The following is a 121,896-nucleotide window of genomic DNA, read 5'->3' on the forward strand; positions in this document are numbered from 1 at the left end:
ACATCTGCCTGTAGCGGTGACAGTGGCTAGGAGGATCTTTCATCCCTACTGGAAGTCATCTGTGGGGACCTACAGCAGGTTGCAAGAAACAGTCGGCATGCAAGAAGCCAAGTTAAAACCAAACATCCACTTGCAACCAAGCTCAGCCTGCCCCTGGATGGTGGCACCTGCCCGGCTTTGGCTACTATTGCAGTTGCAGCATGGCCCCAGGATGGCCATGGCTTCTCCTGCCGGTGGCAGATGAAGACAGGGGGCCCAGTGAGACCAGATGCCACTCTCACCCCCTAACACAGTCACCCTGATGTTGGAATGAGGCGGAAATGGACAAATGGAGAAAAAACAAAAGGGCTCATAAATGTTTTTCTTGGTCAGATCCCATGAGCCCCATCAGCAGTATCCGCAATGGCTTTTACAGACCAGGCTGGGCAGCACGATTTTGTTCAAGTGTTCCCAGGGAACAAAAAAACATCACGAACATGTGTCTTGCTGAAAACACTCCCTCTGATATGAAACCATGATTGTTCACCAGCAAAGTTACTTGTGGGCTTGGGAAATAATTCACGAGCAGAGGAGATGGTGTAACAGGATGTGGGCATCTAATCTCTCCGTACCAGGAGACAGTCATAAGCACTGGCACTTACCCAGCAGTCAGCTACAATTTGTTTGCACACAGGGTTTGCTGGAAAATTGCATCCAGCCGTCCAGTTAATAAAAATCATCTTCACACAGCTCACCGGCAATGTTTGCTGAATGAGAGATGGCTGCTAAATTATTCACTCTGCACCATTGGAGTCTCAGCGGTGGAAGAGAGGGAAGGAAGATTTCGCTGCTGCTAGTCATGTTATGCTGTCGATTCATTCTCAGGGCTGGGAGTCTACCATCTGGTACTAAACTCACCAAGAAAAATGAGGGAAAAAAAAAAGGCAGCATTTTTAAGCACTGATTGCTCATCGTACAGCAGCTCTAGAGAACATTTTCTAACATTCATGAGAAGTACGGATCTAGAGGGAAGTGCAGAGCGGAAGGGATAATATGCCATTTAGAGTATTCCACCTACACAGATGTAGAGGCAATATATGAGGGCACAAAATCCCATTCTGCCTATCCAGTTTGGTACACCGAGGTCAATGGAGAGGCTAGATGTAACGTAACCTCCTAGATGTGTCCCTGGGAGACACTTTCCTGTCACTCCAAGCTCTCTTTGGCTGCTGAGCTGCCTTTCAGCCCACTTGGATTTTGATGGATTTTAACCCTGACGAGCAATTTGGAAGAAGATCAGCATGATGGGAGATCCTTGTTCCTCGCTGCATAACTGGAAATGCCCAGAGAGCAAGCGTGGAAAAATTGCTGCTGGAGATTCAAGGCCAGGTGCTTTGGTGCTCGCAGTGGAAGTGTTCTGGTGGAACTGCGTGGCTCTGGATGCATCACCTGTGTTTGGAAACACACCCGGCCCTGCTGCACAGCACGCTGAGCAATTCATTTTATCAGGAGCCAAACAGAGGAGATGCCTTAAGGAGCAGGACGGAGCGTGTCCCCGCAGGCAGAGCTGCAGAAGAAGATAGAGCACCTTGGCTAGATATGAAAGGCCCCAGAAGAACAAAAGAGGAGGAGGAAACAAAAGTCAGATGGGAAAACAAGCTCGCTAACTTGTTCAAAGAGCCACAGGCTGTCAGCACTGAGCACTAGCGATTTTGGGGGGCTTTAGTAAAGGATTGAGTGGTGGAGATAAAAGCACCACATGATTCATTAATGTCTTATGTGGCCTAGACAGGAAGGAGGACAAAGATACACAACTGCCATGGGCTTCCTATGCTGCATCGCAACACTGGGAAGAATTGAAACAACTGCAAGATGTCCTGGGTAGGTCCATTAACAGAGAGGCTTATTCCTTTCTATCCCTTTTTCTTCCAGGCCACCCATTTTTCACCTTCAGTATGGCTCTGGGGATGATAGAGGCTGGCATTACACTGGGAGATGAAGAAGGAGCTTGAATCAGGTTAAGATCTTCATTGTGCTGTAGCTTGGACTTAAAGCATCCACAAGACCCTCAGAGTGCTACCAAGGCTATAGCCTTCACTAAGATGCAATCCAGACACACATCCCATGAGCTTTATAGCTGAAGCTGTTGATTCGCTCACCACACAGGTCACTTTTTCACCAGCTTTCAGGCCGGGTGTTCCCTAATGCAAGAAGGACCCACTGATGGAAGGGGGCAAAACCTGGTTGTTTCTCCTCAGCACCTCCTTACATGTCCCTTGCCATATACTCTGCCCCTTGGCCTCTTCCTTTGGCCACAGCAGCTCATAGCAGAGGAAAAAAAGCTTTGACACAAGCTTGAATTTCCAGTCCTCCTTGGCTTCTTCCACCTCTCCCACCTCCTCCTGCTCTGGACTGGTAAAGCTGCTGCTTTCTTCTCACCCCCATCATCTTACCGGCAAAGAAGAGATGTCTCTGCACATCCACAGGTGCTGGATCCTCCGTTCATTTTCTTGCTCTCTTTCCCTTTCTTTCTCAAGTTGGTCTTCTTGTCCTTGAGGAACTGAGGCACTTTTAGCAAAATGGCATCCCCCCCCCCCCAAAATACTCATGAAGTCCCATATGCACACACCCCAGGTAAGCCATGATTGTTCTCATGCCAGGTACAAAAAAGGGCATTTTTCCCCTTATTTATTCTCAGTCTCATTCAGCCCATTTCTTTCCCTCTGAAACATGGTGGGCTTTTAGCTTGGGCACTGGGGGGTGGGGGGGTGGTGGTATTTGATTTTTAATGCTTACTTATTTATTTTTGACATTGCACAGGCCATTCCAGCACCCGCTTTATCTCCAGTGATCTTTGACCCCTGCATGTCAGGAGTTCAATCTGGTACGTTCCACTCTTTGCCCCCACTTAATTCTTTTTTAGCTGCTCGGCCTTTGAAACCTGGTGCCATATGCCAGCCCAAAAGAGCCCTGATCAATACCAGGGGACCGCGTCCCTGTGACCTTGCAACCTGCACCGTAAAGGGCAGAGGGCAGAGCAGAGCGTTGGCCATGTTTTCATTACGAGATTTCAGCTGCGGTTGTTGGAGGGGGAGGGAGAGCCTTTCTGTCTCACTTTCTTTCTTGCTTTCTTTTCATGAAATTTAGCCCAGCTGGAACACCAGTGCTCCTGGCTGCTTGTCGACTCCTCTGCTTCATTTAATGAAAGTGAGCAAGAGAACCACTGAAAATTGAGATGCCTGAGAAGTTAGAATGGAAAGACCAGCAGCACATCTTGGTGGAAGAAAGGAATTGTTTGTGTCTGTCCTTTTCAGATATCCTGGGCACTTTGGGGGTGCAAAGTCTCGATGGCCCTTGTAATGAAGGGACCCATGAAAAATTGCTTGGTCTGCACAGAAGAGCCCTGGAGACGTTGCAAAGCAGGCACCCAATTTCTCCCCCCAAAAGCTCAACTTCTCACATGGCCGAGCCCCTGCCCAAAGGATGGGCCTGTAGGAAGATGCTGGGGATGTCCAGCTGTCCCTGCACCCCACATTTCAGGTGTGGGGCAGTGTGGGGGGTTGTTTGAACCTCAACTACGCAGGGAACACAAGTCAAGGGCCACCGCATTTTAAAGCCACCCCTTTTTCAGGCACACACCTGCCTCTTAGTCATCTCTTTTGACTCTGCACAAAGAAAAAGTATATGTGCCTGCTTTCTGCCCTGCTTGCTTTCATTTTTAGAAGGAGATGAAGAGGGAAAAGTTTGCAGTGTCTCCATGGGACAGCAGAGCTGGAACAGCTTCCAAAGGGAGATTTAACCCAGCCTCACCTTGTCAGAGAGGGAAACCCAGCAGCTAAGGCTAAGAGAAAGCCACTCCCCCAGGAACAGCCAGCTACCAAGTAATACAGCGTGGAGAGACAGAAATTCTCCTTCGGCACAGCATCTTCTCTGTCTGCTGCTGTGGGTCCCATCCCCATGGTGTTCGGTGCCAGGGACCATGTGGCAGGACCAGGCTGATGGTGCTCTTGCCCCGTTTGCAACACATCAACACACTGCTTGCCTCGGGCAGAGGTCATCTGCAGTGCCATGTCCATAGGCAGGAGAAAGCTACTCCCAACACAAGGAGCAGACCTCCAAGAGGTGCAGGACAGAGCATGGCCGTGCCACCAGCCACCACCGTGCAAGCCATGAAGTGCCTGGGCCACTGGTTCAGCACTCACGTCCTGCTAAACCTCCTGGTTCCACAAGGCACTCAGCATCTGTTTTCCCAGGTGTCCAGAGGAGCAGGATGGGACCAAGCCAAAACCTTGAGCAGCAACACCTGGAGAGGGCCAGTGGGGTGATTTGTGTGGCATGGTTCTGGCTGCTGGCTGACGAGTTTAATTCCTGGTGTTATCATGACTGCCCAACCCAGCCACATGCAGACCTTCCCTTCTCACCTTTGTTTCCACCTCTCCACAGAGGGAGGAACATGCCAAGCTCTGCAGGACACTGACTCCCGTCATGACAGCGCTTCTGCCCGACCCTCTCAGTTTGGGGCCAGTGGTTTCTCTAAGCCTGTTAGGGGGCATTTTTGGGCTGAGCTGAGTTGCAAACTTCCCCCTTACCCTAAACACCCGAAGACCCATGGGGTGAAAACGTCCTGGCTCTCCCCAAGGTGTCTGGGATATTCCCTGAGGCTGGAGAGCAAGGAGTTCCCCATTTTGCATTGCACTGTGACCCAAGAGTTTGTCCAAGGACAGGGACGATGGGACATTTTACACTTTTGATTGAGTGCACAGTACCCGTGGGTGGCAAGGGGAGCTGATACCCCAGACAGAGGGCACTGCTGCGCACCATCTAATTAACCCTTCTGACTGCTTCGATTAAAAATAAAGGGGCCTTCAGGTCCCTGCTGGAGTGGCCTATTTTACGTGTGCATCTCCTTGGTTTTGCCTCAGCATATGATGTTCAGGAGGCGGTTATTTCAGGAAAGGTACGCTATAGATAACTGATCCGCCAGCCAGGTGTCATGTTCCTTCATTTATTTTCAATTACTTTGTCTCATTAGCTCCGGTGAGAATTGCCTGGTGTCAATTCATTTGGTCACCTCCGTGCCTGCCGCACCTCTCCGGAGGCACTTCTCCAGTGTGGTGTGATCTCTCCCTGGGGGACACTGTTACAAAACAGCTCTGCTTCTCTTTCAGCTTCATCTTGTTCTCATCCTCCAGGCCACCCCCAGCTTCCTGCCCCTTCTCAGGGACACACAGAGTTTCTGGAGAAAAGCTGTGACCAGGTGAGAAACCAAGTCCTTGGGGTGCGAGCCACCCCTCTGCTCCTCAGGGCGCTCATCACAGCGATAAGCAAGGGAAGCACCAGTGCCAGCATGCTCAAGCTGCAAAGGTTTCCTGCAAACCTCCTCCCCAAGCACATCTGGCTGTCATTACTGACCAGGAGGCCAGCGCAAGGCCCCTGGACCTGCTCTGTCCCTTGCCTCATTGCTCTGAAACTCATTTGCCTCCTCAGCTGCTGAACACTAGGCCAGCTCAGGAGTTTGTGTGCAAGCAGTGAAGTTTGTGTGAAAGCAACAAGGGGGCTTGTGCTGTCAGGGGGAGTCTTCGTCTCCATTTCATGGGGAACACTCTCAGGCAGAGCTGTCAGGATGAAGGTGGGAACCCAGGACCTCCTGGACCCTCATTTCAGTTTCCACGCATTGTGTGCACACACATACATACAGAGCTGCCTCCATGCCCTCAGTGCAGAGCCCACTTCTCCTGGCCAACAACCATGGCCACCCTTTTATCTGGGGCAGTACTGCGTGCCTGCAGATCTAACTCAACAATGCCCCAAATCCATCAGAGCTTCAGGGTAAGGTAGGTTCAGGTAGGCTCAGGGCTCATCCTGCTGCTTGCATGGACTCTCTTTTTAGCCCTTTTCTCCTTCCCACTGACACCAACACCATGCTGTGCCCCTCCAGCTTCTCGTCCCTCTACAGCCCAACACAGATGTCCATCCATCTGTGCCCTAGCTCCATGAAACAGGGTGGGGACAACTGCTGGGACAGACGGCGCCATGCAGAGAAATGGGGACACTCCTGGCAGGAGGAGATGCCAATGCCATTCCAGATGTGTCTGGAAGAGCCAAGCCAGCCTCCCTCTAGCCACAGATTCTTCCTGCTTTCTGACACAGAGCTTTGTAATTAAAGCCCTCCAAATCCAAATTCCCAGATGACAGGAGAAGTCCAGACCTGGAGTTTAGGTCTAGTTGCTCCTCTAGCTGAACCCATGGCGGGTTCTCACGGTGGACCACCACGAAATATCCTTGTGCTTGCTTACGGCACTGGGCACCTTTTTACCTGCCAGAGCTGCTCTCCAAGTGCGGTCTGAGCCATCCCTGGCATGTCCCCACTCCCTCTGGCACTGCTGAGCTGGCAGGGCTGGTGGCATGGGCTGCTCGTCTGCCTGCTCACTGTCAGCAGCATGGCCAGCTCAGCGCTGATGGTGACAGCAGCAGGGACCAAGAAGGGCATGATGTAATTTTCAGATCCGTCGGGGAGTTTTCAGCAGCGATGGCTGGAAAAAAACAGCATTTTCCTTGTGAAAAAGGACACATTCACTCTGGTTTCAATGAGAAAGAAATAAATAGAAAGCCTGGTAGTGACTGTCCTTAATTGATTAGTCATTTCTGCAGATGATAATTGCACATCAAAAGACAGAGATCCTACTGTTTCATGCAAATGTCCTTACGAATAACAGCAAGACACAGGGGAAGTGGGTACAGGAAATAAATCCTTTAAGAATCTGCCCAGGAGAATTTACAGTTTGAGGTTCATTTCGGGAAGAGAGTTTTGCTCTGAACATGCCTGGAAGAAATATCCTCAATCTCCCAAGCATCAGAAACACGGAGAGAGAGGAGGCCACGGGAGTGTCCACCAGCCAGGAGAAAGCATTGCTTCTTCAGACCCCAGTGGGGAACTTCACAGTAGCGTTGGCTGATGAGACAGGGTTTGAGACCTTCACTGCTACTCATGCAGCAACCCCCAATTCGGGGTCCTTCCCACACACTGCAGTTTCCTGAGCTCTTTGACCTGTGTCTGGGGTGTCCAGTCCCACTTCTTTTCCCCAGGCTGTCACATCTGGGACACCAGCTGAACCGCCATCTCCGCGGCTCCTATGAGAACCTCCGTGCTCATTTAATTATTTCAGTGAAGCTGCTAGCCCTGGTGTCTGGCAAAAGAGGCTTGTGAGCATGACTCAGTCAGCCTCCAAAAGCAGCAGCGAAAAACAAGAATCTGCTGTGAGCTGCATCTTGATTTTTTTAAGCCAACCTCGTGATGTTTTGCAGGGCCAAACTATGGGTCTGTAATATTAGGACAGTGCCATAAACTGCAGGCATTTTGGGGTGCTCATAAGCAAACTGGCCATTTTGCAAAAGGACGGTGGCACATTGCCATCTCTGGGGACATGGAGACCCTCTTGCTTATAGGGAGCAAGACCCTCTGCATCTTCAGGGCTGCAGTCTCAGCATGGGAGAGTATTTTGCAGGTGTTATCTCTTGTTTGGGCTATTTCAGATGTTCCCAGCTGCCCCCTCACTGCTTCAGGTGAATCCCAACCCCATGATCTCTCCAGGACCCCATATCCCAGAGTTTGCTGAGCAGTTGTAGGCAAAGCAGACCTGGGGGCATTGTTAGATTGTGCTCTCATATCTGCTCGGACCCAAGCAGCGTTTACTTCTTCAGGCCAGAGCAGGGGCCAGAGGTCTACAGAGCAATAAGCTGCTCTCAGCCCTACGTGGAGGATGACTATGGAAGACCTAGGAGATGTTTGTGGCTGTGGAGAAGCCGTTCTGCAAATTCCTCCAGCCTGAGCTTCTGCTGTGTGGTCCCTACAGCCCATGGTGACAGCCAGGAACTAGATTTGACCTTCTACCTCACCTTATCCAGCTCTGTATGCCCAGGTTCCTACCATATCACCTTCAGCATGAGGGTTAAAAAGAGCTGGCATTTAAGTATCCCTCCATCTCCTCCTCACTCTGACTGATGAAGTCACCGGCAGCGTTTAGGATCCGCAGGTGCAGCCGAATTCCCCTGCCGACCCGCGGGAGCAGCAGCCAGGTTCAGATCCACTACCTCCAGACGTCCCTCACGGAGGGCTGTTGAGAGCTCCTTCCCCTTTTGTAGTCAGTGAAGAGAAATAGGCACTTTCAGGGCATGAGTCATCTGACCTATTTAGCCATCTTAGGAAGAGATGAATGAGTCCTTAAGAGGGCTTGTTTCTTTCCGCTGTCTAGACAGCCAACCTCTCGCCTGCAGACACCTACCCTTGCTCTCCAGGCTGGGGAGGGCTGCTGGCTTCTGGTGGGTTTCCAGTTCAAGCAGAGTGTTGGGTCACGCCTGGATATCCAGGAGAGATTTGAGATTGGGCCAGTTTTGCTCCCTCAGAAAACGAGGGAAGATTTCAACGCCAAAAGGGTGGAAACCCACTCCTGCTTCTGCCTCCAGGGGAGGGCTTCATGGGCCTAGGACCGCATGGCACGGGCCGCTCAGGTCTGGACACCATCTGGCCATGTTAGCCAAGAGAAGGTGGTTTATTATTCTCAGCTAAGCCGACAAGAGTGAGTCACTCCCCCGGTGGCACAGCTACGTGTCCATGACCCACACAGCCCCACCAGCCAGCCCGTGGCGCTGGGCCCAGCAGCGTGCGCCATGGTGTGCTTGGGCCTGCGGGGCCTTGGTCTGCACAGGGGCGCGAAGCACCAAGGACTGCAGTTCAAAAGATTGCCCTGCTTTCCAGTTACCATGACTCTGAGATTCCTGGGACTATCATGAATTTCTCTGTGCAAGAGAAGGGAAGCGTCTAAGTAAGCGATTACCAGCTTTTTCATGTAGTCTGTGGACCCGTGCTTCTCTGTTAATCTGGCATTAGGGCTCAGGTCCTGAGCTTTCCTTCAACTTTCCTCTATGATTTACAGATCATAAAGATATGTAGATGCCAGTAAAATTGGTGGCGTGAACTGATAGGGACAGATTAGGCTTGGGAAGGTGGAACTACACAAACCAAAAAGGCTCCAGCATATTTAAAAAAAGCTATGCATCTAGGAACAAAACTGGTTGGCTGTGTCTAAGAATGAGGGACTCTGTCAATGAAATGAGGCAATGGGTGACAAATGGCCCAAAGTCATCTTTTGTTTTAGAAGCAGGGGAAGAGTGAGTCACAGCAGGGATTGGACTCAGATCTGTCCTCCAAAGCCCTGAAGCAAATCCCAAATGCTGTGGCTGAGGCCTTGGCACACGTTTTGGAAAGCACACTCTGGCACCAGAGATGGTACAAAGAGGACTCCAAAACCAATGAAACAGACTGAGAAAAGCCTTTATGGTGTGAGGCTTGGAGAATGCAAGCTTTTAGTGAAGCACAAATGTTGAGAGGGGTCTTGAGCACAGGTCTACCTCAGCAAAACCATCCTGTGAAAGGAGACAGGGTCAAGGGCTGGGCACTGAAGCCAGGGAGTTCAGACAGGGCTACGGGAAGTGCCACTACCCATGGGCTTCATTGGCCACTGAATCTATAGGAAGGGACTTTATGTCCTGGAAGTGCCTGAATAAAGATCCAGCATCTGTGTGGCAGGGGAGCTCCACGCGAACAGAAGATACTCGTGAGCCAAGAATTTGTTACTGGGCTCTGCACATGCAGATGCATTTAACACTGGCCTGTAATGTGCAGGCAGATCCGGGCATATGTCTGCTCCAGCAGCTGCTGGTGCTACGGCATAGATTTGTCCCTCAGAGGCCAAACACATCATTGAGGTGCCTCCTGCAGCCGGTGGGGAGAGACAGTTATGGACAAGCCACAGTTCCTCCTGCTGATGTCCACTACCGCACCACCCCAACTCTCCACGCAGCAGAAGGGCTTCAGAGATGTGTCATGGTGACCAAAATCCCCCAGATCTCAGCGATTTCTTACCTCACTCCCTCCTTTTGCTGCCCAGGAACCCACCCTGTCTCAAGGATCTGGGCCATTCACAGCAAGGAAGCACTCACTGAGATTCGTGAGGTTTTTTTAAGCATCAGAAGGGTTCCCAGGGGAGATGTTGGAGAGCCCAGACTGATCCCCACCACCACCCATCCCATGCCAGCAGTGCCCATGCAGAGCCAGCACCTGTTAAGAGCCCTTCCAAAGCCTGAGTCATGCCCTGGCCGCCATGAAGACAAGAAGACACGTTCAAAATTAATATATATTTTTATTGAATATTTGCTCTAAGTGGGCTTGTGAAGCCACCCATAGAATTACTTCTTTCATCTCAGCAGTGGTTCAGTAACAGTTATTAGCTTTGCAAGAGAAGAAAACCAAACAGAAGGGGGTGCATTAAAATAAATAGGTTATTTTTTCTTATCTTTAAAATAAACTTTTGAAATAAATACTTTGTGTTTTTTTTTTTTTAATTTTATTTTTTCCCCTTAAAAGGTACAAGAGTATTGTCAAAAACCAGCCATCAGGTTATAAACATGTATTATACCTTATAGAAAGGAACCCAAATAAAGGCAGCCAGGGAGGGACCTCTTTATACACTGTACAGAATGCCTTTGTACCAATTAAACAGAGAAGGAGAGGCTTCGGTTCTTGCTACGAGACCCTCCTTTGAAGCCAAGGGGACCCGTCTTCTCAGGAGAACTTTGTGCTGAGGACCCCTGGGGAGGCAGGGGGCTGCCTGTCCGCCAAGCATCATGAAGGCCTGGGGGAGCCCTTGGGAGAAGATGGGCAGAGAAGAAGGGGAGGAGAAGGGGGAAAGGGGCTCCAGGCAGGGAAGGAGGGGACCAGCCCTGCCAGCTCCAGGGGGGCCACAACACCAGGGAGGGTTTGGTCCTGCTGAGGCCCTTTGGGTGCTGCAGGAAGGAGCAGCAGGACGGAGACCCAGTGTGAGCCCTCTGCCCCCGCAGCCCAGTGCTTCCCCTGGCTCAGCACTGGGACATTCACCATGCCCCTAAGGGGCATTTGTTCTCTCCCCATCCATCCAACACCCCTCCTGCCTGCGGGCCCTTGCGGGGCACCTTTCAGCCCCCTGGATTATGCCCTCAGGGGATTCTTCTGTGACAAGCGCCCCAGGCAGACCAAGCCTCGCCTGGGCAGGTTCCTGCTCTGGGGGCACAGAGTGGTTACTAGAAGGAGACGGAGCTTGCAAGAGATCCCAATGCTCACTGAAAAGTACCCCAAACCATGCCGAGCCCAAAGGAGAGCACAGCTCTGGTTCAGATCCCAACCAGCAACGTGCAGCTGCTGCGAGCATCCTGCAGGAGTGGGCTCTGTGGGCTCCCAGAAGGAGGCGAGCCTCACCCGGAGCCTACTAAAGACCACCAATGGGCTTTGGGGTGGGGAGCAGGGGGTACATCCTTCTCTACTTTCCTCACTTGCCGATCACAAAAAGATAGACCTTCCAATATCCAATGCAGCCTCAAAACACCCACGGACCAGAGAGAGCGAGCAACCTAACAGAGCAGATGCTGAAAACAAGGCTGGGGCATGGCGCACTCCCCCCCCCGGGCCAGCCCACTCGCACAAACCCTACAGCAGCTTCTCTCGCCCTGCCGCTCATCCCTCTTTATTGCACTAAAGCAGCTGTCCGCAAACTGTAATTTCGTGCTTTGGCATCTTTTGGTCGATGACACTTCCCCACCGGTCTTTGGGATCATACTTGAGGATGGGGAAGAGCCAACTCAACAGGATTTTATGGGGATATGAGAATACAATCCCAAAGAGCTTCTCCCCCCCAAACCCAACTCTACAAATCAATTTATTTTTTTGGGGGGTGATCCTTAGCTGCCAGCTTCTGCTTTGATGCGAGGCACCGAGGTTTCTCAGGGGTAGGTGGCAACCTGAGCAGCAGCCCAAGGAGCACCTCTGCCCTTCCACCAGGAGGGCTGGAGGAGCTGGCATGGGATGGAGTCTTCACCCCAGTCCCCAGTGACCTCTCCTCAACAGTGTCCATACATTTACCAGTATTGAAGGAGGGGAGCGGGGCTGGGGGAATGGCACAGAGCAAGCACCATCAGGAGTCTTTGGAGATCCGGATGGGAAGAGCAGAGCAGGGGGAGCTCAGGTCCTGCTCAGCAGCTCCTGCCCTGCCTCCTGCTCCTTTGGCACCTGAGTCTCTCTTTCCTTAAATTTGCCCTAACATGTTTCTTGGAAAAGGAGCCCACGACCAGCACAGACACACAACGTGGAGAAATGCTCTCTTGCGAAGCAGATCCATCCTTGTCGGGTCACAGGGGTGCAGGGAAAACAGAGGACTTGACATGTGACTCTCCAAAAAGAAAACCAGAAAAGACACGTCGGGACAGAGAGAAACCCAAACTGTCAGGACAAGCAGCTGCAAACAAACATCTGGAGCAGATGTTATCTGACTCATTACAGGGTGGGGCAGGAAAGGGGCTCACAATTCCAACCAAAATTGGAGTCCTCTCGAAAGGGAAACCAAACTATCTGGCAGCCAGAGATGGGGAAGGAGCAGGATGGATCTGGTCTGAAGACATTAGGAAAAGCTCGGGAGAAAAAAAAAAAAAAAAGAAAAAAAATGATCAGAGACTGCCCACAGTCTTCCCGACACCAGAAGAGCTCAAAGAACCAGAGCTGGCCTCCTCTGAGAGCTTTTGGCAAATCCCAACCTGTCTTTTCTGCCGAGAGCAAGTAATGGGAGCTCTTCGAGGCCCCTCCAGATGAGCAGGAAGCAGTAACCCCGCATGAAGCCTCCATGAACAGGGTAGGGCCAGACAGTCCTGAACATCTCCAGCCCATGCAACTATAAGACCTGGACGTGGCTCTGCATTTTACCCTCAACACAGCCAAACCGAGCCCTGCATGGCCTGACAGCCCTCCGTGCCCACCCGGGCCTCCCTTCCTGTCAATGCCCGTCTGCGTGCCCCATACTCCGTACGATATATCTCACAGACTTGGCATTTCTTGCAGATCAGGCATCCAAGAGACCTGGCCGGACTCCTCAGCCCTGCGCCCAGGCTGTGGCATGGTTCCCTATGGGAAATGGGACTTCCGCACTGACCCAGAAAAAGCCCATTAAGCAGAAGGCATCCTGGCCTCTTATCAATCACAGAAGGCAAATTTGCTGCAGTTGTAGTGCAGGGCTCCACCTCGCCATGCTGGTGCCAAGCCAAACTGGCGCTGAGGAGCTGGTATCTGGACAGCCATCTCCTCATCCGGCAGCTCCAGCACCTGGGGGAGGTCACCCCATGCTTGCATGACTTGGGAGGCCGTGAAAATGATGAAGCTTCACATGTTGAGTCATTCCACCATCAGGAGAGGAAGCAATGAATTGCAAAGATACAGAGGTGGTAACTAAATTTACAAGACGGCTCCATTTAAAAAGGAGGAGGAAAAAAAAATCAAAGTAGAGCAAGTTGGAAAATTCTGTTCATTAGTTTTCTTCTAAAAGTTTCAATGAACTATTTCACATTCTCATTGAAGTGAGACAGTTCATATCCTCAATGGAAAAAAAGAAAGGGGGGGGGTTGGATTTTTACCCTAAAAAGATTTACACTTTCTAGGAGGAATAAGTTTAATCAGCACCAATCGAGAAGTGAACAGAGTGTTGAAAAGGAAGGGTGCCTCTTGGTGGAAGTCTCTCCCCAAAACACTGCTTGGAAATAGGGAGCCAAGCAACTGTTGGCATATGGAAAAATACATTTGCAAAATATTTTACAACCAATGCCACAGAGATGGACTTGTCTTGTGGTGGTACAGACACCTACAGGCTATTCTCTGAGAAGGTTATTGCCTTAAAACCCAAATGGCTGGTCATGGAGGACCTGCAAACTGCACGGGCATCGTCTTCTCCCTTCTGAACACCAGGAGATCCTTGCTGCAAGCCCCAGCACCACCCTGAATTCCCTACCACTCACGGAGGTGGGCTCTCTGTCTCTGGCCAGAGGAAACATCTTCCATCAGCACCCCTCAGGCTCCAGGTGAGACCAGGGTCAGGATCTCAGTCGTGCCCGTGACACGCCCCAGGCACAAACTTCACGCCACGGATGGGATCCACCTCCCCTGCCACAAGTTCAACATCTGGGTCCCTTAGAGCCAAGGGAGTCGGGCACCGCCAGAGCACGATTTAATTAATGTTTTCAAGGGGGATGAATCACTCCCTGGAGCTGCTTTTCTCTGCAGCAGAGGGAGCTTGGATCAGACGCAGATTTTAGATAGCAAATGTATGGGAAGATGAATCCCATCGTGAAAGCCTACCTCCTGGCTCACTGCAAGCCAGCACTAAATCCTACCCCCTCTCTGCAGCCTGCAAACCTCCCTGTCCCCTTCTCCCGACTACCCAGGAACTAAAGGTCTAGGATTAGCAATAAACAGACTTGGAAATCATCTTCCAGCATGTGCAAGTGTACCAGGAAGCCAAACCTTGCATCTGGCACCATTCACAGCAGTATCATGGATATTATTAGTAATAGTCCTAGCCATCCTAACGTTATATTTATATATACAAAAATAGATCCACAGAACTCTACGGAAAGAGGTGGCTGAGTGAATGCAATGGGCAAGCCCTGGACGGCAGGGTCTTGGAGGAAGCCAAGGGAGACATTGCATATATTTCTCCAGGGGAACCATTCACTTCCCTCCGCACACACGCGTCTTGAGGGAGGGACGGGTGGGCAGAGCCGAGCGCTGGGACAGCATCCCAGCTCCAAACTCCCCCGACCCATGGCCGATGCAAGCGGAGATGGGGGTCCAGGTCCAGGAGGATCTCCCCCCAGCTGCAGCAATGGGATTGACTTTTTATCATAGCACATAAATCATGGAGCACTGACCCTGTCTCAGGTTTCCTTCTGGTCTGCAGATGGCCCAGCCCAAGGGCTCGGTTCAGCCCCATTTCCAGTTTGCCAGCGCTGTCACAGAATGCCCTCAGCAGTGACACTGGTGGTGGTGTGGCACGCTGATGGCAAAGGAAAGCAAGGCGAGGACTCAAAGGCAACCTCTGCAGGGAGAGAAGGTCAGGGTCCCGTCTTTGGACATCCCCTTCTGCTCTCCATTTTCCCCAACCCAAAGCAGGGCCCCCCAATGGGGAGTCCCCCCACATCAGTGCTAAGTGGCAGGGAGAGCAGCGCTGGCTGTTGATAGTTGGGTTTAGGGACTCTTTTAAAGTGAATTCAGTGCTGGTGGAAGGTACCAGACAGGCAGAAGGCAGATCTAGGGAACAGGATGGTGGGACAAAGCTCCTATCCCCATGGCTACTTCACCCTACCCCCAAGGACAAGCCTGTGAAGGTAGAAGGGGAGGTGCAGCATCTGCTCAGTGATGGGACAGAGCTTGGGGGGAGCACCAACCCGCTCCCATCCCACCAGGTTTGCACTTTGGAGGCAGCCCCTCCAGCACTGCACCTCCAGGCGTGGAGGAATGAATGGCTATTTCAAACCAGCGTCTCGCTCTCCATCAAATCCCATGGGGACCTTCCCCTCGCTGCAGCTGGGCGGGAGCCAAAAGGTTTCGAAAGCTTCCCACACCTTCCCTTCCTCTTGGAGGCAGCACAAAATGAGATGCCATCTCATTTCAGAGCTAGCTGGCATCTCCCAGTGGCTTCCAAGCAGGCGGGGAAGCTGCTGCTGCCTGGGGGAGTCCTGCAGCACCTGGGGAAGTGGGCTGTGGGCAGTGGGAGAAAGTGGAGACCACCCATGAAAAGTGCTGGAAGGAGAGGAGGAGAAAACGAGTCCAGGCTCCTGGAGGACTCCGGCTTGGGATGCGTGGAACCACCTCTTCCTCCCGTGGGAAGAGCCACAGCCTGCGTGCTCCTGGTGGCCGGGGGACCCTGAGTCTCGTTCCCAAGAGGAGGCGGTGGGCAGGGGGAGTGCAGCAGAGCGGAGGGAGACAAAGGAGGACAGGGATGAAGGGGAGAGGAGGAGGAAGAGGAATCAAGCCTGCTTCTCCTCCCCGGGAGGGTCATACCGGCTTATCCAGCGTCTTGGGGAAAGGCGTGCCGCTGGAGGAGGAGATCTTTCTGCACACCGTGTTGGTGTGGGTCTGGCAGCGGCAGCCGGGGCGTTTCAGGCCGTCGTAACCCCGCTGGCAAAGTTTGAGGCACCCCAAGGTGGGAAAGTAGCAGCAGAGGCAGGGCATGAGGAGGGAGAGGAAGCTCATGGCAGCCCAGCGGGCGCAGCAGGACCCCGGCCCGCAGGAGCAGGGGTCGTCGGCGCAGGTGTCCTCGTCGTCGGTGGAGCAGTGGTAGAAGAGACCCTTGACGCAGCAGAGGCAAGTCCCGTAGTCGAGGAGGCTCTCGGGGGAGCAGAGGCAGCGCTGGTTGCAGAGCCAGCAGGAGGGCAGGCTGCGGGCGGCCGTGCAGCGGGCGCACTTGCACCGCCCGCACTCCTCGCAGATGAAGAGGTGCCCGGCGTGCAGGCTGGGCTTCTCCACCGCCCCCTTCAGCGGAGACTCCTCCGGCTTCAGCTCGCCGGCCCGGGGCTGCGTCCGGATGAGCGAGTGGCCCGAGTGGGACGGCGTCAGGCTGCTCAGGAGGCGCTGGTCGGAGGCGGTGGTGCTTTGGGACACGGAGCTGGCCGTGCTGGAATGGCTCATGGGTTGCTGCAGGGGTGGCATCTGGTGCTGCTGGCTGTGGCTGCGGTGCAGGTCCGGGAAGGTGGAAGACACCAGGCGGTCCTGAGGCCACTCCTGCTTGTGCGGTGGCTGCGACAGGGACGGGTTGGAGCGGGCTTGCTGGAAGCAGGCAGCCGGCCTCTCCACGTAGTTGTTGCTGGCACGGATGGAGCGGATTTGGTCAATGGACAGGACCTGCTGGAAGTCCTCGGCGGGTGGGTCCATCGTCTCGTCGCAGCTGAGCTCAGCCACACTGGAAGAGAGCTGCATTTCCAGGAGCAAAGAGACCCTGCGGCATCAGGGCACATCTAAAAATCCTAAAACGGAGCAGGAAGACAGAGAAAACGTTCATGTTACATTTCATAACGAGACCGTCCCTACAGCCCTGGGAGCAAAGACTGACTGCAGAGCTCCTAACGAAGTTATTCCCACAGCAAGCCTCAAAGTACTCCTGAGCCTGGGGAGACTTTGGCCCGGACATTTCCAAAAAGTGGGACTGTGAGAGCTGTCCCTTGACAAAGGAGGGTGCAGCATCTCCCCATGCTTTCCATGTCCTTCCCGAGGAGGTTCCCCATCCTCCTGCCAGCACTGATGGGCGCTGTCCTTCCTCCCTAGAGGAGGGGAAATGCGAAACTGAGGCTTGTCCAGTGCCGGAGCTGGGAACAGCATCTCCTCCAGATCAGGAGACTGTCATGAGCCAGAGGCACAGAGAAGGAGGGGAACCAAACACATTTAATTTCAAGCAGCAATAGCAACAAATCACCACTAATACGACATGTGCTTGGCCAGGGACTGGGACTCCCCAAGTCCTGGCATCTCCCACTGCAGTGTCCAGGTTTCCCACTTGCATCTCCATCCTGAACACCGAGGAAGGGCAAGTGTCTCCTTAGCCCCACCACAAACACAGTGTGAAGCTGGCAAAGCTGATTTAGCAGCTTGTCTTGCTCCTGCACCGAAGCTGCCATGCAAAAATGGAGCAGCAGCAGGGATGCCCTTCATTGCATGCCAGTACCCATCCAGAAGCTTTTCCCCCAACAAAATCAAGTCCAGACTTCAACGTCGGATACGTGCTTTTCGTGTGCGGCCAGCTTCCCCGGGACAAAGCCATTTTCTGGCAGATCAAACGTGTGATCCGCGGGTGACACCGATATTGTCACGGTGCCCACAGGAAGGCTGCGTTTCGATAGGAAGCTCCCCGTGGCCAGCAGGCCAGGCGGTGGCTTTCAAGTAGGTGAGGGGCCACAGGTAGAATCTGCTCATGCAGCAGAGAGAGGCAGAGGGAAGATTGATTTTCATTAGCTAGGCTGACCTTGAAGAGCAGGGAAAAGCAAAGGCAACTTACTTCGACTGTTAAAGCAAGATCTGCCCTCTCCCATCCCCCTTCCCGGAAAGAAAAGGCAACCAATCTGCTTAGATTTGTTGTTTTTTCCTTTGCAAGGAGCCCATCTCCAAGCTGTCTCGAGCGAGACGCTCGCCCCATCCAGGGCAACGCGGGCAGCGAGGGGGTCACTCTCCCTGGCTGCCCACAGCTGGTTTGGTACTGATTTCTTTAGCGGCAGTAGCAAGGTGAGCTGAGAGGGCACGGCTGGCCCAGACAATTTTTGTGAACACGTTTCCAGGATGGGAAACAGCCTCCTGTCTTCTGTTACCTGCTGCCGCTGAGCACATCGCCCAGAGGCTCTTGCTGAGGCAAGGGCTGGAGAGCTGGAGCCCTCCGGACCCCTGCGGAGATGTGGCACGTCTGTGGATGGGACCGTGCAGGAGGGAGCAGAGCAACCTCGGTGGGGTCCTGTGTCCCTCAGGACCCAGATCCCATCTCAGGGGGGGAATCGCAATGATTTACACCCAGTGCAGGAGGGGCTCCTCGCATCTGGGTGTCCGTCCCCTCCATCCTGGGTGCTGGGATTTGACGGGATTTGGGCTTTAGGACTCCAGCCAGGCAGATGGGGGACTCTGGGCAGGTTCCCATGGGGGGCTTCAAGCAAGGTGTGAGCCAAAGGGAGAGACCAGGGACAGTGGAGGGTCCCACAGGGATGGAAAGAGTGGAACTGAGAGACTGAGAGCAGGCAAAGAGCAGACCCAGCACAGCTACGCCCAATCCTCCAGGCAAGAAGCAGAGCCCAGGAGACACGAGAGCCACGCTTAGGCAGGAGGAGCAGTGCGGGGGACGCTGCAAGGTGGGGGGGACAGCGGGCAGAGAGGAGCTGGCAGTAGGAACACACCGCGCATTGCAGCCGGGACACTTGGGGTCTGGGTCCCGGCCTTGGATGCAGCGCCCAGGGCGTGACAAGTCCTAGGAGGACCCACAGCAGGGTCCGGATGCTCCTGGACCTACCATCCCCAGGCGCAGGGGTTAGACAGAGGTGTCCCCTTCTGGGACCTGAGCGGACATGAAATGGGGGTGGAGGACCTGTGGGTCCCCTGCTACGGCGGGACGGGGGAAGAGGGGCTGGATGAGCGGGGTGGGGACCCCACTCGCTCCCATCCCTCCCTGCTCCAGACAGAAACCAGCCGGGCTGGGGGGGCTGCAGCAGGTCCCTGCCCTGTCCCCAAAGCACTGTCCCCCCTCCCTGCCTACCTGCCCGGCCGGGGGGGGACCGGGGCAGCGTGTCCCCAGCCTCCTCCTCACACCCTGCCTGCCAAGCGGGCATGCCAGCCCCGGAAACCGGGCGAGCTTTATGGCCGCCAGCAGCCCCAAACATATAAAGTTCGTGTGATAATGGGCCAGAGGAGGGGATCGTAAAAGCAAATGATTTACAGGCGCTGGAGGCGGCTGCGAGCCGGGGCCGAGCCTCGCAGAGCTCCCAGGTGGGAGAGGAGGGGGGCTTCACCCACGCTCTCCCCTCCGCCGCCCCCCGGTGCCCACGCGTGGCCGGGCTCCCACCCGCACCCCCGTGCCCATCCCCGCCGCCTCCGGGCGCCCGCAGCCCTCCCCGCACGGCCCCCACGCGGGACACCCCGAACCCACGCACCCCGCGCTGGCGGCCGACACCCCCCTTTCCTACCTTTTTCCCTGTTTCTTCCTGCTCCCCGTTCCTCCCCCGCGGCCGCCCCGGCGCCCACGCGTGCCCCCCGCCCCGTCCCCACTCACCCCGCCGCCGCTCCATCCGCCGTGCCCGGCCGCCGCCAGCCCCCGCCGCGGGGCTGCCTAGGGGCGGGCGGCGGGCATGGGCGGGGGGCACCGCCCGCCCCCCCGGCCCCGCAGCCGGGGGCAGCGAGGGAGAGCCCGGGAGGGCTGCCCGGGCCGGGTTTGTGAATGCAGGCAGCTCCCCGGAGCTCCTTGTGAATGGGGGCAGCGTGGAGGATGGGAGGGAGGGAGGGATTTATTGCTGCCCGTTAGCATCTCTCGCTCTCCCTCTCTCTCTCTGCCGCTCGCCTTCCCGGAGCTGGAGCTCTTAATGCTTACCTAAGTGGCGTCATCCAGCTGAAATTGAATCGGCCCATTAGCGGTCCCCACAGAGCCCTGTGCATCCGCTCCCCAGATAATGACTGCAACAGAGCCGAGAGCTGCGGGATGCAGCAGGCGCTATTTAAACATTTCCGTCTCCTCTCGGGCTCCGCTTCCCCCCTCCGCGCCCACCGGCACGGCCCCGCTCTCCCCGGCCCTGGTCCCCGGGGGCCGCGGGTGGCAGCCCGGCGTAAGCCCTCAGATCAGTCGCCGTGGCCGAGCTGTGTCGGGTTTGGCCACGGGAGCAAGGGCTGGGATCGACCCGCGCTGTCACCTCGACACGGAACTGGCCGGGCGATGGGCACCGTCACCTTCTGCCCTCTCATCCCCGTCCCAGTCACCTCTGCCTGGGCATCTCAGGAGCACCAGTGGAGCCTGGATGCTGTCCACACCTTACTCTACTGAAAAGTCCACGCTGATGCCCAAATTAGCTCCTGTGATAGAAGCTCAGAGGCTGGGAAGGGGCTTCAGCGTGCCAGGCTCCTCCGCACCAGCCCCCGGCTCTCTGTTCTCCCAGAAACAAAACTCAGCCTCAAGGTCCTTACGGGATGGAGACCTTCTGTCCCAAACACTGCGCCCTCCCTCCTCGTGCTGCCTGCTGTGAGGCTTGGGTGCACTGAGGACCCTTGTGACACCCCTCGGCCCCATCCAGAGGTAACTGGGTGGGGATTAGCAGCTCTGAAGACACAAGACCTCTGCATGTTGGACGGGGCTACGGACCCTGCTGGAGCTCCCAGCCTCACTTTGTTCCCCTCGAGCCCTCCTGCTTCCTTTTCTAGTGGTGTTTGTTGGCCTGGCAAACAACATCAGCAGCTCGGGGGATGCTGAGGACCCATTTCTGAGGAGCTGGGCTGAAGCCAGCACAGAACCCGCTCCCCAGGGCAGGGCAGGTCTGGGTGCGTGGCAGCGGGATGGGCTGGGGGGGGGCAGAAGAGGGCACAGCACATGGGCACTAACCAGGAGGATCCCACTGACCTCAGTGGCTCCCTCCCAGTTCACGCCAGCAGAAGGCCAGCAGCGACCAGAGCCTCTGCCCTCCAGTGGCACCCAGCTGAGCCCTTCCAGGCTCATTTTTTTGCTGAGCATTTCTCCGTCTACACGGGATGCCTCCAGAGATGCTCCTCCAGGAGGGGTGAAGGCAGCCCTGAGAGCATCCCTCAGCCTGGGCTCCGGGCAGAGCCTTAACGCCGCGTCTCCACGCTCCGACCAGCCCCTCCTCTTCTCCACATCGCCCTCAGCTCAGGCTTTAAAGGCGCAGAAAGGAACGAGGTGCCCAAATCCCAGCGACCGCCGGCTGGCTGCCAGCGCCTGCCTCCGAACAGCACGTGTGCGTCCTGTCCTCCCTTTCTCCCAGCCCCAATCTCTCACTCCCACCTCGAGGCGCGCGGTGATTCAGGCTTTCCCTCCGCCGGCTCACAGCATCCCTGGCGCAGCCCGCGTCGTGCTCAGCCCGCGCCGCTTTATTCCTCACCGGCTGCCGAGGGAGGGCCGAGAGGCATGAATGCGGAGATGCCGAGACAAGTGGGAGGGTGGGAAGCAGAGGGAGAATAGCAGCCTCCTGGGGAGTTATTGACCGCAGCATCTCCGAAGAGGAGGGCTGGGAACCGGAATGAATGTGCAGAGGAGAAAAGTTTAGGGATGCTCCCAAAGGAAGGGTCTGGGACCGAGCCTCCAGCAGGTTTTAGGAGGGATTTTCGCCATAGGGATGGGGATGCAGACCCCTGGCCATGCACTGCCACAATATAAGCTGTATCAGAGGATGATGCGAGACCCCCTTGGCTCTAGGATAATCTCTCCCCATGAGTGGAGGCGAGCGGAGGATTTAGCATCCCTCCCGCAGCGCTGTGCCCCGTGTCCCCAAGCTACCTGCGACAGCCAGCCAAGCCCGATCCCGGCTCCCCCGCTGGGTTGGCGTCACTCCTCCCAGCTTGAATCCGCCGCCTTTTAACCCCTCAAATGCCCTTGGGGTCCTGTCCTAAGGGGTGGGGAGAGAAGCAGCTCCCCTGAGTCCTGTTCTCTGCTCTTATTTTGGAGCATCTCCTCCTGGGACAGCTGACAGTAAAAGAAGTGAGGAGTTACCCATTTTCCTTTCCTCAACAGGAGAAAAAAAAAAAAAAAGTTTTTTTTTTGGAGATGTGCAGAAACACGCGCGCATTTTAACGAAGGCAAAAGGGCTAAATCTGGAGCCTGAAGTACTCAGCTGGGATTTTATTGCAACCAGGAGAGCCTGGTGCCTCCAAGCTTCAGCACCCCTGGTCACCCTGTGCAGGCGGTGGGACAATTCACTGCCGCGAACCAGTCGGGAGAGGGGAATGTCCCAGGGCAAGGCTGAAGGTGTCTGATCTCTTCTGATGCTGGTAGCCAAGCTTGGGCACCGGGGGAGGGAAAATTCATCTCCAGCTAAAGATGATGCGGGGGGGAGGAAAACAAGGTGGGGGGAAAAAGAGAACATGCGATTCTCCTGATTAAATCAGCCAGAAACAAAGAAGTGCTGGTGCCCTCTAATTTTTAGATTCACAGATTTTAGGGCCAGAAGGGACGGTGATGTTCATCTAGCCTGACAGTCTGTATTATGTGAAAGCCACTTGAAGCCAGACAGTGCCACCCGCTCTTCAGAAGCAACAGCCAGTGCAGGGAAAGGTATCGAAAGGCTGCAGCTCTCCCAGGGTGCAGGGGCATGTGGCTCCAAAAACGTGCCTCGGTGAGGAGGAACCAGGTACAGCCACCCCACCGGGCTTGAAACAAACAGATGGCAGCACAGGGAGGGGGAAAACATAATTTCCCTTCCGTATCACACAGTTCCTCTGCTCAGCAAGCAGTGGGAAGGAAAGCAAGCCCTTCCTTGCGCTTTCCTTCCGAACCTTTCCTAATCCCTGGAAAGAAACTGCCGCGCAAGACTTCTGGCCCGGAGACGTCTCTCGGTTGCTTTGGAGTCAAACCTCGCTCTGCTGACCCTGCTTGCGCTGGCGCGGCTCGGCAGCAGGCAGGGCTGAGCCCCGCGGGCCGGATCCTGCGCCCCTGGCTCAGCCTGCGGCACCGCGGAGGCGCAGCCATTGAGTGCAGTGAGAGCTTTTTCTCTGAAGATGGAGCCAGGCAGCACCGAACACCAACGAAGAGCTCAGGATGCGTCCCTTTAATGAGCTGAGACTGGAACACGCGGAGGGAGCAGAAGCTGCCCGGATCCTGCGGGAGACGTGCTGAGTGGGTCCTGCTGACTCACGGGTGCAGATGGCGCGGTCCCCACGCGGCGGCGGCGAGGCAGGAGGTGGCATCTCGGGGGGAGCATCCAGCACCTGATCCCCACCAAATGGTGGGCACAGAAGCCTCTCCCCACGTCCCGTTGCAGCTAGCGAGCAGCAGGTGTTGGCCAAAGCTGGTGCTGGTGCTGAGTATCAGCATCGACAAGCTCCACGTGCTCTTCTTCTGCAAAAAAAACGTGTTTGGGACCATGAGGTTCCCCCACCAAAATCCACGTTGCCCTCCCAGCTGAGAAACCACGGTGCAGAGCAAAGAGCACTGGAGAAGCAAGTGGATGTGCAACACGGAGACCTGGGCACACACACTGCTCCACGGGGCTCATGGGCACGTGTCCCCTAGCCCTCAGGGCCACCTCTCTCCCTGCATCCTACACCTTGTGCTCCCTCCGTGGCTTCTCCACCACCCTGATCTTCTCCAGCAGCCATCGCCAGCCATCGCTTTGGGCCTCCTGGCTTTCCAGAGGTGCCAGATGAAGTTCCACCACAGCTTTCAGGAAGTCCTCCTGCAGGTGCCCGGCTGTCCCCAGCTCTCTGCAGACCCATGCACCCAAGACATCTTCCACCTCTCGTTCCCCTCCCAGCCCAGGTACCTGACCCGAGCACCCTCCCACACCCGGGTACCACCTTCCCACTCCAAACCCAACCCAACGAGCAAAGCTCATCCCCCGGGGATGGGGCAGGGGGCGGCTCCCCCCGGTTTCTTTTCCTTCAGCTCTTTGAGCTCCGATTTCAATGTCACTTTAACTTGAGCGCGTGTGTACAGGGGAGAAAGGCTCGGTATTAAATTGCCAATCTGGTCACATGTTGCCTGGGATTTGGCCGTAGCTAAGCAGCACCACCCCCGCATTCACTTTTTTGGCTGGTGACTCCTCTGCTCGGCGTAAGGCAGAGTCGGTGAAGAATAGGGGGGAAAAAAAGAAAAAGAAAAAAAAAAAAAGCAAAAAGGCGAGTCATTGTGAATGTCAGGAGCTCCTCAGCTGCGGGTGTGACAGCGATCCTCCCCCTCCAAACTCGCTCCGGGTGAGAGCCAAAGGGAGAGGGATTTCATTAGGATCTGGTAGCGGGCTATTTTCAGAGCTGACATCCTACCCACGGCTAAAAATAGCTGGTCCCCTCCACGCAAACCAGGGTTTCTGTTCTGTTAAACTTTAATAAACCTCAGCAAGGCTCAGACCTTGCTTTCTCCCCACACTTTGCTCCCTTGCTTGCTCTGCTCCCTTCCAGCATCCATCCCTTTGCCCCATCCCTCAGTTCCCACCACCCAGGTGCCCTCTCCCATCTCCCACCCATGGGGAGCCCATCCCAGATGCTTGCTGGAGCATCCCCAAGCAGGGACCACCCCAGAAGGGTGCAGGAGCACCAGAGCCACCAAGGGAAGAGCAGAGCTGCAGCATGACCTCGCTTTGCTCATGGTCGGGGAGCCCAGGACACCTCTAAGAGGTGCATCAACCAAAAATCGTGTCTGTCCCCCCCGTCCCACTGCTGCTGGCCCTTGTCTCTCTGGGGGCTGCTGGCAATTCCCTCCCTTCATTAGCGCCGCCACCTCGCAGGTAGTTGGAGCCATTTATAGCCCACGCTGACCCTGCTTTTCCAAAGAAAACATGAATTTAACTCCTTCTGATGCTCCTCTTGACTCAGCCCATCCTGGTGGTCCAAAACACCTCAATTTGGAATAACCAAGCTCTTCCCTGCTCCATGCACATCCCAGCCCCAAATATTCCTCCTTTCTCTGTCCGTAGCATGGCCAGCCACGCTGGGTTCTGCTGCTCCTAGGATGGAGGAAAGGTTTGTTAAAGGATGCTCAAAGCCTTCTCAGCTCTCCCAAATCGGGGAACAGCTCCATCCCTGCCCGCTCCGAGCATCCTTTGCACCACATCCCCGTGCAGGCTGGCACAGGGGCAGAGCTGGCTGGGGGGGGACAAGCTGGCGTGCCACGGGGACAGCGGGGACGGTGTCATCGGGACGGGGACGATGCGCTCGCCTGCTGCCTCGCGCTGGGTGCACGCCGGCCCTTCGGAGCCCCTGGCCGCCGGCCAGCCAGCCATTTCCTGGTAATCTAATAGCCGCAGCAGATGAACCGAAAATGCATTTCCTGCCACCGTGCTGTAAAATTTTTTTATTAATGTAAGGAGAGAAATGCAGTGCTGGTCCGGGGCTGCCAGGGCGGGGGGCAGCGAGGACCTCGGTGGAGAAGCTGGGGCTGGGGGACGTGGGGACGGTGCCCTGAGGATGGTCGGGATGGTGCCAGACATCCCCTGGGGACACACACGGAGGTCAACAGAGACCAGGCTGGGGTCACATTAAAATTCATCCTTTGGTCCAGCTTCAGGTTCCCAGCCCTGCAGGAGAATCTCGGCCCCGCCCTGCCACCTCCGGCATCGCTGCCTGGGGAAGGATGGGGTCTGGGGACAGGGGTGGCCCTGGGCTGCCTCCTGCCTCCCTGGGCAGCACGTCCCGCTCGTGCCATGCACGTGTCCTGGTGCCGTGCACCCTCGGGGACGGGGGACACTCCCCTGGAGCTTTGCAGCTCCAGGATGTGCCGAGCCAGGCGCCGCTCGCAGGGAAACTGAGGCACAGGTGGGGAAGTGCCTGTCATCCGCTGGAGAGCCGTGTCCTTGAAAGCCACCTGAGACAGGAACACCGATGCTGCGGGTCCCTCCCCGTTGTGTCGCTCCCCGGGGACATGGTGTGACGCTCTGCATGGTGCAGACACCACCTCCACGAGGATCCCGGCCAGGGAAGGGACACCCCAGGGAAAGTCCCACAGTAAGGGACAGGCACGGCGCTGCCGGGCAAGTTGGGCTGCATGGATGCTTGTAGGAGGAGCTGGGGCACCAGGAGGTGGGCGCAAGAGCCCACAGCCCTCGTGGGCTTTGCTCTGCACCATCAACGGGCTCAGCACCCCCTTCAGCATCCCCCTCACCCCAACCCAAACACCACGCCCAATCCCACGCCACCACCCCAGGACGTCGGTGACACCCCAGGGGCTTTGCTGCCACCTCGGCGGGCACAGCCCTGGGGCTGCGGGGCCGGAGACGTCGGCGCAGCCCTTTTCCCACCCGGAGCCTGCTCCCTGCGCCAAGGCAGAGCTAAATTGGAAAAACACACACAATGACCTCTTGTGGAATGTAGTATGAATATTTGATAGGTCTAATGTAATCATATCCAATCGATACAGGCAGGAATATCTCTCCCTCCTCCCGCGCTCTCACTCTGCCCTGTCCCTTCCTCTCTTTTCCTCTCTCTCCCTCGCTCTCTCTTTCATTAATGCATTCTCCACTTTACATTATTTATTAACTTCCTTCCCTTTTTCTTTTTTTTTTTTAATTTAGAAAAAATAAATTAAATAACAGTGGTTATCTGGAGGCTCGAACCCTCCTGCCTAAGCGCTTTTGGGCCAGGCAAAAACTTTGCTGACCTTCTCTCACCTCCCTGCCTTCCTCCACCGAAGCAGAGAGGCACCTAAATGCTGCCCCATGTCTTAAAAACATTTTGCCAGAGGCTGCAAAGGATTTGGGCTCGTGGATGCTTAAAGCCCCAAAATGGGCTGGGGAAGGCAAGCAGGAGGTTGAAGCTCCTGGTGTAGGGCTGGGCTCTCCTCAGGTTCTTGCAGGGCTTCCCAGAGGTGCCAAGCACATTGTGGCAGCTCCCCAGGGATGCTGCTGCTCCAAGCTGCCCTACCAGAGTGGACTGAGCACTGGAGCCCCCCTGGAAATCAGGAAATTAAGTTGGTTTGTGGCTCCTGACTCGATTTACCCCTTCTGGTGGGTGTGATCACTTATTTTTGGTCTGCAGCCATCTGGGAAGGATCCATCCTGCTCCCCTGCTACGGGAGGTATAGAAGACCCCCAGGGCATGGCCAGAGGAGGAGGTTGGCTGACAAGGAGGAACTGTAGGGAAAGAGCTCCAGTTAGCAGCATCCAAGCTGCGTGCTGTCCTCGGGGGCAGTGGGCACTGAGCCAGCGAGGTGGCCGAGTGGTGCTGGGGGTGACCCAGGACCCGCCGAGCACCCCCAGAAAGACCCCGGTGCCCAGCACTGCAGGAGGCCGTGGGGCTTGGGGTGGCTGCTGGGGACCGTGGGGAGGTTTGGGAGGTTGGCTTTGCTGGGGGGGAGTTTGAGACCCTCCTTCCTCCTGTACAAGGACGGCAGCAGGGGATAGCGGGTGGCAGCACCCACACTTCCCTAAGGGGGAGGCATCCCAAGCACCCGGTTGTCTGCAGGGCTCCCAACTGCTGCAGAGCAAAGGGCATCGGGAGCAATTTCTGCGTCTCTAACACAGAGAGACCCCTGGCTGCCTCCTTGCCCCACCATTTCCCACCTCGCCTCTCCCTGCAGCACCTCCAGCACCTTCGTTCAGCCCACAAGAGCCCCTCCTCCTGCTCCCTGTGGGGTCTGCAGCGGCACTGGGCATCGCTGGATGCCCGCGGTTGAGCAGGACCCACCCCGAGCAGACGAGGATGAAGGTCTGTTAGGAGGGCACACCCCCGCCACCTCGTGTTAACTGCAAGGGAGATTTGCCCCAGAGGGAAATTTCGGTGGGAGAGGGAGCAGGAAGGGGTCTCTCGCCCCTGCCCTGCCCACACGTAGGGCTCTGGGTACCCCAGTGCTCGGTCCCTTGGGGGCTCTCCCCGCTGCGGTCCCAAATCAGGATGAAGCACGGTCCCAGCCGCACCACGGGGCTCAGAGGCAAGGCTGGGACAGCAGGGAGACGCTCTCCTCGCAGACATCGCCCTGCTGCCCTGAGAAAGGTCCCGTGAGCACTTGTGGGGTCCCAGCACTTCCCGCTCCATCCCTGCCAGCTCCGGGCACCCCAGCAGCGTCCTCCCGGTCCGGGTCCCCGCCACGGGGCCGTGGTGACAAGCCGCACAGAGGAGCCGAGGGAGCGAAGGCAGCTGGCAGCCCCAGGCCAAGCTAATCGGAGAGCAACCGTGACGTCAGGGCAGGGGAAGCGGGGTCCCGGCCTTTCCCAGGCTCCGCCGTGCTCCGCGCTCCGCTTCCCTGCCAGTTTATCGGCCGCTGGAGCGCGACCAAGGGAACATCGGCCAGGGGAGAACAAACAAACATCCGAGCCTGGGCTTCCTTCCTTCCTTCGAATAACCAAAAAATAAAAATAAAAAAAAAAAAGGGGGGGGGGGAGGGGAATTAAATTGACTTTAAATAAATAGAATAAAAAATTGAATAAGTCAAGTAACTAAGCGTTTGGGTTTCCATCGGTACGCGGCGCGTTCCTGGGGAGCGGGAGCTTGGCCTGGGGGAGAAGCCGCGATGGAGCGGCGGGAACATCGCCCCCGCAGGTGCCACAAAAGCCACCTGGGCTCCTGCATCCCGAACGCAGCCCGCTGTCCCCCGTGCCCAGACAGTTCAGAAGGGAAGTCCTGGGGGGTAGAGGCTGGTCTGGTCTCACTGCGGCTTTGTGGCAACAGCCCACGGGCCCTGCTCTCCTCGACCTTTCTAGACGGTCCTCTGGACTTCCCTGGACCTTGCTGTGCTGTGGTGCTTTTGGTTGGGCTGGGTTGGGTTGTGTCGGGTCATTCATCGTGGGTTGGGCTGCGCTGGGTCACTCATTTGGGGTTGGGTTGAAGTGGGCTGGGCTGCACCCCTTCGGCTGAGCTGTGCGCTTTTAGTGGTACTGGGTTGACCTGGGCTGGACGGTGACGTTCAGGTTGGGCGGCTGTGCATTCGAATTAACCAGCTCCTACACCCACACTGGCATTTTTCAGTATTTTTGTCCTAAAAGCCACTTCCAGGAATATCCCCTATCTGCTCAGCCATCCTTTGTTCCTGCAGCTCACGTGGAAACTGCCACGTTTCCTGTAAAACCGCGAATTCCCTGTCCTGACCTGCGGAAATATCCCCCAGATTTCGCCGGTGCGAGGCCGCGTGCAGCGATAAACCCGCCTGCGCCCTGCACGCCGAGGAAAACACCGCTCGGCATCAGCACCAGCGGCCTGACCTCCGAGAAATCCCGCGAGCACGAGCCACCAGAGGGGAGCGAGCCCAGCGGAGGATACATCTGTAGGATGCGGAGCAGCGACGCGCTGCTGACCCCGGAGCCCCACGGCGCTGGAGCTGGCGGCCAGGACTGGCAGGGCCTTTCCCATGCAGAGGGCTAATTCTGTCCCCTCGGGGCCGGATGCGCTATCTCGTCACCAGCACCCGGCCGGGGAAGGGAAGAGCATTGTGTGGGCCGCTGCTTTTTTTAAAACCCGCTCGTGACCCCACGAGGAGCATGCGAGCGAGCGAGAGGCATTGCTGGAGGAAAACGGATGGGGGGGGGGGGGGAAGAGAAAATTCCCAGCTCCCGACTCTCGCTGGGAAATCCCCAGAAAGCTCCCAGGCACTTTCTTTCCCAGCACTCGAGACCCTCCGCGCCCAGGCCACGTGGCTTGGGCACGTCCTCAGGTGGGACCACGAAGCCTGGTGAGCTCCAGACCGTGCTCACTCCTTGAGAGAAACTCCCCCAGGATGTCCTGATCCTGAGCGCAGCCAGCAGACACCGCGGGGATCTGCCACCACCCAAATCCCCAACCTCTCCCCCTCCTCTGGGCACACAGCAGCCCAGGAAGGGCCGGCGACAAATTCTCATGGAGGCCGAGATGCCTCTGCCGTGAGCTCACCGAGTGACTAACTTGTTTATCTCCTCTGGGAGCTGCACCAAGCTTTTGGGAAGCAGCAGATCCCCGCCAGCTCCTCTGCCTGTTCCAGGCGCCTCCCCCACCCCTTTCCTGAATAAACACACTCGGAAAACAGAGCTGTGGCGACATGCGACCGCTCAGCGGCAGCACGGGAACATCGAGGACTCGGGAGGCGTGAATTTTGGAAAACCACATGGGGAAATCATGGCAGAGCACGGCGGCGATGCCTGGGATCAGCACTCTCAGGGCGCGATCCATTACAGCAGGGTTTCTCGGCGTTGGGGAGGTTCTGCCATCAGCACCACTGCCACTGCAGGTTGTCCCCAGCTGAGAGATGTCCTGGACACTCCGGCCAAGGCCCCCAGAGCACCTGCAGGAAGAGGATCAGGGGGATAATTGCTGATGGGATGAGCAGAGGGAGGACCACCTCCTGCCTACAGCACCACCACGTCTGTAATATCTGTATGCCTACGATGGGTTACAGCACCACCATACCCGTGGTGCTTAGGGACATGGTTTAGTGGGTGACATTGGTAGTAGGGGGATGGCTGGACCAGATGGTCTTGAAGGTCTTTTCCAACCTTGATGATTCTACGATTCTGTAATACCTCTGTCTATGATGGGTTACAGAACCACCATATCTGTATTTGTGTGTCTGTGACGGGTTACAGCACCACCACGTCTGTAATACCTGTATGTCTATGTCTATAATGCCTATATGTCTACGACAGGTTACAGCACCACCATACCTATACCTGCATGTCTATGACAGGTTACGACACCACTGTGTCTATAATATCTCTATGTCCATGACAGGTCACAGCACCACCACGTCTGTAATACCGCTCTGTCTATGACGGGTTACGGCACCACCACGTCTATAACACCTGTATGGCCCTGAGGGGTCCCAGCACCACACCTACAATACCCCTACGTCTATGATGGCTCCCCCATGCCCCCAGCGCCACCCCCGAGCCCCCCCTCCAGATACAGCTCCCGAGGCCCGCACCCCGCGACCCGCGGCGGCCACACACGCGGCCCCGGGCTCCTGTGCGCCAAAACCTCGGGGTTTCTCCCCAAAACACCAGGCCCAGGACCAACCCCACTGCCCCCGTCCCACCACAAGATGGCGGCCGTGAGCAGCCGCTGTGCGCATGCGCCATTCGCCTCCCCGCGACTTTCTATGCGGCGGCGCGCCTCTCTATGGTCTCTGTGGGCGCTCTAGGCTGAGCCAAGGGAAGCTCCTCCCCCCTCCCCGGCTGGCGGCGCTCTGCCCTTCTTCCGCCAGCTCTATGGCCTCTCTATGGCCGCCCGCCCGTCTCTATGGCGGCGCTCTCAGACCTCCCGCGTCTCGATGGCGGGCGGCGCTCTAGCCGCGGCCTCCCCCCTCTCGGTGGCCTGGCCCCGCCTCGGGAGCGGGGGGCGGGGCCGGGGCTGCGGCGGCGCCTGGCGGCGGGTGCGGGCCGGGGGGGGCCGGGGGCATTTTGGGGGAATTTCTGCGGGGTTTGGGGGTCGGTCCGGGAGGGTGCTTCGGTGGGATCCCGGCAGGGCTGGGGGTTGATTCCCGCGGGGTGTCTTGGTGTGATTTCGGCAAGTTTGGGTTTGGTTTCGGCAGGGTGTTTTTGGTTTAATTTCGGCAGGTTTTGGGTTTAATTTCGGAAGGGTTGGGGTTTGGTTTCAGCGGGGTATCGTGATTTAATTTCGGCAAGTTGCTTTGGTTCAATTTCAGGAGGGTTTAGGTTTGATTTCAGCAGGGTTTTTGGTTTAATTTCAGCAAGTTTTAGGTTTGATCTCAGTAGGGTGTTTTGGTTTAGTTTCAGCAGGGTTTAGGTTTAATTTCAGTAGTGATTTTTTTTGGTATAATTTCAGTAGTTTTTTTTTCTGGTTTAATTTCAGAAGGGTTTTGGGTTTAATTTCGGCAGTTTTTTTGACTTAATGTCTGCAGGGTGTTTTGGCTTAATTTCAGTAGTGTTTTTTTGTGTAACTTTAGCAGGTTTAAGGTTTAATTTCAGTAGGGTGGTTTGGTTTAATTTTAGCTGGGTTCAGGTTTGATTTCAGTAGGGTTTTTTTTGGGGGGGAGTTTAATTTCTGTAGGGCTTTGGGGTTTAATTTCAGCAGGGTTTCGGTGTAATTTCGGCGGGGCGCTTTGGTTTAATTTCATCCTTTTCTCTGTCCCCCCCCCCAGCAAGGCAGCAGGCCCAGCCCCAGCGGCCGCCCAGCCCCGCAGCGGAGGAGCGATGCCCACCGGGGGCGGCCCGGGCAGGAGCGGGGGCACCCCCCGGCACGGCCCCTCGGACGCCGGGCCCCGGCTCTGCGCCCTCCTGTAGCTCGCCCAGGCCCAGGTAACGAAGGCTGGCAGCCGGCCGTGCCTCACAGCAGAGCTGCTTTCTCCCCTTCCCTTCCCAATGGCATCCCCTCCCTGCCTGGGAGCGCTGCCTGGCCCCGCTCAGGGCCCAGAGAGGTCAAAGGGAATGATTTGATAGCAGTTCACCCCGGTAAGCGTGCGTCCCTACTGGGGTCACGCCGCGGGGGCTGGCTCCCGTGCTGCAGAAAAGCTTTTGAGCCCTGCGGGAGGCTTTGCCTTCGAGGCAGGTGAAGAAGGTGCAGTAAGGAAGGGGTCTGGAGTCCGGCGGTTGGTGCTGAACCTGGGGGGAGCAGGTAATTGATTTTTACTTCTAGGAAAATGAAGTAGCTGCGAAGCTGGCAGTGTCTGTGATGTCTTCATTAGGCTGCTTAATTTAATTGAAAATTTTCTGTTGCTGGGAAGGGCTGGAAGGGGAATCTGATACCTGACAGCTGAGATCTAATATAGCTGTCTGCCACAGCAGTGCAGGCCTGCCGGGGGAGGCAGGAGCCTTTCTCAGCAGGGGACAGCCAATCTGCCTTTTGTTTCTTTTGTAATTAATAGGTAAGCTATGCCAGTTTGGGCTGTTAAACCTTAAGCTCTGCTGACAAAGAAGCGTCTGTGTGTGTGAGACTCCTGTTCCAGGGGACTTGACCCGCCGCAGGGGTTCATCGCTTGGGTTAGTTCATGTCCCTCAGCTGGTTCTGGGGCAGCAGCCCCCCTTTTTGTCGGTGACCCCTTTTCGAAGGCTGCTGTTGCTCATGCACTGGCACTGCGTGGTGTTTGGGTGCCTCCTCCAAAGCTACTAGAAATGAAAGACTAAAAAATGAGCCAAGTGTGTAAGGGTTTTTGTGCTGTTGAAATCTGTGCATTTCTTACAGATCAGAAAACTTTGCTTTAGACTGAGAGACTGGACGTTCTGAAATGCTTAATGGAAAATAGATAACTTTTTCGGATGCCAAATAAGCTTGAAAAACAGGCTGGGCATGCTGTCACAGAGTGATGAAACAGGTCTGTTCACAGCTCCAGCAGTTACAGCAGCAGAGCGGCTTGCTGAACACCAGCAGGCCGCTCTCACGATGCTCTGGGAAGGTTTTTGCTAAAGGCTGGATGAAGTCCACAGATTAGAGTTCTTCGTCCTTCCATATATATATAGATAGATGGAAAATACTTGGTTACTAATTTTGTTCAACTCGGTATGTTTTTATTTCTCAAAATGGGAATTGTGGCTTTTTTTCCAAGAGCTTTAAACAGCACAATTGGTTACTCCAAATGCTTCTTGCGTTGGCAGTGAGCAGACTACTGAGGGACTGGGAGGAAAGTCTCCTGGACTAACGAGCCCCTCGTGAGGCTCTTCCTTCCTCCTCCTCTCACAGCATGTTTCTCATCTTTATGCTCTCAGGCGCCTTACAGTGTTCTTCAAATCACAATATATTCAAGTCTTCTGTCTTTCCTGCAGCTCTGTGCTACCTGCTCAGCCTGTCACCTCTACTCATTCACCAGGTGATGGAGTCTCGGATAAGATGAGGCAAGCACGATGCTCCGTACAGTGTCTGCACAGGAACTTGTCTTGCTTTGACAGAGGGGCAGAGTTGGAAATTGAAGATCTCACCCTTGTGAAAGTCAGTTTGCCTTTACATGAAGGGTAGTTTACTGTCTTCTTCCTCCTGACGATTATTCTTTATGGATTTAAAGGGAAATTTGGTCTTGAAACCTTGCAGCTGGTGCATTTCACTGGTGTCTAGGTGAGGTGTGTGTGATGTGGACAACATAAAGATCAGAAGTGGAGACATGAGGTGAACAGGAGGAGTGGGAGAAAGAGTGAACTGTTCACATAACTGATTTCAGTCAGGAGAGAGCTGTTAGCTTTGGTTAAACAAGCTCAAAGACAAAATGTAAATTCTCTCTAATTATGTAGATTTGTGTGTGTGTGTGTTCAGCTCCTCTTAGTTTTAGTGTCTTTTGGAAAGATTTAATTTATGGCTTCTCTGAGCTGTTTGTGGTGTCTGCTTCCAGCAAGAACAGCAGAGAAGCAAGAGGTCTCATTGATTAGATTAAATATCTGGGTCACTTACCATTTTACCTGTGTTTATCCTCTGGTAAGTTTTGATACTGGAAGAAGACAGAGATAAAAAGAACATGTGCAGAAAGATAACTATGGCTGGAGCTGCCCCAGGCAGAGGCCACTTTCTAAATGGATTTATAGATGAGCTTTTCCTATCAGCTTTGTGTCCTGCACGGTCCTGCGTGAGGAGATAGGAAGCTTATTTGCACACGCCTGCTTCTTTTTATCTCCTCTGAGTTAGTGGATATTCTTGAGATCCAAAAGCCAAAAAGGAGTGAGTCTTCCCTTGTTTTTTTTCTTTCACAAAGCGTGGTCTTGAGTTTTGTGAGTGGTAGCTCGTGGCTTGGTGAGTTAAATCATTTCTTTGAACTTTGTAAACCCAATAACCATCAGATAACTCCTGCTTCTCTAGCTCCTCTTGCAAATTTCCTTCACTTAGTTATTAAGTTTGTGTATCAAATCCAGCTGATTTGCAGCACGGCCAGGTTCCCAGCAGTCCGCTTAGGTGGGAATATTGCACTTCAGCAGCCACAGAAATCAGAGCCTTCTTTCTGCAGCTCTAAAGCTGTTAGTGACTTGTGCAGACTGCGGCCAAGCACCTTGCAGAACTCAGTGGTTTGCATATTGCTCTCAAACTGCATTATCTTGATAAAAACATTTTCACTTTCTTTTTTTTTTTCCTAGAGTTCTCAGTCTATTTATTTCCTACTCAGCAAATTGTTTTCTGTGAATATGCCACTTCTGTGCCGATTTTACTGTTCTTATTAACTTTTGATATCTCTGCAGTAAGTCAGCTATGAAGGGGAGAAGCAGGTCGGACAGCTGAGGCACCAGTCTGTGCTCTCCAGATAGAAAGTGAAGGGCAGTCAGAAAACTGGGATAAGAAATTTTTCCTGTGCCTGTGTCTTGTCCAGCAATACTGCATTTGTACGTGCTTCAGATCAAAGCGTTGTTGAAATCCTGCTGGGTTTAGACCTGTCCTCTGGAACTTAATGAACACGTGACAGAGCTTTTAGCGTGGTTTCACATCTTAAAACTTGCAGGGTTTTTGCCTTTGATTGCACTGAAGTGTTACAAACCAGCCTGCGGGAAGTCACCTTCTCATCTCTGGTCAAAAGTTAACTGTGGCTGGTTACTGTTCCGTGCTGGCTGTGCCCTTTGGCAGAAAGAGATCTTTCTCCTCCTCCTCCTCGTTGTTTTGCATACTTTTTCTAGAACTGACCTAATTACTGGATTCCTCTAGTTCTTGCTTCTGTAACCAAGGTCGATTTTCTCTGCTTCCCTGGTCAGCTCTGCCCAGGAAGGGGAAATTCGTATTGGGAAGGCCAACGAGGGGACAAGACCTGCAGCAGATGAGGTTTTGCCAGTGTTTTGTAAAGAGCATTGAACACGCAGCTGTCCCTTCTGGAAGTGATAAATCCTGAGATCTCATTTACTTCTTCTCAGGCCTATTTTTCTGCTGGAGATTAGGGTGGTCACAAAATAAGTCAGATGCCCTTCTCTATTCTCCTTCTGTTTCCAACTGGCGTGCTTGGATTGGATTAGCTTATTTGTTTTAAAAAAGTCATCACTCCCCTAATGGTTAATTCCTTGCTGCTTCCATTACACCCAGTTTTTAAGGGCAGCCAGTTTTCACCTGCCAGCTTCACGGCCCTCCTGGGTGTTGGTGATGTCTACAGAAGTATCCGCTGCAGCTGACCGAAATTTTGCAGCGATCACCACGTGGTCTGCGTGATGCCACCAGCAACAGCAGCGCAGCTGTCTCACCTTGTTCTCCTTCTTCTCATCCTCAGGATGTGGTGCCGGAGGCTGGCGTGCCTGCTGGGCCTGCCCTGCTGGCGGAGCGGACGCGCCGGGCATGGCTCGCTGGGGCTGCCCCGCGGCACAAGGACCGTCCCCGCTGCTGCGGCTCGCTGCCATCACACGGCCCCGGAGTCCCTGAGCTGTGCCTGGCAGCTGCACGGCGATCACCTGGGTAGGTGTGTGGTTTTGAGCCTGCTTCTGAGCTTCCTGGGGAGGGGAGCGAGGTCTTCCTGACCTTGTTTCCCAGTAGTGATTCTCTTCTGAAACAGGTCATAGTTTTTTAGAGGGGTGCATGCTGGAGTCTGCGTTTTACGTTCCCTTTAGGAATTCCCAAAGGCAGGATGGAGCAGGTTTGTCTGCTGGCATTAAGCCTTCTATGAGAAATGAAGCAATGATAACTGAGAAATCAAGCGATTCCTGAACTTTGACTGCATCTGAATCTTGCCCTGTCCATCAGTTGTTCGCTGTGTAATGCTCGGGGCTGTGACTTGCAAGTGGGGTGGCTTGTTCAGTGTGTCCCCAGCTCTCTGCCTTGCCCCTGCTTGCAGGTTTTCCTTAAAACAAGTGTCTGAAACACAGTAGTTCAGAGCAGTTTTGTAAGTAGCCTGTTTGTGTGGCTGGATGACACAAGCACGAAAGGCTTTTTGATGCCAGTCATCCCTCGCTGTGAAACAGCTTAAGGAAAAGGCAAGGAATGTATGCCTTAATGTAAGCAAGCCAGTTATAAATTCAGTCTAATGCTGCTTCGTCCTCTGGTTTTTCGAGACAACTTAGCAACCGAAGAACGTTTCTCCATGGTCTGCTTCGTTTGGTACCTGCAGATACCCAGCATCAGCCTGGTGATGTCTGCTGAGGCTGGTCAGAAGGCATTGGTACTGTGGAATCCCTTGTAAGCATATCTCTAAAGGGAATTGCTGAGTGTTTTATCCAATGTAGTCACCCCCTGAAAAAGGATGTTGTTGTTTCATCCCTCGGATACTTGGATCTCAAAGCTGAGCAGCAGTAGAGCAGCAAGGGCTCTTCTGTTGTCCATGCTGGCTCTGACCCCCCCCTCTGAAGGCCTTTGGGCTGTCCCAGGAGGGAACAAGGAGGTGAGGCTTTGTAGCAATGATAAACGGGTATCAAAGCTCTGTGCTGAAGTCATGGTGTTGTCTAATGTGTGTTTTAGTTTGCATGTCGATGTGATTAGTTGGTTGATTCTTATCTGTATTGGTGTGATGGGGTCTGCACCTACATGGGAGGGAGAGAGGGAACCTTGCTGTGTGCAGCAGCTGCTGGGCAGCTCCGAATTTACTTGTTGAAGAGAGAAGATAGACATAAATATATGACCAGTGTGTTTGTTAGCCACGCTTCTTCTCCCTGTTGCAGGATGAGGTTGTCTGTGGACTTGGTAAGAGGGGAGACCATGGCAAGATCACTGACAGTGTTATTCTTCATTTCTTCAGTAGTTTGCATGGTCTTCAAGTGAAAAGCTAGCTTCGCTTGCACAAAGAGGTGCTAAGTCTAACAGCCTCTGCGTCCCCTAAAAGTGGGATCGTAACTTGTGGGTTCTCCTGTTTTCTTTCTCATTGTTCGCACAAGAGTGTCTTCTGTGCCCATCTCTCTTTGCAGAGCTCAGGTATGCAAACACGCTGATGCGCTTCGATTTCGTCTGGCTGCGGGACCACTGCCGCTCAGCTTCCTGCTACAACGCCAAGACAAACCAGCGCAGCTTGGACACAGCTAGCGTGGACCTGGGAATCAAACCCAAGGCTGTCCGAGTGGATGAGACCACACTCTTCCTCACGTGTGAGTATCAAAATGCCCATCTTTCATGGACCACCAGCCCTGTTTGGAAGGAGGCTGGTTGATAGATCCTGCTCTTAAGGCTGCCCTCTCCTAGTAAACCTTATCTCTTAAATCAGGAGCTGTTTTGGGAGTAGATGTAGCTCTAAGCAGATCTTAAACACTGCTCTTCTGAGCAGGGCTGTTGCTGTAAACACAACTCAGCCTTATTTATGTCTGGTTTTCTTCTCCCCCTTACCTCCTCCCTCCCCTCTTGAGTGCATCTCCAGTGTCTGGGTAGTTTATTGGTTTGTTTGAACGTGGGAGCCGTGCAGATACTGAAGAGATCAGTCAAGAAATGGTTGACTTTCTTCTCCTTACCCTGTCCTACTTGAACTGGTGTCTCTGATTAGAATTCACATCTTGTGTCCTTTCTCCTCTGCTTCCCGGCTGCTTTCTTTGTTCTGCTGCAATTTACTTTGATTTATGGTACTCTCGTTTGTGGGATTGTCATCAGTGCTTCTTCTTCAGTGTCCTGTCACTAGAAAACAAAACCACTGAAGTAGAAATGCTTAGGCCTGGATTTGGAGTTGTTGACAATACGTGTAGGACTTGTGGCCTAAACCAGGTAATACTTAAGCTTTCATCAGGGTTCAAAAGAGTCTGTCATTAGGCAAAATTAGAAGGGGATTGTCCTAGATTGATGGTTGCAGTGGCTGTGATCTCTCTGTCTGTTCGGTGCGATTGCAGCGACTGTGACCCCGCTCATTTGCCACAGGGCCGGATGGGCACGTTACGCGGTACGGGCTGGAGTGGCTGGTGAAGAACAGCTACGAGGGGCAGAAGCAGCGGGTCATGCACCCGCGGATCCTCTGGAACGCAGAAATCTACCGCCAAGCCCAGGTCCCATCCGTCGACTGCCGGAGCTTCCTGGAGACAGACGAGGGGCTGAAGGAGTTCCTGCAAAACTTCCTGTTGTATGGGATCGCTTTTGTTGAGAATGTCACTCCCACCAAAGAGGACACGCAAATCTTAGCAGAAAGGATCAGCTTAATCAGGTAACTGGGGCTGCCCCAGGAAGGCCACAGACAGCTTTGTAGATGAGCCATGAATGGGAGGCTGTTGCTTCCTTTTTCTTTGGAAAGGTGCTGCCCTCATATCCTGTGAATTGTGCGGTATGGCCTGGTTTGCAGATGAAGGGTCTGGGTCATGTACAGTCCCTGGCCAGTCCACATGAACTGAGACGCGGTCCTGCACTGTGGGATCTGGCCTCTTTTTGTGGGGAGGCCTGGAGTCACGAGGTTACAGAGCTGCCTCAGGAGCATACGATGACTTTTGTGATAGTGGGACTGTGCACAGAGAGGAGTGACTGAGGGAAGTAGCCTGTCTGGGAAGACTTGAGCTTTGCAAGGAGAGACATTTCCTGTTATGACTTGAAAGGTTAGGAGGTCAGCCCTGGCCCTGGGAGCCAGGGAGATCAAAAACAATTTGTAGCTCTCACTAAAGAAAAATACTGGGAAACATTTTCTTCTGTGTTTAAAACACACCAACAGCATGGCAAGCCTGGGTTTGAGTTTTGAGTTTTATCCAAGCTGCACAAACAGCTAAACTTGCCATGGTCCATTAGAAGAGGATGGATTTCTATTGATGAATAGCCACTCCAAATAGAAATAAAGGTCTCGAGGAACATCCAGCCAACATTTTTCTCCAGTTTCTTAACCTCCTCCTGTAGCCCCCGAGTACTGTTTGTTGCTACCAGGTCTTTGCCTTCTCCCTATTTCCTGCCATGCATATTGTAGGGGGAGGTGGGTGAAAGCGGAATATCTTACGAACAGAGATGGGGATAGTACTCCAGGTGGGTACAAGCAAAGGTACAGACCTGTACAACAAAGTACAAACCTGGGCTCTGGTAACTCCTAATGTTGCTCAGTGTTTCCTTGATTTGATGGGCTGATCTTCAGAGTGAAGTTGTGTATTTGTGGAGGAGACTTATTGCCATCAGTCTTCTGAAGAAGGAAAGAAATTGAATAGTAGGAGGAGGCATTAGAAGCACCATCTCTTTGACAGTGTGAATCCTGTTAACTTGGCATGCTTTGCTGTTTGAATTCACTCTGTACGTGCTGTGTGTAAGATAAAGGGGAGTAACCTCAAGTGGAAGAGAGAGGATCTGTTTTACCTCGACGCTGATCCCTGCAGCACTCTGATAACTGCCCACCTCTCTTGCAGGGAGACCATTTATGGCAGAATGTGGTACTTCACCTCCGACTTCTCCCGGGGAGATACTGCCTACACCAAGCTGGCTCTGGATCGGCACACCGACACAACCTATTTCCAGGAGCCCTGCGGGTACGTGCTGCTGCTGCTGCTCCACACACACAGCGCAGAAGGCAGGCGTGATTCACGGTGATGCAGTTTAGACTTCAGCGTTTCCAGCTCTGCTGATGGGATTTAGTGGTACTAGTTGCACAGTAATTCTGGATCCTGCATGATTCCTCTGGAGTGGGGTAGTCTGTAGTCTTTCCTGTGCTTGGAACTCCAAGGTCTTCCAGAATATAGGCAATGAAGGAGTTGGCTGTTCCCTGGCTGGCTGCTCCTTGGCGCTTGCTGTGGTTTAAGTAGCCCTCCTCACCCACATCAGCACTGTCTGTTTTACTGGCAGAGCTTTAGTGGTAGCCTCTGGGGAAGGAGGGAGCAGCTCGCCTCTGCACAGCCTGCAGCAACTGTCTCTGCCCTCCCAAGCTGCATGAGTGGTACCAGGTGTACGTGCTGTCCTCACGTATGCCCTGTGTGGTTGCTCTGCTTCAAACTGGTTGGGATTTGCATCTTGGCAATAGTGCAGCCCTGTAGGTAGTCAGAAACCAGGCTTCTCCAGCCCTTCAAAGTTCACACCTGTCTGTGCTTTAAAAAAAAAAAAAAGTTTGTAGCTACAGTTGTTTCCCAAATGCTAGTTTGCAAACTGCTTTTCCAATATAGCCTCCGGGCTGCAAGTTTTGTACCTGGTTGGAGAAAGAAAGGCAGCAGCCCTGATCATGATTCCCACTAAAGTGCAAGAGGCTTAATTTCTACCTTCATTCTTTTTCTGTGTGTCTGCTTTCATCTCAATGAAGAAAAGAATCAATGAAATGGCCCTGGGGGAGAACTGATGGAAGTACTGTGACTTCATATGGAAGTAGCAATACAAAGGCTAGGAGAAGCCATCTAGTCTACACCTCCTGCCCTAGGGCAGGATTAGTTCTTCCCAAGTGAGGCCGTTAAGTTGCTAAGCATCTTAATGGGAAGGGTCTGTGAGGCAGAGCTGGAAAAGTAGAGGAGGGCCAAGGGGTGGGATCTACTGCCTGCATATGGATTTCGGAGCAGCCCTTCAGACCAGGAAGGGTCATGCTACCCAAGGAGGCACCCTGGTTGCCCATGCCCAACCTAGCACAAAGCTTTTGGGGGTGGTAGCTTTTGTTCTGAAGCAGCTAGGTGCCAGAAGCAAGGTAAGCAGTTTTTAGTGTGCTAGAAGTGGATACATAAAACTTAAATCCTGCCACGTCTTTCAAGACTGATCTAGTTGGCTCCTGTGTTTTCAGTGAACAGCTGACTGTAGAGGCCATGTGCTCTCATGGCCTGTGCAGTTACCTGCTTGCCTGACTTGTTTTAGGAGCTCACAAAATCTCCCCCAAAGTCAAATGCTGAAGTAACTAGTAATCAGAGCTTCAGCCTACAGATACTTTGATTAAGCTGCTCAGTGTGAGATCTATAGAGCTCATTAGCTATTTTCTACTTGGAAAGGTTCCCTTTCTTTCAGGTAGGTGTATTCTCATCTGCAGTAAACAATGACAGTGTGGACCAGGCTAGTAGGGCTAACCGTTAATGCTTGCAATCCTGCAAAACCTTAGTTGTGCAGGAAGAACATGAATTTCTTGCTTTCCTGAGCCCCCATCTCTACCAGAAATCCTTTCTGCTCAAACTGCTTCAGACTTATTCTGAAACTCTTTAAACTGTCTTTGACCTGCTTCTAGAAGAAAGGAGGTGTTTTTTTTTTCAAGAAAGATTTGTTAATTTGAATGTCTGCTTTCTCTGCCACTCTGGGTGAAATCAGCTAAATCTGACGGGTCTCGAGTTACCTTTTTGTAAAGGGTAGAGGAGAGGAACTCCTCAAGACATGGGAAAGACTTATCTCACTCAATGGGCAGCAAAGAGCCTGCCTTCAAAAGAGACTTTCTCAGTGCTCCAGGCTGCACGAGAAGGTGGTTGCCTTCAAGGAGCAGAGCCACGAGGGCTTGGGCATCCTCAGCTCCCGTCCTTGTGGACTGACTGACTGAAATTATTCTGAATCTTCTGTGGTTTTAAGGGTTCGTTGAGCTGAGGTGAAAAGGTGCCGGTGAGGCTGGAACTGGGAGCTTGTGCCACATCACTTGCTGTGGGACTGGGTTAAGAGGCCTCAAAGGAGATCAGGAGATGAAGGCTGCCCAAAAAGGTTGCATTTGTCTTTCTGACAGGTGAACTTGGTACACCATGAAAACTGGCAGTACACGGCTCAAGGCAGCTCCTGGGTGTTTGTTCCTGAGAATGCAAGGTCTAATAGGCTTGGATGAAGGGAAAGAAAGAAAGAATCTTCAGAAAAGTAAAAGAGCAAAAGCTGTTTAGCTGAATTGGACAGCTTCCTGCTAGGGAGGCAGTGCCCCTGTAGGTAGGCTTCTTGTTCAGGACTCCCCTGCTCCAGGCTTCCCAAGGGGTCTTTAACAAGTCGGCTCAGGGGGCTTATCCTGATCACCTGTGAGAGACCCTGATTTATGTGCCTTTGTGTGAGAGCCACCCTGAGCTCCCCTTGTAGTTGCTGGAGACCTCAGTAGTACCACCAGCATGTCTTCAGCTGCCCTCTTGTTCGGAGATGTTCTCGGGAAGTTAGTTTTATGCTTTTGAACCTCTCCATCCTGCTGCCCAGATGGACCTTGGCAGACACGTGCCTGCACCACTTGAAGTCTCCCAGCTCGCATAGTTTGATCTCGGAGATGGTGTAGGCAGTAGCCCTCTTCTCAGAAGTCAAAATGTATGAGAGCTGAAGAAACATCAGGCAGAGCTGCTGCTTGCTGGGCAGTTTGCATTCCTTAGCAGGTCTTAGTGAAATGCAGGAGACTACAGATAAGCCTGTCGTAACCGGCAGATGCATCAGTCTACATTAGTCTGGGTCTGGGGAAGCACATTCTCTCCACAGGACAGACACCTGAGGTCTTTTCTTTTGTGCTCTGGATTCTCTCTCCCCTGCAGCATCCAAGTATTTCACTGCCTCAAGCACGAGGGGACGGGCGGGCGGACGCTGCTGGTGGATGGCTTCTACGCGGCGGAGCAGGTTCTCCGGCAAGCCCCCGATCAATTCGAGCTGCTAAGCAAGGTGCCACTGAAGCACGAGTACGTCGAGAACGTGGGAGATTGTCACAACCACATGATCGGAGTTGGGCCAGTCCTCAACGTCTATCCCTGGAACAACGAACTTTATCTGATCAGGTAACATCAGTGTGAGGGAGGCCTTGTGCATACAGGGGTAGGGTTCTGTCAAAATGTAGTGGTTTTCAGAAGAGAATTTAGGCAGAAAGCCAACATATGTTTGATGGAGGGGGTGAAACCACAAAAACACCATGTGTTTCCTCCTGGGTTTTGTAATGTTGCCTTTGAGGAAATGTCGGAACCACTGATACAAAGATGAGCATCACTGCTGAGCTTTGTTTTTAGCTCCTATTACCTTTAGCTCCATGCCCTCTGCCCCACTCAGGGCTAGTTCAAGGGCTTGGTTTCAGACATTCTTGCCACTGTGTGTGTTTTGTAGGAGCAGCACTGTTAGGTCTGGGTATGAGCAAATGCCCATCCTACTGCCAGTCATTAGAGCCTCCCTGGAGTGACCCTGATCCTGCCCCATGTGAAGTGTCCAAGCTCATGTTACTTCATTTGAGAGGCAGTGGGATTCAGCTCTCCTCAAAAAGTCTCTAAAAGCTAGCTTGGCATGCGAGGGACGAGGAGAACACAGGGTGGTCCCCTTCTAAAAGGTAGCTTGGGCTGCTTTTTGAAATTCCATCTTGGCTTAGCACAGGAGGTCACCCAGCACTATTTTGCACTTTTATGCTAAAAAAAACACTTAATCTCATCCTTTGCTGTGTCTGTAGCGCCAGCTAGTGCGAGTTGCTGGCACTAGTGTCCCCTTATCCCAGTGAGCAGCTTGCCTCTGTTTAGAGCCTGGCCTTTCCTTAATAGCATGGAGCTTCTGGCTGACCAGACAGCAAGCTGCTAGATTGCGTGGGCTTCGTGAGGAAAGAAGTTTTCAATGTACCTCGCTGCTGATGGGCTTCTCTTTAATTCCCACTTTTCCTTCCCCAACACTGAGATAGCATGTGGCAGCTTTCCATGAAAAACAGCAAAAACTGGTGGCAGCAAACTCTCCCTTGATCCACATGTTGTGTAGTGTCCCAGAAGTCCTGCACTTGCAGCATAACCTGCCTACTCATCTCGTAGCCTCCCTTAGATGCTGGCTAATCTGCCTCTTTGGAGGTTCCCTCTGGGAACACCTTGCTGCACTTTACTCTTGGGGCCACATAAGCAGTCTTTTTTCTGTCTTCTTTACCTCCAGATACAATAACTACGATCGTGCAGTCATCAACACTGTGCCTTACGATGTTGTACATCGCTGGTACACTGCTCACCGCACACTCACCGCCGAGCTCAGGAGACCAGAAAATGAGCTGTGGGTCAAACTGAAGCCAGGCAAGGTAGGACTCAGAGGCTCACATGTGTTTGGTACGGGCAGGGAGGCTGGGTGCTCTTCTGGATGTTGCCGCATAGGTTAATGCTTCAGGCAAACCCTGTGCTGAAATTTCCCTCTTTACAGCTGTTTTAAGGCACACTGGTGCCTTGTATTCCAGTAATGGCATCTGATGCATGTGTGTTCTTACTTTTGTGAAAGAATGCTAGTTTCCAGGCAAGGTAGAAGTAATTGATTCAAATTCAGCCTCAGAGGACAGTTAGCCCAGACTGGGGGAGAGGAGGAAGATATTTTCAGTCACTGAACGAGGACCCTTGGAAGCAGAGGGGCTGGGAGCACTTACTCTTTGGCCTCTGACTTGTTCCAGAAGCAGAAAATCTACTTTTAATGGAAGAGTAAAGGGCACGTGGAAAGCTGAATTTACTTCTGTTCTGAGGTTATATCTGAATCCTTACAATGCCAGTAGATCACAGGAGACCTGAGCTCTCCTTGCTGTCCTGGAAACGCCTTAGCACGTCTTGGGACTAAAAGGGAAAAGCTCTGCCCTGAGTATGAAAGGCCGATGCTGGGTGCAGTTTTGGAAGAGCTTGAAGAGCTAGAGCTTCATTCACAGACTTAGAGGCTTCTTCCACCAGCTGTGCCTGCTTGAAAGGGTTTTTATTCCTACAGGGTCTAGGTGGGTCTAGATTCAGTCTGAACTTAGGGCCCCAGGCATGAAAGAGTGATGTTCACATCAAAGAGCCCCTACAGCTCTCTGTTCTCAAGGATGCCTGGGGAAAAGTGACACGTTGGAGGCTGAAGATGGCCAGTTCCTGTTGCTGGTGCACTATTGCCCAACCTCTGCAGCACTAAAGCAAAGAAATGACCCAGAAATACTTTGCTAGCTGACCTGTTTTAACCTGTGGTTAGCAGCAGAGCCGAGCTGCTAGCTTCAGGTACTACAGCTGTGCTAGATCATATCAGACATCTGCGTACAGTTTCATGCTGAATGGGGAGGTTACAGCGCTGAATGGGGAGGCTGTGCAGTTGGTGGTGTGTCCCTGCCTGCTCTTCCAGGCTCTGGGGACCTCCAGCTCCAGGACCTGTCGTGTCAGCGGGTCCTGGCTCAGCTGCGGTGGTCACCCTCGTCCTGACAACCTCTCCTCTTCCCTTGCAGGCACTCTTCATAGACAACTGGCGCGTCCTGCACGGGCGGGAAGCGTTCACAGGGTACCGCCAGCTCTGTGGCTGCTACCTGACGAGAGACGATGTGCTGAACACCGCACGCTTACTGGGACTGCAAGCCTAGCGCTGGCCACCCGCCGTGGGGAGGCAGAGCTCCGTGCTGCTGTGTCACCACGATGAAGACGTTGCACGTACCTCAGACACCTCCACCCTCTCAGAGCAGTTCTCTCTGCCTGCCTGGGAGAGGGAGCAGGTGGAAGCCAAAGGTCATGGGAGCTTTATGGGACTGCATTCTGCCTTTGTCCGAGCAGGTTCAGCTCTTGCTGTCTGGGCACCCAGCCTGGTCTTTCCAGCCAGCCGGTTTGTCTCAGCTTCAGTGAATCGGGGTTAATCATGCTGTGAGAAGTGCTCCCAGCACCTATTGATGTGAAGTGCTCCTCTAATCAAGTGCCTTCAGGATCTGAAATCTGTTTCTCTCTATTGTTCAGCCTTTTCTGTCAGCTGCCATTTCTGTTTTTTTTGGCATAGCAGAGCAGAATGGATATACCTGGGGTCTCGTCTCACCCGAGGCCGGACTTCACAACTTCTAGAGAAATTTTTTTGTCTCTAGGGAAAAAGAAAATCCTTATTTTGATGGAAGTGCCACTACTCAAACTGAGGGCTGTTGGCATGTATCAGTGAACTCTTTCCTCTTAAACATACTACATACCCTTATAACAGGCACTGATACAGTCCGTGCTGCTTGACGGGTGGCCTGGATGGCCTGGAAAGAGAAGCTCTTGTAGTTAGGGTATTTCTGAAAAGGCTTAGGATAGAAGGAAAGGGGGAAGTAGTGACATCTGCATGTTGCGAAGGAGAGATGGCTGTGTTGGATGAGGGGCGTATTTCCCATGTTTTCTTGATCTCAGTAATGTAATGCTGTCTGGTGTTCTTTCTGCCTGTTGCACCATGCTTATATTGAGAGTCAAGGCTCAACAGCTGCAGTGTTTACTGACAGATTTCCCACTGTGCTTATTCCTTCATCTTTTCTGAAGAAGGAATTTGTCTTAGGGCATCTTTACGCTGGCTGCTGGACGGGGCTGACTCTTTTTCACCAGATTTTTCTATATATGAAGGTAATAAACACAGAGGTGCCTTTCAACTCATGGTGGTAGGGAGGTTAAATTGGAGAGTTTGGCACACTGAACAACCATAGCGTAAGGAACAAAAATAAATCCCATATCACTAGAAAAGTTGAAGTTGTAAAACCAAGAGGGGATTTTAGGTTTTATTTTTCTGTTCTTCCTTATCTTGGGGGATATCCACTCTGCTCTGACTGGACCTTAAAACAGGGCTGGTCCTGTTCACTCCTGGCTTTCCTGTGCAAGCAAAATGCTGTTATGCCTAAGGTACAAGTGCAGTGCAGATGCACATGTGCTAAACCTGCTGCCCTCATTTAATCTAAATACTGCATGTATAGATCCAAGTGCTAGGAGGCACTCTGAAAAGGCACTCTTAAAAGCTTCTGTTCCTAGGGACTGAGCTACCTAATGCTGTCTTCTGCAGCATGCCCTGTCTGCAGTGAGCCATTGCTGTAGTCAGCCATCAGGAGTTGAAAGGGGTTTCAGAGCCAAGGCTCAGGAAGCTGTTGATCAGAGGATACATAAGGAAGTGAAACCTGAGCCATGTGGCAGCAGGCTTGGAGCGAGCTGGCTTCTGTCAGGTCCTGTTCTCACAAGGCTTGTGGATGGCAGTCTCAGGCATGGGCAGGAGCTTGAGTTTTCCTCTAGGCTGAGCCAGTGGGTTCCTCAAGCAGCCTTCAGTATACATTACTTCTGTTACTTTCTTTACCAAACACTTAGTTTATAGCTTCTCCTTAGATGCCAATTATGCCAGCGTAACTCGAGTATGAAGTTTTGAAAGTCTTCATTAGTCTTGTTGAAGTAGCAGCCCCCTGCGGTTATGTACACATCTCGCACAACCCATCTCAGATGCTCCAGGGTTATTCCACCTTGTACTTCTGGGTGAAGACATGGCCTGGAGCATGGGGGGAGAGGTTGTGACAAAATCAGCCTCTGTTAATTGACACAGGAGGGGACAAAAGAGCCTGGTGAGTATTTCAAAACCTGTTGAGGGTTCCTGAGCTGCTCTTGTCTCCCTGTGCTCCCTGAGAATAAAAGGGAAAAATATTTGGGTTCATGCGGAACCCATCCCTTAGTCACTGAGATCAGCTTTACCTTCCTCTGTGCAGGGGATCTCCATTTTTATCAGCTGCAAGCCAAAAATCCACTGCTGCCCTAAGGTGGAGCATGCAGGACTATGGCTAGCACAAGGGAGAACTGACCAAACTGTATTGACAATTGTAGTGATACCTGTGCCTTTCTGGTGAGGAACGTGGTTATGGTATCTTTGCCTCCCGCTGAGCGGTGTGGGGCTGCCAAGAGCTGTGGTCTTCAGCAACCAAACTCCTCCTCTGAGCCACCTCCAAGCCAGCACAGTCCTCAAGGTGATTGTGTCGTGTTTTGGGGAAAATTATCCACCGTGAATGTAGCAGACACACTTTCTCATAGGTGTTCAACTTAATTTAGCCACTTCAATAATAAAATGGGGAGGGGAGAGAGCTTTCTTTAGTGTTACGTTCCCCCTCTTCCCCACTTCCCAAGTGGACTAAGTTCTTCCTAAGCATCTTGTGAGCAGCAAAGCTTTATTTGTGGAAACAGGACTTCTTGGCAATTGCAGTCTGATGTGGATATTTGTTGCGGAACAGGTTGTTTGCTGTAATGATATCGGGTCAGTTTTTATAATCCAGCTCTTTCAATCCTTTCAGCCAATAAATGATGAACTGCTTCCTTCTCCCTCTCCATGCACTAGGGTACCACTGTATGTGTTTTTAAGACATTTTTCAAAGGTAAGAAATGGAGTAAGTGGTGATTTATTTTACTAAATGAGTTATAAAGTGGTCAGGTTAACAAGACCTATATTTCAAGCAATCTTGATAAGTCTGTATTACCCATCAAAGGTGGAATAAATCTGAGAGGGGTAAATCAATGCGTCTCCAATGGCTTCTTTGTGTTCATTCTATCCGCTGGCCACATGATGGCAGAAGAGGCAAGGAACAGTGTAAAAATGAGCATTAAAAACTCAGTGACAAGTCACATCCACCTGTGACTCTAGGCCTGAAGCGGGTTCTGTTTCTTGCAAAAGAGATAAAGGATAATAAGAAGGGTTTTTTTAAGTATGTAAACAGTAAAAGGAAGACTAGGGATAATGTGGGTCCCTTGCTGAATGAAGGGGGTGTCCTGGTAATGGGAGATGCTGGGAAGGCGGAGATACTGAATGCTTTCTTTGCTTCAGTCTTTGCTTCAAGGACTCTTCCCCCCCCCCCCGGACTCCTGGACCCTGGAGGGAGGAGAAAGGGTCTGGGAAATAGAGAGCTCCCCCCTGGTTGATGAGGGAGTGGTTCGGGAGCGTCTGAGTGGGCTCAACGCACACAAATCCATGGGCCCTGACGGGATGCATCCACGTGTGCTAAGGGAGTTGGCAGAGGTGATCGCTGAACCGCTCTCTATCATCTTTGAAAGGTCCTGGAGAATAGGAGAGGTGCCTGAAGACTGGAAGATAGCCAATGTCACTCCGGTCTTCAAGAAGGACAAGAAAGAGGATCTGGGAAACTGCAGGCCAGTCAGCCTCACCTCTGTCCCTGGAAAGGTGATGGAACAGCTTGTTCTGGAGGCCATCTCCAAGCAATTGGAAGAGAAGAAGGTTATGAGGAGTAGTCAGCATGGATTCACCAAGGGGAAATTGTGCTCAACCAACCTCGCTGCCTTCTATGATGGCATCACCAGCTGGGTAGAGGGGGGGAGAGCAGAGGATGTCATCTACCTTGACTTTAGCAAGGCTTTCGATACTGTCTCCAATGACATCCTGATAGCAAAACTGATGAAGTGTGGGACAGAGAAGTGGACAGTAAGTTGGGTTGAGAACTGGCTGACTGGCCAAGCTCAGAGGGTGGTGATCGGTGGCACAGAGTCTGGCCGGAGACCTGCGACTAGTGGTGTTCCCCAGGGGTCGGTGCTGGGTCCGGTCTTGCTCAACATCTTCCATCGACGACCTTGAGGGAATAGTGTCTGCCCTCAGCAAGTATGCCGATGAGACAAAGCTGGGAGGAGTGGCTGACACGCCAGAAGGCTGTGCTGCCGTTCAGCGAGACCTGGACCAGCTGGAGAGATGGGCAGGAAGAAACCAAATGAGGTTTAATAAGAGCAAGTGTAGAGTCCTGCACCTGGGAAGGAACAACTGCAACTGCACGTATCAGTACAGGCTGGGGGACGACCTGCTGGAGAGGAGCTCTGAGGAGAAAGACCTGGGGGTCCTGGTGGACGACAGGTTGGCCATGAGCCAGCAGTGTGCCCTGGTGGCCAAGAGGGCCAATGGGATCCTGGCGTGCATTAAAAGGAGCGTGGCCAGCAGGTCAAAGGAGGTGATCCTCCCCCTCTACTCAGCCCTGGTCAGGCCTCACCTGGAGTACTGTGTGCAGTTCTGGGCTCCCCGGTACAAAAAAGACAGGGATCTCCTGGAAGGAGTCCAGCGGAGGGCCACAAAGATGATACGGGGCCTGGAACATCTTCCCTATGAAGAAAGGCTGAGAGACCTGGGTCTGTTCAGCCTGGAGAAAAGAGGACTGAGAGGGGAATCTCATCAATGTGTATGAATACCTGAGGTGTGGGAGGCAGAGGGATTTGGCCAACCTCTTTTCAGAGGTTTGTGGGGACAGGACAAGGGGCAATGGCCACAAAATGGAGCACAGGAAGTTCTGCACCAACATGAGAAAGAACTTCTTCACGGTGAGGGTGAGGGAGCACTGGGACAGGCTGCCCAGGGAGGTTGTGGGGTCTCCTTCTCTGGAGATACTCAAGGCCTGTCTGGACGCCTACCTGGGCAGCCTGCTCTAAGGAACCTGCTTTGGCAGGGGGGTTGGACCCGGTGATCTCTCGAGGTCCCTTCCAACCCCTACAGTTCTGTGATTCTTCTGCTGTGCTATATTCATTTCTCTTGAAAAGCTCAGGGATTGCTGCTTAAATGCCTGCAGGACAATGAACATTTTTAGGGAGCTGCAAGACATGATGTGCATCATGGCAAGGACGGGGTGGAGAGTAGAACAGAGGGTGTGTGGAGAAAAACTGAGCTGATTTGAAGGCAGCGGGGGGAGGGAGGAAGCTGACCTACTCACCATGTGGGGGGAAATAGAGTTAATCTGATGGCACACAGGAAGGAAAGGAGTTACCTGAGGGTTTGGGGAGGTAAATTTCCCACCCATGCATTTCCGACCACCTACAGTTTGCTACAGGGTCCATCTCTGCCTAAATTTGTGCACCCGAATTCATTCCCTCACTGCATACACACCTTCAGTTGCCTCTGCTTGCCCTCTGGTCCCTTCTGGACATCTCCTTTTGCCCTGCAGTGACGCCCACATCTTTCTTTGGTGTCCTGTCCCCTCGGAATCGTTCAGCTTTTCGTGCTCCCTAGAGCAATCTTTCAGTGAAAGCAAAGCCTCCCCCTGACAAACATCTCTCAGTTTTGTGCTTGCCATCCTGAAATTCTTCTTCGCTAAGCTGAAAGCCATTTACCGTTTTAGCTCCTCATTTCTTTCCATTTTAGCTACATGAAAACATAGAAGCTATTTTAACAGGCTCCTTTAGCTAAGTAAACTGGAAAAAAAATCTTACCCGGAGTTAATGATTAACATAATTAAACACTTTAGTTCAAACCACAACTGTCAGGATCATGCAGACATAGAGGGATTTCATGGGGCTTTCGTTTTGCTTCGTGGGGCAACACAAAGTCACAGAAGGAATGAGGTGGAAACAAGTCTGGAATATTTGGAAAGTATCACAATTTTAAGAGAAGACGGATGGGTCAGGAGGAATTCCTTGTGATGAAACTCAGATGCTCAGGAAGGGTGAACTGCTGCTTATAGTATGGGAAATGCTACAAGTGATGTGCAGACTATGCAGTAACCGTGGCAGAAACCAGCTGGCCTTGAAACTCTTCCTTTCACCTCACGTTTTACAGATGCTCTGCTGACTCTTAAATGATCCACGGTAATGCAGATGTCTGAGTTGGTACTTGACAGCAGCAGCATGTGAGCAGTCTCTCTCCAATGGGCCCTTTGAATCTGTTAATTTTGCCCGCTGTCTCTTTTCACCTTTTTCTGTCAGAACTTTGAAGACCTCAGCAGTCAGGAGCCAGAGAAATTGCTTATCATTTCTGGATGCACTGCTAATGGGAAACACCTGTTTCCAGTTCATTATTGAAAGCCTAGATCTAACCCTGTGTCTGTTAACCAAAAGAAGCTCATTTTGACCTGAAGAGCACAGCGGCACTCCTTTAGCAGCACAGGTTTATTATACAGCACGGAGTGGTGTAATTGCTTACTACGAAAGCTCAGTGGAGTGATTTGGGAAAGCAGGGATAATTCTGCACAAAGAATGATGCCAAGCCTCTCATCATCAAACTTAACAGGTCTTATAGCAAGGGTTCATGCTGCAGCCCGGACTTACGATGTGATTTTAGTCGTGCAAAAGCTGTGGTTGGAAACGCCCAACCCAAGCACTGTGAGGGTGGTGATGGAGCTGGGCGAAGGTGGCACGGCTGGACCCATCACTCCGGGCCTACAACCCAAAGCCATGGAGATCACACATCACACCTGCAGGCTGAACTGCAGGAGGAAGGTCTGAAAACCACCTCGAACATCTGTGAGCAAAGGGCTAAGTTACAGCCAAGTATGGAAGGGTGTGAATTTTCTGGTTGTTGCTGAAACTTTGTTGTTTGAGCTGTGGGTGCTGCGGCTTTGAAGTCCCCCACAGCAGTCAGCCACTCTTCCTTCCCAAGTAAGCTGTCTGACCAAGTGAAAACCAGAGCCCAGCGCTGAGCACTGGGAATGGGAGAAGAGATGTGCAATGGGTACCGTGCGCTGGAGGTGGGATCACCATGGGGGTTTGGCCAGGTCTCCCAGCCAGGAGGTCAAGGAGCTCTTGAACCACGTGGAGACATGTGCATCTCTCCAGCTTCCCCCAGGACATGTCACCTGTCCTCAGGGCTCTCCCTGGGACAAGCCCTTCCCACCGTGCTGGTTTCCCATGGAGAAAGAAGGCCAAGCTCTGGGAAGCCACAATGAGACCCCTCTGATTTCTCCTAGCTGGGAGACGGCAGCCAAGGCAATCCCATTACATTATGTGGATATTCCCATCTGCAGGGATAGCCATGCATCTCTCTCGTCTGTTGTGCAGGCTGAATTGTGGAAGAAATCCATGGGGCACAATAAATGGAGAAGGATGGTGGCCCAAATCCTGTGGTCCTGACCAAGGAAGCCAGGACTCCAAGCCAAGCTCTCTTTTTCACATACGTACAGAAACAGAGCTGGTACTTCAGGACTTGCTTCTCAGACCGACCCTCCTGGAGAGGACTCGTTGGTGTTTTCCTTGTAGTTATTGACAGCCTGACTTCTGAGGTTTCTGGCGTGGAAAACACCTTGGGGGAGATGTTCCTACCAGGCTTGGGGTGATGCTGGGTCCGGGTGGCTCGGGATGCTGTTACGAGTGGACGATGCAGCTGCAGGCTAATGCTGCCCATGCTGTGCTGGTCGGGTTTCCTGCAGAAGCATGAGGGGCCCGTCCTAAGAGAAGTTTCTTAGAGGTGAGGATGCAAAACCTACCACATAGATGTGAGAAAAGACTAATTAATAGCTTCCTCTTACCTGTGTATCTATTTCAGCCAAAAAGCAGTGGTTCATCCTAAGACTCAGGACTGAATCAGATGCCGCTTCCTGGGATATTTTGCCTGATATTTTGGGCTATCAAGGTCCAAGCACCAGGACTGAACATAGTTTATGAGGACCCGCAGAAACAAGGGGTCTCCAAGTCCTGAGCAAATGATTTCTTCCAGTATGCTTCAAGATGAAATGGCCCAACTGGGGAGAAATGACAGAAAACGTCAGCATAACTCTCTGGTCCAGGTTTCTTCTCCGTGAGAGGTACTTCAGGAGCTCAGGTGCTCTCTCAGGATTAGATCAATGGCCCCATGGACGTGCTCCTGCACATCTACTGTGAAATCGGTGGCTTGTCTTTCTTCCTGTTGCTGTCTCACTGGATGGCAAAGCCATCATAATATAAATGTGTTACTGCAAATGGCTCTATTACCTGCTGTGACATTAAGGCATGGCTGCAAGAGCTTCCTGTCCGTGGGGTGGAAGCTTTTCTCTCGCTGCTGAGAGCTGCTTTCATCTGCCCCAAAGGCCTTGTGTTATTTGCTGTTCCTAAACGTCAAAATCCCCTTTAATTCCCATTTTCTATTTATTGGTGCTTCATGTTCTCTTGAACTCCTTTGTAGCATGGTGCCTTGTTCTTGGTGATGAACGTGTAAAGGAAGTGTGGTTTTGATGCTATGACATGATGCAAGCTTTGGACTGTGGAGTGTCAGCAATGATCTGTTTGCAAATGAATTAATATTAATAATAATTGTTCTAATGTTTACAGCTCCTTGTTCTTTGTCCAGTTCAGAGCTTCCTAAAATCCTCCTAAACTTCTCGGCACACTTCTGCTCCCCCAGCCTGCAAGATGCCACCAGCACGCTTCGCTTGCAGCTCCCTGCTGAGCTCCCAGCCCTTTGACCATCAACCATATCCTATCCTACCCACTGCGAGCGTGCTCAGTGCAACAGGAAGGAAGAGGAAGAGGGAGGACAATGTGAAATCTCTCACCATCAGCAGAGCACTGCTCTTGAAGATGCAAGTTTGGGGAGCTTTGAAGCTCTTGGTGTTTTGCAGAGCTCCCTGCTACCCCGAAGGTGGTCAGTGCACGCCAGAATCCTTGAGGTCTGCGGCATCTGAGGGTGAACTGCAGCAGGAGGTAGAAAAGCAAAGAGGGACACGGCAAAGGTGAGGGAGAGCTCGTCCAATGTGGTCCATGCTCACAAACCAGCAGGTCCATGCCCTCTGCCATGCTTATGGAGAGATGGTTCCCTGGCATCCTCAGTGCTCTGCCCCTGTGATATCTGGGCTGCTTTCAGGTCCTTTGCTGCCACCAGTGCTTCCCATCCAGCTGCTCTTCTTCTAGAAGAAGTTGTGGGGACCATTGCACATCTCTGCCTGTCAGTTGACAAGGAAAGAAGATCCACGGGAAGCATCTGCCTCTCTGCCTGTGCACAGGTTGCCCGTGCATCCCCGTCAGGAACCCTTCCTTTCTACATTTAAATACCCATTATATTTATATTCCAATAAATATCCTTTATATTTATATTCCAATATCTGGAAATAAACATTTCCAGGAGGGAGGTACAGCTCCTCACCGTGGGAGGAAGCTGCTCTGTTGGGAAACCCATGGACTGGGATAGGCACCGAATGTTTTTACACCAACAAACAGAGCTGGACTCCCGTGCAAGAGGCTTGTTTCAGTGCACCACCGTTGTTGACCTGTTGGCAGACTGACCTCCTCCCTGAGACGTGTCTGCATGCAAATTCTGAGGTCAGCACAGATGCCCAGCTTGTCACGGAGACACCCTGCATGCAGCCAAGGGCCGAAGGCAAGAGGACGGGATGTCTCCGCAGAGCTGCGCCGTTGTCTGCCTCACCCTGATGCTGGCGGGTAAGTTGGGATGGGGCAAGCAGAAAGCACCTTGGGTGATGTGAGAGCTGCAAGTGGGGTAAGCTTGAGTTGATGGAAAGGAAAGGAAGAAGCCGGTGGTGACCATGGAGTGCTCTCCTCAAGCACAGGTGGCTAGGGACGTTGGGGGAAGGATCACGAGGTTGATGTGCTCATTGCGAAACATCAGCCAAGGGCTAGAGCCAGGACAGATGTTCATGGAGCTCCTGGTCACTGCTTGTGCTGCTCTGTGAGTGCTGCTGGTCCATCCCTGGCAATGACGGGCAGCCCGTGAGGGGTGATACCTGCAGGATGCCCCCGCCAGCTAGAGAGCTGCATGCCATGGGGATCCCACCAACGGGGATGCATTTTGCTGAGAGCCAGCAGAGGTGTGTGAGGAAGTGGTGGTGGGGCAGGGTGGGCCGCAAGCGCTGTGCTGCAAGGGGGGAGGAGAATCTGTCACTGATCTGCTGATCTGCCTCTTCCCCTCTGCAGGGAGAAACCTGGGCTTCCTCGTGGAAATCCCGCAGGATGCAGTCAGTGGCACCGTGGGGCAGTCCGTGCTCCTGCCCATCTCCTACACATTCAACAGCTCCCCTCGCTTCCCAATGTCAATTAAGTGGACGTTTGGTCACCCCTTACAAAGAATCATCTCCTGCGTAGTGCTGAACTGCTCCCTGAGTGCTGGGGGGGCTCCCAAGAACTGCTCCACAAAATGTTACCCCTATGCTTCACATGCGGGCCGTGTTGAGCTCTTCCCCGAGAACGCATCCCTGCTGCTGCGGGACCTGAGGCTCAGTGACAGCGGGGTGTACAACGTCAGCTTTGCACAGCAACAGCAAAGCAGGCACATCACCCTGACGGTGCTTCAGCAGCCTGTCCCCACAGGCCCTTCCAGTGAAGGTAAGTGTCCCTTGTGCTGCCCTGGCAGAATCCCTGCCCCTCCTGATGGAGACAGCACAGGACCCCTGCGGAGGTGTCCCAGAGGAGGTGGCAGCCTCCCGCAGCCGCATCTCCGCTCTCCTACCACAGGAACTTGTCAAGGAGCAGGAGGGATGGCCGCACGCATCCCTTGCTACATCCTGGGAGGCTGCTACTGCTTCATCCTGCTGCTCCTGCAGCTGCTCTTCCACCTGTGCTGGCTGCGGGGCAGCCGTCAGCAGCAGGGCAGACGTGGGGAAGCCTGCGGCTGCTGCTGGGGAGAGGGGAGCCAGCGTGCGGGAGCAGCCAGGGCCGGCACCCCAGGCTGGCAGCAGCAGCCGCCCCGCAGTGCCCGGGCAGAATGAAGGCGCTCAGCTGGTGGCTCAGGGCTGCTTTTCCTCCTGGCACCTGCCCCTCTGCGGGACAAACCGGGGTCCTGGCCGCTGCCTGTCCCCAGGCACCGTCCTGCCTCCAGCGCACAACCACTCCCCACACTCACATACCCCTGCTGTTAAATTCCCACTCCCATGGGCAAATAAAAACCTTTCCTCTGGCATCTCTGTCTCCAAAGTGCCTGGCATGCGGCTGCAGAACCACCTGAAGCAGTTCCAGCAGCAAAGCGAGGGCCGGAAGAGATTCCCAAAGCTTCTGGCCTGCCCCAGGAGGACCCAGGGGCTGCTTTGGTGGGGCAGGGGCTGCTCGGCTGCTGAGGCTGAAGGGTGACAGCTGAAGGAAGGCCCGGTGAGCTGCATCCCCTGGAAAATCCCCCCAAAAACGGGGATGCGATGGACGCGTTTTGCTGGCAGCTCCCTGCTGCGTGCGTGGAAGGGGTGCTGGGGCAGAAGCAGTGCCCACAGTGGGGGCACAGGGGACACCCCGCAGCCCCCCTCTCTCCCCACAGTGTGCAGGTGGCACAGGAAGGAGCCGGGGCTCGCCCGCCCGCAGCGAACCCCACGGCGCCGAGGGGCTGAGCGAGAGCCTCCGACTTCCTCCCGGCCCAGGCGAGCGCAGCAGCCACAGGCGATGTGTCCCGGCCGGCGCTGCTGGGGCCTCGGCTCCCTCCTGCTGCTGCTGCTGCTCGGTGAGTTGGGGCCAGGGCAGCTGCCTTCACCCTGGGGGCAGCCTGGGGGCTGCAGGTGGAAAAGCCAGCGGGGAGGTGGCTGGGGCTAAGGGGCTGGGGGTGCAGGTGGTGCGGAGCCCACCCTGGGGTGGCTGCATCCGATGGGGTCCCCAAAAACAAGGGCACTGTGCTGAGGTCTGGTGTCTGGGCATGAGGGGCAGTGGGGCAGGGTGGGCTGCGAGCGCTGTGCTCCAAGGGGGGAGAATCTGCCGCTGATCTGCTGATCTGCCTCTTCCCCTCTGCAGGGAGAAACCTGGGCTTCCTCGTGGAAATCCCGCAGGATGCAGTCAGTGGCACCGTGGGGCAGTCCGTGCTCCTGCCCGTCTCCTACACATTCAACAGCTCTCCTCATTTCCCAGCGTCGATTAAGTGGACGTTTGATCACCCCTCACAAGTAATCCTCACCGGCACATTGCTGGACTGCTCCCTGGGTGCTGGGGGGGCTCCCAAGAACTGTACCGCAAAATGTTTCCCCAATGCTTCACATGCGGGCCGTGTTGAGCTCTTCCCCGAGAACGCATCCCTGCTGCTGCGGGACCTGAAGCTCAGTGACAGCGGGGTGTACAACGTCAGCTTTGCACAGCAACAACAAAGCAGGCACATCACCCTGACCGTGCTCAAGCAGCCTGTCCCCACAGGCCCTTCCAGCGAAGGTAAGTGTCCCTGTGCCGGGCACAGGCACCTCCTGCGCTGCCCCGGCTGTGGGAAACATTGAGCACACGCAGAATTTCGGTCCCTCCTTCCACGGGGACAAGACACTGCAGTGAAAAGAGGATTCCCAGAGGTTTATTATGTGGTGCTGGTTGTGCTCCGCCAGTTGTAGCTGGAAGCCCAGCATTCCTCCCTCCGCCACCTTAATTGAAGTACGAGTGCTTCTTGCACAGCTGCTTGTCTCTGCAGGAGAAAGGCTCCCCTAGCAGCATTGCCTTTAGCTAAAATGAATGGCTGCAGAGAATGAATGGGAGAGGCGGGCTCAGGAACCCAAGCACCAGGTCTGAGTCCTGTACTAGAGCAATTGTAATATTTGCTGGGGAGAATCGGGCACTTGGGGGTAAATCAGCGGCCACAGAGACTGAGAAGAAAATGCACCAAATGCTCTCCTACCACTCACATACAACATACATGAAATAATCACCACGGCAGTATCTGCTGCTACTGTATTCCTTTAGGAAGCACTTACAGCACCTGTTGTCTTCCAAATGCCAGGCACCAGCAATCAAGACCACACCCATAACTACATAATTGGAGCTTGCTCATTAATCTTCCTCCTTCTGCTGTTCCTGGTCTTCTGCGTTTGGCGCTGGGGTAGGTGGTTCAAACTTGGAGGTTGCACCTCTGGTTCCTTCGGGCATATTCCCTGGGGATAAAGGTAGTGGGGAGGCTCTGGAGAGGTTTTGTTCTTCACACCAGAATTATTCCTTTCCTGTGAGCTCTCCTTCAGCATACCACCTCCTTTCATTTGTAAAGAGTCATAGTTTCTAGTTTGTGATGCAGCTTAACAAAGTGGAAGCACAGCATGGGGCTGTTGCAATGGTTTTCCGGAGAACCCATACCTTCTGGTGCTGAGACCAGCATCAAGTTGCTGCATCGCTTCTAGCCTGTAAAAGTACAACGCCATGGACTCAGAAACGCATCCTCTAAGTGTGGCCAGACTGTTCTGTTGGGGACACTTTAAAACTCCAGCTGGGGAGAATACCTTGGGATATATGCACTGGACGATCAGCCAGCAAGGTGCTTATCTCCACAGCTCCCATCAAAACCTTCACCCCTGAGGATGCTTTTGTCAGGAGACAAGTTCATTTGTTTCCAAGTGGGAGATTTCACCCGTGCTTGGCTGGAGCAGCCACAGAAATCTCCGTCTTGATGGCAAAATCCACATCAACCCCCCTGGTGAAAGTGCCAGTATAGTACCTCTGGTTCCCCAGGGCTAGGAGAGGGGAGGGTGCAACCTGTCGGTAATAAAACCCTCTTTTTCCGAGGTGCAGTGCAGCAGAAGAAGAGGAGAATCGTTAAACAACAGCAGGTACAGAAAAAACAATTTGAAAGCTCTTTGGGTAAATGCTAACTGCTGGCTTAAATAAGATGCACTGATCTACAAGAATTGATTCTGAATTTAAAAAATAGGAAGTTAATTCCGTGTTGTAAGGGCAAGTTGCAAAGTTGTAAGTGACCCTGGGGTACTCCCTTCCCCCAGCTACACGTTTCCCCTTTGCCTCCCTCCCCGACCCCAAAAGGACCTGATTTTACCTTCATGGCTGAGAAGCCTAGGGACAGCTTTGGCTGACAGCAGCAAGGAGGGTGCAGAATGGTTAAATGCAAAGCAATGTGCAGATAGTCACCCTTCCCTGCTTGGCAGCCTCACAGGTTTATGTTGGGGCACTACTTCAGGGATCGCTGTGGGCTGTGCAGACAGCCAGGATCAACCCCGACCCTCCCATGGGCAAAGCCACCTGGCCTTTACATAGCTCCTGCTTCTGCTGACTCCTCCTGGCTTGTTGTTAGCAGCTCCAGGACCCCTCCTGATCCCAACGTCCCCTGGAGAAGGCTGTCACCTTGTGTGTTTTCTCTGTGCTTCTCTAGGCCCTGAACACACAGGAGCCCCACGTGGACAACACTGCGGCGAGGGAAGTAATGACCATTTATTCCAGAGTCGGAGACAGCTTTGAACATCCAGAGCTGAGAGCATCACCACAGGTCATCTACTCATCCATAACCTCCCTCGATTCCTGAGGACAGGACTGGGCACCCCCAGCTCCTGCTTTGGCTGCAGGAGCTGCCCAGAGCAGAGCTCTGAACTTTGCAGGAGATAGCCCTGCCACAAAGGTGGCTGGTGATTTTGTCACTGACCAGAGAAATGTGCCCAAGGTAAAGGCAAATCAGCAGTGCATCCATGGGAAGCCTTATTCCACTGACTCACCTTAATCTGAGGGCTAACAGAGAGCACTGAATGTATTTCAGTCCTGTGCTCCAGGGTCACTTACCAATTGTCTTGTCATATTAAAAGAACGCATGAAGAAGATCTTTTGACCTGGAAAGCTGTCCATATTTTTATGAGTATGCCAAGTCACTGTAGAGCAGACTCTTCCTGCCATGAAATCTGCTTGGCCTTGGGATCCCAGGGCAATAGGTTCCTCTGCTGATCTTTTGAAGAGTCCCCTTAAAGGGCAAGGGGATGGGACTTACTGTACAATGGAGTTCCTGGCACGTGGTGGCATTCCTTTAAAGCTGTTTGTACAGGTGGAAGAAAGCTGAGATGCCTAACTCTGTTTTAAAATTAAAAGCCACATCTCCCCTAGCAGCACCAGCTTTTTTAAAATGCAGTAAGGGCATAAATTGATTTTGTTTTGCTCTGGGCTTCATGGAAAACAAGACAGTACATACCGAAACATGGAGCCCCATCAGTAATAAATGGATGCTAGGACAGGACAAGAGTGCTAGACATCTCCCGACCACAGCCAGGCCCAGAGAGAGCATGGAAACTGCTGCTGCTGCCTCCCTCTTTGCATGCTCCTGTGTCGGCTGGGATGATATTCAAGAGGGACAATGATGATGATGGTGGTGGTTCAAGCCCCCAGCACCAGCAGCCCGTCTCCTGGCTCCGGGTGAAGGACCCGGCTGCTCTGCTCTTGGAAAGTCCTGCTAACCTTCACGACAGCAGAGGTTTTTTTTTCCAGAAAACAGAAGCTCTTTGTGACTTAATAAAACCGCAAAAGCTGAAAAGTTGCCTTAGGTATGCATGAAGCTTTTGCAGTGGTTAGCGTGAGGTCTTAAGTAGCAGGAGAGAAGAAAGTACTAAAAAAGTGAAGCAGTAGCAAATAATTGCACAGGAAATGTGGCTGTCAGCCCTCAGGCTAAAGCACACGTGGTCACTGCCTTACTGGTTGTCCCCTCAGCAGACCTAATTTTGTTCCTGACCCCTGCTGAAGGATTTGGAAACACCATCCCCGCAGAGCATGGCAGGACAAGGGAGGACTGCTGAGACCTGCTCCTCCACAGCTGTGAGTGGAGCCCACCCCCAGCAGAAAAACCTCTTGATCTCCCTGGTGCCTGCTAGAGCACAAAATAACCTGCAGCAAAATGAAGACCTAGGTCTGAATTTGGACATCCAGTGTTCACCCAGAAACACAACCGCCCCTTTATGAGCCTTTTGTCTCCCAGAACAGCTTCTTCTCGGAGAAGACATCTTTGGAGAGCCCGGTCCCTGAAATGTCATCTGCAAAGAAGACCTGCAAGGCAGGGGGGATTAAATCCTCCCTGTGGGACCGGGGTCTCAGGGGGGCACGAGGGAGCCCTTGCAGGAGGTGAAGTCCTGCTGCACCCATGCTCAGCTAAGGCCCAGGAAGCAAAGTGCCCCTTCTGTTTCCATGGGTTTTCTCAGCTAAAATAAAGTTTTGCAAGAGTTCCCAGAGTTTTGCCTTATTCTCCTGCTCTTTGGTAGCATTGAGGCACGTTGTGGGTCTTGTGGTTTACTGTGAGCTTGGAGGAGCGGCTGGTGGTGGGGACAGGAAGGGAGCAGACAGCTCATCCAGAGCCAAAGGGCAATTACATTTCCTGGACATTTCATACAAGTGCAGCAATTTTCGCTTTTGCTCTAACATGCCCATATGCTTTCTTTTCAGCAACTCACTTGCTTTTGAGCTAAAATTCACTTTCTGCCGTCCTTGGTCTCAGGCAGGTGAGTTTGTCCTGCTGGACCGGTGCCACACAGAAGGGGCTGCAGGACATGGGGTGACAGAGGAACTGCAGTGCCCAGTTCTGGAGCTTTTGGGAAGCATTTGGTCCATGCATCTCTAGAGGAAGGCCAGTGTCTGCTGGTGCTGCATAGGCACTGATTTGGCACAGTTTTGTGCTAGTGAGGCCTGCTGAGTCTTGCCATCCGCAGTGGGCCGCACAGAAAGGGGATCCCTGCATTTGTGGCGTGGCGTGGGTGAAACTCCACACTTTTTGGGGGGACTGCAAGTGTAGGCCAGGGGAGGGGAAAGCAGGCCCTACGCTTGCCTCACGCAGCAGCACAGTGCAGGCAGACCCCACAGCGAGCCCACGGCTCCTCTCGTGGCCCACGCTGCGTGCAGAGCGCAGAGGGAACTGCAGCAACCCATGGGAAAAAGAGAAACCGAAAGAGAAGAGGGGGGCTGGACGGCCACACACGCTACGTGGTGCTTTGCGTGCTTCCCTATCCCTGCCTTCCTCTCCCCCCTGCTCGCCCTGAGCTCCCACCACCACAGGCCTTTTGTTCTCGCCCACACTGCACCGCCTGTCTCGGCCTCTAGCCCCCACACTGCAGCGTCACCAACTGCCTCTGCCTTTTCATTTCCTTCTCTGAGCTGCTTCCCCGCAGGGCCCTGCCTCGCAGGCCCCTTCTTTGCTTGCTCTTTGAAGTTCTTAAAGGTCAGTGTGGCTTTCTTTGTGGCTGCAGGCGGCTCGGTGCTTGCAGGTCTTGCAGGTGCTTCTCAGACACCCGCTAGCTACACCTCAGAGCAACTTCCTCTGCTGGATACACGCGGCCTTTGAATTAACAACTTCAGGTAGTGCACTGGTCCTCTCAGTGGCCTTGCTGCTCATCCTAGTTTATTCTTCCATGTTTTAGTCACGGAATCACAGAATCACAATATTAGGGATTGGAAGTCCATCCCATGTGTCTGAAAGCCATTTTCTGGGCCTTACAATGAGTGGGGCAGGGGGTCTGGTGACAAGAGGGGTGGAAAATGCCAAGGTACCCAGTGCCTTCTTCACTTCAGTCTTCACCAGTACTTTTGTTCAGCAATCCAAGGGCCTGTAGAAGGTCTGGAGCAAGGAAGGTGTGCTCTTGGTGGGAGGGGACCAGATCAGGGAGCGTTCAAGCCAACTGGGCATATATAAGCCCGTGGGGCCTGAAGGGATGCACCCACAAGCTCTGAGGGAGCTGGCTGATGGCAGTGACAGGTCACTCCTGATCATCTCTGAAAGGCTGTGGGGGCTGGGAGAGGTTTCTGAAGGCTGGTGGAAAGTAAATGTCGCCTTCAGAAAGGGGCAAACAGAACGTGGGGGAAATAGAGGACGGACAGATTCACCTCAATTCCTGGGCAGCATTTCCCAGCACATGATGGGCAAGTAGGTGATTGGAAGGAGGTAGCGTGGATTTATGAATGAGAAATCCTGCTTAACCAACCCAACAGCCTTCTGCAATGAAGTGGCTGATTGACGGACGAAGTGAGAGCAGGGGATGTTGCATACCTCGGTGTCAGTAAGGCTTTTGTCACGATCTCCCACAGAGACGGCACCACAGCATCCTCACAGAGAAGCTGACAAAGTATGGGTTTGATAAGTGAATTTCTCAGTCTGGTGGGGTTGGAAACTGGCTGAACAGCCAGGCCCAGACATTCAAAACCCAGCAGGACATGGTGGTGGGCAACCACCTCTAGGAGACCCTGCGTGAGCAAAGGGGTGGACTAGATGACCTCCAGAGGTGCCTGCAGACCCCCACTATTCTGCCTTTCTTGGACTCTGGTGCTGTTTGCACAGAGGGAGAAGGTATCCCAGGGCTTTGCCAGGACTGATCAGGTGGAGGAGTCTCTTTACTGATTTTTTTCCCCCTCTCATTTAATCCTAGATGGAGAATTTAGAAATGCTCTGTGTGAACACTCAGCCGAGCACCTCCTTGGCAAAGGCTGGGGTCCTCTAAACACTGACAGAGCGATGCTGAGATCGACCAACAAATGTAATTATCTTTTTCAGTCAGACATTTCTGTTTCCTAGCAGAGACCGATGACCATCCCTTCACAACTATTTGGGTTACAGCAGCGTGTGAGTGGGAGAGAGAGGCCTGGTGCTGTGCTTTTTGATAGGCTGTGGCATGAGATTCGCATCTGCTGGTGGTCAGACGCTCTGCTCATCTTTCTCCAACCGCAATAAGCTGCACTGGCCCGAATCAGCGTGTGTGGAAAATCTTCCTCACAGCCAATATTTATAGGTTTGTGCTGCTGTATTTGCTGTTTAATCTCTCCAGGGTCCTTGAAAGGTGCAGGGTGCAACATGTGCCAGAAAGTGCCCGAAAAGCTTTTAAAAGTAAACGTGAAAGGAGTTAACTTGCCTCATTTTTTCATGCAGTTCATCCAAGATTAATTGGAAAACATGATTTTAAAGTTTCCTTCCAAAAAGTTGTGGAAGGAATGATGTTAGAGTAGCCTAATATAGAAAATTGTCTCTTTGGAGAGGTGGGTCTGGATGATGGGGGCATGGTGGGACAAGTGGGTGGACTACCTTCATCTACGGCAGTTCATCCTTACTGCAAACAAATAACACACCTGCCCAGAGAAAGAAAGCTTCATCCTGTCACGTATTCTTGAAGGCAACTTCAACTGAATTGTCACCCTGATGGCTGTTGTTGCACGTTGATGCATCCGTTGCAGCTGCGAGGGGCTACCCAAGCAATGTGCTGCTCTAGGGAGGGGACAGAGCTGCTGCTCCCTGTGACAAATCACATTTTTCTGCTGCTGTTTTGCACCAGCACCCTTACACTTCTTTCAGTTGCTTTTAGTTTTGCAGCTCTCCAAGCTCACAGGATGCGGCAGTGCTTCACTATGACAGAATGCACATGGCCTGGGGTGTGACCGTACATGGAGGAACCAAGGAGATGGGAACAGTGAACCTGCACTTTGCTAGGCACAGGGAGAAAGAGAAGTTCATTTAAAAATGAAAACACAAAATTGTGAAATGACTGGCTGCACAGACAGCTGTCTGGCTCAGCATCCATCTCACTCCAGTTTTGGTGGTCACACTGAGCCACACTCGGCAGGGCAGGAAAGCTTTCCCTGTTGCTCTGGGGCACAGCTCTAACCTTCCTGAGCCTCTCGTCTCTCTGCTCCTCAGCCTAGAGCATGAAACTTGGTCCTCAGGTGCTCCTCCAGTGCAAACCCCCTTAAAATGAAATTCCCTTTGTGGAAAGCTTGTGGCACATGGGTGATCCCGTTCTGCATCTGTCTTGGTGGAGAATGCCCCTGCCAGTGGAACAAGTGTCCCAGAGCCCCTGCCAACGCTAGAAGCAGGTTAGAGGACAAGAAACAGGCTTAGGGAGCTGAGGCCCTCTCCCAGGGGCAGGATGGAAGATGCTTGAGCTGCAAGAAAGGGATGGGGTTGGATCTTTGGCCTCAGGGCATGGAAACAAAATGGGACATCACCTGGAATTTATATTGCTTCCGGCATGGACATAGGAAACTCCTCCTAGGAGAGAAGTCAGATGGGTTCTTCTCCCTGGGTTGTTCTGGCCATCAGGCACTGCATTTCTTGTGGTGGGGCCACTTCTGGGGTGCGGCGCTGCTCTGCCCAGCTGCAGCCTGGCTCCTCGGAACGCAGTGCCACTCCTCCCCGCAGGAACAGCAGCAGCTTCGTGGCACGCTGGGGCGGGAGCGGCTGCTGCCAGCAGAAAACCTCCCAGGAAAGAGGAGAAGAGGCAGCAGGAACAGAGAGGAGCGATCAGCAGGGAAACGGTGAGCCTGGAGCCAACCCACCCTCGGCACTACCCTCCTGAGCATCAGGAATCCAGCCCCCTGCAAGCAACAACCTGACTTGCAATCATCATTACCTTTAAAATACAGAATTTTTTGAGCCTTTTCTCCTTGGCAGATGCAGCTGCACCATCCCATAGAGCTGCTGGGGACCAGCTGGATGTTCCTGGCAGGTAAATTAGGAGATTATGCCATCCAGCAGGCTTGGGGCTGGATTCTCACCTGGTGCAAACCAGCAGAGGTCTCAGCAGAGATTGGCAATTGGGCGTGGGGATTGCTGTTCCACGTGGATTAGGCTTTTTAAATGGGACAAATCGTTTGTCCTGTGGGGAAGGGCATCTCTGATCCACTGTCTAAAGGCAGAGGAGGTAAAAGCAACTCAGAAGCATGGTACTGAGAATAAACATCCTCTGCAGGTAGGTTCATCTGAGACCAGTATATGTAATAACACAGGATTTATTGCAGTTATGGAAATAGTCTCACTGTGGTCTTTATAAAAGCACTGGCTGGCTTGAAGCACAAATGTACAAAGATTTTCAGGGTGAACATCTGAAATGGAAAATAAACCTGCTAAGGTATATACACTGTTTTCCAGATGCCACGGTGTCAGGGAGTGCTGAGCATCTACAGGAGGAGCTTTGGGTATTGCAGGTGTACAAAGATGCTTATAATGAAATGTTTTCTCTTATTTTGTACTGACGGTACCATGGAAAGTGTATTCTTCTAGAGCAAGTGGATTTTCAGTTATAAGCTTGTTTCTTCTCCTTGCAGACCTCTTTCACAGTTTGGGGGGGGCACAAAAAAAGAACCGGTGGCTGTTTCTAAACGTTGCTAGCCCGAGATGTGAAGAGCCGTCAGGAGGGCTTGGTTTGTTTGCATTCTTACGCCTAACGCCTATCCTTGCGCTGCCAAATCACTGCGAGAGATTACCGGCCGGTTTTGCAGAGGTTTGCAGACAGCAGGCGGCAGCGTGGTGCACGCCGGCAGCTGCCCGTGGGGCAGGAGCGGTGGCGAGAAGGGAGGGCGCTGAGCCTGCGCTGCCGGCTGGGGCTCCTGCTGCTGGCCCCGGCCCCGAGCATCTCCCACGGACGCTCAGGGTCAGCCTGGCAGCCCCGGCGGGGAGAGGACCTCGGGCAGAAATCCCGGCTTCTCCATCAGGAGAGGCACAGGGACTCCTGTCGTGCTGGGACTGCCACCGGCGATTCATTGGCTCTGCGCCTGGGTAGATAAATACCCTGTATTTCATGGCTACCTTTCTTTCTAAGTAAACAATTACCCCTCCTTTCATTTCCTCTGCCTAAGCTGGCTCCTTCCTCTAAACTCTTTGCCCTCACCTTTTTGCTTGTTTGTTTTTAAAGAATCCGCTTTACAGGCTGGGATTTTAGCAGTGATTTCTGCCTGACTTTCCCTGAAAACTCTTTTTTTCCACTCGGGGCCGGGCGCTGTGACCACTCGCAGTCCTTGGAGTGTCGCTTAGAGCCCAAGCCATGACAAAGCCATAAACTGCCACGCATTTGGGGGAAGCAGCTCCATCCTGCGCAGATGTTCACAGGTAGATGTTCTCAGCTCCAAACAAGACCAGGAGCTGGGCTGAGGTGCTTGGGAAGCCCTTTCTAGGCACAGACTGGGAGGGAAGGCCACCCCCCCCCCCCCCCCAAAACTCGAGCAGAAGTGCTCTCAGCCCTGCAGCCAGACTTCTCGAATCACACCTACCAGCTCGGGATGGGATGTCTCACTGCCTGGTGACGTGATGGTTGATGGCAGTGCTTTGTGAGACGTGATGACCAAGCTGTCCAGGTGCCTCCTGCGTGCCCTTGGCACAGCTTCTCCCAAGACTTGCTCCATCTCCCTGCCTTGTCTTCTCTCTGTCTTCTTCTGCCGTCCAGGGCTGCTGGTGCCTTTGCAACAGGCTGTGGAAGCAGAGGGAGCCCTGCAGAGAAGAGTGGTGGTGGTGGGATCCTCGGTGCTGCTTGCTGGGCCAGCTGATGCTGTGCACATCCACTCCGCGCAGTGGGAGTACCTCAATGGCACCGTCTCCCGCGCCATCGTGCAGTACAATGAGGGGCCGCACAATGTGGCCATCCACCCACCCTACGTGGGACGAGCCCTTTTCCATCCATCCAATGGATCTCTCCTCCTGGAGGACCTACAGGAAAGCGACAGTGGCATCTACAAAGCGACCTTCAACCTGGCAGAAAGGGAGAGCCTGAAGATCTTGCTGGATGTCCTCAGTAAGTGGTGGGCACGGGAGGGAGGCGTGGGGTGATGGATACAAGCAGAGTAATGTTTCTTGACTGTATATGGACAGACCGTCAGCCAAGCCAAAGGGTTTAGAGAAGGGATTTGGGCTAAGTCTCATGGGCTGATCATGAGGATCTTGGACCAGCCATGGATGGAGACATCGCAAGGGGGACTTGGGGAAGAGCCTCCTGGAGACCTCTGGGTGACCACCGGGTCTGGTGGTGCTGCCCAGAGAGACCTCCTAGAGCATCTGGCTGTGACAAAGGGCCGGACTCCATCCTAGAAGGTCCCTTCCATCCCTTGTTTTCTGCTTCCAGTGGAAGGACGGAGGGACCGGTGGGATTGTGTCCATTGCTAACTCCGCAGCATCTTTAGCAAGGGGTTCTGGCAGGACTAATGGAGCGAAGCCCAGCAGGGTGCTCTTTATGGAGAAGTCACCAAAAACCTCCCCCTCAGACCATACTGGCTGAGCAGCCGTTTGCCATTTGCAGGCGCCAGCCGCTGTTGCAGAGATAAGAGCACATTTTAAACAACACACAAGCTCCTCCTGCTGCTCTTGCCAATTCCCTTAATTTGCTCTTGGGATTTCCTTCCTAATAAGGCTGTGATCATGATGCTACCGCAGCTCCTCACCATTCATTTTTCCTTTCTGCTACACAGAAATCTGCCTGGGGACTGCCTCTCTTTCCTCTTCTTCTTTATTTTTTTTCATATATTAAATGCTCTGTAATAACTCAAATGCAATAAAAACAATGACTCAGCTAGGAAAAATAAATAAATACCAGAAAGCACAGCAGCTCCCAGCAGCGCAGGACCTTCCGGAGAAGGGCACCTGTGATTGCATCCTTGCAGACTCAAGGATGCTGTGGTGAAAACTGCTCCAGCTCATATCTGAGAGAAGTGCTGGTGTTTCTGTCCTCTTTCCAGAGCCCGTGTCTCGCCCTCAGCTCTGGAGCAGTGGCCTGGTGGCCAAGGCCACCGGTGAGGTGCTCTGTGAGGTGGTGGAGGGCAGGGTGGACACCATCACCTGGAAGAAGGACGGGCAGGCGCTTCCCCAGGGCAGAGGTTTCTACGTCTCCGGCAACCTCAGCATTCTGCACCTGAGGGCGGTGAAGAAGTCGGACTGCGGCTCCTACTCCTGCAATGCCAGCAACGGGATAAGCTGGCAGGAGACCTCCCTGAACGTCACTGTTGCAGGTGGTCACAAAAACGGCAGCTCAAGTGGTGCTTCCCCTGGGCCCAGAGAGAGATGGGGAGATGCTGCTCCCCAGCTCCCAGCACTCGTCCTGCTCTCCACCCTTCCCCAGCATCCCTGAGTGGTTTCAACCCCTTCTTCTTCCTCCATGCCCAAAGGCCTGGCCGCCCTCCCGTGAGGCAGTGGCCAACACGTGCCATTGAGTGGAGCTCCCCATCGTAGGATGATCAGCAGCACCTCCCAGTGTCCCATCGCACCTCTGCCTGCCCCCAAGTCATGGTTCTTGGCGGGATGGGCAGAAGGAGGTTGGCCATTCCCTCTTGGAGGAGGTCCCAAGGCCTGGCTGGCCATCCCAGCCCTTGGCAAGGCGATGGTGGGCAGGATGTGGGCAGAGGGTGGTGGGCAGGGTGCCTGTGGGCAGCACACATCCCGGCGCGGATGTTTCATGGACCAGAGCCTCTAGCAGAGGCACTGATCCACCAGCTGGCAAGCAAAGCAAACCCATCGCAGCGATGGGGGAGCTCCGTGGCTCAGCAGAGCCATCCATGCTGGTCCTGTCGGTGGCCTCATTCCCAGAGCCATGAGTTGTTTTTTTCCAGGTCTCTCTCCTCCCCTGAAGGATGTGCTGAGGATTGCAGTGGTCGCCGTGGTCTTTGCTGCTGTCTCAGGATGGGGATTAATTTTTCCTGTCTGCCAGTCCGAAAAGCTACGAATAAGTGAGTCCACAGTGAGGGGCAGCTGAACCCCCAATTCCCGTACCCAGTGGGGCAGAGCGAGGAGCGATGCTGCCAGAAGAGCCGGTAACTGGCTCGTTCCCCTTCCAGCTGCCTGAACATCTCACCTTCTCCTCGTCTGGCAGGTCTTTTAAGAGTAACGAGAGAAACCTTCCTTGGTGGATTTTCTTTTTAAGGGAGAAAACTGTTTTTGCTCTGTTTTCTGGCTAGGTTAAAGCCTGGCATTTCCTACACATTTTTGCTCAGAGGATTGAAATGACTGAGTGACACTCGTAAAAATGAAGCATCTCAAAGCATTATTTTTATGAGAAGGCTCCATTTTAATGAAGTCTTTAGCACATGCTGTGCCGTGGGCACAGAGCCCCTCCCAGCTCCCCTCCCTCCGGAGCAGGCCAACCCCTCCATGCCCCAGACAGGGACCCCCCAATGCTGTGTCCCACCCAGGGGAGGGCTGGGGGCTGGCACGGGATACCCCGGGGGGACACGGATGTCACCTCGCACTGCTCTGGGTGTCTAGGGGGGGAGCTGTGGCGGTGGCTCAGCGCCTACACCTGCGGGCTGGTGTGCGTCTCCTCCATCCTGGCTGGCACTGCCGGGCTCCTCTGGATGCGAGAAGAAGGTACGGGGCGTTTTGGGGGCGGTGCGGTGCGGGCCCCTCTCCTTTCCCCCATGCAGGGTGCAGCATGCAAGAGCAATCCTTGCTGTGCAAGACACATGGGGTGGAGACCTTACGGGGGACGAACATCCCTGTGTGGGTTGGAGAGGACGGCAGTGCTCCATAGAAGGAACGGACCCATCTGGGGCGATAGGTGGTTTCCCCGTTGTGATCTCAGCTTGTCATGGGCAACCCAATGGGTTAGGCACCCATCCGCACCATTGATGTAGTTACTCCCCTTTACAGAAAGCCCTTTCCCAGGAGTAATTGCAGAAGGGCACTTAAAATGATTAAGGGATGGAGCAGCTGCTTGCAGGGAGAGACTGAAAAGGCTGGAGGGGTGGGAAAGGGAAACGATGGAGCTTTACAAAATCCTGAAGGTGGTAGGCAAGTGGAAGAAGTGATGCTCAGCCCTGATCTGTTTTCTTTCAGGCCCATCCATTGCCATCATATTGCCAGAGATTGTCCTTCTGTACGTGATTGTGGTCACCTTCCTGGTGGCCGCCAACGTGACCTTCCAGCCTACAAAGCTCATCCAGCTCAAAAGCACAACAGGTGAGCTGTTCAAGGATGGCAGGGATGGAGATAAATAAAAAACAGGTGTGGGGGGGTGTTCTTTTGTACAAAATCTCATCCTTCGTGCACACGCTGACGTCTCTGTGTCCTCTTTCCCATGGCCAGCACAGCGCACGATGGGCTATGCGGCTCCCGGCGGGGTGCTCTTGGTGGTGCTGACGAGCAGCTTCCACATAAAGAACATCCACCATCGGCACGGTGAGAAGTTTCTCTGCAATAGCCCTTCCACTTGGCCATCCGGAGCTGGAGCCACTCAAAGAAAATGCAACCGATTGCTTTTTTTCAGGAAAATTTTACTTTTTTTTTTTTTTAATAAGTTTGCACATGTTCACAGTGGCAACCTGTCTTTCTCTTTTCTTTTCCTTCTGACTGAGTTTTCTTCTGCTTTTTCGCCTGTCTGACCGCAGAGGACGGCTGCACGGCGTTTGTGGACGTGACTGCCCTTGCGGTGAGCACGGCAGCAGTATCAGCCCTCCCCCTCCTCGCCATCTTCCTCTGCTGTAAGTGTCCCCTCCTCCGCTTCCCTTGCCACGTATGCGATCTAGCACCAATGTGAACTACACACAACTTGGCTTTCTCTGCTTTAGAGAAGAGCTCACAGCCCCTCTGGTGACCGTTTCCCTTCCCCATTTGAGCCCCGGATGCCATCCCCCAAAATGCTGTGCCTCGCAGGCGCTTTGCCCAGAGCCCGCGAGCAGACTTGTCTTTTCGCAGATCACACCACACAGGGGTGGCAGAATGAACGTGACTCTGGCTGTGCCGACAAGGAAAGGTAGAGCCTTCTTTCGCCTTTTTCCGTATAAATTCACACCATCTTGGTGTGAAAAGCGTGAGATATGAAAATTATCCTATGTCTTAAGTCATAGACCCCAAGAAAGGTGCAGCCCAGCTCTGCCCTCACAGCCCCTGATTTTACGCAGGATTTGGAGTAGGATGCTCCAATGGGGTCCATGCTTAAGCACCTGCTCAAATCTCTCCACAAATGTGTCACTCGTGGCCTCAACTTGAAGATTAAACCTTAATTCCTGCTGGTTTCCTCCACGCCCTTTGTATTTTGCTGGTGCTGTGGATGCACTGGGATAAAGCCCCCAGTGCCCGTCCTGCTCATCACAGCCTCAGTCAGCATCTCTGTGCCCCAGCCAAAACCATCCCGGGCTGGTGGAACAAGTGTTAGACCTATCTGTAGGGGTCTTGTTGGGTTTTGGGGCCATGCAGGGATGGGTGAGAAGAGAGGCCACCACAGCTCATGCCTCTGCCTGGTATGGGGCAGGTCGGGACTGGTGGACCAGACCTTTGGCTCCACTGATGTTCAGCACATGGGATTACAGCATGGTTTGGGTTGGAAGGGACACTTAGGGACCATCCAGTCCATCCCCCTGCCATGGGTACGGACATCTCTCACTAGATCAGGTTGCTCAAAGCCCCGTCCAATCCAACTTTGAACACCTCCAGTGATGGGGCACCCACAGCTTCTCTGGGCAGCCTGTTCCAGTGCCTCACCACCCTGACTGTGAAAAATTTCTTCCCTGCAGGTCCTTCAGGTCCTTTGAAATGTCCCTGCCCATCAGCAAGGATCCTGTTCCAACCTGCTAGACATTGGGGGTGTTCCACACTTGGCTGACTCAACCCAATTTCTCCCCAACGCTGAGTTTCAGTAGGTCTGAGCCTTCAATGTACTGATGATAAACAGCAAATAAATTAATCATTTCTGCCTTTTTTTTTAATTCAGTGCAGCACTGGAGGGTCCAAATGCACATTTTCTCTTTTATTTTCCTCTTTAAAACCAGGACACGGGGTAGAGAAGTGCCTTTAAGAACAGTGTCTCTCTCACTAGTTCATTGTGTCAATGAGGATGCGGCTGTGTGTGCAGTTAACCAAATGTACCCACCCCACCCCTTCCTTCCGCTGTGTGAGGCCACACTCAACTGCTCGCTCCCCATGTGCAGGTGATTTCAATGTGCTTTGGAAGGGGAGGTCAGGCTGCTTTTCCCCACATCCACAGCTCTGTGCCCTCCCTGCCCACCCCCGATGCTCTTTGCAGATGGGACAGCATCTCCAAGGACCACTGTCCCCACCAGCAGCAGCACCCACGCCTGCAGAGACCTTGGCGTGCTTCTGAAGCTATTTGCTTAAATGCAAATCCCTCTGCAGAATTCCCCCTGTCACTGGGTGTTGACAGTAGCTACTCTGTTCTCTGATGGGTTTTTCTGCCCAGGATGAAAAATGTGAGGTGTTTTTTGGGGGGGCATCATGGAGGCCAGGGTTTGGGTGTTGCCTATGGTCCTGCCTGTGATGCAGGGCTGGGGAAGGGGAGGGCTTACTCCAGACAGTGAACAGGAATCTGGATCCTCGCCAATGCCTTGTTGTTTTCCTGCTTTTCCCCTCTGATTATTGCATCAGCTTCAGCAGGAACCATATTTCCTTCCTCCAAACACAACCTGGGACGAGCATGCAACTGAACATAAGCAATTAAATAAGATGGAGACACGAGAAAAATACACACTAAATACACGCTAAAATACACACTAAAATACACACTAAAATCAAAAGTGGAGGTTAGATGCTGAGCATTGTAGGGTTCCCCCCTACAGCTAAGCAGTGATGCTGGGCTGGTTTTAGATACTAGGACACAGAAACTGCAATGTGAGATCTCTCAGACTGAGTCTTCAGATCTCAGAATGTTTAAGGAGCGTTAAACTGAGAGGCCACAGAGGTCATTATGGCCTCAGCTAATTGCACAAAGCAAGGTAACTCATGAACTTAGCAAATGTTGAAAGGGCTTTTAGGCAAGATGCCCCTATCCCACCAGGATGCCAATGTGATATTCAGCTTTTTGCTGGTACTTGAGAGCGGCCTCTGCTTTATCAGATTGCAGCTGTTTCAGGGTTAATAATTCCGCCGTTTCTACGGCTTTTTAAAGTTTGGCTTTCAGTGCCCCCCTCCTCCAAGTATTCTTGCAAAGGTAGCTGGGCCCTTGCAGTTATGCACGTGGGAAACCTCAGGGCTGGCCAAGGGGAGGCAAACACAAATCAGACTGGTGATGAGGCCTCACTGCCCTTTATGAGGATGATTTTCTCCACGTGAAAACCAAGGTAACAAGATCTGGTTGTTCATGGATGGTAGTACCTTCTCCAGAGGGCATGGGCCATGTTTGCTTATCTCCCAGCCTTCTGTCACACTTTCTGGTTACCCTGGTGCCAGTGGGTTCCTGAATTATTTATTCACTTTGTGTTTGCTTAGCTTTTGTTAGCAGTCTTTTGTTTCTCTGCAATACCATTTAGATAATTGTTGGACAACACTGGCCCCAGAATTGACCCCTGGGATGCACCGGTAGTGACCGGCCTCCAGCTGGACATTGTGCTGCTGCTCCTAACCCAGCTGCTCAGCCGGTTTTCAGCCCACCCCACTGCCCACTTACCAGCCCCTGCTTGGTCAGCTTGTCTGTGAGGATGCTAGGAGAGATGGTGTCGTAAGTGCAGCTTGCCCAGCGCCATGAGGACAGGCAGAGTGTACTGAGTGAGGTCCCTTGGAACGGGTTGGGCTGGAGATATTTCCCAGAGCCAGAACTTCTCTCGTGGGGCAGGAAGCCAAAGGTCCAGGTCCCCACGGGGGTGGGCACATCGGTCAGAGCGAGCATCTCGGTGCGTGGCAGAGAAGCTGCTGCTTCCCAGTGCTTAGCAAGAGGGGGAGCGTGGGGAGAGCCGGGGCTGAGCCGAAACCTGTACACGGCAGCTCTCAGGACCTCCTGCCACCATGGAGCTGGCTTTGGACAACACTGGTGTATTGGCTTTATGTGGCAAGGTTTTGGTAGCAGGGGGGCTGCCAACCAAGTGATGCTGATTGTGCCTCGGAGAGAGCAGACTTCAGAAAAGAAAAAAAAAAAAAGTGTGAAGTTGCTGTGAAGAAGCAACTGCTGTGAACAACTGCTGAAAACAGCAGCTGGGGAGAGGAAGGAGGAACATAGAAACAGCCCTGCAGCCCCCAAGGTGAGTGCAGCAGGAGGGCAGGAGGTGCCCCAGGCACGCAGCTGCAGTTCCCCTGTGGCCTGTGGAGAGGCCCCTGGGGGAGCAGGCTGTCCCCCTGCACCCATGGGTCCCACATGGAGCAGATCTCCACGCTGCAGCCCGTGGAGAGGAGCCCACGCAGGTGCAGGGGATCTGGGGGAGCTGCTGCCCATGGGGTACCCATGTTGGAGCAGTTTGCTCCTGACGGGTGGACCCTGTGCTACAGACCCGTGTTTGGAGCAGCTCCTGGGGAGCTGCATCCCATGGGAAGCCCACGTAGGGTCAGTTCCAGCAGGACGCATTGTGTTGGAGGAACTCCATGCTGGAGCAGGAGGAAAAAGTGACTTGGTCAGCAGAGAAATCGTTATTTCTCTATTTTTTTTCTCCCTGCACTTCCGAGGACGGGGAGGAAGAGAGCAGCGTGCTGAATCAGAGCTGGTGCTAGGACAGCTGTGCTGGGGCTCCACAGAACGGGTTAATTTTTTTTTTGCTGGGAGGCTGGAGCAAGGCTGCAGGGAAGGCACAGTCCTCCAGGAGTGCACTGCTGCTGCTTTAGGAGAAGAACAACAGGGCGAGGTGAGTACAGGGCCAGGAATGCGAAAAGGGGTCGGGCTGGTGGGGTTGGGGGCAGGAAGATGGGGACAGAGCGATGGGGACAGAGGAACAGTTACGGGGATGGGGACAGGGACAGAGCGATGGGGACTGGGATAAAGCCAGGGGGATGGAGCCATGGGGACAGAGGGGCCCCCCTGCTTTCCCCTAGGGCTGCAGCTGCTCTCCCCCACAGGGTACTGGGATCTGCTCCCCCAGCTCAGCTTCCCCTCCTATCCAGCCCCATAAATATCAAATAAACACTCATAGGCAGTAAGCACTGTGTGGAGTTCAGAGCTCATAAACATCCCGTCTGTCCCCACTCAGCCCATTCCTGTGTTTTTCCATGGCTCCAGCATCTTGCAAGGCTTTACACTTAACTCGGAGGTTAATGTAAAAGTTAATCCTCCAGACCACCATTGCTGGGTTCCCCCTTGCCTCCACCACCATGGGTGGGGATGTGAGAAGCCTCCTCACCCCAGATATGTTCATCATTGGGCTTAGGGCTGAAATTTTGCCTTAAACTTTCCTGAAATATTTTTTCCTTTTTGCTCACTCTCGCTTTTGTTTTGAGCACAAACTGTAGGACTAAAAATAATTTGCTTGCCAGTTTGCGTTAGCTGCGAAGAGCCATGCTCCTCTACAGCTGTCCTGCTATTTTTAGAAGACAAAGCAAGATTTTTCCTTCTGCTTAATTACCGGTGAGTAGCATTTTTTCTGCTTTTCACCAGTTTTGGTAGTCCTTTTTGCTCTGTGAGACAGGGAGAGCTGAGCTACACCTCTCTCACAACAGGGATTCGTATTTGCTAACCGGATGTTTAATCTGAAGCTGTGGGATGATTTGCATCTTTTTTGATGTCAGGAGAGTCCAATAGATCATTCCAGATAATTCATTTTGCAGTGAGGTCTTTATATATGAGCTGTCAACAAGAAGAAATATTTGCCTGCTGTGTATCTGCCCCATCCTGATAAGCACACCTGAAAGCACCAGCTTGTACCATGTGCTGTGGGAAAATACCTGTGGTCCTGAGTGTGGGAGCTGAATTTGCACATTCCTGCTATTTCTTCCCATTATGAGGCCTTTTTCTTCCCTGTTTGAGGCCCTTGGCGAGGGCTGATAATGACCAACCCCCTCTGCTCCCTGCCCATCCCCTGTGCTTGCCCTGCACAGCTGCTACAAAGCAATAACACAAGGGCTCACAGCAGTGAGGGGCCCACGAGCAATGCTGGGCGAAGCTGGCTGCAGACAATCCTGCTTTTGTCAGTCCACACAGGAATTTTTTTGTTTTTGAGGTCTGAAGCTGCGTGCGAGCCGCCTAAGCTGGGGGAAAGCGTTTCCTTTTCCTAAGGGCTCTGCTGGCTCCCCAACCAGCATAGAAAGAGCCTGGGCTGGTGTGGCTCCTCTGGCACAAATAGCATTGCTATTTGTGGGGGTGGCTGCTGGTAGTGTAGCCCTGACCCCCGTAAGGGGCTCTTTTCAACAGCTGACATGCAGCTCATCCCTGCAAAAGGCTGGATAAGCGCTGCTGATGCATCTCCCGGGGCTGATGAGCTGGAAGCAGATGGCTTACAAAGAACTCTGTGAAACACCAGCAGGCTAGTGTGCTTCTGCTTCATTTTTTCCCCATGAGTGTTTTGTAGAAATGAAAGACAAGACACAGAAGAGATGCTAGTTATAGTCCTAAGTCTATCTATCTTCATGAGCCTGGCCCCCCTTTTCTGTGTTCTAGCTAAACTTCTTGAAATATCTGCCCTCATCGAAAGTCTCTGTGTTTGCAATTGCCTCTCATGCCACAAATATGTGTGGGAGGTGAGTTCATGTGTCTCACTGAGATACAACGGCCTATGTGATTGCCGTTACGCTTGACCAAGTGCCTGACTTATGTAGGCATTTCCTTCCAAGGGCTCTTCCCCATTTCCCCAGGTTTCTGAGGAAGGAGATTTTATCTGCTGGAGGAGGGATTCATCTTTCAGAAGAACAGCAGCAAAGTGCACAAGAGCTGCATTGCACGCCCTTCTTCCAAATTTTCCTTACTCTCCATCACCTGGGGATCCTCAGTGCGTCTCCATGGGCACAGGGAGAGCTGGGAGGGACTCCAGCCCCCAGCAGGAAAATCGGGCATTTCCATGCTGGTTGGGATGTGCCTGGAAAAAGGAAATTCTCCATCTATGAATGGTGCCAGCTTCCTACACAGCCATTGTTCTTACATCCTTAAAATAGTTGCATACGCCATAAAACAAAATATCTTTCCCATTTTCCTGTCAAAACCCACAACTGTTTCTTGCCCAAACTTTGGAGGATACCAGAGAAAAACAGCCAAAAAGTGGCTGATCATGGCACCAGCATGAGGAATAAGCAGGAGGAGTTAGAAATCCGTGTTCGGTCGGGAGATTATGACCTGGTGGCAATTACAGAGACATGGTGGGACAGCTCACAAGGCTGGGCTGCGGCCATGGACGGGTATGTCCTGCTCAGGAAAGGCAGGCCAGCACGGCGAGGTGGCGGAGTTGCTCTTCACGTGAGAGAGCAACTACATTGTGTTGAGTTCTGCCCAGGGGCGGATGAGGAGAGAGTTGAGAGCCTGTGGGTGAGAATTAAGGGGCAGGCTGGCGTGGGGGATGGTGTTGTGGGTGTCTGTTACAGGCCACCAGATCAGGATTGGGAAGGTGACGAGGCCTCCATTTCCTAACGGCTGTGCTGGCTCCCCAGCCAGCATAGGAAGACCCCGGGCTGGTGTTGCTCCTCTGGCACAAATAGTGTTCCTGTTTCTGGGGTGGCTGCTGGTAGTGTAGCCCTGGCCCCCATAAGGAATCTCTGTGTTTGCAACTGCCTCTCATGGTAGAGTTCAGGATCTCATGTGGCAGGAACAGAGTTAGTGTTCAAGGACTGCTTCTTCTGAGCTCAGGATCAGAGTATCCCAACAGGTAGGAAGCCAGGAAAGAGAGCCAGGAGACCTGCATGGTTAAACGGGGAACTGCTGGGCAAACTGAAGTGGAAGAGGAGAGTCTACAGATCATGGAAGGAGGGGCTGGCCACTTGGGAGGAATATAAGGCTGTTGTCAGAGGATGTAGGGAGGCAACTAGGAAAGCTCAGGCCTCCCTAGAATTAAACATTGCGAGAGGGGTCAAGGACAACAGAAAGGGCTTCTGCAAGTACGTTGTGGATAAAACTAACACTAGAGGCAATGTAGGCCCACTGATGAATGAGGTGGATGCCCTGGTGACAGAAGATGAAGAGGAGAAAGAGACACAAAACTGGGAGGAGTGGCTGACATGCCGAAAGGCTGTGCTGCCATCCAGTGAGACCTGGCAGGGAGAAATTTAATGAAATATAATGAGGGGAAGTCCTGCATCTCTGAAACCGCATTTCTCAAAATCCTTTTAGGAGGGCAGAAGCCAGGCCATCAGCTCCATCACAGGGGTGAACACAATATGGCTGGCCTGTTTCCTCTTCCCTTGGGTTTTGGCTGCTCTTGGGGTGAGGATGCTGGGTTGGGCATCTGCTTGGAGTGATCCAGAAGCAGCTCCATGGTTGAAATGGCTTTTGCCTTCTTTTCCTTCAGATGCTGCTCTGATGTTTGCAGGGGTCCATGGAAGCCAGCTGGATGCTGCCAGGAGGTAATGTCTCTCTGGAGTGGGCCCATCCTCCAGCACAGGTTCTCGTCTCTGCATGAGAAGCTCCTTTCCGACCAGCCTCAGGCTGTCTCTAAAACAGACCATGTCTCTAAAACAGACCTTGTCACTAAAACAGACCATCTTGACCTCTTCTGGTCCCAGCTGAGACTCTAATTACAGGACGGTGAAATACCTTTGCCAAAAATATCAGCTCCTCCCCCGTCATCTTTGCTCCAGGCCTTTGCAAAACCCAGCAGTAAATTCGGTCCCTGTCATCCAGCCAATGATTGCATCTGAGCTCTGCAAGCCAGCTTCGAGCAGTGTTCCACCCCATTGAAAAATGTGCTAGGCGCAGACAGTTTGTTCTTGTGATCGGTTGCACAAAGGGGAGGGAAAGGGCATGTGATTGGGGTTTTCCAAGTCACCACGATGACGGATATGGCAGATGCAGAGCCTGCAGCCACACAAGTGCTGAAGAGCTAAATCTTCTCTTGTGGGGAGTGAGGGAGTGAGCTCAACCAGAGGAGACGAAGTGTTTCTGTACAGGCAGGGGCATGGCCGTCATGGGCAGCGGCTCTATAAATGGGTGTTGAAGGGACGAGGCAGAGCTGTAGCACTGCAAAGCTGCGGTGCAGGAAGGGCTGCAGAAAGCACCAGCACTGCTGCCTCTGCTGCCTTCGGCTGGCAGTGCGTGGGAAGTGCTGATGGTGCTTTTCACGGTGTCGTTCACAGGCTGGTCCATCACTGCTAGAGCGACCCTCCTGAGAGCGCGTTGCTGCAGAAGGAGCTCAACCCTCGTGCCGGTTTGAAAGCACCTGCGGGTCTTTGCCATGTCCTTCGCAGGCTGTGAGTGTGAGAGGGGACCTGTCCTTGGGCTGGGTACCACCGCGCAGCCCTGCTGCTCCAGCAGACCTGGGAGAGGTGGAGAGCGGGCACCTGCAGCATTCCACGCTCTCTTGCACCTCTGTGCTGCAGAAGGGCTGGTCGAGGCGTGAGCATCCTGGCAGGTGCCTCCCAGTGCTGCAGCATCACCGTGCCTGGGTACCACCAGGTTCAGGTGCTGAGGGAACTGGGTGAGGTCCAGGGGTGAACGCTGAACATGGTCCCACTGAGCAGCTCCTGACATGCAGAAGCCCCCAAGGAGCCCTGATTCCTGTTGTTTTCATTCCAAAAAGCAAGGAAATATTTGAACCAGCTAAGAAGCATTTTTATAACATGCCCATGATGTTATGATATCAGACATGTGCACAGTGGGTTTCAAGAAGTCAGTTGGGGCCTTTCCAAGAAGAGCATAAGAGGAGATTAATTTGTCCTTTGGCTTTTGCTTTGAACTAACCCACCCTGCTCTGGCTTCTCTCCTGTTTCCAGACCTGCTGCTGCTTTTGAAGGGGTCCTGTCTTGCAGCAGAAATGACACTAATACTGGCAGAGGAAGGATCCTCTGTCATGATGCATGCACCGGCTATCAAGAATGTGAACTTCACCGAGTGGGAATACATAAGAGACAGCACCCCCCAATTCATCCTGCAGTACTATGCGGACTCACAGTTAATAACCATTTACCCAGCTTACAAAGACAGAGTGGTTTTCTACCAAAACAATGGCTCCTTTGTCCTGCAGAAGCTGCGAGAGATGGACAGTGGCATCTATAAAGCAACAGTTGACTTGATGCAGGACAAAGCAAGAAAGACCTCTCTTAGAGTGATCAGTAAGTCAAAATAGGTTGAAAGGATGTTTTTCTCTGACCATCAGTAGGATTTGCCATCAGTAGGACAGACGGGTCCACAGGTATGCCTCCCCCTAAGTGGACTAGAGGAAAACTTTCTGGTTTCATTACTGCCTTGAACGACATGGACTGGAGACCCCAGAATAATTGCTGGGAAATGTTATAGTGTATTCTGAGAATTAATGTGGCTGTGGGTTGAGCTCTGGGTCGGGAATCCAGGCTGCTCAGTGCCTCCATCCTGGAGCGATGGAGATGGGGGGCACCTTCTGCCCTAACATGTATCTGCTTGCTTCACCACGAGCAGCTGCTCACAGGAGGCGAATGTCAGAAAATGCCCTCCAGAGACAGGATTTCTCACTCAGGCTTTGCAGTCTCTCCCTTCACACCGGCATTGCCTTCCCCTGCCTCTGCACTTCCCTGAAGGACAAACAGAAACGAGAGCTCGCCCTGGTTTGCAGTGCCCTTTCCTGGAGCTCAGCAGCACTGCGGGCCCTCTCCTCTGTGCTCTGGTCCATCTGGGGTTTGAGCAGTTTAAATGCAGGCAACAGTGGAGTCCTACTTTAGATCCGATGAACCACAGAATCACAGAATGGTTTGGGTTGGAAGGGACCTTACAGCCCACCTGGTTCCAACCCCCTGCCATGGGCAGGGACCCCTCCCACCAGCCCAGGATGCCCAAAGTGCCATCCAACCTGGCCTTGGGCACCTCCAGGGATGGGGCACCCACAGCTTGTCTTGGCCGCCTGTGTCAGTGCCTCACCACCCTCATAGTAAAGATTTTTTTCCTTATATCTAATCTAAACCTACTCTTTTTAGTTTAAAGCCCTCACCCCTTGTCCTGTCACTCCACTCCCTGACAAAGAGTCCCTCCCCAGCTGTCCTGTAGCCCGCTTTAGGTACTGGAAGGCTGTTAAAAGGTCCCCCCAGAGCCTTCTCTTCTCCAGGCTGAACACCCCCAACTCCCTCAGCCTGTCTCCATAGCAGAGGTGCTCCAGCCCCTTGATTGTCTCTATTGTGGCCCTCCTCTGGACTCTTCTAATACGTCCACGTCCTTGTGCTGGGGCCCCAGAGCTGAGCGCAGGGCTCCAGGTGGGGTCTGACGAGAGCAGAGCAGAGGGGGACAATCCCCTCCCTCACCCTGCTGGCAACGCTGCAGTCGGTGCAGCCCAGCACACGGTTGGCTTTCTAGGCTGCAAGCGCACGTTGTTGGCTCATGTCGAGCTTCTCATCCACCAACACCCCCAGGTCCTTCTCCTCAGGGCTGCTCTCCATCCATTCCCCACCCAGCCTGTGTTTGTGCTTGGGATTGCTCCGGCCCAGATGCTGGACCTTGCACTTGGCCTTGTTGAACCTGATGAGGTTGCACAGGCCCAGCTCTCAGCCCTGCCCAGTTCCTTCTGGATGGCCATGACCCCCTTCCCTCCAGCGTGTTGACTGCACCTTGCTGCTCTTTGGCTGAACATCAGGACTCCTTTGACCTCCCCCCACCCCACTGCTTGTGGGAGAACCTTTCTCCTCTTGGAAGTGTCCATAAAGTCCCCATCATCACTTCCCAGCATAATCCCAACGTGCAGCTCTTTCTGGTCGGTGTCCATGGCCCCAGGGTGCCATGCCTGAGCTCCAGGGGCTGGCGCTGCCCACCCCTGGGGAGGTACCGTGGCTTAACGGCAGCGGCTGGGACATCGGCTTTGAGCTTGGTGGATGTTGCCTTGCTCCTGCACTTTCTCCCCTTCCAGACTCAACCGAGGCATTGAGCTGAGGTGCGAATGAGAAGGGGAGGTGCTGCTCACCCCTCATGGGGCTTGCCGTTCTTGCATCTCATCCGGGGCAGGCTCTAAGGTGGGAGGAGAGGCAATCCCAGGCAGTGCTGCCATGTCGCTCTCTGCTTTCCAGAGCCCTTGCCCCAGCCCAAGCTCCTGAGCAGCTCAAACCTGGCCGGTTCACTCATCAACCTGACCTGCATGCTGCCACAAGGAACGGTGGCTGATGTCTCCTGGAAGAAGGACGGACATCCCCTTCCTCCCGAAAAGTGCTGTCGGCTCACTTGGAAGACCACCATGCTGCAGATAAGGAAGGCAGAGAAGTCGGATTGCGGCTCCTACTCCTGCATAATCAACAACTCCGTAAGCTGGAAGGAGGCAGCCCTCAACCTGACCGTGACAGGTTAGCATTGCCCTGCCGGGGTGGGTCCGGTGCTTTGCCACCTTGTCACACCAGCCCTGAGCCCACAGGTACCTGGATGAGACCCCCAGCAGCTCTGCTGTGGTCCTGTAGCTGGCAGATGTATTGTTCGTTGGCTGTCACCTCACTTGGACCTGCAGCCTTTGTGCATTTAGGTGCCAGCTCAAGCCCGCTCTGTCTTCTCCATCTCTAGCAGGTCTGGGCACCAGCACTTTGTCTCTGAGACCCTCACAGGTTTCAGCTGCCTCTCGTGGGATCTGCCATGCAAGGAAAACCAGTAATCCTTTAGGGTTTTGAGCTTGTTGCAGTCTCCTGGGATAGCCGCTCCATGTTGTGGGGTTGTCCTCCATGCAGGTCTTACACCTCCTGCCCGTGCTGCACAGATGATGACCGCTGCTGCGCTGGTGCTCGCTGCCATCTCTGTCGTCCTCTTCGTTATCCGGCTCTGTCAGCTGGGGAAGCACAAACTCGGTGAGTGCCCACGCCTGAGCTCCTCTCTCCATGCCGTGGGGAGGGCAGAGAGCGAGGCAAGCCCCTTCCTTCCTAACTCACCACGGTAGTTGGAGGAACCTTGCTCGGTGTTCATGGAGTTCATGCATTTCTTCTTACACTTCTGTGGCTTGAACAGAAGATAAAATTTCCTAGCAGCACTAATCCCAAATGGCCTTGTGAGAAATTGGGCCACCCAAAGGTATCATGGTATGAGGCATAGGAGATGTTTCCTGGGGAGAAATAAAAAGGGCAGGACACAAAGAGCTTCCTGCGTGGAGGTGCTGAGCGCTGACCAAGGGCCACGTGGCGTTGGGTTTGGCAACCAAGCACACTGGTGTTTGGGTCAGGATGGTGCAAACTGCTGTGCACCCACACCCAGGCTTACGGGTTAATGTGGGTGCTTCTGTAGCAAGATGATGGTTAGCAGAAAGGAGACCATAAGACCTAGCCAACAGCAAGTCCTCCCACACGGCCTTGGTAGCCTTCTAATGTGCTCTTCTACCCACCAAGAACAATCCCCAGAGCAACAGAAGCCATCTGGAGAACAGAGGTAAAACCCGACAGCAGGTAGGAAGGTTCTCCCACATGGATTCGTCTCCCACTGCTAGCACTGGAGACATGCATTGGGTCTTGCCTTTGGGGTAATCTCTGCTGAGGAGCTCTACAAGCCTGATGCTTGTGGCAAGAGCTTGTGCCATCTGGGCTCTTCCCCTCAAAATGCAGTTTCCAGAAGAAATCCAGTGTGTGTTGGGTGGGCAGAATTGTATTAACGTGTCAAACTAGATGAAACTGGTGTCTTGGCCAGCTCAGAGCAAGTCCAAAACTGGCTGGCATCTCATGGTTCCTCTTCAAGTCTTTAAGCCCTTTGGAAGCCCACCAAAAGCCTTTGAAGTCCACCAGGTTTTGTCTTTGAGGTTTCTACATCTCAGGAATTTGATTCTTTACAAGGGAAACCTGTGCTTGGTGTTCACCATCCTTTCGCACGTTGCACCCTGGATCCCTTGGTCAGGTACCGAGCCCTAACTCAAATGTATTTGCCTTTTGCCCAGGAAAGGAAGCATGGGAATGGTTAATGATGACCATCCTAGGGCTGCTGTGCACCTCTTCTCTCCTCCTGTTTGCTGCCTCTGTCATCTGGATGCAGGAAGACGGTAGGATTCATTTAAACTGAGTTGCTCTTCATTTCTCTGGTGTCTTATCTTTGACGACACCAAAGACCTCCAGGTCTCTCCAGCAGCATCGTTGTCTGATGTAGTGCTGTTTGGTTTGGAGAAATCAATGTCAGGGTTCGCTGCTCTGTAGTGTCTGCCTCGGCCAGGAGAAGCTTTTCCATCTCACCTCCTTGTTTAATTCTGCTCCCCACAGGTCATTCCGCTGCCTTCATCCTGCTCGGGCTTTTCCTCGTGGCTGTGATCGTGGCCACGGCACTGACAGCGGTGGCGATGGCGCCGTGCAGACCAGCAGTGCTCACACACTTCAGGTCCAAAGGCTGTGAGTTGCTGTCGGTGGCCTAAACCTCTGGCGCAAAAGGCCTGATGAGAGCCTGGGAGCAAACTCCGCAGGTTGTCACTCCAGGAGGGACCAGGCCCTGCCGTGGTGCGAGTCCGTGCGCATGGCCCGAGCCTTGCTCACCACTGAGGCCCCCCTCCTCCACGTGCCAGCCTGCCCTCCTCTCCCATTTCTCTCCCATCCACCAGAACTTCTCCCCTCTCCCAGGGCACCGTGTCATCCCGTGCATTACAGCCACGACGCTGGTAGTCAACCTGCTGTTCACCAGCCTCCTGCTCCGCAGCTTCCATCAGCTCCACGGTAATGGGTGGCCGGGTCGGCACCGCGTGTGCCCTTGCTCGCCTTCCTTCTGGGGAGGGGTGGGGTGTTCAGGGCGGGACTGGCCTCACGCAGGGCAGAGAAAGTCCTTAGGTGGCTTTGCAGGCTGGTCCTGCAGGAAGGGTGGCTCTAGTTGATGCAGTCGTGGCAAGCCTCGTGCTTAGCCAGGAGGTCACAGCAGAGCAAGGTTTGCCCCTGGAGCTCCACAGCGTGAAACACCAGGATGCTCCTCCCCGCCCCAGGGGAAGCCTCTGAATGACCTTCATGTTCTGTAGATGTTCAAGGGGGGCAGGAGAGCAACCACTGACAAGTTCTCACTGTCTCCTTGGCAGAGCGGGGCTGCTCAGAGGCTGTCGATCTGACCATCGGCTTCATCATTCCTGCTGTGGCAGTCCTCCCCATACTGCTGCTCCTCTTCCCGTGTTGTAAGTAGCCCACTGGTTTCCTTCCAGCCACACCAAGTAGCTGCTCCGTCACTGAGACCCCGCTCTCAGCTCCCACCCCCGGCATCAGGTCTTGAGAGAAGAGGCAAAGTGCCTCTGCTTCACCCAGGGATGCTCAAGGAGGTGTTTGTGGAAAACGAGTTTCTCCTCCCGAATGTGGAGGATGCTCTTTTGCTCTCCTCCTCACTCAGGAGACGTGGGCTGGTGCCCAGCTGGCCACTAACCTGAGCAGTAGTGAACCCACGGTGTGGCTCGCCGGCTCCCCAGAAACGCGTGCACAGCCTTCAGCATCACCTCCAGGAACGGGTGCGGAGAAGGCTCCATGAGGTGTTGAGGAGGAGGCTGGAAGGGGACCCCCTGCTTTCCCAGGGTGTGCAGAACATTTGGGAATCTGAAATACAAGAAATATTGCACTAACCTACCAATGGCTGGTACATTAGAGATGCAGGGGCTTGCAGGCAAGGTGGGTGTCCATCTCTGTGCTGCCCTCTGGCTCTCCATCCAGAACAGAGATCTGGTTTTGGAAAGAGAGGGGTTTGGCCACGGGAAAGCCTCCAAAACCCATTCTTCCCTGCAGTCGCATTTTCACATGTCCCGGTGAAGCTCAGGGCGGCCTTGGAAACGCAGGAGCCGATGCCCTCTCCTTCATTTTCAGTTTACAGGAATAAGCGGGAGAAGCAGCAGCAGCCGGACACCCAGGAGGCCACCCACAGCTTAGAGGCCACGTCCACCTCGGTGACTCACTGCCCACTTCAGGTGTCTCCTTCTCCGGTTGCTGCAGATCCTCATAATGTAACAATGAATATTTAATACTCACCGGGAAGCATCCATCTGCCTTCCTGCAGAACGGCACGGGCAGCTTTGTCACCACGCAGGGGGGTGCCATCAAAAGAACCAGTCACTGGAAAATCTGGTACATTCCTCCTAGGCCAGTCCAGAAACGTAACGAATGCCAAAGTGGATACTGGACAATTTTGAGTCTTAAGGATCCTTTGTAATGCATCTAGGTTAGATTGCTGCTCTTTTGTAAGTGAGCTTCCCGTGGTTCCCGACCGCTCACCTCCTGTCCTGCAGATCGGTGATGGGTGCTCGAGATCCTTTCCTTTTCCTCCAACTATGGTTGGGTTGGGCATTGCCACCAGAATGGACTGCTACAGCCTCACTTGTTGTGCCCCGCGTTGGGCACCATGTGTGGTGACCGAGTGCACGGACGCTTACTGTGGTCAAGTAAGAGTCTCTATTGCAACCCGGCTAGGCTCCTTTTACACACTTTCCTTCCAGAGGTTTTTCTTCCACAAAACCCTCCAGCCCCCCTTTACAGTCCTTTGATCCTTGTATTTCTCAGGCTCTTACCTTACCGCAGCCTCCTGTTCCCGTGCCGGGTTTTGGTCACACTTCGTTACTTTCCTGTTTCCTGGGCCTCGTGGCAGTCCTTGCTCTTATCTCCTCTTGTTATTTATGTATCCCCCACATGTCTCTTGTCTTCAGAACTCCCTTCCTGGATTTTCATGAGCCTTACCCACATTTCTAATTAAACCTACTTTTTCTACGTTTCCCACAATTTATCCATATACGTTGCTAATTAAACCTACATTTTCTGTATGATTACATATCCCCCACTGGTCTACCTTTTTGCAGTTGCCCTTTCCTGGGCCTTGACCATTATTGCTGTTGGCACCCTCTCCTCTTCTGATTTTTTATTTATAAATATATATGTTTTGTTTTTCTATATATATATTCTGATTTTTTATATATATTTAAAAGGACCTGTGACCTAGTCTGAGCTGATTTCCCTTGCACAGGCTCTTAACTGACCTTGTGGTCACACCACAGCTGTCATTGGTTTCCATCCTTTGTGGACTATAGTGTTTTAGGTTGAGCTGAAGGTCCTTTTTGGTCCCCCTGGTATCAGCTGAGAAACATGTTCATACATGAAAAATAAATAAATAAATAAATAAACAAAAGAAATCCTACCTTAGGTCACCTTTTTCCTCGCTTTGCTAGAGCCGCTCCAAGAAAAGGATTTCATTTGGATCCTCTGTTTGTGTCCCCACTGTGTCTCCTCAAGCAGAGGATGGCTCAGTGCTATTTGGGCCCCAGCTCTGGGGCCAGATCCTGCCTTGGCCAGCTCTGGACCAGGTTTCTCGAGGGGGTGGGGGGCCAGGGCAGACTGCATTAAAGACCAAACTAAAGCCAAGCAGTGCCCTGGATTGCAACAGATCCCGTCCCAAGGGAAAGCGCATCCCCAGGGCAAGGAAAGCCCCTGTCCCAGCCAGGCCAGAGCACAGCTTGCCAAGATGCCTCCTCCAGGCCAGGGCAGGAGCTGGTGGGGCCAGGACCCAGGCGCTGACAACGGCACAGCCTCGTGGCACTTGAGAGAAGAGCAGAAAAGCTTTTCTGCTTGCAGAGATCGGTTAGCCCCCGCCTGGGATGCACCAAGCCGTGGTGCTCAGAGGTGCCTGCAGCACCCTCCCGGTGAGGTTACGTGGTCCGAGAGAGGACAGGGGCAGCACGCGTCCCCTTACAGGGGTGCCGGGGGGGCTCTGCAGGCCAACAAGGGCAGCCAGCGGTGGGAAAAGCACCGTCAGAGGCAGCAGAACTAAACCAGGTAAGGAACCAAGATCTTTCTGGCTTTCTGGATACCTGGCAGTGGGTGACCAGGTGACAGAGTCCCACAGGGTGGCTCAGATTCCTCCTTCTCATCTTTCTTTCTCCATGCAAGAAGATGCCCGCTGGCAATGACAAGCGGGGGAGAGCCCCAAGGACACATCGCCCATCTCCGCATCCCTCCGCCTTCTCCCTTGGCCAGCCCCTTCTCAGGCTACCGAAGTCTCCGGTCACTGATTGTGGACCACTGAGAAATGGTGAGCACAGCTTCGCAGAGGGCTTTAACCTGGAGTAGCCAGGGGAGGGGAACCTCAACTCATCCCGCTCCTCCCGGCTGGATGCCAGTGTCAGTGACAGACGCCCAGAGCCTGGAGAAGGGCCTGGAGTGCACTGATGACAAATTCCTTCTCCAAGTGACAGAGGAGCCAACGAGGAGACGTGCTATGCTGGATCTCATTCTCACCACCCAGGAGGGGCGGGTGGGGAATGTGAAGCTCAAGGGCAGCCTTGGCTGCGCTGATCATGAAACGGTGGAGTTTTGGACTCAGAGGGCAGCGAGGTGGGAGCACAGCAAGCTCACACACCTTGGCTTCAGGAGAGCGGAATCTGGGCTCTTCGAGGATCTGTTTGGTAGAGTCCCATGGGATAAGGCCCTGAACGAAAGAGGGACCCAAGCTGGTTACTGTTCAATGATCACCTCCTTCAAACTCAAGGAGCAATGCAACCCAACAAAAAGGAAGTTAGGTAAAAATGCCAGGAGACCACTGTGGATGAGCTAGGAGCTCTTGAACAAGCTTAAACAGTAAAAGAAGGCAAGCACACCCTGGGCTGCACCAAAAGCATCGTTGCCAGCAGGGCATGGGAGGGGATTGTCCCCCTCTGCTCTGCTCCCGTGAGACCCCATCTGGATCCCAGGCCCAAGGCCAGGCTGGATGGTGCTGGGGGCAGCCTGGGCTGCTGGGAGGGGTCCCTGCCCATGGCAGGGGGCTGGAATTAGATGATCATAGAAACACAAGACTGGAAAGGACCTACAGAATCATCTAGCCCAAACGTCCTCCTATCATCAATACTACCCCATAAACTACTACGCAGAGCTCCTGGGCGCCCCGAGGCTGCCGCACCCCACAACCCCCGGCCTCGCGGTGCGTGCCATGCCCGGTGTCCTGGTGCCCCGTGCCGAGCCCAGCCGCGTGTCGGGGCCTGAGTGACGGCGACAGGAGGCGGTGGCACCCGGTGCTGGTCCCGGTGCCAGCCCCAGCCCTGCCGCAGGCCGCGCTGCGCCCCAGGTCTGCCATGCTCGCCCTTCCCCTCCTCGTCCTCCTGGCCTCCGCCAGGGGAGGCCCAGCGGCCGGCCTGGCCCTCACAGGCAAGTCCCGGGGCTGGGGGTAGTGGTGGTCGTGGTGGTGCTGTTGGTGGTGGTTGTGGTGGTGGTGGTGGTGGTGGTGGTGCTGGTGGTGGTGGTGGTGAGTGTGGTGGTGTTGGTGCTGGTGGTGCTGTTGTGGCGGTGAGCGTGGTGGTGCTGGTTGTGGTGCTGGTGGTGGCTGTGGTAGGCCAGGCAGTGCAGGCTCCCCAGCCACCAGGGCGCTCCTCCCGGCTGCTTTCCCACCCCAAAGCCCCTGCTGCGTGCTCACAGCCTCGATAACAACTTTCAAAATGTTTTGGGGAGCAAATGGGCGGTTGGGAGGGGGCTGCCCTGGCTCCAACCACAGCTCCCTGGGGGCTCCTTTGCTTCCAAGCCCCCCCCCCGGTAGAGCAGGGCCGGCAGCAGGCAGCTCTCGCAGCCGTACCCACGCGTGGAAACTCGTCAGGCAGAAACCGGCTGCAAAGCGAAGCAGCTCAGGTTTTCAGGGAGATGAAGGCAGCTCCTCCGCAGCCTCCTGCTTCTCCGTGGCACTGCTTAAAGCCCCGCCGCAAGCCCCCCAGAAATAATCGCGTCCCCCCCCCTCCTCTTGTGCGGGAGCTGAGCCAGGGCGGCTCTCCCTGCCCAGCTGCCTGCTGGATGCCGGTGCGTCCCGCCAGCCCCGCGCTGCGTTTCTCCCTTCCAGCCCGCACGCTCTTCCCGTGCTACTCCGCTGACCTCAAGCCGGCGTCCGAGGTCCTCGTCTCAGCCAGCGGCTGCACCGTGCTCTTCAGCGTCGAGCCGCCGGCAGCCGGCACAACGGCGTCCTGGGAGTACGAATCCGGCCCGCGCAAGGCGGTCATCGCCACGTACGTTCCCAACAAGTCGGCCGAGATCTCCCGCATCTACGAGGGCCGCGTGAGCTTCAACGAGATGGACTTCTCGCTGCAGATGGTGCTGCGGTGGTGGGACGGGGGGCTCTACCGCTTCCGCTCCGAGTCGGAGGCCACGGGCTGGTTCGAGCTGCGCGTGGTCGGTGAGTGCCAAAACCCTGCGCCGCAGCCGGAGAGCTTGAGCTGCTGCCCAGGTGGCGCCCGGGTCCTGGCACCCTCGACGCGGGGGTGTCAGTGCTGACGGGTGCTCCGTCTCTGTGCAGAGCCGCTCTCCGAGCCAGAAATCCTGGGCAACTCATCGGTGGAGGTGGGAGGTGACACCAAGCTTTTCTGCAACGTGCTGGAGGGGCAGGTGGACTTGTACTGGTGGAAGAGGAACGGGGAGCTGCTGATGGAGAGCAACGGCCTCCACTTCGTCCACAACAACACGCTGGAGATCCACCGAGCCTTGATGAACGACACCGGCTACTACACGTGCATAGTCAGCAACGCGGTCAGCCAGAACGAAACCTCCTTCCTGCTGCGCGTCCACAGTAAGCGGGGCTTCCTTCCCCGTGCACGGGAATGGAAAGCTGGGAAATGGCCCCAAAACATTCAATCTGGCCCCATTCCCTGGGGTCTCGTGGTTTCCCAGCACCACCTCAGATGAGGAGTGGGAACAGCAGAGCTTCATGGAGGACTTGTGTCCTCATGTCCTTGCAACAGACTGCCTGGTGGCAGGAGTTTTTTCTTGCCAGGGTGCAAAATTCTGGGAATTTTGGGTTTTGTTTATTTTTTTCAGACAATGACAAGGCGTTTTTCATCATCATCCTGGTGTTCGTTTGCATCGGCTTGCTAGCAGGTGAGTGCTGGGACCAGCTTCGCTGTAGTGAAGCACCCAAACTGGGGCCCAAGGAGTGAATATGGTGGCTAAAAATAGGAAGCTCCTTGTGGGTGGTGAAAAAAGCCTCCGGGCTTGAGGATCCTTGCCTGAGTGTTGCCACTCATTGAGCATCTTCATCCTTGGGGTGTTTAACAGAGGTCATATTTGTCCACAGGGATCTTCAACTGGTGCAGGTTGAGGAACATCCCTGAGGATGACTATGAGTAAGGTGCCTTCATTTCTGAAAATTTAGCACTGGAAAGCCAGAGGTTTCATTGTCCTCAGCATTAACCTTATGGAGATACCTCTTTGGAGTGGAAGTGCATCCAGGAGAGGGTCGAATCACGTCCTATGGTGGGAGTGATTGCTACGCCATCCTACACCATTTTCACGGTGAAAATCCTAGCAGAATTCTCTGAAGGGGGAGTTAAAGCTGACGTGCAGAAGAACAAAATTTCAGTGAAGCTGTTTTCTTAAAAAAAAAAAAAAAAGTTGGACATTGTTTGGTGCTTGTTTGCATTGCTAAATGGTTCTGGCTGTGTTTGTGCTTGTTGCATTGTGGCAGGATGAGCTGGAAAGTGCAGCTGGGCTCTGCACGGCACAAGTCCTGGAAATATCCAGTGTAAAACAGATTGGCAGCAAAATGTCATCTCTAAACTGGGGGTTTTAAAGCACAATTGAAATATTAATGGAAGGGAAGCAAATTGGATGTATTAGACTAGTTTTTTGACTCATTTTTAAGCTGTATTACAAGTTGTTCAGTTTCCTGCAGTGCTTGCAGGTATTCAGGACAGCCAAATGTTACAGGAAAAAATATATTTTCAAATTGTTTTGAGTGTTGTCTATAAATCATTTGGGGAAAGTGTATTTTTTCATGTCTCTTGCTACAAATAAAAGCGCACACGTTATCCCTGTTATATTGCTGTGGTCTGTGGCTATGGGACATAAGCCCCGTGCGGTAACCAAAACCTACAGCAGGGCAGGGATGTGAGGGCAGGAGGGGCAGCTGGAGCATCAGGTGGGGAATGGGGGATGATAATGACAAAAATGTCGTGTCTGTCTGGCTTTAACAGCAGCTGAGCTGGCCAGGGCCTCACGGCACTCAGAGTAAAGAATTTCTTCCTTGTACCTCATCTAACCCTAACCTCATTTAGTTTAAGGCCATTCCCCCGTGTTCTGCAACCCCTGACAAAGTGCCTGTCCCCAGCTGTCCTGCAGCCCCCTTTAGGCACTGGCAGGCCTCTGTAAGGTGCCCCCAGAGCCTTCTCTTCTCCAGGCTGAACACCCCCAACTCCCTCAGCCTGTCTCCATAGCAGAGGTACTCCAGTCCCTTGATCATCTCCATTATGTTCCCCTCTGGACTCATTCTAATACTTCCATGTCCAATTTGTGCTAGGAGCCCAGAGCCTGGATTCCACTCTCCTGAAGCCCAGGTGTGCGAGCTTGCTGTGCTCCCGCCTCGCTGCCCTCTGAGTCCAAAACTCCACCGTTTCATGATCAGCGCAGCCAAGGCTGCCCTTGAGCTTCACATTCCCCACCCGCCCCTCCTGGGTGGTGAGAATGAGATCCAGCATAGCACGTCTCCTCGTTGGCTCCTCTGTCACTTGGAGAAGGAATTTGTCATCAGTGCACTCCAGGCCCTTCTCCAGGCTCTGGGCGTCTGTCACTGACACTGGCATCCAGCCGGGAGGAGCGGGATGAGTTGAGGTTCCCCTCCCCTGGCTACTCCAGGTTAAAGCCCTCTGCGAAGCTGTGCTCACCATTTCTCAGTGGTCCACAATCAGTGACCGGAGACTTCGGTAGCCTGAGAAGGGGCTGGCCAAGGGAGAAGGCGGAGGGATGCGGAGATGGGCGATGTGTCCTTGGGGCTCTCCCCCGCTTGTCATTGCCAGCGGGCATCTTCTTGCATGGAGAAAGAAAGATGAGAAGGAGGAATCTGAGCCACCCTGTGGGACTCTGTCACCTGGTCACCCACTGCCAGGTATCCAGAAAGCCAGAAAGATCTTGGTTCCTTACCTGGTTTAGTTCTGCTGCCTCTGACGGTGCTTTTCCCACCGCTGGCTGCCCTTGTTGGCCTGCAGAGCCCCCCCGGCACCCCTGTAAGGGGACGCGTGCTGCCCCTGTCCTCTCTCGGACCACGTAACCTCACCGGGAGGGTGCTGCGGGCACCTCTGAGCACCACGGCTTGGTGCGTCCCAGGCAGGGGCTAACCGAGCTCTGCAAGCAGAAAAGCTTTTCTGCTCTTCTCTCAAGTGCCACGAGGCTGTGCCGTTGTCAGCGCCTGGGTCCTGGCCCCACCAGCTCCTGCCCTGGCCTGGAGGAGGCATCTTGGCAAGCTGTGCTCTGGCCTGGCTGGGACAGGGGCTTTCCTTGCCCTGGGGATGCGCTTTCCCTTGGGACGGGATCTGTTGCAATCCAGGGCACTGCTTGGCTTTAGTTTGGTCTTTAATGCAGTCTGCCCTGGCCCCCCACCCCCTCGAGAAACCTGGTCCAGAGCTGGCCAAGGCAGGATCTGGCCCCAGAGCTGGGGCCCAAATAGCACTGAGCCATCCTCTGCTTGAGGAGACACAGTGGGGACACAAACAGAGGATCCAAATGAAATCCTTTTCTTGGAGCGCCTCTAGCAAAGCGAGGAAAAAGGTGACCTAAGGTAGGATTTCTTTTGTTTATTTATTTATTTATTTATTTTTCATGTATGAACATGTTTCTCAGCTGATACCAGGGGGACCAAAAAGGACCTTCAGCTCAACCTAAAACACTACAGTCCACAAAGGATGGAAACCAATGACAGCTGTGGCGTGACTACAAGGTCAGTTAAGAGCCTGTGCAAGGGAAATCAGCTCAGACTAGGTCACAGGTCCTTTTAAATATATATAAAAAATCAGAATATATATATAGAAAAACAGAACATATATATTTATAAATAAAAAATCAGAAGAGGAGAGGGTGCCAACAGCAATAATGGTCAAGGCCCAGGAAAGGGCAACTGCAAAAAGGTAGACCAGTGGGGGATATGTAATCATACAGAAAATGTAGGTTTAATTAGCAACGTATATGGATAAATTGTGGGAAACGTAGAAAAAGTAGGTTTAATTAGAAATGTGGGTAAGGCTCATGAAAATCCAGGAAGGGAGTTCTGAAGACAAGAGACATGTGGGGGATACATAAATAACAAGAGGAGATAAGAGCAAGGACTGCCACGAGGCCCAGGAAACAGGAAAGTAACGAAGTGTGACCAAAACCCGGCACGGGAACAGGAGGCTGCGGTAAGGTAAGAGCCTGAGAAATACAAGGATCAAAGGACTGTAAAGGGGGGCTGGAGGGTTTTGTGGAAGGAAAACCTCTGGAAGGAAAGTGTGTAAAAGGAGCCTAGCCGGGTTGCAATAGAGACTCTTACTTGACCACAGTAAGCGTCCGTGCACTCGGTCACCACACGTGGTGCCCAACGCGGGGCACAACAAGTGAGGCTGTAGCAGTCCATTCTGGTGGCAATGCCCAACCCAACCATAGTTGGAGGAAAAGGAAAGGATCTCGAGCACCCATCACCGATCTGCAGGACAGGAGGTGAGCGGTCGGGAACCACGGGAAGCTCACTTACAAAAGAGCAGCAATCTAACCTAGATGCATTACAAAGGATCCTTAAGATTCAAAATTGTCCAGTATCCACTTTGGCATTCGTTACGTTTCTGGACTGGCCTAAGAGGAATGTACCAGATTTTCCAGTGACTGGTTCTTTTGATGGCACCCCCCCGGGTGGTGACAAAGCTGCCCGTGCCGTTCTGCAGGAAGGCAGATGGATGCTTCCCGGTGAGTATTAAATATTCATTGTTACATTATGAGGATCTGCAGCAACCGGAGAAGGAGACACCTGAAGTGGGCAGCGAGTCACCGAGGTGGACGTGGCCTCTAAGCTGTGGGTGGCCTCCTGGGTGTCCGGCTGCTGCTGCTTCTCCCGCTTATTCCTGTAAACTGAAAATGAAGGAGAGGGCATCAGCTCCTGCGTCTCCAAGGCCGCCCTGAGCTTCACCGGGACATGTGAAAATGCGACTGCAGGGAAGAATGGGTGTTGGAGGCTTTCCCGTGGCCAAACCCCTCTCTTTCCAAAACCAGATCTCTGTTCTGGATGGAGAGCCAGAGGGCAGCACAGAGATGGACACCCACCTTGCCTGCAAGCCCCTGCATCTCTAATGTACCAGCCATTGGTAGGTTAGTGCAATATTTCTTGTATTTCAGATTCCCAAATGTTCTGCACACCCTGGGAAAGCAGGGGGTCCCCTTCCAGCCTCCTCCTCAACACCTCATGGAGCCTTCTCCGCACCCGTTCCTGCAGGTGATGCTGAAGGCTGCGCACACGTTTCTGGGGAGCCGGCGAGCCACACCGTGGGTTCACTACTGCTCAGGTTAGTGGCCAGCTGGGCACCAGCCCACGTCTCCTGAGTGAGGAGGAGAGCAAAAGAGCATCCTCCACATTCGGGAGGAGAAACTCGCTTTCCACAAACACCTCCTTGAGCATCCCTGGGTGAAGCAGAGGCACTTTGCCTCTTCTCTCAAGACCTGATGCCGGGGGTGGGAGCTGAGAGCGGGGTCTCAGTGACGGAGCAGCTACTTGGTGTGGCTGGAAGGAAACCACTGGGCTACTTACAACACGGGAAGAGGAGCAGCAGTATGGGGAGGACTGCCACAGCAGGAATGATGAAGCCGATGGTCAGATCGACAGCCTCTGAGCAGCCCCGCTCTGCCAAGGAGACAGTGAGAACTTGTCAGTGGTTGCTCTCCTGCCCCCCTTGAACATCTACAGAACATGAAGGTCATTCAGAGGCTTCCCCTGGGGCGGGGAGGAGCATCCTGGTGTTTCACGCTGTGGAGCTCCAGGGGCAAACCTTGCTCTGCTGTGACCTCCTGGCTAAGCACGAGGCTTGCCACGACTGCATCAACTAGAGCCACCCTTCCTGCAGGACCAGCCTGCAAAGCCACCTAAGGACTTTCTCTGCCCTGCGTGAGGCCAGTCCCGCCCTGAACACCCCACCCCTCCCCAGAAGGAAGGCGAGCAAGGGCACACGCGGTGCCGACCCGGCCACCCATTACCGTGGAGCTGATGGAAGCTGCGGAGCAGGAGGCTGGTGAACAGCAGGTTGACTACCAGCGTCGTGGCTGTAATGCACGGGATGACACGGTGCCCTGGGAGAGGGGAGAAGTTCTGGTGGATGGGAGAGAAATGGGAGAGGAGGGCAGGCTGGCACGTGGAGGAGGGGGGCCTCAGTGGTGAGCAAGGCTCGGGCCATGCGCACGGACTCGCACCACGGCAGGGCCTGGTCCCTCCTGGAGTGACAACCTGCGGAGTTTGCTCCCAGGCTCTCATCAGGCCTTTTGTGCCAGAGGTTTAGGCCACCGACAGCAACTCACAGCCTTTGGACCTGAAGTGTGTGAGCACTGCTGGTCTGCACGGCGCCATCGCCACCGCTGTCAGTGCCGTGGCCACGATCACAGCCACGAGGAAAAGCCCGAGCAGGATGAAGGCAGCGGAATGACCTGTGGGGAGCAGAATTAAACAAGGAGGTGAGATGGAAAAGCTTCTCCTGGCCGAGGCAGACGCTACAGAGCAGCGAACCCTGACATTGATTTCTCCAAACCAAACAGCACTACATCAGACAAGGATGCTGCTGGAGAGACCTGGAGGTCTTTGGTGTCGTCAAAGATAAGACACCAGAGAAATGAAGAGCAACTCAGTTTAAATGAATCCTACCGTCTTCCTGCATCCAGATGACAGAGGCAGCAAACAGGAGGAGAGAAGAGGTGCACAGCAGCCCTAGGATGGTCATTATTAACCATTCCCATGCTTCCTTTCCTGGGCAAAAGGCAAATACATTTGAGTTAGGGCTCGGTACCTGACCAAGGGATCCAGGGTGCAACGTGCGAAAGGATGGTGAACACCAAGCACAGGTTTCCCTTGTAAAGAATCAAATTCCCGAGATGTAGAAACCTCAAAGACAAAACCTGGTGGACTTCAAAGGCTTTTGGTGGGCTTCCAAAGGGCTTAAACAAAGACCTGAGGAGGAACCATGAGATGCCAGCCAGATTTGGACTTGCTCTGAGCTGGCCAAGACACCAGTTTCATCTAGTTTGACACGTTAATACAATTCTGCCCACCCAACACACACTGGATTTCTTCTGGAGACTGCATTTTGAGGGGAAGAGCCCAGATGGCACAAGCTCTTGCCACAAGCATCAGGCTTGTAGAGCTCCTCAGCAGAGATTACCCCAAAGGCAAGACCCAATGCATGTCTCCAGTGCTAGCAGTGGGAGACGAATCCATGTGGGAGAACCTTCCTACCTGCTGTCGGGTTTTACCTCTGTTCTCCAGATGGTTTCTGTTGCTCTGGGGATTGTTCTTGGTGGATAGAAGAGCACCTTAGAAGGCTACCAAGACTGTGTGGGAGGACTTGCTGTTGGCTAGGTCTTATGGTCTCCTTTCCGCTAACCATCATGTTGCTACAGAAGCACCCACATTAACCCGTAAGCCTGGGTGTGGGTGCACAGCAGTTTGCACCATCCTGACCCAAACACCAGTGTGCTTGGTTGCCAAACCCAATGCCACGTGGCCCTTGGTCAGCGCTCAGCACCTCCATGCAGGAAGCTCTTTGTGTCCTGCCCTTTTTATTTCTCCCCAGGAAACATCTCCTATGCCTCATACCATGATACCTTTGGGTGGCCCAATTTCTCACAAGGCCATTTGGGATTAGTGCTGCTAGGAAATTTTATCTTCTGTTCAAGCCACAGAAGTGTAAGAAGAAATGCATGAACTCCATGAACACCGAGGAAGGTTCCTCCAACTACCGTGGTGAGTTAGGAAGGAAGGGGCTTGCCTCGCTCTCTGCCCTCCCCACGGCATGGAGAGAGGAGCTCAGGCGTGGGCACTCACCGAGTTTGTGCTTCCCCAGCTGACAGAGCCGGATAATGAAAAGGACGGCAGAGATGGCAGCGAGCACCAGCGCCGCAGCGGTCATCATCTGTGCAGCACGGGCAGGAGGTGTAAGACCTGCATGGAGGACAACCCCACAACATGGAGCGGCTATCCCAGGAGACTGCAACAAGCTCAAAACCCTAAAGGATTACTGGTTTTCCTTGCATGGCAGATCCCACGAGAGGCAGCTGAAACCTGTGAGGGTCTCAGAGACAAAGTGCTGGTGCCCAGACCTGCTAGAGATGGAGAAGACAGAGCGGGCTTGAGCTGGCACCTAAATGCACAAAGGCTGCAGGTCCAAGTGAGGTGACAGCCAACGAACAATACATCTGCCAGCTACAGGACCACAGCAGAGCTGCTGGGGGTCTCATCCAGGTACCTGTGGGCTCAGGGCTGGTGTGACAAGGTGGCAAAGCACCAGACCCACCCCGGCAGGGCAATGCTAACCTGTCACGGTCAGGTTGAGGGCTGCCTCCTTCCAGCTTACGGAGTTGTTGATTATGCAGGAGTAGGAGCCGCAATCCGACTTCTCTGCCTTCCTTATCTGCAGCATGGTGGTCTTCCAAGTGAGCCGACAGCACTTTTCGGGAGGAAGGGGATGTCCGTCCTTCTTCCAGGAGACATCAGCCACCGTTCCTTGTGGCAGCATGCAGGTCAGGTTGATGAGTGAACCGGCCAGGTTTGAGCTGCTCAGGAGCTTGGGCTGGGGCAAGGGCTCTGGAAAGCAGAGAGCGACATGGCAGCACTGCCTGGGATTGCCTCTCCTCCCACCTTAGAGCCTGCCCCGGATGAGATGCAAGAACGGCAAGCCCCATGAGGGGTGAGCAGCACCTCCCCGTCTCATTCGCACCTCAGCTCAATGCCTCGGTTGAGTCTGGAAGGGGAGAAAGTGCAGGAGCAAGGCAACATCCACCAAGCTCAAAGCCGATGTCCCAGCCGCTGCCGTTAAGCCACGGTACCTCCCCAGGGGTGGGCAGCGCCAGCCCCTGGAGCTCAGGCATGGCACCCTGGGGCCATGGACACTGACCAGAAAGAGCTGTACGTTGGGATTATGCTGGGAAGTGATGACGGGGAATTTATGGACACTTCCAAGAGGAGAAAGCTGCTCCCACAAGCAGTGGGGTGGGGGGAGGTCAAAGGAGTCCTGATGTTCAGCCAAAGAGCAGCAAGGTGCAGTCAACACGCTGGAGGGAAGGGGGTCATGGCCATCCAGAAGGAACTGGGCAGGGCTGAGAGCTGGGCCTGTGCAACCTCATCAGGTTCAGCAAGGCCAAGCGCAAGGTCCCGCAGCTGGGCCGGGGCAATCCCAAGCACAAACACAGGCTGGGTGGGGAATGGATGGAGAGCAGCCCTGAGGAGAAGGACCTGGGGGTGTTGGTGGATGAGAAGCTCGACATGAGCCAACAACGTGCGCTTGCAGCCCAGAAAGCCAACCGTGTGCTGGGCTGCCCCGACTGCAGCGTTGCCAGCAGGCTGAGGGAGGGGATTGTCTCCCTCTGCTCTGCTCTCGTCAGACCCCACCTGGAGCCCTGCGCTCAGCTCTGGGGCCCCAGCACAAGGACGTGGACGTATTAGAAGAGTCCAGAGGAGGGCCACAATAGAGACAATCAAGGGGCTGGAGCACCTCTGCTATGGAGACAGGCTGAGGGAGTTGGGGGTGTTCAGCCTGGAGAAGAGAAGGCTCTGGGGGGACCTTTTAACAGCCTTCCAGTACCTAAAGCGGGCTACAGGACAGCTGGGGAGGGACTCTTTGTCAGGGAGTGGAGTGACAGGACAAGGGGTGAGGGCTTTAAACTAAAAAGGGTAGGTTTAGATTAGATATAAGGAAAAAAATCTTTACTATGAGGGTGGTGAGGCACTGACACAGGCGGCCAAGACAAGCTGTGGGTGCCCCACCCCTGGAGGTGCCCAAGGCCAGGTTGGATGGCACTTTGGGCATCCTGGGCTGGTGGGAGGGGTCCCTGCCCATGGCAGGGGGTTGGAACCAGGTGGGCTGTAAGGTCCCTTCCAACCCAAACCATTCTGTGATTCTGTGGTTCATCGGATCTAAAGTAGGACTCCACTGTTGCCTGCATTTAAACTGGTCAAACCCCAGATGGACCAAAGCACAGAGGAGAGGGCCCGCAGTGCTGCTGAGCTCCAGGAAAGGGCACTGCAAACCAGGGCGAGCTCTCGTTTCTGTTTGTCCTTCAGGGAAGTGCAGAGGCAGGGGAAGGCAATGCCGGTGTGAAGGGAGAGACTGCAAAGCCTGGGTGAGAAATCCTGTCTCTGGAGGGGACTCTGGAGTGTATTCTGTCTCAGAATACACTATAACATTTCCCAGCAATTCTTCTGGGGTCTCCAGTCCATGTCATTCAAGGCAGTAATGAAACCAGAAAGTTTTCCTCTAGTCCACTTAGGGGGAGGCATACCTGTGGACCCGTCTGTCCTACTGATGGCAAATCCTACTGATGGTCAGAGAAAAACATCCTTTCAACATGTTTTGACTTACTGATCACTCTAAGAGAGGTCTTTCTTGCTTTGTCCTGCATCAAGTCAACTGTTGCTTTATAGATGCCACTGTCTGTCTCTCGCAGCTTCTGCAGGACAAGGAAGCCGTTGTTTGGATAGAAAACCACTCTGTCTTTGTAAGCTGGGTAAATGGTTATTAACAGTGAGTCCGCATAGTACTGCAGGATGAATTGGGGGGTGCTGTCTCTTATGTATTCCCACTCGGTGAAGTTCACATTCTTGATAGCCGGTGCATGCATCATGACAGAGGATCCTTCCTCTGCCAGTATTAGTGTCATTTCTGCTGCAAGACAGGACCCCTTCAAAAGCAGCAGCAGGTCTGGAAACAGGAGAGAAGCCAGAGCAGGGCGGGTTAGTTCAAAGCAAAAGCCAAAGGACAAATTAATCTCCTCTTATGCTCTTCTTGGAAAGGCCCCAGCTGACTTCTTGAAACCCATTGCACACGTCTGATTTCCATCCTGCCTTTTTTCTTTTTAAGATAAAAATCATAACGCTTTTTATGGGCACTTTATAAAAATGCTTCACCCCTGGACCTCACCCAGTTCCCTCAGCACCTGAACCTGGTGGTACCCAGGCACGGTGATGCTGCAGCACTGGGAGGCACCTGCCAGGATGCTCACGCCTCGACCAGCCCTTCTGCAGCACAGAGGTGCAAGAGAGCGTGGAAATGCTGCAGGTGCCCGCTCTCCACCTCTCCCAGGTCTGCTGGAGCAGCAGGGCTGCGCGGTGGTACCCAGCCCAAGGACAGGTCCCCTCTCACACTCACAGCCTGCGAAGGACATGGCAAAGACCCGCAGGTGCTTTCAAACGGGCACGAGGGTTGAGCTCCTTCTGCAGCAACGCGCTCTCAGGAGGGTCGCTCTAGCAGTGATGGACCAGCCTGTGAACGACACCGTGAAAAGCACCATCAGCACTTCCCACGCACTGCCAGCCGAAGGCAGCAGAGGCAGCAGTGCTGGTGCTTTCTGCAGCCCTTCCTGCACCGCAGCTTTGCAGTGCTACAGCTCTGCCTCGTCCCTTCAACACCCATTTGTAGAGCCGCTGCCCATGACGGCCATGCCCCTGCCTGTACAGAAACACTTCGTCTCCTCTGGTTGAGCTCACTCCCTCACTCCCCACAAGAGAAGATTTAGCTCTTGAGCACTTGTGTGGCTGCAGGCTCTGCATCTGCCATATCCGTCATCGTGGTGACTTGGAAAACCCCAATCACATGCCCTTTCCCTCCCCTTTGTGCAACCGATCACAAGAACAAACTGTCTGCGCCTAGCACATTTTTCAATGGGGTGGAACACTGCTCGAAGCTGGCTTGCAGAGCTCAGATGCAATCATTGACTGGATGACAGGGACCGAATTTACTGCTGGGTTTTGCAAAGGCCTGGAGCAAAGATGACGGGGGAGGAGCTGATATTTTTGGCAAAGGGATTTCACCGTCCTGTAATTAGAGTCTCAGCTGGGACCAGAAGAGGTCAAGATGGTCTGTTTTAGTGACAAGGTCTGTTTTAGAGACAGCCTGAGGCTGGTCGGAAAGGAGCTTCTCATGCAGAGACGAGAACCTGTGCTGGAGGATGGGCCCACTCCAGAGAGACATTACCTCCTGGCAGCATCCAGCTGGCTTCCATGGACCCCTGCAAACATCAGAGCAGCATCTGAAGGAAAAGAAGGCAAAAGCCATTTCAACCATGGAGCTGCTTCTGGATCACTCCAAGCAGATGCCCAACCCAGCATCCTCACCCCAAGAGCAGCCAAAACCCAAGGGAAGAGGAAACAGGCCAGCCATATTGTGTTCACCCCTGTGATGGAGCTGATGGCCTGGCTTCTGCCCTCCTAAAAGGATTTTGAGAAATGAGGTTTCAGAGATGCAGGACTTCCCCTCATTATATTTCATTAAATTTCTCCCTGCCAGGTCTCACTGGATGGCAGCACAGCCTTTCGGCATGTCAGCCACTCCTCCCAGTTTTGTGTCTCTTTCTCCTCTTCATCTTCTGTCACCAGGGCATCCACCTCATTCATCAGTGGGCCTACATTGCCTCTAGTGTTAGTTTTATCCACAACGTACTTGCAGAAGCCCTTTCTGTTGTCCTTGACCCCTCTCGCAATGTTTAATTCTAGGGAGGCCTGAGCTTTCCTAGTTGCCTCCCTACATCCTCTGACAACAGCCTTATATTCCTCCCAAGTGGCCAGCCCCTCCTTCCATGATCTGTAGACTCTCCTCTTCCACTTCAGTTTGCCCAGCAGTTCCCCGTTTAACCATGCAGGTCTCCTGGCTCTCTTTCCTGGCTTCCTACCTGTTGGGATACTCTGATCCTGAGCTCAGAAGAAGCAGTCCTTGAACACTAACTCTGTTCCTGCCACATGAGATCCTGAACTCTACCATGAGAGGCAGTTGCAAACACAGAGATTCCTTATGGGGGCCAGGGCTACACTACCAGCAGCCACCCCAGAAACAGGAACACTATTTGTGCCAGAGGAGCAACACCAGCCCGGGGTCTTCCTATGCTGGCTGGGGAGCCAGCACAGCCGTTAGGAAATGGAGGCCTCGTCACCTTCCCAATCCTGATCTGGTGGTCTGTAACAGACACCCACAACACCATCCCCCACGCCAGCCTGCCCCTAAAATCTCCTTCCTCAGAAACCTGGGGAAATGGGGAAGAGCCCTTGGAAGGAAATGCCTACATAAGTCAGGCACTTGGTCAAGTGTAACGGCAATCACATAGGCCGTTGTATCTCAGTGAGACACATGAACTCACCTCCCACACATATTTGTGGCATGAGAGGCAATTGCAAACACAGAGACTTTCGATGAGGGCAGATATTTCAAGAAGTTTAGCTAGAACACAGAAAAGGGGGGCCAGGCTCATGAAGATAGATAGACTTAGGACTATAACTAGCATCTCTTCTGTGTCTTGTCTTTCATTTCTACAAAACACTCATGGGGAAAAAATGAAGCAGAAGCACACTAGCCTGCTGGTGTTTCACAGAGTTCTTTGTAAGCCATCTGCTTCCAGCTCATCAGCCCCGGGAGATGCATCAGCAGCGCTTATCCAGCCTTTTGCAGGGATGAGCTGCATGTCAGCTGTTGAAAAGAGCTCCTTACGGGGGTCAGGGCTACACTACCAGCAGCCACCCCCACAAATAGCAATGCTATTTGTGCCAGAGGAGCCACACCAGCCCGGGCTCTTTCTATGCCGGCTGGGGAGCCAGCACAGCCCTTAGGAAAAGGAAACGCTTTCCCCCAGCTTAGGCGGCTCACACGCAGCTTCAGACCTCAAAAACCAAAAAAAAAATTCCTGTGTGGACTGACAAAAGCAGGATTGTCTGCAGTCAGCTTTGCCCAGCATTGCTCGTGGGCCCCTCACTGCTGTGAGCCCTTGTGTTATTGCTTTGTAGCAGCTGTGCAGGGCAAGCACAGGGGATGGGCATGGAGCAGAGGGGGTTGGTCATTATCAGCCCTCGCCAAGGGCCTCAAACAGGGAAGAAAAAGGCCTCATAATGGGAAGAAATAGCAGGAATGTGCAAATTCAGCTCCCACACTCAGGACCACAGGTATTTTCCCACAGCACATGGTACAAGCTGGGGCTTTCAGGTGTGCTTATCAGGATGGGGCAGATACACAGCAGGCAAATATTTCTTCTTGTTGACAGCTCATATATAAAGACCTCACTGCAAAATGAATTATCTGGAATGATCTATTGGACTCTCCTGACATCAAAAAAGATGCAAATCATCCCACAGCTTCAAATTAAATATCCAGTTAGCAAATACGAATCCCTGTTTTGAGAGAGGTGTAGCTCAGCTCTCCCTGTCTCACAGAGCAAAAAGGACTACCAAAACTGGTGAAAAGCAGAAAAAATGCTACTCACCGGTAATTAAGCAGAAGGAAAAATCTTGCTTTGTCTTCTAAAAATGGCAGGACAGCTGTAGAGGAGCATGGCTCTTCGCAGCTAACGCAAACTGGCAAGCAAATTCTTTTTAGTCCTACAGTTTGTGCTCAAAACAAAAGCGAGAGTGGGCAAAAAGGAAAAAAATGCATCGGGAAAGTTTAAGGCAAAATTTCAGCCCTAAGCCGAATGATGAACATATCTGGGGTGAGGAGGCTTCTCACATCCCCACCCATGGGGGTGGAGGCAAGGGGGAACCCAACAATGGTGGTCAGGAGGATTAACTTTTACATTAACCTCCGAGTTAAGTGTAAAGCCTTGCAAGATGCTGGAGCCATGGAAAAACACAGGAATGGGCTGAGTGGGGACAGACGGGATGCTTATGAGCTCTGAACTCCATACAGTGCTTACTGCCTATGAGTGTTTATTTGATATTTATGGGGCTGGATAGGAGGGGAAGCTGAGCTGGGGGAGCAGATCCCAGTACCCTGTGGGGGAGAGCAGCTGCAGCCCTAGGGGAAAGCAGGGGGGCCCCTCTGTCCCCATGGCTCCATCCCCCTGGCTTTATCCCAGTCCCCATCGCTCTGTCCCTGTCCCCATCCCCGTAACTGTTCCTCTGTCCCCATCGCTCTGTCCCCATCTTCCTGCCCCCAACCCCACCAGCCCGACCCCTTTTCGCATTCCTGACCCTGTACTCACCTCGCCCTGTTGTTCTTCTCCTAAAGCAGCAGAGCTGGAAGGCTGTGCCTTCCCTGCAGCCTTGCTCCAGCCTCCCAGCAAAAAAAAAAATTAACCCGTTCTGTGGAGCCCCAGCACAGCTGTCCTAGCACCAGCTCTGACTCAGCACGCTGCTCTCTTCCTCCCCGTCCTCGGAAGTGCAGGGAGAAAAAAATAGCGAAAAAACGATTTCTCTGCTGACCAAGTCACTTTTTCCTCCTGCTCCAGCATGGAGTTCCTCCAACAAGATGCGTTCTGCTGGAACTGACCCTGCGTGGGCTTCCCATGGGATGCAGCTCCCCAGGAGCTGCTCCAAACATGGGTCTGTAGCACAGGGTCCACCCGTCAGGAGCAAACTGCTCCAACATGGGTACCCCATGGGCAGCAGCTCCCCCAGATCCCCTGCTCCTGCGTGGGCTCCTCTCCACGGGCTGCAGCGTGGAGATCTGCTCCATGTGGGACCCATGGGTGCAGGGGGACAGCCTGCTCCCCCAGGGGCCTCTCCACAGGCCACAGGGGAACTGCTGCTGCGTGCCTGGGGCACCTCCTGCCCTCCTGCTGCACTCACCTTGGGGGCTGCAGGGCTGTTTCTATGTTCCTCCTTCCTCTCCCCAGCTGCTGTTTTTTTTTTTGTTCACACTTTTTTTTTTTTTTCTTTTCTGAAGTCTGCTCTCTCCGAGGCACAATCAGCATCACTCGGTTGGCAGCCCCCCTGCTACCAAAACCTTGCCACATAAAGCCAATACACCAGTGTTGTCCAAAGCCAGCTCCATGGTGGCAGGAGGTCCTGAGAGCTGCCGTGTACAGGTTTCGGCTCAGCCCCGGCTCCCCCCACGCTCCCCCTCTTGCTAAGCACTGGGAAGCAGCAGCTTCTCTGCCACGCACCGAGATGCTCGCTCTGACCGATGTGCCCACCCCCGTGGGGACCTGGACCTTTGGCTTCCTGCCCCACGAGAGAAGTTCTGGCTCTGGGAAATATCTCCAGCCCAACCCGTTCCAAGGGACCTCACTCAGTACACTCTGCCTGTCCTCATGGCGCTGGGCAAGCTGCACTTACGACACCATCTCTCCTAGCATCCTCACAGACAAGCTGACCAAGCAGGGGCTGGTAAGTGGGCAGAGGGGTGGGCTGAAAACCGGCTGAGCAGCTGGGTTAGGAGCAGCAGCACAATGTCCAGCTGGAGGCCGGTCACTACCGGTGCATCCCAGGGGTCAATTCTGGGGCCAGTGTTGTCCAACAATTATCTAGATGGTATTGCAGAGAAACAAAAGACTGCTAACAAAAGCTAAGCAAACACAAAGTGAATAAATAATTCAGGAACCCACTGGCACCAGGGCCACTCAACACAGGAGAGAAATTGGGTTGAGTCAGCCAAGTGTGAAACACCCCCAATGTCTAGCAGGTTGGAACAGGATCCTTGCTGATGGGCAGGGACATTTCAAAGGACCTGAAGGACCTGCAGGGAAGAAATTTTTCACAGTCAGGGTGGTGAGGCACTGGAACAGGCTGCCCAGAGAAGCTGTGGGTGCCCCATCACTGGAGGTGTTCAAAGTTGGATTGGACGGGGCTTTGAGCAACCTGATCTAGTGAGAGATGTCCGTGCCCATGGCAGGGGGATGGACTGGATGGTCCCTAAGTGTCCCTTCCAACCCAAACCATGCTGTAATCCCATGTGCTGAACATCAGTGGAGCCAAAGGTCTGGTCCACCAGTCCCGACCTGCCCCACACCAGGCAGAGGCGTGAGCTGTGGTGGCCTCTCTTCTCACCCACTCCTGCATGGCCCCAAAACCCAACAAGACCCCTACAGATAGGTCTAAGACTTGTTCTGCCAGCCCAGGATGGTTTTGGCTGGGGCACAGAGATGCTGACTGAGGCTGTGATGAGCAGGACGGGCACTTGGGGCTTTACCCCAGGGCTAAGCCCCCATGCACCCACAGCACCAGCAAAATACAAAGGGCGTGGAGAAAACCAGCAGGAATTAAGGCTTAAATCTTCAAGTTGAGGCCACGAGTGACACATTTGTGGAGAGATTTGAGCAGGTGCTCAAGCACTTTGCTGGACATGGACCCCATTGGAGCATCCCACTCCAAATCCTGCGTAAAATCAGGGGCTGTGAGGGCAGAGCTGGGCTGCACCTTTCATGGGCTGCACCTTTCACTCCGTCCCTGCCATCCTTGAACAGCTCACCTGTTGTGCTTTTGAGCTGGATGAGCTTTGTAGGCTGGAAGGTCACGTTGGCGGCCACCAGGAAGGTGACCACAATCACGTACAGAAGGACAATCTCTGGCAATATGATGGCAATGGATGGGCCTGAAAGAAAACAGATCAGGGCTGAGCATCACTTCTTCCACTTGCCTACCACCTTCAGGATTCTGTAAAGCTCCATCGTTTCCCTTTCCCACCCCTCCAGCCTTTTCAGTCTCTCCCTGCAAGCAGCTGCTCCATCCCTTAATCATTTTAAGTGCCCTTCTGCAATTACTCCTGGGAAAGGGCTTTCTGTAAAGGGGAGTAACTACATCAATGGTGCGGATGGGTGCCTAACCCATTGGGTTGTCCATGACAAGCTGAGATCACAACGGGGAAACCACCTATCGCCCCAGATGGGTCCGTTCCTTCTATGGAGCACTGCCGTCCTCTCCAACCCACACAGGGATGTTCGTCCCCCGTAAGGTCTCCACCCCATGTGTCTTGCACAGCAAGGATTGCTCTTGCATGCTGCACCCTGCATGGGGGAAAGGAGAGGGGCCCGCACCGCACCGCCCCCAAAACGCCCCGTACCTTCTTCTCGCATCCAGAGGAGCCCGGCAGTGCCAGCCAGGATGGAGGAGACGCACACCAGCCCGCAGGTGTAGGCGCTGAGCCACCGCCACAGCTCCCCCCCTAGACACCCAGAGCAGTGCGAGGTGACATCCGTGTCCCCCCGGGGTATCCCGTGCCAGCCCCCAGCCCTCCCCTGGGTGGGACACAGCATTGGGGGTCCCTGTCTGGGGCATGGAGGGGTTGGCCTGCTCCGGAGGGAGGGGAGCTGGGAGGGGCTCTGTGCCCACGGCACAGCATGTGCTAAAGACTTCATTAAAATGGAGCCTTCTCATAAAAATAATGCTTTGAGATGCTTCATTTTTATAAGAGTGTCACTCAGTCATTTCAATCCTCTGAGCAAAAATGTGTAGGAAATGCCAGGCTTTAACCTAGCCAGAAAACAGAGCAAAAACAGTTTTCTCCCTTAAAAAGAAAATCCACCAAGGAAGGTTTCTCTCGTTACTCTTAAAAGACCTGCCAGACGAGGAGAAGGTGAGATGTTCAGGCAGCTGGAAGGGGAACGAGCCAGTTACCGGCTCTTCTGGCAGCATCGCTCCTCGCTCTGCCCCACTGGGTACGGGAATTGGGGGTTCGGCTGCCCCTCGCTGTGGACTCACTTATTCGTAGCTTTTCGGACTGGCAGACAGGAAAAATTAATCCCCATCCTGAGACAGCAGCAAAGACCACGGCGACCACTGCAATCCTCAGCACATCCTTCAGGGGAGGAGAGAGACCTGGAAAAAAACAACTCATGGCTCTGGGAATGAGGCCACCGACAGGACCAGCGTGGATGGCTCTGCTGAGCCACGGAGCTCCCCCATCGCTGCGATGGGTTTGCTTTGCTTGCCAGCTGGTGGATCAGTGCCTCTGCTAGAGGCTCTGGTCCATGAAACATCCGCGCCGGGATGTGTGCTGCCCACAGGCACCCCGCCCACCACCCTCTGCCCACATCCTGCCCACCATCGCCTTGCCAAGGGCTGGGATGGCCAGCCAGGCCTTGGGACCTCCTCCAAGAGGGAATGACCAACCTCCTTCTGCCCATCCCGCCAAGAACCATGACTTGGGGGCAGGCAGAGGTGCGATGGGACACTGGGAGGTGCTGCTGATCATCCTACGATGGGGAGCTCCACTCAATGGCACGTGTTGGCCACCGCCTCACGGGAGGGCGGCCAGGCCTTGGGGCACGGAGGAAGAAGGGGCTGAAACCACTCAGGGATGCTGGGGAAGGGTGGAGAGCAGGAAGAGTGCTGGGAGCTGGGGAGCAGCATCTCCCCATCTCTCTCTGGGCCCAGGGGAAGCACCACTTGAGCTGCCGTTTTTGTGACCACCTGCAACAGTGACAACGACAGGTTGACCATGAGCCAGCAGTGTGCCTTGGTGGCCAAAAGGCCCAATGGGATCCTGGCGTGCATTAAAAGGAGCGTGGCCAGCAGGTCAAAGGAGGTGATCCTCCCCCTCTACTCTGCCCTGGTCAGGCCTCACCTGGAGTACTGTGTGCAGTTCTGGGCTCCCCGGTACAAAAAAGACAGGGATCTCCTGGAAAGAGTCCAGCGGAGGGCCACAAAGATGATACGGGGCCTGGAGCATCTTCCCTATGAAGAAAGGCTGAGAGACCTGGGTCTGTTCAGCCTGGAGAAAAGAGGACTGAGAGGGGATCTCATCAATGTGTATAAATACCTGAGGTGTGGGAGACAGAGGGATTTGACCAACCTCTTTTCAGAGGTTTGTGGGGACAGGACAAGGGGCAATGGCCACAAAATGGAGCACAGGAAGTTCTGCCCCAACATGCGAAAGAACTTCTTCACGGTGAGGGTGAGGGAGCACTGGGACAGGCTGCCCAGGGAGGTTGTGGCGTCTCCTTCTCTGGAGATATTCAAGGCCCGTCTGGACGCCTACTTGGGCAGCCTGCTCTAGGGAACCTGCTTTGGCAGGGGGGTTGGACCCGATGATCTTTCAAGGTCCCTTCCAACCCCTACAATTCTGTGATTCTGTGATTTAATATAGGAAAAAAAGAAAAAAAAAAAAAAAGAGGAAAGAGAGGCGGTCCCCAGGCAGATTTCTGTGTAGCAGAAAGGAAAAATGAATGGTGAGGAGCTGCGGTAGCATCATGACCATAGCCTTATTAGGAAGGAAATCCCAAGAGCAAATTAAGGGAATTGGCAAGAGCAGCAGGAGGAGCTTGTGTGTTGTTTAAAATGTGCTCTTATCTCTGCAACAGTGGCTGGCGCCTGTAAATGGCAAACAGCTGCTCAGCCAGTATGGTCTGAGGGGGAGGTTTTTGGTGACTTCTCCATAAAGAGCACCCTGCTGGGCTTCGCTCCATTAGTCCTGCCAGAACCCCTTGCTAAAGATGCTGCAGAGTTAGCAATGGACACAATCCCACCGGTCCCTCCGTCCTTCCACTGGAAGCAGAAAACAAGGGATGGAAGGGACCTTCTAGGATGGAGTCCGGCCCTTTGTCACAGCCAGATGCTCTAGGAGGTCTCTCTGGGCAGCACCACCAGACCCGGTGGTCACGCAGAGGTCTCCAGGAGGCTCTTCCCCAAGTCCCCCTTGCGATGTCTCCATCCATGGCTGGTCCAAGATCCTCATGATCAGCCCATGAGACTTAGCCCAAATCCCTTCTCTAAACCCTTTGGCTTGGCTGACGGTCTGTCCATATACAGTCAAGAAACATTACTCTGCTTGTATCCATCACCCCATGCCTCCCTCCCGTGCCCACCACTTACTGAGGACATCCAGCAAGATCTTCAGGCTCTCCCTTTCTGCCAGGTTGAAGGTCACTTTGTAGATGCCACTGTCGCTTTCCTGTAGGTCCTCCAGGAGGAGAGATCCATTGGATGGATGGAAAAGGGCTCGTCCCACGTAGGGTGGGTGGATGGCCACATTGTGCGACCCCTCATTGTACTGCACGATGGCGCGGGAGACGGTGCCATTGAGGTACTCCCACTGCGCGGAGTGGATGTGCACAGCATCAGCTGGCCCAGCAAGCAGCACCGAGGATCCCACCACCACCACTCTTCTCTGCAGGGCTCCCTCTGCTTCCACAGCCTGTTGCAAAGGCACCAGCAGCCCTGGACGGCAGAAGAAGACAGAGAGAAGACAAGGCAGGGAGATGGAGCAAGTCTTGGGAGAAGCTGTGCCAAGGGCACGCAGGAGGCACCTGGACAGCTTGGTCATCACGTCTCACAAAGCACTGCCATCAACCATCACGTCACCAGGCAGTGAGACATCCCATCCCGAGCTGGTAGGTGTGATTCAAGAAGTCTGGCTGCAGGGCTGAGAGCACTTCTGCTCGAGTTTTGTGTGTGGGGGGGGGGTGGCCTTCCCTCCCAGTCTGTGCCTAGAAAGGGCTTCCCAAGCACCTCAGCCCAGCTCCTGGTCTTGTTTGGAGCTGAGAACATCTACCTGTGAACATCTGCGCAGGATGGAGCTGCTTCCCCCAAATGCGTGGCAGTTTATGGCTTTGTCATGGCTTGGGCTCTAAGCGACACTCCAAGGACTGCGAGTGGTCACAGCGCCCGGCCCCGAGTGGAAAAAAAGAGTTTTCAGGGAAAGTCAGGCAGAAATCACTGCTAAAATCCCAGCCTGTAAAGCGGATTCTTTAAAAACAAACAAGCAAAAAGGTGAGGGCAAAGAGTTTAGAGGAAGGAGCCAGCTTAGGCAGAGGAAATGAAAGGAGGGGTAATTGTTTACTTAGAAAGAAAGGCAGCCATGAAATACAGGGTATTTATCTACCCAGGCGCAGAGCCAGTGAATTGCCGGTGGCAGTCCCAGCACGACAGGAGTCCCTGTGCCTCTCCTGATGGAGAAGCCGGGATTTCTGCCCGAGGTCCTCTCCCCGCCGGGGCTGCCAGGCTGACCCTGAGCGTCCGTGGGAGATGCTCGGGGCCGGGGCCAGCAGCAGGAGCCCCAGCCGGCAGCGCAGGCTCAGCGCCCTCCCTTCTCGCCACCGCTCCTGCCCCACGGGCAGCTGCCGGCGTGCACCACGCTGCCGCCTGCTGTCTGCAAACCTCCTGAGAACTGTCCCTCGGCCCCGGCCGGTAATCTCTCGCAGTGATTTGGCAGCGCAAGGACAGGCGTTAGGCGTAAGAATGCAAACAAACCAAGCCCTCCTGACGGCTCTTCACATCTCAGGGTAGCAACGTTTAGAAACAGCCACCGGTTCTTTTTTTGTGCCCCCCCCAAACTGTGAAAGATGTCTGCAAGGAGAAGAAACAAGCTTATAATTGAAAATCCACTTGCTCTAGAAGAATACACTTTCCATGGTACCGTCAGTACAAAATAAGAGAAAATATTTCATTATAAGCATCTTTGTACACCTGCAATACCCAAAGCTCCTCCTGTAGATGCTCAGCACTCCCTGACACCGTGGCATCTGGAAAACAGTGTATATACCTTAACAGGTTTATTTTCCATTTCAGATGTTCACCCCTCCAGGTGAGGTTACATGGTCCAAGAGAGAACAGGAGCAGCACGCGTCCCGCTTACAGGGATGCCGGGGGTGCTTGGAAGCAAAGGAGACCCCAGGGAGCTGCGGTCAGAGCCAGGGCCGCCCCCTCCCAACCGCCCATTTGCTCCCCAAAACGTTTTGAGAAGTGCTCCTGATGCTGTGAGCACGCAGCAGGGGCTTTGGGGTGGGAAAGCAGCCGGGAGGAGCGCCCTGGTGGCTGGGGAGCCTGCACTGCCTGGCCTACCACAGCCACCACCAGCACCACAACCAGCACCACCACGCTCACCGCCACAACAGCACCACCAGCACCAACACCACCACACTCACCACCACCACCACCACAACCACCACCAACAGCACCACCACGACCACCACTACCCCCAGCCCCGGGACTTGCCTGTGAGGGCCAGGCCGGCCGCTGGGCCTCCCCTGGCGGAGGCCAGGAGGACGAGGAGGGGAAGGGCGAGCATGGCAGACCTGGGGCGCAGCGCGGCCTGCGGCAGGGCTGGGGCTGGCACCGGGACCAGCACCGGGTGCCACCGCCTCCTGTCGCCGTCACTCAGGCCCCGACACGCGGCTGGGCTCGGCACGGGGCACCAGGACACCGGGCATGGCACGCACCGCGAGGCCGGGGGTTGTGGGGTGCGGCAGCCTCGGGGCGCCCAGGAGCTCTGCGGCTGCAAAAGCAGCCCAGGCCCTATAGAACGTCGTATGCCTTATAGATCTTTCTCACAGACCATTATTTATCTGCACGAACCAAGCCCGTGTTCTGCTCCACACCTTCCAGAGGGGGTGAGCCCCGGAGCCCCCCGCTCCACCTTCCGCCAACTGCACGCTCCGTTGCCCTGTCTGGGCCTTGACTGTTACCATTGTTGTTGTTGGCACCCTCTCCTTTTGTGAGCCCCAGAGCATCACATCTGTTGCACAGGGGCACCTCAGGGGCAAGGGGGAGACGCCTCACTCTGCCCCGAGCAGAGACGGGGCTCCAGCCTCCCTTGTCCTGCGAGTCTGTTAGCATTCATGAAAACACATAATCCACAAAGTGATTCTATGAAGGTGCTTTATTAGGCGCCGGAAGTTAGGGGCATGCCTGCCCAAATCTAACTTCATCTGATTTGTTCTCTTAGTGCTCTTTTATCTCCTAAGATATTACATATGCATTAGGTTTCACAACTCATCTATGCATATTCATTTCCTAGCTCCGCCTAGCCTCGCTTCGTATGCTAATTATCTTATCAGTCCTTCTGCGCTTGCGTACTACTCTCTGGTGGTCGTCTGGGTGGTCGTCGGGATGAAGTAAGATGTCTTCATCAGAGTTGAACTTTTTAACCTTTCCTTCTCACGCATGCTCTCTGAGCCCTTGGTCTCAGTCCAAACCGCAAGGTTGGTTTGATCCAGTTCCCAGAGTCCAAGAAGCCCCAGTTATCTAGATGTCTTGCAAATTGAGCATTCTTTTAATCCTCCTTACTCCTCATCATGAATTGGTGCATTCTCATGTTACCCTTGCACATATATTTTGTATCTTCCAAGCGCAGCCTCAGAACAGTACATCGCAAATGTAACATATTAAACAATATTGTATTATTTCTTCTTCTATTACTAACAAGTCCATCAGTTCTGACGGTTTGGGGTTGGAAGCCACCTTACCACCCCCTTGCCAGGACTTAAGACAGGGCTGCTCAGCCCGCACCAGCTCATGATACCTTGCTAGTCAACTTAATGAGTCCAAAAAAAAAAAAAAAAAAAAAAGACCTAAGTGACCTAAGTGCCAGGCTTACGGATTCTTTGGAGGGGTCTGGTCCAGCTGCCTCAATTGTAATGCATTGCTACTATTGACTGGCATAGAAGACAGCATGAGAGCAATACTGACCAGGTCGATGAGGTTTTGGTATGAAAGGCTTATGTAGTGTTTGGCTTCCAGCAGAGCTTCTGAGGGCGTTTCCTTCCTGCACTGCTTCCTTGCTGTTTCCTTGGCGTGTCTTTTTCAGGTGTCTTTCTGCCTAGAACCGTGGTGCCATCAGACCTGACAGCTCCATCACACTACAGGAGGGATTTTTTATATAAATTTAAAAGCACCTGTGACCTAGCCTGAGCTGATTTCCCTTGCACAGGCTCTTAACTGACCTTGTGGTCATGCCACAGCTGTCAGTGGTCTCCATATTTGTGGGCTGAAGTGTTTTAGGTGGAGCTGAAGGTCCTTTTTGGTCCCCCTGGTATCAGCTGAGAAACGTGTTCGTATATGAAAATAAAATAAATAAGTAAACAACCTACCTTAGGTCACCTTTTTCCTTGCTTTGCTAGAGCCGCTCCAAGAAAAGGATTTCATTTGGATCCTCTGTTTGTGTCCCCACTGTGTCTCCTCAAGCAGAGGATGGCTCAGTGCTATTTGGGCCCCAGCTCTGGGGCCAGATCCTGCCTTGGCCAGCTCTGGACCAGGTTTCTCGAGGGGGTGGGGGGGCCAGGGCAGACTGCATTAAAGACCAAACTAAAGCCAAGCAGTGCCCTGGATTGCAACAGATCCCGTCCCAAGGGAAAGCGCATCCCCAGGGCAAGGAAAGCCCCTGTCCCAGCCAGGCCAGAGCACAGCTTGCCAAGATGCCTCCTCCAGGCCAGGGCAGGAGCTGGTGGGGCCAGGACCCAGGCGCTGACAACGGCACAGCCTCGTGGCACTTGAGAGAAGAGCAGAAAAGCTTTTCTGCTTGCAGAGCTCGGTTAGCCCCTGCCTGGGACGCACCAAGTGGTGCTCAGAGGTGCCCGCAGCACCCTCCCGGTGAGGTTACGTGGTCCGAGAGAGGACAGGGGCAGCACGCGTCCCCTTACAGGGGTGCCGGGGGGGCTCTGCAGGCCAACAAGGGCAGCCAGCGGTGGGAAAAGCACCGTCAGAGGCAGCAGAACTAAACCAGGTAAGGAACCAAGATCTTTCTGGCTGGATAGGACAAGGGGGAATGGCTTAATACCATAATAATGAAAAAAATAATAAATACCTTAATTTTTGTCATCCCCCCCCCCCCCCCATTCCCCACCTGATGCTCCAGCTGCCCCTCCTGCCCGCGCAGCCCTGCCCTGCTGTGGGTTTTGGTACTGCACGGGGCTTATGTCCCATAGCCACAGACCACGGCAATATAACAGGGATAACGTGTGTGCTTTTATTTGTAGCAAGAGACATGAAAAAATACACTTTCTGCAAAGGATTTATGGACAACACTCAAAACAGCTTGAAAATATATTTTTTTCTGTAACATCTGGCTTCCCTGAACACTTGCAAGCATAGCAATCACTCCCACCATGGGACATGATCTCACCCTCTCCTGGATGCACTTCCACTCTCTCAAGAGAGTATCTCCATAGGGATAATGCTGAGGACAATGAAACCTCTGGCTTTTCCAGTGCTAAATTCTCAGAAATTACCTGAAAATCACAAACAGAAGATCAAAAAAAACAACTGCAGGAACAGAACAGCAAAGAACGCACAGCCCAAAGCCCCCCATCTCTCTCCTTGAAGCTCACAACAGGACCCCAGCTCCGCGGCTCGCAGCCAGGAGAGGTCCCCAAGCCAGCAGCGCAGAGGAGCGAGCGCCTGGTGGCTGGGCACCGGGCCCCAAAACCCCATCCGACCTGCAGAGGTGCTGGGGATGGGCTCAGCCGGCTGGGGCTGCCCCACAGCAAGGAACGAGCCGACGAGAAAGGCGCTTCGGAGCAGAGGTGGGCACGGGAGCATCCCCACATCTCCCCAACAGAGCACGGAGCCGTCCCCTGCCGCGTGCATCCTCCACCTCACCCACCCCGGGAGCCTTGCTCCAGCCTGCCAGGGCGACTCACGCAGGCGGTGGCAGTGCTGAGAAGGTCTGCACACAGGCTCTGCTCCAGATTTGAGGAGCTCCCTTGGCAAACACATCTCTGGGGTGACTTATCTGGGCATTGGCCCTACCAGACAACCCGGAGCTGTTATTTTTGACTCGGGATGGGGTTTCCTGTCGTTGGGGCACCGTGTCCCGGTCCTTGCCCTCCTTCAGTTAACACCCTGCTGCTTGCACAAGTCACCTGAGAGTGAGCAAGCCTCGGGAAGACTGCAAACCCACAAATTTCCCAGAAACCTCTCAAGCACTGTGGGGAATTTAAAACAAACAAACAACAACAACTATATAAACATTAAGGAGCACGTTTCAGGTCTGCACATCATCCCCATCTGCTCCACCCCAGAGGCTGCTGCAGCTATGAACCAATCTGGAAAACTTTACTGGAAGCCAGCGTCTGAGCCGCAGAGGTGCTTTGGGGAAGCTGAAGCTGAGTGTTCCTCCTCTAGGAGAGACCCTGCTCTGCTCGGACAGCACAGCCTGACTTTAGGGCTGCTTCTGCAGCAGGAGACACCGGGAATGACTCTGGGCCAGCCCAGGAAAAACTCTGGCATCCCTCAACACCCGGGCACAGCACGCGGGGATGAAGGCACCTTACCTGGAGCGATCGTCTCGGCTGCTCCTCAACCTGCACCAGACGAAGATCCCTGAGGACAAACATTGCCTCTGTTAAACACCCCAGGGATGAAGATGCTCAACACATAGCAACACTCAGGCAAGGAGCCTCAAGCCTGGAGGCCTTTTCACCACCCGCACAGAGCTTCCTATTTTAAGCCACCAGATTCTCTCCTTGGGCCCCAACTTGGGTGCTTCCCTGCCTTTTTTTTTTTTTGCCTCCCAGTTTGTAGCCAGCAATCTGAGAAGTCAAATTGCTGTCATCCTGGAGATGGATGGGCTTGGAAAAAGCGCTCCAAACAAGGAAGAGAAGCAAGGCCACAGGGCAAGGACGCACGCTTGTCTTCTGCGGGCAGAAAACCCCAGCGGGCTGCACTGGGGGGCGAAACTGCTGCCACCACAGCAGGGATGCGAGGGCTCAAGCAGCGTCCATGGGACCGCCCTGGGCAAGGACAGTGAGAGGATCTGCCTCCTGCTCTGGGTGCGGGAGGCCTGCTCAGCACGACCTCTGCTCACGAGGCTGGGGCAGGGAGGCAAGGCAGCGCGCGGTGCCTGCCGCGGTGCCCACCGGCGGTGCAGCAGAGCCCAAAAAGCCAGGGGAAGCTGGTCCCAGCACTCACCTGCCAGCAAGCCGATGCTAACGAACACCAGGATGACGGGTAAAAACGCCTTGTCGTTGCCTGAAAAACAAACAATTCCCAGAATTTTGCACCCTGGCAAGAAAAAACTCCTGCCACCAGACAGTCTGTTGCAAGGACATGAGGACACAAGTCCTCCATGAAGCTCTGCTGTTCCCACTCCTCATCTGAGGTGGTGCTGGGAAACCACGAGACCCCAGCGAATAGGGCCAGATTGAACGTTTTGGGGCCATTTCCCAGCTTTCCATTCCCGTGCACGGGGAAGGAAGCCCCGCTTACTGTGGACGCGCAGCAGGAAGGAGGTTTCGTTCTGGCTGACCGCGTTGCTGACTATGCACGTGTAGTAGCCGGTGTCGTTCATCAAGGCTCGGTGGATCTCCAGCGTGTTGTTGTGGACGAAGTGGAGGCCGTTGCTCTCCATCAGCAGCTCCCCGTTCCTCTTCCACCAGTACAAGTCCACCTGCCCCTCCAGCACGTTGCAGAAAAGCTTGGTGTCACCTCCCACCTCCACCGATGAGTTGCCCAGGATTTCTGGCTCGGAGAGCGGCTCTGCACAGAGACGGAGCACCCGTCAGCACTGACACCCCCGCGTCGAGGGTGCCAGGACCCGGGCGCCACCTGGGCAGCAGCTCAAGCTCTCCGGCTGTGGCGCAGGGTTTTGGCACTCACCGACCACGCGCAGCTCGAACCAGCCCGTGGCCTCCGACTCGGAGCGGAAGCGGTAGAGCCCCCCGTCCCACCACCGCAGCACCATCTGCAGCGAGAAGTCCATCTCGTTGAAGCTCACGCGGCCCTCGTAGATGCGGGAGATCTCGGCCGACTTGTTGGGAACGTACGTGGCGATGACCGCCTTGCGCGGGCCGGATTCGTACTCCCAGGACGCCGTTGTGCCGGCTGCCGGCGGCTCGACGCTGAAGAGCACGGTGCAGCCGCTGGCTGAGACGAGGACCTCGGACGCCGGCTTGAGGTCAGCGGAGTAGCACGGGAAGAGCGTGCGGGCTGGAAGGGAGAAACGCAGCGCGGGGCTAGCGGGACGCACCGGCATCCAGCAGGCAGCTGGGCAGGGAGAGCCGCCCTGGCTCGGCTCCCGCACAAGAGGAGGGGGGGGGACGCGATTATTTCTGGGGGGCTTGCGGCGGGGCTTTAAGCAGTGCCACGGAGAAGCAGGAGGCTGCGGAGGAGCTGCCTTCATCTCCCTGAAAACCTGAGCTGCTTCGCTTTGCAGCCGGTTTCTCCCTGACGAGTTTCCACGCGTGGGTACGGCTGCGAGAGCTGCCTGCTGCCGGCCCTGCTCTACCGGGGGGGGGTCTTGGAAGCAAAGGAGCCCCCAGGGAGCTGTGGTTGGAGCCAGGGCAGCCCCCTCCCAACCGCCCATTTGCTCCCCAAAACATTTTGAAAGTTGTTATCGAGGCTGTGAGCACGCAGCAGGGGCTTTGGGGTGGGAAAAGCAGCCGGGAGGAGCGCCCTGGTGGCTGGGGAGCCTGCACTGCCTGGCCTACCACAGCCACCACCAGCACCACAACCAGCACCACCACGCTCACCGCCACAACAGCACCACCAGCACCAACACCACCACACTCACCACCACCACCACCAGCACCACCACCACCACCACAACCACCACCAACAGCACCACCACGACCACCACTACCCCCAGCCCCGGGACTTGCCTGTGAGGGCCAGGCCGGCCGCTGGGGCTCCCCTGGCGGAGGCCAGGAGGACGAGGAGGGGAAGGGCGAGCATGGCAGACCTGGGGCGCAGCGCGGCCTGCGGCAGGGCTGGGGCTGGCACCGGGACCAGCACCGGGTGCCACCGCCTCCTGTCGCCGTCACTCAGGCCCCGACACGCGGCTGGGCTCGGCACGGGGCACCAGGACACCGGGCATGGCACGCACCGCGAGGCCGGGGGTTGTGGGGTGCAGCAGCCTCGGGGCGCCCAGGAGCTCTGCGTAGTAGTTTATGGGGTAGTATTGGTGATAGGAGGACGGTTGGGCTAGATGATTCTGTAGGTCCTTTCCAGTCTTGTGTTTCTATGATCATCTAATTCCAGCCCCCTGCCATGGGCAGGGACCCCTCCCAGCAGCCCAGGCTGCCCCCAGCACCATCCAGCCTGGCCTTGGGCACTGCCAAGGGTGGGGTACCCACAGCTGCTCTGGGCAGCCTGGGCCAGGGCCTCACCGCCCTCAGAATAAAGAATTTCTTCCTTATATCTCATCTAACCCTACTCTCATTTAGTATTAAGTCATTCCTCCTTGTCCTATCACTGCACCCCTGACAAAGTGCCTGTCCCCAGCTGTCCTGCAGCCCCCTTTAGGCACTGGCAGGCTGCTGTAAGGTCCCCCCAGAGCCTTCTCTTCTCCAGGCTGAACACCCCCAACTCCCTCAGCCTGTCTCCATAGGAGAGGTGCTCCAGCCCCTTGATCATCTCTGTGGCCTCCTCTGGACTCATTCTAATACTTCCATGTCCTTCTGGTGCTGGGGCCCCAGAGCTGAATGCAGGAATCCAGATGGGGTCTCACGGGAGCAGAGCAGAGGGGGACAATCCCCTCCCATGCCCTGCTGGCAACGATGCTTTTGGTGCAGCCCAGGGTGTGCTTGCCTTCTTTTACTGTTTAAGCTTGTTCAAGAGCTCCTAGCTCATCCACAGTGGTCTCCTGGCATTTTTACCTAACTTCCTTTTTGTTGGGTTGCATTGCTCCTTGAGTTTGAAGGAGGTGATCATTGAATAGTAACCAGCTTGGGTCCCTCTTTCGTTCAGGGCCTTATCCCATGGGACTCTACCAAATACATCCTCGAAGAGCCCAGATTCCGCTCTCCTGAAGCCAAGGTGTGTGAGCTTGCTGTGCTCCCACCTCGCTGCCCTCTGAGTCCAAAACTCCACCGTTTCATGATCAGCGCAGCCAAGGCTGCCCTTGAGCTTCACATTCCCCACCCGCCCCTCCTGGGTGGTGAGAATGAGATCCAGCATAGCACGTCTCCTCGTTGGCTCCTCTGTCACTTGGAGAAGGAATTTGTCATCAGTGCACTCCAGGCCCTTCTCCAGGCTCTGGGCGTCTGTCACTGACACTGGCATCCAGCCGGGAGGAGCGGGATGAGTTGAGGTTCCCCTCCCCTGGCTACTCCAGGTTAAAGCCCTCTGCGAAGCTGTGCTCACCATTTCTCAGTGGTCCACAATCAGTGACCGGAGACTTCGGTAGCCTGAGAAGGGGCTGGCCAAGGGAGAAGGCGGAGGGATGCGGAGATGGGCGATGTGTCCTTGGGGCTCTCCCCCGCTTGTCATTGCCAGCGGGCATCTTCTTGCATGGAGAAAGAAAGATGAGAAGGAGGAATCTGAGCCACCCTGTGGGACTCTGTCACCTGGTCACCCACTGCCAGGTATCCAGAAAGCCAGAAAAATCTTGGTTCCTTACCTGGTTTAGTTCTGCTGCCTCTGACGGTGCTTTTCCCACCGCTGGCTGCCCTTGTTGGCCTGCAGAGCCCCCCCGGCACCCCTGTAAGGGGACGCGTGCTGCCCCTGTCCTCTCTCGGACCACGTAACCTCACCGGGAGGGTGCTGCGGGCACCTCTGAGCACCACGGCTTGGTGCGTCCCAGGCA

General features: G+C 53.9%; 8 protein-coding genes across 21 annotated transcripts; 4 read left to right on the forward strand and 4 right to left on the reverse strand.

Annotated features, from left to right (window-relative positions):
• Positions 1 to 10,158: 10,158 nt before the first annotated feature.
• Positions 10,159 to 21,897, reverse strand: SPRY3 (sprouty RTK signaling antagonist 3). 4 transcript variants are annotated; one of them, XM_083796642.1, is made up of 2 exons: positions 21,849 to 21,897; positions 10,159 to 16,851 (listed from the first exon to the last, which is right to left on the reverse strand). In XM_083796642.1, the coding sequence occupies exon 2, from the start codon at positions 16,802 to 16,804 to the stop codon at positions 15,884 to 15,886; it is 921 nt and encodes a 306-aa protein (XP_083652768.1). In that variant the 5' UTR covers positions 16,805 to 16,851; positions 21,849 to 21,897; the 3' UTR covers positions 10,159 to 15,883. The 4 variants fall into 4 exon arrangements, with proteins under 4 accessions (XP_083652768.1, XP_083652769.1, XP_083652767.1 ...); XM_083796643.1 differs by lacking the exon at positions 21,849 to 21,897 and adding an exon at positions 21,357 to 21,824; XM_083796641.1 differs by lacking the exon at positions 21,849 to 21,897 and adding an exon at positions 19,941 to 21,347.
• Positions 21,898 to 31,162: 9,265 nt separating this feature from the next.
• TMLHE (trimethyllysine hydroxylase, epsilon) lies at positions 31,163 to 48,778 on the forward strand. 2 transcript variants are annotated; one of them, XM_083797242.1, is made up of 9 exons: positions 31,163 to 31,331; positions 32,061 to 32,217; positions 36,078 to 36,259; positions 37,699 to 37,875; positions 38,630 to 38,909; positions 40,078 to 40,197; positions 43,105 to 43,341; positions 44,456 to 44,594; positions 45,744 to 48,778. In XM_083797242.1, the coding sequence occupies exons 1-9, from the start codon at positions 31,199 to 31,201 to the stop codon at positions 45,873 to 45,875; spliced, it is 1,557 nt and encodes a 518-aa protein (XP_083653368.1). In that variant the 5' UTR covers positions 31,163 to 31,198; the 3' UTR covers positions 45,876 to 48,778. The 2 variants fall into 2 exon arrangements, with proteins under 2 accessions (XP_083653368.1, XP_083653369.1); XM_083797243.1 differs by having other exon boundaries at positions 31,285 to 31,331; positions 32,061 to 32,533.
• Positions 48,779 to 55,256: 6,478 nt separating this feature from the next.
• On the forward strand, positions 55,257 to 74,589 carry LOC310880740 (uncharacterized protein). Of its 2 annotated transcripts, XM_083796954.1 has the most exons (18): positions 55,257 to 55,371; positions 55,864 to 56,271; positions 56,401 to 57,370; positions 57,655 to 58,062; positions 58,616 to 58,714; positions 59,395 to 59,432; positions 59,990 to 62,934; positions 63,999 to 65,874; positions 66,011 to 66,065; positions 67,779 to 68,123; positions 69,061 to 69,330; positions 69,928 to 70,044; positions 70,580 to 70,681; positions 71,150 to 71,272; positions 71,399 to 71,491; positions 71,701 to 71,793; positions 72,008 to 72,065; positions 72,826 to 74,588. In XM_083796954.1, exons 9-18 carry the CDS (start codon positions 66,011 to 66,013, stop codon positions 72,884 to 72,886), a joined length of 1,317 nt encoding a protein of 438 aa, XP_083653080.1. In that variant the 5' UTR covers positions 55,257 to 55,371; positions 55,864 to 56,271; positions 56,401 to 57,370; positions 57,655 to 58,062; positions 58,616 to 58,714; positions 59,395 to 59,432; positions 59,990 to 62,934; positions 63,999 to 65,874; the 3' UTR covers positions 72,887 to 74,588. The 2 variants fall into 2 exon arrangements, with proteins under 2 accessions (XP_083653080.1, XP_083653081.1); XM_083796955.1 differs by lacking the exons at positions 55,257 to 55,371; positions 55,864 to 56,271; positions 56,401 to 57,370; ... (4 more) ...; positions 63,999 to 65,874; positions 66,011 to 66,065 and adding an exon at positions 66,978 to 67,444 and having other exon boundaries at positions 72,826 to 74,589.
• Positions 74,590 to 75,147: 558 nt separating this feature from the next.
• LOC310880741 (uncharacterized protein) lies at positions 75,148 to 88,140 on the forward strand. 4 transcript variants are annotated; one of them, XM_083796956.1, is made up of 13 exons: positions 75,148 to 75,279; positions 75,698 to 75,873; positions 76,463 to 76,589; positions 79,453 to 79,507; positions 80,237 to 80,350; positions 80,873 to 81,211; positions 83,123 to 83,392; positions 83,765 to 83,881; positions 84,952 to 85,053; positions 85,268 to 85,393; positions 85,619 to 85,711; positions 86,062 to 86,154; positions 86,828 to 88,140. In XM_083796956.1, the coding sequence occupies exons 5-13, from the start codon at positions 80,335 to 80,337 to the stop codon at positions 86,980 to 86,982; spliced, it is 1,311 nt and encodes a 436-aa protein (XP_083653082.1). In that variant the 5' UTR covers positions 75,148 to 75,279; positions 75,698 to 75,873; positions 76,463 to 76,589; positions 79,453 to 79,507; positions 80,237 to 80,334; the 3' UTR covers positions 86,983 to 88,140. The 4 variants fall into 4 exon arrangements, with proteins under 4 accessions (XP_083653082.1, XP_083653083.1, XP_083653084.1 ...); XM_083796957.1 differs by having other exon boundaries at positions 75,264 to 75,873; positions 76,475 to 76,589; XM_083796958.1 differs by having other exon boundaries at positions 75,264 to 75,873; positions 76,499 to 76,589.
• A 145-nt stretch (positions 88,141 to 88,285) lies between these two features.
• On the forward strand, positions 88,286 to 96,508 carry LOC310880746 (HEPACAM family member 2-like). Its single transcript, XM_083797017.1, has 6 exons — positions 88,286 to 89,036; positions 90,049 to 90,145; positions 90,825 to 91,154; positions 91,275 to 91,852; positions 92,049 to 94,523; positions 96,107 to 96,508. The coding sequence occupies exons 1-4, from the start codon at positions 89,034 to 89,036 to the stop codon at positions 91,658 to 91,660; spliced, it is 816 nt and encodes a 271-aa protein (XP_083653143.1). The 5' UTR covers positions 88,286 to 89,033; the 3' UTR covers positions 91,661 to 91,852; positions 92,049 to 94,523; positions 96,107 to 96,508.
• On the reverse strand, positions 94,530 to 106,151 carry LOC310880743 (uncharacterized protein). 4 transcript variants are annotated; one of them, XM_083796965.1, is made up of 12 exons: positions 105,923 to 106,151; positions 105,206 to 105,296; positions 102,937 to 102,991; positions 102,112 to 102,225; positions 101,326 to 101,664; positions 99,282 to 99,551; positions 98,793 to 98,909; positions 97,617 to 97,718; positions 97,277 to 97,402; positions 96,959 to 97,051; positions 96,516 to 96,608; positions 94,530 to 95,842 (listed from the first exon to the last, which is right to left on the reverse strand). In XM_083796965.1, the coding sequence occupies exons 4-12, from the start codon at positions 102,125 to 102,127 to the stop codon at positions 95,688 to 95,690; spliced, it is 1,311 nt and encodes a 436-aa protein (XP_083653091.1). In that variant the 5' UTR covers positions 102,128 to 102,225; positions 102,937 to 102,991; positions 105,206 to 105,296; positions 105,923 to 106,151; the 3' UTR covers positions 94,530 to 95,687. The 4 variants fall into 4 exon arrangements, with proteins under 4 accessions (XP_083653091.1, XP_083653089.1, XP_083653090.1 ...); XM_083796963.1 differs by having other exon boundaries at positions 105,206 to 105,320; XM_083796964.1 differs by having other exon boundaries at positions 105,206 to 105,332.
• A 1,156-nt stretch (positions 106,152 to 107,307) lies between these two features.
• On the reverse strand, positions 107,308 to 115,445 carry LOC310880747 (uncharacterized protein). Its single transcript, XM_083797018.1, has 6 exons — positions 112,438 to 115,445; positions 112,150 to 112,343; positions 111,471 to 111,815; positions 109,359 to 109,475; positions 108,721 to 108,822; positions 107,308 to 108,252 (listed from the first exon to the last, which is right to left on the reverse strand). The coding sequence occupies exons 2-6, from the start codon at positions 112,157 to 112,159 to the stop codon at positions 107,936 to 107,938; spliced, it is 891 nt and encodes a 296-aa protein (XP_083653144.1). The 5' UTR covers positions 112,160 to 112,343; positions 112,438 to 115,445; the 3' UTR covers positions 107,308 to 107,935.
• Positions 115,446 to 116,315: 870 nt separating this feature from the next.
• LOC310880745 (SLAM family member 9-like) lies at positions 116,316 to 121,403 on the reverse strand. Of its 3 annotated transcripts, XM_083797016.1 has the most exons (6): positions 119,972 to 121,403; positions 118,971 to 119,300; positions 118,581 to 118,850; positions 118,284 to 118,343; positions 117,647 to 117,695; positions 116,619 to 117,298 (listed from the first exon to the last, which is right to left on the reverse strand). In XM_083797016.1, the coding sequence occupies exons 1-6, from the start codon at positions 120,042 to 120,044 to the stop codon at positions 117,292 to 117,294; spliced, it is 789 nt and encodes a 262-aa protein (XP_083653142.1). In that variant the 5' UTR covers positions 120,045 to 121,403; the 3' UTR covers positions 116,619 to 117,291. The 3 variants fall into 3 exon arrangements, with proteins under 3 accessions (XP_083653141.1, XP_083653142.1, XP_083653140.1); XM_083797015.1 differs by lacking the exon at positions 116,619 to 117,298 and adding an exon at positions 116,316 to 116,602 and having other exon boundaries at positions 118,971 to 121,400; XM_083797014.1 differs by having other exon boundaries at positions 116,620 to 117,298; positions 118,971 to 121,402.
• Positions 121,404 to 121,896: the final 493 nt, after the last annotated feature.

The sequence above is a fragment of the Anser anser genome, assembly GCF_964211835.1.
Source record: "Anser anser genome assembly, chromosome: 13".
NCBI classification, from domain to species: domain Eukaryota; kingdom Metazoa; phylum Chordata; class Aves; order Anseriformes; family Anatidae; genus Anser; species Anser anser.

Coding starts and splice junctions, on each gene's coding strand:
- LOC310880743 (XM_083796966.1), bottom strand. Junction 99,552..101,325: donor GACCTCTCTTAGAGTGATCA/GTAAGTCAAAAC, acceptor TCTGCTTTCCAG/AGCCCTTGCCCCAGCCCAAG. Junction 98,910..99,281: donor CCTCAACCTGACCGTGACAG/GTTAGCATTGCC, acceptor TCCTCCATGCAG/GTCTTACACCTCCTGCCCGT.
- LOC310880741 (XM_083796956.1), top strand. Junction 81,212..83,122: donor GACCTCTCTTAGAGTGATCA/GTAAGTCAAAAT, acceptor TCTGCTTTCCAG/AGCCCTTGCCCCAGCCCAAG. Junction 85,712..86,061: donor CAGCTTCCATCAGCTCCACG/GTAATGGGTGGC, acceptor TCTCCTTGGCAG/AGCGGGGCTGCTCAGAGGCT.
- TMLHE (XM_083797242.1), top strand. CDS start 31,199: ATGGCGGCGCTCTCAGACCTCCCGCGTCTCGATGGCGGGCGGCGCTCT. Junction 32,218..36,077: donor TGTAGCTCGCCCAGGCCCAG/GTAACGAAGGCT, acceptor TCTCATCCTCAG/GATGTGGTGCCGGAGGCTGG. Junction 37,876..38,629: donor GACCACACTCTTCCTCACGT/GTGAGTATCAAA, acceptor CATTTGCCACAG/GGCCGGATGGGCACGTTACG.
- SPRY3 (XM_083796642.1), bottom strand. CDS start 16,804: ATGCAGCTCTCTTCCAGTGTGGCTGAGCTCAGCTGCGACGAGACGATG.
- LOC310880740 (XM_083796954.1), top strand. CDS start 66,011: ATGCAGCTGCACCATCCCATAGAGCTGCTGGGGACCAGCTGGATGTTC. Junction 66,066..67,778: donor CAGCTGGATGTTCCTGGCAG/GTAAATTAGGAG, acceptor TCTGCCGTCCAG/GGCTGCTGGTGCCTTTGCAA. Junction 71,492..71,700: donor GAACATCCACCATCGGCACG/GTGAGAAGTTTC, acceptor GTCTGACCGCAG/AGGACGGCTGCACGGCGTTT.
- LOC310880745 (XM_083797014.1), bottom strand. CDS start 119,676: ATGGGCGGTTGGGAGGGGGCTGCCCTGGCTCCAACCACAGCTCCCTGG. Junction 118,344..118,580: donor CTTCCTGCTGCGCGTCCACA/GTAAGCGGGGCT, acceptor TTTGTTTTTCAG/GCAACGACAAGGCGTTTTTA. Junction 117,696..118,283: donor TAGCATCGGCTTGCTGGCAG/GTGAGTGCTGGG, acceptor GTTTGTCCTCAG/GGATCTTCGTCTGGTGCAGG.
- LOC310880746 (XM_083797017.1), top strand. Junction 90,146..90,824: donor GGCCGGCCTGGCCCTCACAG/GCAAGTCCCGGG, acceptor TCTCCCTTCCAG/CCCGCACGCTCTTCCCGTGC. Junction 91,155..91,274: donor GTTCGAGCTGCGCGTGGTCG/GTGAGTGCCAAA, acceptor GTCTCTGTGCAG/AGCCGCTCTCCGAGCCAGAA.
- LOC310880747 (XM_083797018.1), bottom strand. Junction 108,823..109,358: donor GTCCGAAAAGCTACGAATAA/GTGAGTCCACAG, acceptor CTGGGTGTCTAG/GGGGGGAGCTGTGGCGGTGG. Junction 108,253..108,720: donor CCTCTGGATGCGAGAAGAAG/GTACGGGGCGTT, acceptor GTTTTCTTTCAG/GCCCATCCATTGCCATCATA.